We start from the raw sequence: 125,853 nt of genomic DNA, 5'->3' as shown, positions 1-125,853 counted from the left end.
ATCATTGGCTATGTGCCGGTTACAATTTAACGCTCCATAAACTATTCCAGCCTGTAAGGCATAATAGAGTTGATTATGTTTCTGTTAACTTATTGACCGATGTTGGGTGGTTAAACATAATACTACAGTCCTTTAAAGCTTTTGATTGGCGATTAAGATTTTGTTTACATTTTTTTTTCAATATTTTTATGTTATCAATTTGATAATAAAATTTGTATTCTTATATTTACTGTTTACTCATTTGAAATTTTGAATATTTTTATTTTATATCTTATAAAACTATAAATTTGTATTTAAATTATTATTTTCTATTTTATTTGTTCACTGTAATCGATGTTTTGGGTTATGATGAAGTCAACAATGAGGATAGTCATGATAGTAATTCAGATAGCAGTTTATTTGAACTTGCTTGTATAGTAGGTTTCCCTCGACAGGCAAAAACTATTCGTGATCGATTAGATCATTTTCAGGTTTGGAGGGATAATTTCATTTGACCAAAACTACTGTGAAGTTTATCCACGATGTCATAGAGACGATCGCATCACCTACTAATAGGTTTGTATATTTTTCAAGAATCGAAACCCAAAGGTGGACATTAACTTAACTACTTAATCATTTTAATTTTTAACTTAATAACTTATAATTACTTATTCAGTAAAAATTATTACTGTTTTAACTTAAATCTTTATAGTTAATTATCATAATTGTGCAATTAAGTTAATTTTAATTTAGACAAAACTAATTCTTTCGATTTTTATCATTACACTATTTTTGTATAATTGTATTATTTATTTTGCAGTTCAACTTAAATTATTAATCTTTAAAATCTATAAAAAAATTAATTTTTTTAACAGTAGAGTTAATTTTATTTTCAATCTTAACTTTAAACTTATCAAGTTAAATTAATTTTTTTGCTAACTTTTAACTTTTAACTGAAGACAATTTAATTGAATTAACTTAACTAGCCACAGTTAATTATTTTCACTAACTTGCCCACCTTTGTCGAAACCCTTTCAACATTTAACGGTTTTTTTAACCGGGGTTTTAAAGCTTTTGGTTTTGCTTACGCCTATGGTGTTAATAAATGAAAAAACATTTTAGAAAACCGGTTAAATTGGTTTCAATCCCTAATATTTTTTATTACTATTAATAATTAATATGCATAATTTAAAATGATTAGCAATATGTTATATTTAATGAATTTGTAGAAATAATGCAGTAACACCAGATCAAAAACTATTAATGACTATGCAACCACAGAACAACTGGATCATTTATAGCTGCTAGCAGAGACGGCCTGGGAGATAAATTCAGGCAAGGAAAATTAATTACCCAGGTCACATATCAATGTTTACCTGATAGGTGTTACTTTAGTGGTGGCGGGTAGGAGATGGCTAAGCTTTTGTTTTACCCTCTCCCCACCAACACTACACAATTTATTTTATAATTATTTATTTATCTTAATATTTTAGTTATTATATGAAAGAGGATATAAAAAAAATAGACATTCAATCAGTATTAATATTTTAGTGAGATTGTTCATCTCTATTCAATTTGAAGCCTGAAGGCCTAGTTACGCCTATCTCTATGACTATGTATTCTCTTTAAACAATTGAACAAAAAGTTCAATTAGCCACTATATGCTTGAATTTTTTATTACAAATTATATTTTATAAACGCTAATAAACAAACCAAAAAGAATATACATTAAATTAAGCTTTTATAATTAATTTTATATTTTAAATATAAATAATAAGTTATGACATTTTAAACACATGTTGAAAGAAGCTACTTTTTTTGACAATAAATTAATTATTTGATCATTATCAATACTTATCAAAATGTATTTTTCAACTAACTAAACCCTTCAGCATTTTCATTACAAAGTTTACTTTTTAACCTTTTTTTTTTTATATACTTTAATGTAGAAAATGATGGTTCTAAGGCAACTTGGGTAACAGGAAGACACAATAAATATTTATAAGAAATTGTTAATACTTAATAAACGTTACTGTATAAATTGTATTTTATCAATTATTTGTAACAAAACAGTGTACAGTTTCTACAACTATTACACATAACTTGACTTATTTTCTCAGTCAACTTCCATATCATCCTCATCATTATATCAATCTCCCAATTCACTATTTCATACTCATCTGCAATTGACATTTTTAAAAATGCCCAGTTATTTGAAAAACGTATTAATTCTCTGACAAAACTAGATAATAATAATAATGCTTTTATGCATCCCAAAATACCCATATTAAATGAGCAATTATAGTTATTATCTATTAGTAATAGGTAGTCTAAAAACAGCCACTAATAACTTATTAGTTATTATATTATAATTTACTTTACGGGCTGCGGGAGTTCGAATCGGGATTTTTATACTGTGGTATAGTAGTTTACAAATATTAATAATATATTTTTTTAGTATAAAGAAATTAAAAACTACCTAATTAATTAATAGCCGTCAGGCCAATAACAAATTCCAATAAATCAGGTCACCGAAAATCACCCGGTATCTGGTGGGCCAGGCCGTCCCTGGCTGCTTGTGGTGATTTCGCTGGGATACACAAAACAATTGCTGGAAAAATAATTAAGGTTGTTTCAGAAGCATTAGCAGAACTTTGACCACAGTTTATATATAACTCTGTAGGCTGATATCTTGCCAATCCGGCGCTGAGTATAGTTCTTAACTCGAATTGAGTGTAATAAATAATAACAAATTATATGTTAATTAGGCTTGATAGAGCAAAAGATTTTATAAATTATTTGATCTATAATTTTTGTATAATTGAAAATCATTAAATAAAAGATTAAAATAATGAGCTGTTAATTTAAATTTTTATATTTAATATGTGCAATGGTTAGTGGTCACTGGCCAGCAATAGGTGGAAAAATTAATTTTTGGGAAACATTTGTTTGTTTTATTCTGATAAATAATTATTTATTAAAAATATGTGTTATTTAGAGGTGCGCTAAACCAATATTTTTTTTTTTTTTTTATTAAAATGTTATTGAATTATGTATTATATATCTATACTTCAATGTGAATAAAACAGTAACAGCTTAAAATAAAATTATTGCCACTATTTTAACGATTTGCTTGCAAAATTAATTATATTTATTAAAATTACTAACACTATTACAATTATTTGTACTTTGTTAAAAACTTTTTAAATTTGGCTGCCTTGAAATAGAAGTTTACCGTTTGGAAACCAGATGACATAGTCATCAGTTTAATTTCAAAAATACTATACCTAATATGTATCTATATTTCAGTATCTTATTATTTATCATAGAATATAGATAATATTGGTAGTAAAATGAATTCTAAAAGATTTCACTAAAAAAATGTGTGAATAACACAATTTAACAGTGAATTTGTGTTATAATTAATTATACATAACTTACTCGCTTCATAAAACATTCTACCATAGATAAAACAAAACAAAAACATTGTTATCCAATGTCCAATGTTATTTCGTCATTGTATAATAATATAATGATTAATGTGCCAAATGTAACTATTTATGTTTCTGTGTCTCGTTCTAAACAACATTGAAATAATAAATAAATCAAGAACGCATCATAATAATGTGTTACAGCTGAGAACTTGATAATAGATACTTATATTAATTAAGTCAATATACAATAGGTACAGTGATACATTTTTGTGTTTTCTTCAAGACTTAAAATATTTCACTTTCTTACTTCATCAAATTTCAAAATATAATTGACAAATTGTTCATACCTAATTACAAATTAGAATTTTAAAATTAATTAGCTGCACTATATCATAAGAAGGACATTGTAGACTTGTATCGAATACTGTTTGAAACTTATACCTACAATAAATAACCATTTTAAAAAATATGGTCAAATTAGCATAGACTGTTTGAACTAATAAAATTGAGATAATTTATTTTTGTTTATAATTATTACTAACTGGCATAGAGCAAAATAAATGGATAGATTATGATAATTGATATTTAAATGATTTTATTTATTTAATTATTATTTTTCCTCTTGTTGGTGGTTGTTCATACAATGTTGACAATGGCAATACAAATACAAATTTTTTTTGTTAAATGAAGGCTAATAGATTATATCAATATGCAGTATAATTGTCAAAGATAATATTATTTATGAATAATAAATATATGTTGATCATCTCAATACATTCAAATTGATAAATATAGAAACCGGAGAAAAAACAAATTAAAACAAGTTAAAGGGTCTATTTGTAGAAATATATGTTGTTTTTTTTATAAATAATAATAATAATAAAAAAAACCATAACACAAATAATAATATATTAATATATAAACTCAAATACGTTAACTTTTAAATGAAAATGTTGAAAAATAAAGTTAATAAGAAAATAATACATCAAATATATTGTTAAAATCTAACTAAGTTGCTCAAAACCAAAATATGAGCACTATAAACAATAACATGGAATAAATCAAATCTTTTTGAAATGATTTTGTTTTGTTATTAATTTGAAAAATAACTGAAATGTATTATATGTTATAAAAATAGAAAAGAAAAAGAACCATTTAAAAAGCGATATAATTGTATATTTTCTTTTTGAAAAAAATTCACATTAGACATCACACAGAAAAAAAACTATATACATGTGTATCAAAATAATGAACTCAAGGAATATTTTTTATCCAACATTTGATTGTTATTAAAACAATTTATTATACATGAACATTTATGTATATATAAATAAATTTTTTTATACATATACATATATGATAGATGTATATATTATGTACATACATATTTTCGTTAGTACTGTAAACTAACAGGTAACACTTTGACTAAGTACTTTTTGATAATTATGTTTGCATATAATTTTAAAGTGAAATTGCACTAGTTTTATCGGATGACCGATAAGTAAAAACAAAAAAAAAAACAAAACAAAATAATAATAAAAAAAACCGGCAGCATTTCTTATTTGATTAAAAAAAAAAAAAACGGAAAAAATATAACATAATTTAATAAAACCAAAAATTTAATATCAGAATATAAATAATAAAATGTGGCTTACAAAACATTTAACATCAATTATCCATACATATGTATATATTTTATTTGTGTTTGACTGTTGATAAAAAACAAAAATAAAATAAAATAAATACATAACATATTTACGTGCGACAATAGTCGTTTTATATATTATGTTATTTTATTACCATATATTATAAAAGTATTGAAAATAATGGCTTGCAATAGTATAAAACAATATTTATACAATGGAAAAAGGAAAAAAAATACATTAAATTTAAAATACACCAGGTGGTCGAGTTGATGTGATCACCCCAGAAAAATTAATTATATTAACATTATTATTAGACGTACATTATACATATTTATTTACGAGGTCAGTCCGATGATACATTTGAAAATTCTCACTAAAATACTTTCGAAAAAAATAAATAAATATGAAAGATGAGATACTGATTAAGAACACTGATTTTGGTCTGTGTAATGAAACAACAGAGGTGTAGCAGTAGCAGAAGAAGTAGAAATGGATGTGTATTTATTTTATTATTATTAACTAGGAGGTATTCATTATTCATTATATTGGTGAATTGGTCAGATGAAGATTCATGCAAACAAATAGCAAAGTAAAAGAGCACTTATTACATTGATAATTTTTATTACTTATTAGTATAGAAGTGTTTGATGAGGTGTTTAGATAATACACGATACCCGTGTGTTTGTATTTATTTGTCCTATAAGAAAATACATTAATCATATTAATCGTTATTTTTATTAAAATTAACTTCTACTACTACTACTACTACTACTACAATCATTTAATTTTGTAAATTTTTTTTTTTAAATTGTGAGGGGAGATCTTGTTTATTTTTTAAAATAATATGTATAAACAATTATTAAAAGATAAGAAAAATTAGCGCCATTTGTTGATAGTATAATATGTTTTGATTGTCGAGGTTAATCCTCTCGACTTTTCTAAGCATAATATATTCATTCACACATTCATTCACACACACACACACACAAACACATAATTATATGTATAAATATTAAATAATAATAATAATAATAATAATAATAATAATAATAATAATAACAAGTAAAACGAGTGTCTTAAATTTTAAATAAAATACAGAGCGAAAATGGGGTGAGCACAATGTTGAGATGTTTCCCATAGATTATCAATATAAATACCAAAATTTACAATTTTTTTTTTAAAATCAATAAAATTTACACAGGTAACTCAGAAAATTTCACAATATTTGCTTAAAATGTATGTTTTATAGTTTTTAACGAGACTGACTAGAACTACCCTTACATAAATTTAAGGGTTTAATAAATTATTAAAATTGCACAAGTAAAACCTCCACCTCATGATGTTAATAAAATAAAAATAACTTTTCATTTAAGAAAACAATTATAAATAATTAGGTAATGGGGGGGGGATAACATTTGTTTTTTGTTTTGTTTTTACTTACATTTAAACATTTATATTCTGATATTAATAATTTCTTAATCTCATTAGATTTATGTACAAATATTTTTCATATTGACATTTTTTTTTAATATTTAAATATTATATAGTTTGTATAATTATTATAACATAAGGGTTAAATGCAATGAACATCATATAGGAGATTAACCATATATTTTTTTTAAATAAAAAAAATAAATTAAATTAAAAAAAAAATGCGCTCTTATAAAAAGTATTAATCATAATTTTCTTTCAATTAATTTTTACATGAGTAAAAAATTTGTATTAAAAAAAAAATTTAAGTTACCCTTTATATGTTATGTTATCGAAATCATGACGGATTTACACCGACTCACACACGACACCAACATTAACAAACTGACACTCATGGAGATAAAAATGTGAGAGAAAACGTACTCTGTTAAAAATATTGTACAAAAAACATAGGATACATTTTCTCTTTTTTTTTTTTTACTTTTTTGTTGTTTGTTTTTATATATAATTAGGATTTATACTAATCGTATTGTTATTTTAACATTATAATAGTAAAAAATATTAACATATGGGGTTTCGCGTTATTTGTGCAATATTACACAAGGTTGTATTCTTTGAGATTGGATTGTAGTATGGTATCTTTCACTGCCGCAAAGACAAATCTAATGTTTTCGGTATCTGAAAATAATTTGTTATACGTTGAATTAAAATTCAGATTTCATAGTATCACATTTTAAAAAACATGCTTGTGTTATTATTAAACAAAATAACATGCAAACATTTAAATAAATAGTGTGTTAGTAAATTAAAAATGTTTGATATTACCTTAAGAAAATTATATACGTAATGAGAAATTATTGATAACCATCAGCATGCAAAAATTATGGCTCAGCATTTCAAGCAGAGAATCTAATAATTTAAAACCCACAAGAAAACGCAAAATCTATGAGTAATAGCTATTAATTAATTAATGTATTGTATACCATTTAAATAATTAGGTATATAAATTATTAAAAAAAAGACAAAACACACTAAGTAAAATAAAATAAATAATTTTATTGATTTAATAATTTTCAATAAAACACAATGAAAATAAAATATGTTCTAATATTTGTTAGAATTGTTATTTTAAATAATAATAATAATAATAGTAATAATGATAATAATAATAATAATAATAATAAGAGTAATAATAAGAATAATGATAATAATAGTAATAAGTAATAACAATTAGGCTAGATTGAATTCTTTTAAAGCACTTTGCATAATTGTATCTTTAACAGCACAAAACACCAGTTTTATATTTTCCGTATCTGATTTGTTGTAAAAACAAGCAGCATGTAAAGAAGAAACATCACATAATTAATATTATTGTATGGAAAAAAAAAATATCGGTAAAATTAAAATAATATGGATTATATAATGACTAAGAAAATATAGGTAACACTAATTATTTACATGGATAGTTTTTGGATTCTAATAAAAATATTAATTTAAAAATATATTTATACATATTTATAATTACATGACAATTGATAAGGTCCAGGTCCCATAACTATACATTTATTTGGATAAATAATTTAAAATTGCTTCTTTACAACACCTTAACAGTAAAAATACTATACATCAAATAAGTATTGAAGTATATATTATACAAAATAAAACTGATGTTTGGTAAATGTTGAACTGTAAAAATATAAACTCTCATTCATTTTTATTAATTCATGCATAACCACATTGAATACAATACACACAAAATAAACCCAGAAGACCCATAAGCTCATGCACGATTATCAATTCTGTTAAATACCTGTGGCACATGTGAAATGTGAATAAATTATTTTCTCACTATCAGGATTCAAATCCACAAACATCCTTAGTATAAACTCTCGTGCACTTATGGCGTCCCTTTGAGGACCTAAGACAATTAAATTGGTTACAAATATAAAATCAGTTAAATATTTTGAATACATATATTATTTGTAGCCATATAAAATTAATATTAATTCAATATACTGTGTCCCTAGGAAATCCATGTTTACTTAATAAAGTTGTGATATGTATATTCTTCATCAATTCTGTTTTGTAACAGAATCATTTATTATGCGAGTTTTAAAGTGAACCATTATAAATATCACTACACATTTTTAAACTAGATATCGCGTAACCAGTTAATAAATCAACAATTCCATGTACAGTATCTAATTGAGCATTGAATTTGAAAGAGTTTCATAAAAATACATTTTATATCATTTGATAAAATGATTAGTGGTGTTATAATTGAGAGTTGGACCTACATTTTTAATAAATTATAACAAATGTATAAGTATTTTTATTTGTATTATAATAATTCAATGTATTGTTATTGTAAGTGTAATATTACTACAATAAAAACCAGAAAGGTGAGGTTTAAAAGTAATAAAAAGGTAATATGCAATATATACATACTAATTACAACCGGTAATGTGAAATTCACAGGAATAATTACAGGATGAAGGGTTAATGTTATAGACTAATGTATAACCTGTAGCAACTGTAAAATGTGAATAACACATGCGATCAGGGTCTGGATTTGTTTTAAGATACATTTTCAAAATATATTGCTGGGCAGCATCATTGTCTTGTTTACTACCTATTTATCAAAATAAGTTTTTCATAAAAATGTAAAAAACTAAAAATTTAAACACTGAAATATTAGTTTTTTTTTTTAAATATTGATTAAAAATTATAGAACCTCAATAATGTAATGAATACTCAATACAATTAATAAAAAAATGATTTTTAAAATATTTATTTTAAAACAGAATAAATCATATTTAATATCTATAATTTTATAAAAAATTTTTTTAAACAAACTAATTTACATTAGAAATGGAAACCAAGATTAATGTTATATTTTTTTCAACCTCAACAATTAAAATAGAAAATCCAGTCTTCAGTAGCATTTTAACTAAAATTATTTATTTATATAAACAAAAAATCAATTATGTTGCGACATAATAAAACAAGAATTTGAAGTTGTTTTAAGTTTTTAAATTGAATAACCATATTTGATTATACCTAAAATATTATATTATGCCATTAATTTTATTGATTTTAAAACAAATCACAACAGCTATCTTATCAGATCATTTAAAATATAATTGATAAAAGTATGATGCTAGTATAATTGTTACTAGTATATATTGAAGTACTTGAATTTTAAATTTTTAAATAAAAATATTATATAATTGCTTTGGTCTATGGATGTTATATATTATTATCAGGGTTTGGATTTGAATGCTCTAAAAACTTCAAAAATGTCCTAATAAAATACTATTTAATGCACTAAACAATGGCTATCAAAAAATTGATCTGAAAAATGTCTTTTAAAAAAAGTGAAAAATTGTATTATTTTATATTAATTATATTGTTTATACTATTAAACGTCATCTAAATGGCAGTATTTTTTAAGCAACAAGTTATTAATTATTTAATAACAAATAGGTTCAACAAATTTAACTATACAATTCTTTGCAATTAACCACTTGCTAGTTCCTAGTAATTGTTTTCTCTGTCATTCAAATTAAAGTACACAGTTTAAGGAGATAATTTGATATTAATTTACACATTTGTAAAAAATAGAAGGAAAACGTTTTTAAAATAAAAGTTGTATTTTTAAATTCATCATTACACAAAACGGATATAGTACTCGGAAAAAATATTTTAAAGCTTCTAGAAAAAAATGAAATTGCAATTAAAATCTGAACCTTAATTATTAGTATATATACAATAAAAGACAATATTTTATTAAAATATGTACAAATATGTTGGAACCAAACAGTATATTTTTATTTTTTAAGTGTCCAGTGCTAATGTAATTTTGACTTCAAAAATATACTCTATGGGAATAATGATTTTATCTTATGGAATTAATAAAATTGGATTATAATAATTATTTTATTTTAATTAATAAAGGGAAATATTCTATAGCTTGCAATGAACTCAATGTAGATAAAAAAGAAAACAGTTATCAAAATTACACTTTGGCCTGAGAGTTCTCCCTGTAAAGTGTCATTTTTATTAATATGTAATACACTGTACCAACCTACTCCCCAAATAGATATCTGACAGAAATTTAATGGAAAAGTATTATAATGAAAGTATTATAAAATATAATATTCAAAATGTACAGATTTGTAAACAATTTGGAAATGTCATGAGTTAAAGTATATTTAAACATTAGATATTGTCACTTTGTAGTTTTAATAACAAACTAGTATTTTTTCAATATTTATAAATATAATATATATAGGCTTACCCTCAAAGTCTGGAAAGTAATCTACCAGATGAGAATACATGATTTTCTCTTCGAGAAGATCCTTTTTGTTCAAAAACAATATTACTGATGAGTGTTGGAACCAAGGATATGTTATGATAGTTTTGAATAATGCTTTGGATTCTTCCATCCTATTCTGAATATAAATAATAATAGCAAAAATTAATTAAATGTACAATAAAATAAGAAAATGAAAAATATATACTTCGTTTTCGGATTCAAAAAGAATCTGATCGTATTCACTAAGTGCCACTAAGAATATGATGGATGTTACATTCTCAAAACAGTGGATCCATTTTCGTCTTTCTGATCTCTGGCCTCCAACATCGACCATCCTAAATGTCAATATTTGTTATTAAAAAAAAAAAAAAAAATTGAAAATAAAATTATACTAAATTATACCCAAATTTACTTCATATAAAAAAAAGCATTTGTTAGATTATTGTTCTTATTTTTTTTATTTTAAGCAAAACAATACAAAAAGTTATTAATATTAATATATTCTCTAAATAATAAAATAATTGATATTCACAAATAAAAAAAAAGCACAACTAATTAATAATTTACCATCAAAATCAGCAAAAATAATAAAAAAAAAAAATTAAAAGCTAAAATAATTTTTATGAAAGCTAATTAAACAAATAAAGTGCAACACCTTAAAATGTATTGTAATTTCTGTAGTGATTGTAATCGATCAAAATATTATTGACAGGTTAATAGCACAAATACATATGATTAGTTTAATATCAATAAGTAAATAATATATATATATATTTTATTGAATTTTTTTATGGAGCATAATGGCTTATAGGGTTAGCTACATCAGGATATTTAAGGTTTTGGTAATGTACATGTTTTACAATGATACCTGAAGACAATACCATCAAGATCGAAAGGGTACTCGATAATGCCTGTAGTTGGAGCCCTAGCACGTAGAATGTCCTGTTCGGTAGGTAAATAATCGGGGGGCTTCAATTCTTGCTAAGTCGCTTAAGTAACTGTGTGAAATATTATTATTTATATATATTTGAAATACATTTTTTATTTAAAAATACTATAAGTAATCAATACATTTTATGATTTTATATTAGTAGATTTTTAAAAAAAGTTGTTGTAACGTATTGTTAATTTTAAAATTTTAACACGTTACCCTATCACAATTTCTAGTCGATACGAATATTTTAGTTTTACAGTGTACATTAGAACATGATGTTTATGTTACTGTTATATTTATTTCGCAGAAACCATTGAAAGAATAGACTATGTAGTGTGTTTGATTAGTATTATTAGCAATAAACAATAACATCCATGCATTTTAAAAATAAATTGGCAATAATATATGGAGAAATAGATACACATAATAAACACATGCGCAAGCAAAAAACTTATACATTTAAAATTGTATATCATGCTATTTTTTTTACCTAAACCGAATTTCTTCTAGATCGAACGGGTATTCGATAATGCCCGTCGTGGGTACCCTTACTCTAAGTATGTCTTGTTCTGTGGGCAGATAATTTGGACTGGCCACTCTGTCTATTTCCATTAAATAACTGTAAATGAGTGTAAGGTTATTCGAAATATTTTAATATAATGAAACAAACATTCAAACCCATAATAAAAAACTATAAATTTCAATAATTATAATAAAGTAATATGTATTTACTTTCAATTTATTGATTAATAATTCTTATGTATGATGTATATGACTAAAAGTTATATACTTTATTATTATAAAAGGAATTCATATATTTTATTTTAATGCATGTGGACTAATTTTTATTGAACATCATTTTTACTGATAGCTAGATTTCACAAACCAATATCTGAATACATTTTAAATGCATCTTTTTACATAAGATAATATATCATAGTACATTAAGTGTTGCTCAGAGAAAAGTTTTTTACTTACTATTTAGCAGAATCTGTGAGCTGGTATTCGCGCCTGCGATCATAACATTCTTGAATGCCAGAGTCTCCCCAGAGTGCTTTGATCGCTTCGACATATGGACTTTCAAAAGTCGTAACAGTTTCAAAATCTACACTTTTAATGAGCTCCGCACGTTCCTTTAAAATACATTTATAAATATTACAACATAAGACACATTATAGGTACATTGTACTATTTTTTGTATTTATAAAAGTTGAAATATGTTATTTGATATAATCATAAAAATTATTTAAAATTTAGAAGAACAATAACTCTTTATATATTTAAATAAAAAAATTTACTACCATAAAAACATGTTATATGATTTTATGAGAGATTTAATTTCAATAATGTTTGAATGATTAAAGTTATTACTTTAATTATTATTAGGCATTTATGATCAGTGTTAATTTAGATTATACACATTTGGGGTTAGTTTTAAAATATATCTGTTTTCTAGTTTCGATAAATCGACTGGTTAATTCATCGGCCGTACTAGCACGGCGGATTACATGTTTGAATACAATCATACAACTATCGTATTAAATAATTCACAGCCTTTTTCAAAACTAGAAAAAATATTAAAAATCAGAAGATTATTGAAATTAAACATGTCTGAAATGTTAATATTTTCAGAAAAAACAAATTCTACAAAATGGCTATCTTCAATTTTTTTGAAAATATAATTAAATAAAAAAATTATATTTTTTAATTTTTTACCAAAAGATTAAAATAAATTCAAACATGAAATATTTGTAGTTTTTTCCCTGTGAACCTTATTAAAAAATTAGAATTATAATATTTTCATTATTTTAGGAGATTTCACAATGGGTAAATCCATACGGGACATTCTGTTATACATAGAAAATGCCTATTTAGCATAATTTTTAATTATATATTATATAAATTAATTTGATTAAAATAAAAGACAATTCGGGTATATATCTAAAAACCGACAATACTTGAGCATTATACTATGAATAAAAATATAAAAATTGTGTAGTTACTCCTTATAAACTTATTAAATTATTTCGAAATAAAAAATCTGGTATCATGTCAATTACTAATTTAGTATTAACTTACAGAACATGATGGATCAGAGTAATGTATTTTGAGCATGTCCATGGCCCTGATCATACTCTGCATGGCCATGAATATATTTTGGTATACTAGTTTGATGAACCCTCTTTTGTCTTCGTCGGAGTAACCAGAACCATGGATAATCCGCATTTGTTTGATAAATGTGGATTTCCCCGATTCACCAGTACCTAAGCACAAAAATTAGTTATAGTATAAAATTAAATGTGAAATAATAATATATTAAACATAATATTGATAAAAGTAAATATGTTATATTCTAAAGGATAGTTTAAGCTTTTGAATGCACAAACATTAGTTTCTCTAATAATTTTATAAATGGATACTTAATTTATTTATTTTGTACAATATAACCAATGAACACATTGCAATTTGGTACCTATTATACAGTAGTTGACTTGGAAATAAAGTAGTGGAGGTACTCAGCTACTCTAAAAAAAGAAGCGTTCCTAGCATTTTAATAACTTACATAACCATAGCGATGGGGGGTCACCTTACACCACCCTTTATGGTTAATTAGGGAATGCTAGCGTATCCAAAAAATTAGTTGAGGTACTTGGTCCCCCCCATGTCAACCACTGCTATTATGCTGCTTATCAATTTTCCATATAATTAAAAAAAATTGTTATTATCTTTCAAAATATATTAACAAAATAAGATAGACATAAGAAAATTTATTAAGTACTTCTAAATTGAAATATGTTCACAACAAGTTTTATTTTTTTATGCTATTCAGGTAACATAATATGGAATATTAATGTTATTCCTAAAACTTTTACACAGACTGAACTCTAATACCAAAGTTAAAATCATATTTCTCCTGAAAAGTAATTAGACTTGTTGTATAATGGTACAAAAATCATCAAGGTGAATATACATATATTTTTTTTAATTGAATTATGTAAATTACTAATCTAGATTAAAAATAAATATAATATCCAAATATAATTGTTTATGTTAAGCTGCAGATACTTTAAAAGTAATAAGATTTTTGAATTTAATAAACTACTGATTGTAGAAAAGGTATTTGGAATTTTGTAAGTATTATCATACAATATGCACCATGTTTACTATTTACATAATTTTAATCATTATGCAAAGATCATCTGAGAGATTTAATAATTTAGTAGAAGGGTAGTAAGAAAACGTAAAACAAATAATTAACAAATATGTCATGTAGTGAGGTAAATGTTTAGATGATGACCATAATTGGAAAAGAGAGAGTTTGTCATGTAAAATGAATACAGAGTGTTACAAAGAAACTAATGTGCGTAAATTATTGCACATATTAGGTTTAGGTAGAAAATAAATTATTTTTTAAAATTAAATAGTAAGTTGAATATTTATTACAAATAAATAAACATAAATATTATAAAATCAACAAAAGTAACAATTGTAAAATTATATTATCAACCCTCAATTGTAACAGGTCTTGATCGAGTCTAGATTAATAGAAAAAGTCAACCATACAAATGTTTTTACTTTAAAAATATGAGAAATATTATTATTAAATTTAAAATACATTATATCTGTAGTTGTACTTAGATTTATATTTAAATACAGACAAATTGAAATTATAGTTTATCAGAGATAATGACCATTAGACATTACTTTGATTTAATTGAATGATCATGTGTATAATATAGTATATACAATATACATAATCAATTTCAATTTATATATAACTTCTTAAAATTTTCTCAAGGTCCATTTACCACAAAACTGATCTTAAAATATAAAGCGCAAAAGGGGTATACATGATATCAAAACATTTTACTCTATTATATTAAAATTATAGGTTGGTAAAACATAATATTGTACAAAATCCCTATTGTTGCACTAAAACCTTATGTGATTTTTAGACTTTAACAATATATCAAAATATCATATAAAGGTTAAAAAAAAATAGAATTAATAGCTTTTATAATTTTCTACAAATGTATAATATACAAATACAAGGGTTATTGTATCTTTTAAATAAAACCAATTAACAAAAGTATGGTACACTAACAAAATTTGGGTTGAAAAATATCAAATACCTATTGACTATTTATTATTTAAATATATATTTCATTATAGTATGACATATTGTTACACTGATATCCTCTCTATTTCGGTAACATGAATTACTGATTACTTTGTAGAAAAATAGTGTAGGAAGTAACGGATATGTTTTCAAAATAACCGTTCGTCATGATACTGGGCGGCTCGGCTTTTAGTATAATAAACAATAAACAAATTCGGTCGCGGTCGTATTATTAAAAACGAGCGTAAATCAACGACTAAATAAATAACATTGCAATTATTGCAAATAAGTACGGAATGAAATTAATTCGGCGCAACCTAATAATAATAGGTAACTGATAAGTAATTTTAATTGTTTTCTTTACAATATAATAAAGGTTCTTATAAAATATAACGTGTCAATCGACAATAAACCATGTGATTTTTGTAATGTCATAATCGAGAACAAGCGCGGATCGGGTGGCGCTAATCGAAGATCTATTATTTTTTGTGACTAAACTTTGAACCGAAGTAACCCCACCATTGAAAGGATAACTACAAAATGAAACCTACCAAATTTTAAGATTTTGGGTTTAGGGCTACTCAGGGCACGCGACACGCACCTTTATACATATTGTACACGGAAAACCCCAGTTCCGCACCACGACGGAACCATTTGAAATTTGTATAAATTATTATTATTATCATCACCGCCGGCGATGGACATAGAGAGGGCTCAGGGGGAGTTGTGTTGGCGCGCGTGCGCTTTTCAGTGAGCGCGGGGGGGATCTCAAGTCTACGGAATTGAAAATGGCACGATATTAAGTGGCCCCGAGCTCGAGCGAGTGTCATCCCTGCCGCTGTCCCCAGGGGCCGACCCATAAAGCGCCCGTTGCGGAGCGATAGTTGTGTTTGCCGTTTCGGCAGCGCCGCCGCCGCGGGTACTCTGCCGGAAATTTCGAACAGTGGCGGACTCGCGTGATTGTGCGCAATCCGGCAACGCTGTGCGAGTCGTGTGCACGCCGCGATCGATTGGTACCGGTAACGGCATTTACACTATTTCTCCTCGACACAATCTGCGGCTGCGGCGGTGGCGGAACGTTCACACACGGCCGCCGACGCATTATTATTTTATACACCCGCCGTAAATGGCACGCCATCACCAGTAGTAAATTTTTATTTTCCCAAATTTTCAAACGATGGGTACAGGAAACGTTTTCCCGGGCTAGTCTCTCTGTTTTTTGAGCTGGATTCGTACCACTATAGTACTACCTACAATCCACCCCTCTATTCCGGTTTCACGTTATCATCAGTTAAATAAAACCGTTTTGCAGGTAGAGATGGGGCGCCAAGGGTGTGTAGCAACTAGTTGTCACCGATAAACATATTATTAATTTATTATGTATTTTTTGAAAAACGCAAGCATTGCCATCATACTTCAATTGGTTATGTGTTACTGACAGAATAAAAGTGGTACACGTTAAATGTAACCGGTGGGTGTTCAGATTCCAAATTTATGGCATTTACTACCTACACACATATTATACAAGTATAAACCACTTATAACTTTAATATAAACAATAATAAATGTTTATAATTTTGAAAATTAGGTTTGGGTATTTAAATTTACATTCAACGTTTTATTACCTACCTAGTACCCGAATAGTGTATAGATAATAAAATTACTTTTGTACCTTTATCACAGATAGATTAAACTGGTATTTCTAATAGATATGACAATTATAATTTATTACGATGCGAGTTATCTTAAAATTATAATTTTTTAATTTATTTATTAAAATAAGTTAAAAAATATTACTTTAGTCTTTTTTTATGAATAATAATAATATTTCTTAAGTTTCTTAATAATTATACTTAGTTAAAGTGTAGAAAATAAATTTATAAAGCTAGATTTTTAATATATACTTACTATTATTTCATTTTAATTAATTAAATAGGAGTTATTTGTACAGATAAAGTTACATTATGTTTATACATAAAATAGGTAAATCATTCAAATGTACATAAGTATAAGACTATAAGTACAATATAATATTATGGTATAACTTCTACATTCACAATGGTTTAGATAATGTATTTAATCAATATTCTTGAATAGTTTTCATTTAGAATTCCGATAAAATTATTTGTTTAAATTTAAAAGTTTCGATTTGTCTGTATCATTGTTTCGTTATAATTAAAAATAAATTGCATTTTTCTAACAAATAAAAAATTAAATTAAGTGTTTTTTAATTTTTTTTGTATATTTTAAAATAATGCACAAAAATTAGAAAGAGTTTTTACATGATCTAGGTCGTTGTATTGACATTTTTATAAATATTGAGTTAACCTCGAAATTAGAAGATATACATAAATTACATGATTCATTTACATTCTACCCATTATAGGTTGTGCAAGATTGAGTCAACTTTTTTTTAATTGTATTAAAATAATGTTAACAAAATAACTTTTGTACAAAAAAGCATCAAAACTTAAAAATGTAATGGAATTAAATTAAGTATACATAATATATTTATTAAAACACATTTGGGTAAAATAAATTTAAGTTTAATACTTAACATAAAAAATATATTTCAATTTAAATTGAAAAAAATACATTTATTTTCTATTTGATGTTTTTAATATGTATTCATTCTGATCATTACTGTAGAGTAGTATATTGAAGAAGCTATTGTTACTACTTAAAAACGGAGTCTTTGAAATCAAATTAAATAGATGTACGTAAAATATAAATTTTAAAATATTTATATAATGTATATATTATATAATATATACATTTTGTACACATATACATATTAGCGTATTAGCATCGTTGTAATATATTTGTATATTTGTAAGTATTTGCTATCACTATAAGATTTTTATATGTTTACTTTTGTCAAAGGGCTAAGCCCGTAAAATAAAATAAATAAATATGTTATAATCAATATTGTTGAAAAAATTAGTCAGTTTATTTTAAAGTTTTTTTTAATAATTATACCTAGTTAGTAATAATAAGAACAGTAATGACCGCGACTAGTCCTTCTAGGGTAATCAGTTAACAAGGGTTAAACCGAAATATAAAAAGTGAGGTATCAGAAATCATTGCTAATAAGGCAATAATTTACGGATGAATTTTTACGATGATTTTTTGTTTGCTTTTATTAGTAAAAATATTATGGCACACATTTATAAAACTTAATATTTTAAAAGATACAACAAATCCAATAGTTTCGAAATAAAATAAATTTGAATTAGTTAAATAGATGTTAATACATTAAGAAAAAAAGGCTAGACTAAGAACTTCAATTTAATTATTTACTGATAAATACTTTGAAAATAAATAAATAAATATTTTATATTGATTATTTAGATAGGTACCTGAATAATTAACTTTAATTATAACATATGAAGAATATTATAATTATATTTTAGATAATTTAGTGTAATTGGTAAGTATTTATAATTTTGATAAATTATTATTCTTTTTAATCTATCCAAAATAATACATAGAATTAAGTTTCATAAAAATATTGTATACTTTGTAAAAGAAAACAGAATTTTAATAGCTATAAATTATATATATATATAATCAAATTTTTTTTTAGTCGTCTTTTTTAAGATAAAAATTCATAAAAATCTTGTAAAAAAAATTCGTATTCTTTGAGTGTTTACCCCTTATTACGTATAATTTACGTTAAATAATTACGTACAAAATTATTTAATATTTTTAAAAATTATCTAATCAGCATAAAAATATACCCATTATAACACATTAATGTAGATTGTATAAATATATAATTTTCTTCACATTCGGTCTTTATTATTGTTAGAATTTCCGAAGAGTAGAAAATTGTTTATAAAAAATATATATATTCATAGGAAAATATATAATATTTAAATTTAATTAAAATAAATACAATTAATTATATATAATATATAAGATATTTCATGAAGATATTTTTTAATTTATATCTTTAATGCATAACTGTATTTTAAAAATAACTAATAAACCTAACTAACTAAATTTACTAATAACCCGATGAAATATATTTATGTATTTCAATTTTTTATTAAAAATCAAATGGTAAATTGTAATTATTATAGTATAATAATAAACTATAATCAACAAGTACGTAATTATCGTAATTATTGTGTATTCATATAGATATACTAAATTCTAATGGATATTTTATATTTATACATTACATTATACATAATTAAACAACGTATAAATTGAGCATTGAATTTTAACTGAGTTATTCTTCAAGCCAAATGTAATAAACTCTTAAGTAGAAAATTGAAATATACTTTATACTCATTCAAAATGCACATCTGGAAACTATAGAAATACTTCTAGACGATAAACTTCGTCCCTTTACGACCAGATCTATGCGAGCACATAAAATAGAACAAATTAAAAACATTTTACTAACACACATGTTTAAAGCGAAGTGCACAATTAATGTTCTTTGTTGTATATTTTCATAATAATTTCATTGTGTAGGATTTTATAAGCAATAATTTTCATTTTAAGGAAATACATTTCTTTGTTCCATCACCCAATTAAATATTTATAATATAATAACATGGTATAACACGAAGTACTATTTTTATCGTATTTCAAAAAAAAAACATGGTTTGAAATAATATAAAATAATGCAGGTAACTTAGACTATCTATTAAGTAAAGCTTGAAGTTAAATTATGAATATAATACAGTCATCTACATATTATTATTAAGGGATTAAAAAATTTCGGTTGTTAAGTATTTTTGAAATATTTACTTTTTAAACTTAATATTATAGCCTAAATTAGGTACTTAAGTAGGTACTATAGTTCACGCATTAGTAAATAGATTTTCCTAAGTGTTTCTATCGTGTATACAAACTTTTATATAACATTATTTTATCAGCATTTCTAAACCATTATTAAAATATTTTTTTATATTTTTTTCAAGACTAGATATAAAAAAATATACACAAATAAAATTGTTATATAAATGTATAGCTAATTTTCGTATAATTTTCTATATTAAAAATTATGTATTCGTGAGTCATCATAACTAATAGTTTGAAATTTGTCCTTAACAGAGATTACGTAAACAGAATAGTGATTTTTAATGGCTGGCATATAACAAAATCCCATGTGGATATCAAAATCATGGCCTTGCAACTTCACAAGACACGTATCAAAACGTGATGCGTTTGCTTTAGCCATAAATGAAATTCAATTAGATATACTTGGCAGGGAGGAAAAACTTATATTATCGAGGTTATAGTTTTAAGCCCTGCTAACGAAAAAAAATGTCAAGGACGATAATAAAGGTTTTAATAAAAAATATACATATTCTACCAGAAAATACCTGCAGGGTATCATCTTTTTACTAGGTTTCTTTCCCCTGGGCTCTTATAATTTTATCATTTGACATTGATGCTTCGAACTAGCGGATTTGTAATTCGAATAATAAACAATTGATCGAAAATAATATTGTTAGTTTCATATAACCATCACAAATTGTGCAATTGGATATCAAATACATAGCAAATGTCACATAGTACAAGTTATACATGAATCTAAATAATAATTAATAACTTTACAAACTAGTATAAAGGGATCAAATATAATATTGAAATTTTCTAACAAATATAGGGATTATGGTTATTTAGATTATAATATACCATAATAATAATTATAACAGATAAATTAAGACTAAAATAAATTATTTGTTTCAGCAGACTAATAGGTTATTACTTACTATAAAAAAAAATTCAAGTGATTCCGATACCAATAATATAAATGGCCTTACATGGGATTGACGATAATATGATAGTGGGTAGTCAGACTTTGGTACGTATTTAACACATTTAAAATGATAGCAGGAACAGATAAAAACATGAGAATTATTACTTATTAGTCATTAACCTTTAAACTACGCCTCCACAATTATAGTGATAAAAAGAGTCCGCAATTATACATTTCTAATACATACTATAGACTTATATAGGTCTTGAATATACAATTACATATCCTAGGATAATTCTTTAAAAAAAAAAAAAAGAAAATATCGTGTAAAATATAAGACACTTAATTTAAAAATCATAGTTCATAAAAATAAATTTTCAAGATAAGATTGAATTTTACAAAACTATAAATCGGAGAACTCGCTCTGCTGTATAGAAAGTTTCGAATTGTTATACAATAAAATTGATTCTGAGTTGAAGATTATATTTTAAAGGCCAATTTATTATATATATTTACGAGTGTATTTATATAAATATCAATATAAATAGGTTGCACTAATTTTTACTAAAAACAAGTCGTATATATTATATACTATAGCTGAAAGCTAAGATAGCTGTTATTAATGTCTAAGCTAATAATGCAGAATGGCGTGAACAAGGTTCCTAGTAAATAGGTAGCTTAAAATTAATCTAAGTATTCTAAATTGTGTATATACTATATAATATTTTTTGCATTACAACAAAATAATAATAAAAAACAATCGTTATTTATCTTTTAGATATCTAATTTTGTTGAAATTGAAATATTTATACAATTAAATATTTTTTAGACTTTTAGGCTTCATATATAAGAATATCTCACGAGGAACTAAATACTGAATTATGAATTTTATAATTAACTACAAAATACCAAATTTGGTAAAATTTTAACTTTAAACACATACACAAAATTATGCATATATATTATTAATATATTTAAATCACTAAAAAAAAAAAATTACCAGGAATCTTGAAAATACATTTTAAAGCTTTTATGGTTGATCAAGCATGACAATCTTTATCAACATTTATAAAAAAAAAAATATTAAAAACATTCGAAAATTTCAAATAACTTAAAATTAATCTAATTGTGTTGATAATTTTACTGTACATAGAAAATGATAATTTGAGTACTAAAGGAATGTTATAAGTTGTTACGATAAATATTTTTTAAATAATAATAAAATGACAAGAATATTAAGAGATAAATCGTTATTAGGAATACGTTTTTATAGGTATCCAATATTTAATTTTAAACGTTAATAAAAAAGAATGTGACTATAGGTACGCTTAAGTAATAGCGGTTATTTTGAAAAGAACTGAATATTAATTTTTACTTCCAAAAATATCAAATAGTTTCAATTTGCAAAGTCGAAGATCGAAACATTTTTTCTACTATATCATATTTTTTTTTTTTTTTTTTTTTTTTTTTTTTATTAATCGAAAAAGACATAAATACATTAATTATTATTGAGTAACATTTTCGATTATCTTTCTCCTTTAAGCGAAGCTTGTGTTGGACAAAGATGAACAAAGATAAAAAAAAAATCACACACATCGTTGTAAAACAAATTTACCTTTTATTTAGAATTAAAAACAAAGAGTATTTTAGATGACTATGTAAAAGTTCTAACTTGAATTCAATTTTATTTTAAATTTATGATATTATATTAAAAATTAATTCTTTACTTATTTTTCCACTAACATAAATCATTTATTATACAATAACGAGAAATAAAATAGACTTATCGAAATATACTTGTAATTTAATAATGAGACATATTAACATAATGAATAATATAGTGGAATAAAAAATGTACAACTGATTAATAGTTATTAGCGAAATATACAAGTAGGTACAAGGTACTATAATAAAATATAATACATATTATACTATTAAATAAAAATAAGAATTTGAAACATTTTATTCGACTGATTTGTAAATTTCTTTTAAAGAAAAAGGCATTAAAATAAATAAAAACTTTATTTTGAAATAATTCTGTAAATAATAAGATCGCGTTTAAATGAGCACATTTTGATCGCGAGTGAAATTACCAAAATATAGCAAGCAAGTTTGATTTTATAGAAGTGAGCAGTTCTCAATAAAATGGGGTCATCAAGTTTAATCTATGGTTTAATCAAGTTTAAAAAACACAACTAATACAACGAATTTTTTTGTCCGTCACACGTGCAACAAAGTAAAAATACGTTCAGGCGGATTTATTATAAAATACCGAGAAGTGAATTTAAAAGTAAAACTTAAATATTATATAATAAATAAAATAGAAAAATGTTTGGTTGTAAATCAAGCTGTTTTTTTTAAATAAAACACAAACCTTGATATTGTCAGTGGATATGGATATGTTATGTTTTTTAAACGGTTTTATTTTACTTAGTACTTACATATTATATTTTCAACACTTCGATATATCCATTGAAAAGATCTTTTTAATAGTCCCAATAATGTATAATATACCTAGGACCTACAATCTAGATTTATCGGTGATATTGTATTTTTATCGAAGTACGCAGAGTAAATATATACAGTACTACACGTCTATGCACTCACACCTCACCGCCAAAATTAAAAAAAAAAATTATTTTTTACTTGCTTTAAATACAAATTATTATGAAAAATACTTATTCATTGGAACCATTTTTGGGGTATCAACAATACCGTTATCAAATAATAGCACATAAAAACAATTTTTAGATAATGAAAAAAAGTACATAATATAGACGTAACGTTATGCTAGTAGCATTAGTAGCAATGTTATTTTAACTAATGTTTTAAAAAATAAAAACATATAGAAAAACATAGATACAGGTACTTTAAAAATCGATGGCGACTATAAAGTAAGGAACACGTTAACGGGTAGGTATCGAAGATCAAATAATTATTGCATCAGATCTATTGTTATAGTGAAGTCAATTTCGGAAGAACAACAGGTCTACAAAGACGACGAAGACGCCCCATCAAAATATTATTATAAAAACGTATGACTTCATTAACTGACTTTTAATAGACTTACTATATAAATCTGTGGTAATAGAAAAATATTAAAAATCGTCCTATAGCGTAAATAAGGGATTGTTTGGGGGTAGCCCTCCAAGAAAAACAAACTCCTAGAAGCCAACTGAAAAATATTAATAGAACATAGAAATTTAAATTTATACAGTTAACATTAAAAAAAATCCTCTTGAACCCCTGAAGATGTTTTTATCATTATTTACGCTAGCGTTTGGCGACCTATTATTATATATTTATAGTAACTTAGTTGATGGTAAAGTGGTAAATTTAAATATAATATGTTCTTGAGTATGTTCTATATTCTGTGGTATTTAATGTAATCACTCGTCATCACGAAGTAATGTGAAAATCGGTTTTATAAATATTTTTTTTACTATTAGTAAATAAGTATGAACACTGAAAAATAAATTTAAAGTTGTTAAAATATATAAAAAGAAATATTTAAGCCTTTTTTTTAAGCGAAAACGAAAAAAAATTTAATGATAAATACAATCCATCAACTTTAAAATGTTGTTAAAAAATTCGACTTCCTGCGAGTATATAATAATTTACATTTTCTAGTGCAAATATTGAAATTTAAAACACATGTTGTATTTATATAAGTTTGTACCTAATATATTGATATATTATTTTAGCATGGATAGAAAATAATTGTCTATATTAGAATATCTGTGTATTTTGCACATTTGAAAGTTCTTATTATTTATAAATTTCTCGTTATGTCACAATAGCATTGTTAATTTATTAAAATGTTAAAATATATTCTAAAATTATATATTTTATTAATAAATAAACATTTTTAAATTATTTATCATATGAGTTTTCAGGTATGAAACCTCTTTTTCCCCAAATTTTATACTTACTTACATTAAACATCAAGGGTTAGTTTAAAATTATTCTAAATTACATTTTATTTGTAAATTTAACTTGAAAAAAATTGTATAATTTATTTATTTTTTGGTGAAATTTTGTATTTTCCATAAATGTGATATTGTTTAAACTTGTTTGTTAGTGCAAACATTAAATACATAGGTATTATCTATTATTTAATTATATTAAAAAAAAAAATTATGTTTATAAAAATATTTTATAACAAAAAATAAATACATTTTTTTATTCAAACAAAAGATTATCGAACAGGATGACAAAAAAGTGTTTAAATAATTAGTACACCTTACCTATGTGTATAATATATGAAATATTAAACAAAAGTAAAACATGTTTGAAAAATTGAGAAGTCTAAAAACTTGTCTAAAAATTGTAAGAATATAATTATTACAAAATAAATGGCTCTAGTTACAGCACTGCGTCAACTTTTTATCGATAGTTTTTTGAACATTTGTTTTTTCAATATAAGTAAAAATACAGATATGATTAAAAGAAACAGAATTAAAATGTTATTTTTTAAATTAAATTACTATTATCTAAATATAATATTTTATAGTTTATATCTATGTTAATTACATACAGGATTCCATATTAATCAATGATCTGGTTATGAAATGTTTTGAAAAATATCGTTTGAACGTATATATGAATGTATTCATTGATTAATTAACCTATCAAATCATACTTGTGTGAGATTTTAAATTGTAGATGGTTATACAAGTGTAATTTAATATCAAGATTTTTGATAAATAGTTTATTAATATGAACTGGTTTTACTGTCATGATAATATATGAATAATTGGATAAAATTTAGGAAAAAGGTCAATTAAATTGTATTTGGATAAGACTTGGAATAAGTTTTGATTTTTTTGATCATGAAATATTTATACAATCTATTTTCATGATATTTTTATTTAATAATCTTGACATCCAAGAAGTCTACTCTTAGTTGACTATCACTTGATGTGGAATACACACAGTATGATGGTCAACTACATATTGAAATATAGGTAGGTAATATTACCTTGAAATTTTTTTTTTCAAAAATGCATTTAAAATTATAATAAATGTAAATTAATTTACAAAAAACATACTACATAATGGTATTATTAATAATAAGTAATACATGAATGGCTTAAGTTGGGAAAAATCATCCAGCGGTAACACTTTTCCCTTGAATTATATTATGAGTTTACATCTCTTTTTTTTTTTTTATTGAAGTTTTGTCTTTAAATTAGTTTTCTTTATGCTATGCAATGAGAATTTCTCGGTAAAATGTTTCAAAGACAAGGATCAGATTTTGAAGATTTTAAGGTGAGAGTGACACTGTAGATCAATTTACTATTTCTGAGATGGTTTAAATTTTATAGATATTATAATTTTTTTTTACAGCACTACATACCAGACCTTGCAGATATCTCATAAGTATAGATTTGTTTAAGAAATATCACAAAAGTTTACTTTTTAGATTAACATAGTTAAACAATCCGTTTTTGGTCCTAGGTAGATGTTGGTATAATGTCAAACCTAAGTAACGAACACTGAAGGTTAATGCTTTGATTGTTTAAGAAAATTGATGGTACTGACCTTTATTTATAAGTAATAGTAAAATGGGTGGAAATATTATTTATTTCTATTTTCTAATCGGAATACCTACCATGGACAGTCGTTCCATAGATTATGAGTAATTTTGTAAGTGTTGACTGATAATTTATAGGTAGTCATGAGAGACACAAAGAGACACATATAATTATGTATTTAGAAAATTCACTACTGAAGTGTGAGGGGTAATTGGATGGTCCACTGTGTATAAGGTGTTCGGAATAAGAGAAGAAATAGCGCCTTGGGAACACTAATTAAGATAGGAATTTAAGATTTCAAAGCCTACTCTGGTAACAAAAAGGAAATTTTCTAGATATGGGTAATTGAAAAATAAAAATAAGACTGAGCAATTTTTTTTTAACTTTATACTCAACTTTATAGAAGTACAGCGTGACATTAGTATAATCATGAAGTATAAAATATTGATAGAATATCATAAGTAGACTTATAAGTTAACAACTTTAATCTTTTATAAGTCACAAAATTGTACACTCCTATTATGTAAGTAACCAATATTTGATTTTTAATTAGTAAATCATAATTTATACAACTTTTAAATGATTCAACTATTTTATATTATTATTATTTTCTAATTGTATAAAAATTTAATCACCTAGATTACTTTATTGTTAATATTAATATATAATGTCTAATTTAAGAACCTCTCACCTCCAACACAAGCTTCTGCTTATAGGGGGTGAGCAAACTTATTATGTTATACTTATGAAAACTATGTTGTTTGTTTGCAAATATATTATATTATTATTATTCACTGGTATATCCTGAATACTTAAGAGATATAAATAAAATTAGTTTTAAATAAATTGAATACAATTATTTTCAAGTGTGCACCAATTAGGTTTTATACTTAGGACAATATTGCCTTAGAAATATTTGATTCATAAAAAAAAAATATAGACATTTTAACTAAGTACCTAAATAATACAATGATACAATTAATAATTGTATGAATGTTAAGTGTTAAGAACTCATAAAAAGGATATAAATATAATTTGCTTTTTAGTTTTTACTACCTACCCACATAAAATAAATATTTTTAAAAGGATTTTAAATTTGAATGTAACATTTGATACTGAATTGGTATACTATCTACATATTATACTCAATATTATAGTATATATAATTTTATAATTTCACAAACAAAATTAAGAAAATATAATTAACTTTAATAAGTAATAATATACAACTATCTATTTAATAATACCCCTTTTACATTAAACTTCAAAGACATACCTATTATTTTTTTGTAAGCTATAATATTTTATCTGCACACTTAGGTACCAACTATTAATTATTTTTTATATTAGGTACTTATATTAATTTTCCTAATATGCCTAAATCATACGGTATTATAGGTTCCTTGTAAGATCACAACAAATGCAATGAATGGTTTTAGAGGAGGTTTTTGCAAAACTATGTTTATAGTGACATTTTTTAGTAACATCCTCTTAATATAACATTAATATGAACATATTTTAATGTTTAAAGTATAAATAATTGTATGTTCGTGGCCAAGATAATACACTAGGTATTAACTATTAATAGACAATTCAAGTGTATCATTTTTCAATATTATTTAATCGATTGGATACGGGATACCTACATATTTGGATTTCATGGAGGATGGAATTGAAGTAAAAAGAAATCTATAAAAAATGAAAGTCAAGCTGTTATAGCTAATTCACAGGTATAATACTTTGTTGATAAATAAGGTTCCTCTATTAAATTAGTATTAATTCCAGTAGGTAAAAGTCAAATATAGAATCATAGTATGTACCTCTACATATCTCTTGCTAATTTACTTTTTAAAAATATATATTTTGCAAAATTAGACAATGATTAGATATACATAGGTCCCGATATAGGTAATACACATAATTAGTTTTTTTAGTTCAGAACTAATTTCTATATTAATATTATTAGGTGTATAGGAATAATATTTAAAACATTTACCGACCCTATCAATTTTAACATTATGAATCACATTATTTATCAAATACCTACTAAATATTTAATTTGTAATAATTAACTACCTGGGTACAATTTTTAATTTTTATAGTAGGTACCTTTTAAAATATTCACAATTTAGTCTACAATATTTGATAAGAAAAAATGTATTTAATTGTGTACCTATTGAAAGTTAATTTACCTATTATTAACATTAACTAAATTAAAAACTCTGTTAAAAACAAATATAGGTAAAAATATGTTTAGCTACTAGAAAGTAAAATAATTATAAACATGTAGGAATGAAAATACAATGATATTAACATAATACTATTTTAATCGTTATTTAATACTAGATTTTTATTTTGACAGAATTCAAGTAAATGTTAGATATAACCTTAGAACAAACTACTTCGGTAGAATTAAAATAATATTATTTCATATATAGGTATAGTCATTAATAGTAAAAATCGGTAAAAATATAATAACATGATTAGTTTAAGTTTAAAGAATTTTAGATACCTATATCTACTTTTACAGTTACAATTGTTTTTAACTAGTTTTAGATTTTTACTACAACATATTTATACATACATGAATTTTATAACAGTGGCTAATATTAATATTTTTATTTAACACATTCTTATTACTTATATACCAAGATCTTAAACATAAATCAAACATCAGTCAAAGATATTGAAATTGATTTTATCATTATAGTCGAATAAAAGTAATCTAAAACATAACATAGTTTAAGACTGAATTAGGTCATGTTAACAGCATTGAATAGTTATTAAATAATAAAGTAAGAGTCCAGTTGGGTACGAGTCCTAACCTACATTTTATAATTTCACCATGCTAACTTAAAAACTGGCTATAATAATTATTATTAAAAGTTGTATAGATAGTTAAATTGTGTTAATTTATATTAAAGGTAATGGTAAGCATATCAAACTCACATATTTCATAAAGATTATAAAGATTTTACTAAAAAGAATAGGTACAAAAAAAAAGCCTTACTCAAGTATGTTAAGTTATTTAAGATTACATTTAACTAAGTAGGTTCTCAATTCTTTATAATTAATATATTATAATTGAAAATATATCAATTAGTTAAACCACTAACAGTAAAACAATTAAAATATTTTAGTTAGGGAATTCTATCTAGAGCATTCTATAAAAAATCATTTTTGCCATACTATTATTACCCAAACAGGAGATCATTTGCCAATAATTAGTTAAAATATTGTCGTATTATAGTTTTAAATAGATACTCCTTAATTATTCAACTTTATATAAAAATGGTGACATTAGATTGGTTTCATTGAATGTCCTCAATGTGTAGCAATAATGATAAGGTATTTTGTAGGTAGAATTTTAAATAATCACTAAAATCCTTCACGAAAGACCAACAGATTTTAAACCTACCTACATTAAGCACTCGGACAGAAGTCGGTTAGGTACATGAGAGGTGTACTGACAAAATACATTTATGAGATGATATGTCAACCAATGGGTCAGTTTAGAAAACTCATTGTTCACCGTAGAGGTGCTGAGCGAACAATCAGTAGGTACTCACCAAGCAATAGGAGTTTGAGTTCTCGCCGGGCGTCCCTCTTGTCACGCCGCAGCTGTCGTTCAATCTCCTGGTTGATGCGCTTCTGTTCCTTGGCCTCCTCAGACAGGCAACACGCCATTTCAGCGGTGACAGTAGCAGCACCTTGCGGCCCGGTCCACCACGATGACGGAGGACAGTGGGCTGCCGCGGCGAGTCCGTTATTACCTGCTGCTCTGTCCACCCGCCGTACTCACCACCACCACCACCAACGCGGCCAGCAGCAGCAGACACCTCGTGCCACTCCACAGTGACCCGCAGCGCGCCGTGCCTCACCAAAAACGCACCGGTCGTGTGGGTGTGTGTCGTCGTTGTCCAACACTACGACTCTGGTCGTCCGTCACCCTCCTAGGAAGGCGGCGACAACCGGCAGCACGCCATCGTCCGTGTACAACACATCTCTGGAGCCGGTGCTGCCGGCGGTGGTGCCGTTAGTAGAGCCGGCGTGGTGGCGCGAATCACGGGTTGGGCAGTCTCGTTGGCCAGTGGATATCCGGCGGCGGGATAGGTGGTCGCGCGAAAAAACGGAACGAAGGCGAGCCGCACACACACGACACACACACACACACTCACACACGAAACTCGGTATCCGTCGATGGGCGACGGCCGCACACACGAGAAAAACGACACGAGCGCGCACGCACACACTTACCCGCGGGAGGGCTCTGGACGAGAGCAAAAAAATGCCAATGCGATTTTTAGCGCGTTCGATTCAGCACAAAAAGCAATATTATCTACATCACTCGTGCACACATAATAATATACGTGTGCGAGTGGTATATTATTATAATATTATATACGACGACGTGTATAATACGCGAGTGTGTACGGGTATGTATGTGTGAGTGTGTGTGGGTACGGCGATATCTCGCACTCGGCTGGGGCGGTCGTCTCGCCGGCGCGCGGCTGGGTGTGGTGACGGCGGCGGCAGTGTGCGCGCGCTAGAGCGAGAGAGAGAGCTGGCGAGCAAGTGAAGAAGACGTTGCGGCGGCGGCGGCGGCAGTGGAGGTGGTGGTGTGGCGAATATATTTTGTGTATGTGTGTGTGTGTGTGTGTGTGTGTTTGTGTATGTACACGATCCGGCGGCCCGTGTGCAGCAGCTGATGTGAAACGGACGGTCGACCGGAAATTTTAATCTACACCACCGCTGTGTACGAGCAGCAGCAGCAACAACAACAACAATAATAACAACCACACTCGTACCGAGCACACGGGGGGCTACTGAACGCCACCACCGCTTCGGTAGGCTCAACGATGTTGCACGTTTAACGTTTCGACGACACGAACACCGGTGACGGAAAAAACGGCTACGCGAACGGCCGTTGTAGTGCAGTGTAAGTACTCGCACCGAGTACCCCGACCGACACGACGACGACACTATACTCTCGGACAGCTCTCCGTTCGTCGACCGTTGTCGTTGTTGTGACTTGTGTGTGTGGCGAGTGTTGTTGTGTTTTTTTCGCTCTTTTTTTACGCGCACGCACGCACGCACGTACACACACACACACGCACACACATACGGGCGCGCACGCGATGGCTTGCTCTGCTGGTCCTGCTGCTTGGTGCCGGTGCCCGAGCTGCTTGGCGCTGATGCCGGTTGTCGGCGCGGCCCTATATTATCCTGTTAGACTTAATTCGATTTTAAGGAAGCCAATCATTTCTGACAAGAACACCGCACTGGGTTTCATAGTTTCGTAATTCGTTATTAACAAGATTATGCATGCGCACACACGCACGCGCGTAAATGCCGCACGGACGCCCATTTCTATATTTAACGGCGGTGGCGACATCTGTCGGTCAACGGTGTAACGGGCCGGTGAGATATTTTTTTTTCGTTTTCGGGGGACAAAATCCGGCGACCAAACGGTCTCTCCCCTCCCCGGCCCACCCGGTAATCAAAAACCAACGGTGGCGGCGCCGGACGGACCCGAAAAGTGCGAAACCTCCGTGACGCGATGTTTGGTTGTTGGGTCGATGGGTAGTGGGTGGGTGCCGGGTGGAGAGGAAGAGGCTATGCGGACCGCCACATCACGCGGCGGTCGATACCCGAAAATTCCACGAGTGCCACGCCGTGTCGCGTCGGCGTCGTCAGTCGTCACCGACCGTCGAGCGGTAGTTGCATCGATTTTCGTCCCGCCGCCCCATCCCACCGGTCACCAGGCACCGGAGCTTGAACGGCGGTGCCTCTGTCCGCCGGTCGACGCACACCACCTAGGGGCGGGATTTTCGGCCATTCGCGGCGGTCACACTGTTACACCGCCGCGGTAGCTGCAGCAGCCTGCCAGCAATGCTCTGCTGCTGCTGCTGCTGCTGCCGCTCGCGCCGCGCCGTCGTCGGACAGGACGACGACGTCGCCGACGCGTTGTCCGCGCGCCCAACGAACGGCGGCAACGTTTCGCCCGATGGCGGCGCGTAGTGGCCAAAGCTCGGTCGGCGGGAAATTCAAACAGCTCATCGAAATCCACTTTCCCCACCAACCGCACTACCGATACCGTAACCGTTTGGTTACCGTTTAATTGTTAACGTATAGGCCAACATCGACACTTACACGATAGTAGTCGTACTCATTCATTACTTGTGCTTTGAAACGCGTCCGACTGTAAAACGCAACTTCATTTTCATAACAAACAGATATAATGCCGTGTTATAGTCGAGTGTCGTCTTTTGTTTGTTTAGAGAGAAAACAAATAAACCATTTGGTATATACGTGAACGAAATTACAATAATAATCGCGCAAACATATGACATATATTATATATATATATATATTTAGTCGTTTTTAAAATTATTCGGTGAAAAATACAATATATTATAAATACACAGGTATATACCTCATCATAGCCATATATAGGTACATAAGTATGGTACCGACGAAGTATGGTATTTAACGAAATGGATTAGTGATTATTAGTAGTGATTACTACTACATTTATAATTAAAAAAAGAAAATTTCTAATTCTAAAAAGAAACCATATATAGGTAGATACTGGGTATACAAAACGAGTTATGTGGGCTTAGAATACTTACGATATTTAAATACAAGAGAAAAGTCGAATTTATGAACCTATAAGCAAGTTTATTGTAGGACCATGCGTGGTATAATGTCTATAATAATTTAGTCATTACCACGGTGCCAGTGCCGATTGTTTGGCGTTTACGAAATGGGTGATGAGTCATCACTGATGACTTATATGGTGGCGTATCCAGAATTTTTTTAAGGGGGGGCACACACTGTCTAAAATTGTATAAGACATATTATAGTATGCGTTTATGTATACAAATAAATATAAATCTTTAAAAGAAAAAATAGTAAATACGGCCAACGAGGGGGGCATGGCCCTGTGCCCCCTGGATACGCCACTGGTGACTGATGGCTCACCCTCTCCTACTCAAACCAAATTGGAATTTTCCCCCGTATAGTTTTCATGAATTCAAATATAATAATTGGTTGTTATCGGCGTTTCTAATGACGTTTACTAGTTGGGTCCGCAAGTCCTTTATTTAGTCTAGTTAGGGTCCCTGTTTTTCAGATAGTATACTAGTTGGGACGTCGGGTCCCACAATAAGAACACAGGTACCTATGATTAAAAATGATTTTTAAGTTTCTAATTTATAGTTAATAATTATAAAATGGTATACAATGATATAAAATGGTTAAACCAATTCATATGTACAGTGTACTCTCGATTATCCACGGAATAGGGTGGCAGGGCATCAACGGATAAACGAATTCCGTGGATAATCCGAAAAATTAAAATTACTAATTAAACATATCAAAAAGTATTAATATGTATTAAACAAGCGTATTGTATTTTACGTCGTTATCGAGTAATTGGCTATCACAACCCAATTAAACCGATAATTATGTACAATGTAAAGAAATATATTTTTTTTTGTATACTTAAAGGTATGTAGATGATTCCACGATGAAGGTAGTTTGGTTAATTTTTACCAAACACATACATTGCATTTATTATATTATTATAAAAATATAAATATAATATTTATATCATATTATACTATCGTCATTAATTTTTGAGTCAATGTAACATTACTGAAAACAATGTGAATAGGTTCATCATAAAAATAGGTAATATCTTAAAACTAATCTACAAAACATTATTCGTCGTTTAAAATATGTAATCTTTGTTAAAATTTTAACTTTAAATGCATATACAAAAATATTGTGTTTATAATCTAACCTGTCTTTAAAAACAACGTATGTGACATTTTATTTTATTTTTTAAGCTTTTTAACCGAATGACATTTTTTTTATTGAAATTTGTAAAAAATAAAACTGAACAAAAATATCATAAAAATAACAAATTGAAAATTTTAGTCGTCTATAAATATTTCAAAAAGAGTTAAAATATTTTGTAATGTTTACCGTTTAAAGAAAATTATTAAATATAAGCACTTTAAAATTTATAGTTTTTACGATTATTATAGTTTTTGAAATTCATCGAAATAAAGTAATACGTTTTGTCAAAAACCAGTTTAGTGTAGAAATTTAAATTTCTCTTAATTTATTTTTTGTTTTTCTAAATTATTAAGAAAAATACCTATAGCTGCAATTTACTTCCAGAAAAAATAATAAAAACACTTCAGTATAAAATTAATTTATTCGTCGCACCGCTAACAATCTAAAATAGAGAACTTTAGAGATTTGAATTATCATCAATTATTACTATAAGTAATTTACAAGGTATTTTGGCTATTTATTACTTTTTAAAGATATTTTAAATGTTGTGTTTTTAATTTATATACTTTTAAATTTTGTACCTTTTATTATACATGAAAAATTTAAAGACGTACTGCCTTTGACCGTACTGGTCAATTTAAAAATGAAAAGTTTTTATCGTTTTCCTTATCACATTATACATATACATCTATAATATTAACTTTTTTAAATAAATATTAAACACATTTTTTACAACATTTTGAATTTTTCAGATTTATAAATTGAAAATTATATCAACAAAATTTGTAAATATTTTGTAAAATAAATTAACAGTAGAATATTATGATTATAGTAATTAGCAAAAATATGCTTCATTAATTATTTATGATACAACTGCCTTACTTAAGTATTTATAATTTTATCTGATCTACTCTAAACTTTGTGGTTTGTATTTAAACTGAAAGTAATTAAATGCTTAAAGAATTACTTAAGCTTCTTATTCAATACATCATTGACTCTTTTAAATGTTATATGTTATTATAAATATATTTAATTTGATTAAATCGCATCAATACATTTTCTATCTTACCATATTGTTTTAATGCGTATAAATTTCTTATTTTTTTTTTCACAGCATGAGTTAAAATATAAATCCGTTTAAATAGTATTTGTAATATCAGTCAGATATTATGGGCAAACATTTATTCTAAACATTTTCATTGACAATTCAATTATAATTATGTGAGTTAAAAGAAATATATTATATTTTTATCTTTGACCTCACCACACAAATTACGTTAGTTGTAATCTTTTAAAGCTCTAAAATTGTTGGGCTTCATTAAGAGGATTTCTGATAAATTCAAAATACGAATTCCCTTAGGTTACTGTTTTGCACCACGATGGCTCAAGTTGTGTAGATAAACGGACATCCCCCCCGTACAAATATTGATAATTCCGGACCATTTAAATCCCCATAAGTTACACTAGATGAATATTCTACCCTCTGTTTTAAAATAGCGCTTCCATTATTAGGTTTGAATAAATGGTGTTTTAAAATTATAAATTACATACTGAATTTTTAGATATTTTGAAATATATTTTTGTATTTAATGGAACCAGTAGACGATAATAGGTATATTTATAGAACTGTACTTCAAGAGGTCTTTGGATTTAAATAAAAAACAACCATATTAAATATTTAAATGTTAACTATAATTATTGAACAATGGATATTATGATTTATTAAGTGATTAACGAAAAATGATAGGAAACCCGCAATGTACCCACTAGAGATCGAATTAATTGAACTACCTAATCAAATTGTTAATAAGGTCTCTTATTAAGGTCTCTGTCTTAAGTTTTGGTCGAAGATTATAAAATCAAATTAAAAGATATTATAGGTAGATATTTTTAACAACTCGGGATTCGACTATTTTTAACAAAATAAATAATGAAATATTATACTTAGGTAGACCTAATAAAAATCACCAGTTAAAGTTAATATTAGGTCTAACATCACCAACTAGAAGGTCTTTACTCTATATAGAAATAAAAAGAAAGATCAATTATAATATTAGTTATTAGTCTGCAACAAGGTTAGAATAGAATAAGCAATTTTCCCACAGTATTGGGATTTTCTTATTAAAAAAAAACTATTAAATTTGATGGGTTACATACAGTTAAGGATGTCTAAGAATATTAATAATTAGGTAATATACGATAGTGGTAAGACAAATTTAACTATAGGTATATTTATAATATAATAATAATAATATTGTACTAAATGAAAAATATGAATATTATTAAAACGTTATCAGGTGAATCATTAGGTACTCATAATTAGTATTGATAAAATAATCGTATGATTAATCTGCTGACGCCTTTCCAAATGAATATATTTAAACAAAGATCTGTTTGTAAAAGCTAATTAATCTGAATCATGATTTCGTGGATTTAAAGGAAAGTATCACGACTTCTTTTAAAAATTTGTCACAAAGAAAAAGAAATACAATTTTTTTTATAAAAATAGGTTATTTCTCACCTATAATTTTGGATTATTAAATGATTAAGTATACTTATAAATAATCTGCAATAGCGTATTAAGAGAACGCCATATCAATTATAATTTTATTTATTAAAAATATGTTAACCCAAAAGGAATAAAATAACTTTTTCGGGGTTTAAGAGTTAAGAACCTATTGTGAAATTGAATGAGATGAATAAATATTTTATAGGCATGCTCGCGCCTATTAATGAAACGATAAAAATAATGTATTATAATAATTAATAACTCATAATATAAGACTAGTATTATAATTTATAATATAATTGGCGAATTTGTAAAAGAATACCTACCTAATAAAAACGTATAGACGAGTACGAACATATTTGACTACATAATAATATAAGGTATTGAAATCAGAAATTGAAGTAAATTGAATAATTATTATTATAACATTAGAAATGCACAATTCTGTCCACGTATTTATATTATTAATAAACTGAATAATTATAATAATAATAATAATTTATACTAAAAGGAAATACATATATATTATGTATAAATAGATAAAATATTAAAGTAAAACTATATAAAGGTTTGACGTATTTAATCAAATAAAAGTTCCTATTTGAAAATAAATTTGATATAATCACTTACCTATTAACGTTAAGTGGAAAATTACTTTATTGCACTTGAACATTATTAAATTGTATAAACCGACAAAAATAATAAAAAGGAGGACCCGCATCCTTTTATGATTTAGTTTTGATCTATAATACATTATAATAGGTATAACAAAATAACTTAGATTTATTGAAATTGAACATGCGCATATTATTATTCGTCCACAAATTATATTATTAAAATGTTCTATTAGATATTGTATTCTTAAAACCTATAGCTTATAGTAGGTTTTCTATCAATAATAAAAATCACCTTGATAATTTAATTTAAATTAGACACAAAACTACAATAGATTAAATTGTTATCTACTATACACGGTGCAGTTTAAATTTTATTAACTAAGGGGGGAAGGATTCATAGGTACATTTTTACGAAGAACCGGTGAAATCTACTCTAACAGTATGATGGTTTATACTTTATATTTGATCATTTGATACATTCAAATAATTAAATAGATAAATCACATTAATAACATTAGAGTAGACTATTGACACGAGGTAAAATGTTTTCATATTTTACTCATAAAATAAAATTGAATTAGATAAAATTCTTAACTATTTTACTGCAATGGCAGTCTCAGCTGTTGTACTGGGGTTATCATATAACGTTTTTTTTTAAATAATGTAAAATAAATTCTTTAAATTTCTCGAAGATTGGTTATAACGACTTATAGTTAATTACTTGATATTTATAAAGTCAACACGTTTAGACAAAACGATGTTCAATAAAATCTTCTAAATTTATTACATTTTAATGGTTTATATATTATAATAATTAAATTACAAATCTACATACTCAAATAAATGAAATATTAAATAGGTATTGTGTAAGTTAAACACATAATTCTATGTATATTGTATAATACCGGTAAAATACTAAAATTAGGCAAACACGTATGAATACATGATATATAATGTATTCATTAAGGAAACTAATGATTAAAAAAATGTATAGCAAAATATTCATTATCAAACAAAATGATTTTATTTTTTAAACCATAATTAGTTTTTCTTAAATTATGTACCTAATGTAATAATTGGGTACTCATGTCTCATATATTGTATGTTAGGTTGTTGTAAAAAACAATTTAAAATATTTATAAATATTTATGTATTTTGGTGATTATACTTATACTATGATAACTATGTATGAATAGTGAGTAGTTTAACATTTTTGAGAGAAAAATAATGTTTTTACTATTTAATTTAGAATATAAGTGCTGCACTCATCGTTCCGACGAATATATTCATTTTATAATGATGTGTGCTTTTTCCATTATCACCTATAAATATCGGTAAAAAATAAATCGTCAAATCAAAATATTGAACATTTAATACAATAACCCACATAAGTTTTTATTGTATCTTTAAAAAATATGCATTTGAAGTTAGAACTCGGAAGAAATTACATATTAAAATAATAAAGAGCGATGTTAATTATTTTGTTATTGTTTAAAAACATTCACGGGGACTTAAAACCCTTACCTATATTATGAATTTTACTTAACGTAATGACATTTTCAAAGTATCTTGTTTAGTTTTAAGATATTAGGTATCTATTTATACCATGAACTTATTCACATTGCTCTATGTTAAGATTGTAATGACTCAAAAGTTAATAATAATAGTATAACACAGTAGTAATATATATATTATTATAATTATTAAATATTAATAATATAATAAATGCAATGTTTTTGGTAAAAATTAAATCAATCTTCTGTATTACTAATAGTAAAATAAATTATTTTTATAAAAAAATAAAAAAACATAATATTATGAAATGTACTCTAGATCACTAGATCAGACTAAATATTATAAGCTAACAGACCATCCTTGCTCATAATCGTTTATCGTACACAATGTACGACAACCTAAATACACCTAACGATGTATTATTGAATTCAAATTTAACACATTTATTACTGTGATCCTCTAGACACTTACAGTAAAATATAGTGGTACCTATTTACATACTTTTTTTTGTGTGATTTGATCTTTTCCAATGAAAATTTGATCAGTGAGAAATAACATAACGTATATTATAAAAAAATCTCAATATTAATTTATATTATTTGGTATAGTAGTATACTAGTATTGTAATAATATAAATATAAAATTATTATATGTTAATTGTGTTGCCTATATTTTATTTTATTTAAAAATAAAATATATTAATTTATATCATAATAAAATAAATATATAAATTAGAAGATGGTTATAGTGACATTCTACATTACATCGAATAATAGCTATACTTAATTTAAATTAGCGTGAAATTATAAAATTGTCGACTAGTTTAATCATATAATATGATATTAAATTAAATATAATATGCAATATTATATTATGTTATATGTATTATATCTGCAAAATATATGACTATCTATGTTCGAAATGTCACTAAAAGCCAAAGCAAAATCATCGTATGTTTGAATAATAAATTTATACCATACAGGTAAGCCAATAATTTATATAAATTTTATAACAATCGATTCCGATTTTCCAACTGATGAGTGACGGCTGATAAAGAGTCCCAAACGGTTTCATATAGGTATTATTACTCTCTTATTATCTTATGACTAGTATGACGCACAAGTGCGTTCCGATTGACACAACTGATAATAGATGAAGAGTATTGTTGATACCATTACTAAATAAACATTTATTTATAAAATATTATAGGTACAATACTATTATACTTTTTGAATATACGAACTCCAAGTATGTCGAACGTTAAAAATGTTCAGTTCTTTCTGATAACAGAAATAATTAGTGATGTACAAGTTCTGATAGTTGAAGACGAACTTACCTTATTTCATTGTTTGGATTTTTAAATCAAACTTACGCATTTGGTTTAGTTTCAGTACACCCTAATATCCTATAGCACAGTTTAGTTTGGTTTAAAAATTTAACAATTCGTATCGACATTAGTTATAACTATAATTTACGTAAATATATCGTTATAATTTATAACAATTTATTTATGTAAAATACCAAACGTCCCAGTATTTTCATATATATATATATATTATTTATTTATTAAAAATTTGTGCTGGTAACCCAGTGGTATTTACTTATAAACATAATTTTGAAATATTATTATATTATAGTAATCACAAATAAGACAATTTACTAGATAATACGTATAATGTTACGAATAATAGATAAATATGGTTCTACATTGACAATTCGCATAATCCTTACAAGGGATTCGGTAACAGAATAGTGTGTGGTGTATTGTACATATTGAAATATAGAATAGATACTTATTACATAAAGTAAAAAGGTGACTTTGAGTTTATTATAATAAAATAGATTTGTATAGTATATTATACCTGAGAATAATTCGAGAACCTAAATTTGCTTGGACTTTTCTTTTAACTTTCGAGGACAACCACGAACAAATAAGAACAGGAGAATAATCACGTGTTAGGCAATCAATTTTTAATAAATCCTCAGCTAACTATAAAAATCCACAATATACGTGCTCTAAAAAATAACTATGATTCATTTTATGTGGATCCCATAATACAGATGCGTATTATTCCAATAGACACTGTGTTCTAGGTCACAATATAAAGACTTAATTGGTGCAACTAATTTATATCAAGCACAAGTACGTTTAACAAAACCAAGAATTTTTTAATGCATTACAATTTTCAACTATAAGACTATATACGCTATTTTAATAGAATAATTGTATATCAAAAACAAAGCTAAATCATTGATCGTGTTTTCTTGCATTTAAGCTTAATCTACTAATATTATAATCAAAGACAATTGGCTGACAAAATCTGTTGAGCAAAATAGAGTAGGTATTTTTTAATAGTAAGTGACAATCCTATAGCATTATCATAATTCATAAAATGTATTTTCCTTAATAAAATATTTAATGATATTAATAAATAATAAAAAAAACTACGGGAGAAAGGTGTCCCCTTTTTTGACACGACAGTAGGACGTCAATAACACAAGATCGTATTTCGTGAATTTTTACAAATTGCTTTCTATTTGATAAATATGAATTAAGCTAAGACAATAACGACTCGTAGAAGCCAGCAAGTTGCAATACGTTTAGTTAAACTTTATAGTTCATCCTATCAAAGGTTTTCGAAAAGTAACAAATTACATAAACTTGTGCATGGTCTGAAAATGCGCCTGATACATATTTAGTAAAAATCATATGGCATGTAGACGTCCATAGGATGTTATTATAATAACAGACGGTTGCATGAAACGTAATATTGACTATATTACTTTTATAATTCAAAATCATTACAATAATTATCTAAACTCACTAACTTGTTCTTTTTATACCTTTTTGTTAATTCACATTTAGAGCATGCCAGTGACAGCTATTTCGCTTATCATATAACACTATATGAAGTTTATTCACCTGCTCAATATCCAGCAATATATTAAGGCAATTCAAAAGTCGTATTTACATAATATTTTTTTTCACTTTTAAAGAAATCAAATCGTTTTCAACACAGTTTTTTTCTTTAACTTGTTAACAAATGATCATTAAACTATTAAATTGTGATCGACCTAAGTTTACTAGATACTTTAATTTATGATGTGTTGATGAAATAATAACATATTATGAACCATAGGTCGCACCTGACGGTATAATTATTGTTATAATTATAACTGTCGAAACTATTGTTAACGTACCACCTATATTATGGCTGTATTGTGTATGTAGCGGTTCCCAAAGTGTACGCCGCGCCGCCGTAGAATTTTATACTTCTCTATGGTTTACTGATAAATTTGAAAACCCTTCGACGGCGTCGGTGGAAACGATTAGGATTATCGATCATGTCAATACTCAATAGAGAGATTTAAGATTTTTGGTGAAATTCGTTTTCATTTGAGTATAATCACTAAAAACATTTTTTTTTGGTTTTTCTATTTCTTATGATTAGTCATTAGTATTAATTTAAAAAGGGCGCCCAGAAAAAACCTTGGTTCAAAAAGGGTGCAGTGAGCTAAAAATGTTTGGGAACTGCTGTACTAATGAATTGTTTATGTGTAGACTGTAAGAGTGTACTGAGTGTAGGATCCGTATACATTATTGATATTATATATATATTATATATATATATATATTTACAATATACATGTGTATATATTAAAAGCAGATATTCTAATTAAAATTTAAATAAAAAGTACGTAAACATGAATGTAATCATAATGGAATCGTACATAGGCTTATATAATAAACGACTACTAACGAATGGTATTGTTGTTGTAGTTAATTTCTTCACTTTAGTTGTATTTCACTAACGAGATATTATCTAATATTATATATTGTTACGGAAGATTAAAAATATGAACATTCTATTCGATATCTAACTATTTTGTTTTTAAATCATTTCATAGTTTTTAGTTACTTTATCTATACTTTTAAGAAATATTTGAATTTTACAATAAAACTTACTTGACAATTATTATATGACGTATATTAATTAATATTTTAATTTAAAATTATATTTTTGTGTTAGTATTTGTAATAGATTATTAGTTGATTTTGTTTTTTATAAATATATAGAAAAATTAACCATTAAATATTGTACGGTAATTGATTCATATTAAATATATAAAAACATATTTTGGTTCCTTTTAATAATATAAATCTTACCTAATAAGTCAATGTACATATTTTATATTTTTATAACTTATTTGAATATAGCATAATATAATAATTTAGTAAGACAAAGAAAATACATATTTGAATTATTACAAGTTACAACTTATAATCAAGTTGTACCTATGTAAAATATTTAATATAAGTTTACTTATATAAATTTGAATTAATTCTAGCAAATTTAAACAAAGTTTCAGAATATTTTATGATATTTTATTTAATAACTAGTTGGTGAACCTTACTATTTACAATTAAAATTAAAATACTAATTAAAGATTTGGTGTAGGACGTGTAAGTATATTAATAAATAAAATAAGTTGAACTATATAAATTGATTTTAAAATGTGTTTTAATAAATACAAATTATTTATTTAAGTTAATTATAATGCACTGACAATTATCTTAACATAAAATATAAATATTTAATTTAAGTTAATATATTTTTCTTACTTTATGTTAAATTTCTTAATTCACATATACGAGATAACTTTTATTCTTGAAAAAAAAATAAGTTAATATAATTATTATTAATTTATGTATTTAATGGTTAAAATCTTTTATTATATTTTATTTTTATAGTTGTTTTTGTTTTAACATAAGTACCTATAATAGAAACTATGGCTTGTAATTAGTTTTAGATTCCAAGCAGAGCAATGAATATAATATTGGTTGTGTGGCTTTTTGTGTATATACTCGTAATGTATATATTATATAAACGATAAATAATTGGAAAAATGCTACGATTTTCATGTTTAAGGGTATTCACTGGTAGTAAATTAGATCTAGTTGTTTGTACTTTAAATAGGTCAAAATTAAAAGTTCTTAGCATCTTCTTGACAAAATTACTAGGAAAAAAACAAAATTAAGGAAAAATAGGATTTTTACACAAATCATTTTTTATTATTTTATAATGCATACATTACACTAGGTAATCCAACTTGATACCTATCTACTATAAAGCTGAGTGGTACCAACTCGCCTATATTTTTTAAGTCTTAACTTTCATTTAATTATAATTTAAATGATTTAGCATAATACATTTCTATTTCATTGTATTTAAAAATAAAATAAGTACCTATTTTGGCTAGATTATTAAAACCTTTATTGCATTATAAGCATTTCTGAGGGTACACTGTAAATATATTAGTTGCGGGTCAAGAACAGGATAAATAAACACGAAACCTTTTAAGTGTATTTCATAGGATTTAAATAATTCTTTAGTAAGTCAAAAGCTCGTTGTAATAACAAGTTTGTTATATGGTTAATTTGTTTAAAATATTGAAATTATATTTATTTTTATTTTAAAAATAATTGTTTAACCATTGAATGTGTTACAAATGTTTTTTCTAAGTACTTTATAGGATACATAATTATAGTTATTATTAGATAGGAAATCAGAATGAATGGTTATTATAGTGAAATAGAATGACAAAGTAATAGGTACATGGGAAATGAGTAAGTAGGTAAAGAATTAAAGTGTACTATTTCAATTTTGTTCACCAAAATGTTATTTTGAATTTTAAAAACAATATTATAAAATAATGGGAATGAGTATTTTTTAGTTTAATAAATTCATCGATTTAAAATTTAAATAAATACGAAATGGCGTTGGGGGGCTTAGCCTTTTATCAAACATTTCAAGCCCCTCAATATGTTTATAATTATAAATTATTTATAAAAAAATAGGTAAAAACTAACTTATAAGGCTCTAGGTCTTTGGGAATAATGTTGAGACATGTTAAGTTAATTTATCCATCAATATTTTAATAATTTTACAACACTTTTATAGTACAGAGAAAATGAGACACTTTAATTTTATCATATTATAAAGTTAATGATGTTTTTTTTTTATAATCTAGAAGTCAACCATCAATCAGCTTATTTATTGAGTTTTTAAGTTACACTAATCTCTTATATAATAATAAACAATAAATTACCTATTAAATTTTCATTTTACAATGATGTAAATTATTTATTTAAAATGTAATAAAATAAAAATCTATTATAAATTAAATTATTAAGTCATCAACAAAATATATTTAAAATTGTACTTAGGTATATATTAAAACACATAAACACATGTTGCTATTATTCTAGAATAATTAGATGTTACCTACTACACATTTTTGGGCCATTATTTTTATATAACCTACATACTTACTGCTCCCAACAAAAAAGTAAAATACTAAAATAGACAATAAAATTAAAAAAATATGTTAATAGTTAACAATGTAAATATAGTGTTTTGTAAATAAAATAATACAATAAGTTATTGAATAGACAATATATAATATTTTAAATATAAAATAAATAAATGGTAACAACAATTTTTAAAATAATAATGATATAATATATAATATCTATTCATATATTAACATTAAATTATTTGTTTACATATAAGATTATATTCATGTACCAAAAATATGTTAAAAAACATAGTTTTTAGTTTATGTTTTCAATTATTATTCTTTAGACTTGCCTGTACAATTATTATACATACAAAGAAAAAGATGTATAGTATATCTTAAAAATAATATTTTGGAACATTACAGAAATCGATATAACCATCGATATACTAATTAATAATCTAAGTATGCTATGTCAGGCAATTCGAGTGAAAAACGTTACCTATCTAAATTTTGGAGGCAATTCGTGTGTTACCAAATAAATAATACTATTATGGAGTTTGGGGATATCGGTGTATTATGCGTGTTTAGTATGTAAATTTACTCATATTTAGTCATAGTATACATTTCCAAACATTTTTTTTTATGGATAATTAAAATATAGTAAGCTTAGAAAAATAACAATGTACGTATAATTTATATTTGTACTACAAACTGTTTATAAGGATTTTAAAACCTGTTTACTAAAATAAAAGTTTGTTAAAAGTAATTAACATTGTTAAACTATAACCATATTTATATTTTAAATGTTCTCATACCAATAGGTAATAATCTAAAATCGTATTATATTGGATTACTAGGATATATTGATATACTATAGAATTAAATCCTACGACATATATAGTATAGATAAGGGCTATATCAAGCACTCTGTATCAGGAAATGTAAAACAAAAAAAAACGTATTAATGGAACGGATTGCCTAGGATCATTTACCTACTGTTTTTGAAATGTATTACGTTACGTTTATACTTGTTCTTATTTATAACATAAATATTGGATCGAATTCGTAGATTGTATACAATTACAATGAGTTAATAAAATAAATATCAAGATTAAGTGATAGCATCTTTATGAATCGTGGTCTTAAGCATAAAAGTCCAACATAAAAAAGCAAGTGTTTAAAGTTCAAAGAAAATAGTTATATATAGAACTAAAAAGATATAATATTGTTGATATTTGTAGGTGCTTATGTACAAGATTGGTTGTTATTTGCATTAGATAAATCATTTATATTAATACAAATTAAAACGTTAATTATTTATCACATCGAAATTTTACTTTTACCTAACTATGTGTACTGAAGTTTTTATGTTTTGAATATTTTTACCAAAGATTTTTTATGCTTTGATATTTTTTAACAATAGACATTTTAATTGTACTTATTTTTCAAAGACTTTTGTACTTCAGACATTTTTGTAGTTTCATAAAATTGACTTGCACATGTTTGATATTTTAATGTTCAATATAGGTAATGTTTTATAATTTGCTTATTTAAAAATATTAATATTTTCCAAGAAACATATAGTTTATATACAAAATTATTAGTTACACACCTATTGTTTTTTTTTTTATAACAAATTGAATATTTCTTAAACAATTCAAAAGTTTCTTAATTCTAAAAACCATGCTTACAATTAATAATTGTTTTCGTTGTTTCTGTTATTTAATTTTAAAATTTTTTTTTTTTAACTGACTAAACGTTTTATATTAAAAACATATTTTAAATGCTACTTTATGTCAATTTAGTTTATTTACATTAAATATTAATTTTAAACTAGAATTCATGTAACATTGCAAAATAATATCTATGGTGAGGCTCATGAATATTACCTTTATATTTAAAAATAATACAGTTTAAATAAATGCATAAATGTATACTTTAATATTAACATTATATTATTTCAATTTCAAACATCTTTAATATAATATATGTGGTCGGATAATACGGTTACAATTGGAATATGCCTAACAGCGTAGTAGTACGTATAGTTACAAAACTATCAATTGTTACATAACTGTGTAGTTATTAAAAGAATATAGAAAAATGTTTAAGAAGCCATATATTTATAAAAAAAAACTGCCTCTAAATATTAAATTTCATTTAAGCTATGATTTCCATTATATCAGTTTCAATTTGTTTTGTAGTTCTAATAATACGGATTCCTGCCATTTATTAAACATTTCAGCTACTCAACGTCCATCTTCAGAAATTTGTTCACGACTTATGTAGATAGTTCCGATATTTGTAACCGTTCTCTCTTCTATTGGTAACATTTTTGTACCAAAGACCATCTCGAATGTGATCACCATCCCTGTATATAACATATTTAATACAATTTTAATTATTGTCATTATTTATTATTGTATCAAAGTAGTAAAGCAAAATAATGAATTTTGAAACTGCCAATACAACGATTTTACTATGGGACATGTTCTACTTGGGTAATCCTCATCGACATATGTACAAGGACATCAAACACTTACCACATATATACGCACAGGTAAATTGGATCTATAAGAATCACGAACAAAAAATGGTATTAGTAATAGAAGATTAAATTGCACCCTAAATAAATTGGAAATGTGTTTTTGTCAACAAAATATTTGTAATGGATGTATTTACAATTATTTTAATAATATTTTAGTATTGTCAATTAATGAAAACTATCATTAATACCCATACATTATTCAGGCTTGGCCATATTTCTTGACTTTATTGGTGTTAGAAAATGGATTGCGGCTATGGCAAAGAAAAAAAATACTTAGACTTAACGACAGCATTACCTCGATGAGTCATGCCATCTTGCAAGAGTGTGCCAAGTATATATTTAAATATTTAAGACAATTACAATAAATAATATTATGTTTTGAATGCGTTTCTTTTATAGACTGTTTTATAGAGGATCAGAACATTGTTTATACTTTTGGATTTATAACAATTATAAAATTTGTGAACTACCTTGGAATTCTATAGCTTTCTGGTATTTTTCGGCGATTGCGGTTGATTTTTGTTATTATTGGATGCACAGAGCCAGTCATGGTAGACAATTTCAATTTCTATGGAAAAAAATTACAGTTAATTATTAGTTAATGTGTTCTAGAAATTCATATTTTTTGGGCTCAACATCAGGTTCACCACAGTTCTGAGGAATTTAATGTTACTGTTGGAGTAAGACAATCGGTATTTCAAAGTTTAGTGGGAATTGTACGTAAAAAATATTTAAAATAAAATACAAATAGGTTAATTTGAAATTTATACCACATTAAAACGTTGTTAGGTGTGCTATGCTCCTTTGGCTTTATTTGTTCCACCAGTCTTGTTAATGGTGCATCAACAGTTGAGTCTCTTGTACCAGATTTGGATCCATACCGAAACAATATCAACTATTGGGCCATTGGACTATGTTTTAAACACTCCGGCATACCACAGGGTGCATCACGGTATGACAGACATAATATTTTAAGTATAGTGAAATTATTTTTTGACAAAAACATATTATGAAATGTTATATTTTTAGGAAGCAATTTATACTGTTTGGATAAGAACTATGGAGGTGTTTTAATTATATGGGACAGAATATTCGGAACGTTTCAAGACTTTTATCCGGACAAACCTATTACGTATGGTTTAGTATATCAGAAAAATGCATTTAATCCTCTATCCTTGCAAGTAAATATCCTGTTAACAGTGGTTCATGTATATCTACTTATATTGATCATGCGTTTTTTTTTTATACATAATACAGTTTTTCTACAATTTAAATTTATATTATAAATGGAATAGTATGAGTGGTTGGAAGAACAAATTAAGGTCGGTCATCAAGGGACCAAGCTGGGTACCAGGCCTGTCATGGACTGGTCACGACGGAAGGCGTGCTAGTGTAATGAATACCAGAATACCTAATCATCTCAACTTGAGTTTTATTTTTGAATCTTGATCATCTGATTTAGGTTGCAGGACGTAGAAAAAAATATGACGTGAAGATATCTTATGCACTTAAGTCATATTTACTGGTTCATTTCATTGCAGTTGTCAATGGATATTTTACGTTAACAACAATTCCTCATTCTGTAAGTGCATTGTAATAATTATTTTTAATACTTTGAATACTGTAAATATATTTATACAATTATTTTTAAAATGTTTTTATTGATAGTTTTTTTACAGATATAAATTAACAATTTAGGTTAAATAATAAATAACAGATTCAAATATTAATAATTCACTCAACAAAAAATTTTATTACAATAATAATTACAATGCTAACCATTTAAATAAATATTATGTCAACAACACACACAAAAGTATATTATATGATTGTAATATAATTTAAGAATATCAGTTATAACAATACATCACAATAACGAAATCACATATACAATATTATTGAATAAATATTTTAAAACTTACAATAAAATACTAAATTTTATTTCATAATGACTTAATATTATACTACATTTATCAATAAAAATCCACAATGATTAAATTACTCACCTAGTGAAAATTATTTAAATGTATTCGGTTCACGAAAACAATATGTTGATTTTATTAGGTAACAAATTTTTTTATAAATTTTATACTTTTAAATTTAAATAAAACTATTTTAAATTATTTTTAATACTTTTAATACTTTACCCACACATTTTTTTTTTAAAAAATAAGTTAAATAATAATTCCTATTATTTTAGTTATTAATATTATAATATTTAGCTCAAGTTAGTTCCTATTTAAGACATTATAAGTTATTAAATTAAAAGATAAATAATTGTATACATTTTTATTTAATACAAATTCTTTAGGATATCTTCAAAACTATTCTACTAAGATTTTGAAACTATTAGGTAAAATAATATAATATTGTTATATTTAAAAAACAAATTATTGATCCTGCGTATAGTATAATATTCTATTTTAAAACTTCATCCGAATGTTGTCAATTATACATTTTTTATTTTAATCAATTCAACCAACAAGAGCTCTTGCTAGTTTAAGTTGGATTGGATCCAGTTTAAAAATCATGATATACATTTAATTTATTACTATATTATAATATTATACTTAAATTCATAAGATTTCCAATGAAAGTTATTTTACCTACTATATTAAGGAAAATATTTTTGCTAATTACAACTACATTCGCGTACCTATGAGAAATTTGATTCAATTAAGTTTTAGTTTTGATTATTGGTTTCGTACTCAAAAATAAGACAAATCAACATGTTTCATTTTGTTTGATAGTGATATACTATAATAGTATATTATAAAATATTAATTGTTTAAAGGTTAAACTATTGATCAATTTTTTTCATGAAGAACGTATTCTATAATACAATGAGTAATAAATGTTATTCAAGATATATTTATATTTTTACTTAATCAAATTATTATTATCACATAACTTAAAATAACAAAAATATATGTCTTATGTAAATATGTAATGACGTCAAACATATAATAACTTATTTTAATAAATATGAAGGACATAATTATAAATTTAGTTGGGTATATTTTCGAAACATTGAGCTGAAAATATTACTTTATCAATATTAAACAATATCAAACAACAATTAAAAAAAAAAAAAAAATAATAATAATAATGATAATAAATTAAATGTTTTTGTTTATATATAGGTACTTACTTTATTATGAAAATTACACACATTTTAAATATTATAAACTTGCAAAAAAAAAACATAAATTCATTGCTCAATAAGAAAACATTCTAATATTAAATAATATTTTACCAACATTTTGTAACGCATTTTATATTTGTTTATAAACTCTGGACCATAAGATTGGGCGTGAGAGAAATAAAACTAATAAAATTTGACTAAAATGACTAAAATTCCATTATTTTAATTTTTTTACTTTTGTTAATCATGAACACAATATAATATAAACCTTTGAAACAGTTTAAGATAATTAATCGTTTTATTTTGTACGTGAATTGTAACTATAGCAGTTGTTAAAATATTTTATTTGAATTTAATATTTAAAATATATAAAAATGTAATTATATAAAATACCAATAAAATTACTTAGAAAAAAAAATCGGAATTATTATCATAAAAATGTTATACATTATTTATTTATAGTATAAAAACAAAAACTTGAGTCAATAATTCGGTGTCATCAGACTATTTTTGAAATATTTATTTGAATTAAAAAAAAAGTCTGTAAAAATATAATTTAATCATAACATATTTGGAAATAATTATAATAATATTATTATTTATTAAGTCAGAAATGTCGGAAAAAATGTATAATGCTGGTATAATAATGTATTAAATAACCACCAAAGTATGAAATTTAAAATTTAAAAATGTTTAGTATCCAAGTTAAATAAATATAAATGTACTAATATCTATTTACAAATAAATAACATATAGATAAACATACCCCTATCATTAAAATTGTAGTTTTTCACTTATTATTAGAGTAATATATAGGTAGAGCTATCTACATGTATTCAAGTGGACATATAAATAAGATTTAAACTAAAAAAAATACAAATAAACAAACAACAATGGCCTGAAACGATAGTGCATTATATAGGTACATTTATACGTTTATACTTTTATCTTCTATGATTTGTTGTTAAAGTGTATCATTTTCAAAGTAGTCATTGACAGAGCTGTGAATTTAATGCATTTAATAATAGGGTGGTAAGTATTACAAATATGTTTCATAAAAATTTCAATACAATGTGTGAAGTTATGCAAAATGGATTTAATAAAAAATAAAAGAATAATTAAAATATGTATATTGTGACTGTGAACAAAAAAAAAATATATTATAATAATAATGAAAATTAACAATACTATAGTTGTATTGAAGGATAATGTAGGTATCTATTATACACATACCTATAGTAAACGGTTAATATTAAAATTGTACATACACAATCAACAAATGTATATTGTAAAAAAATTTTTTTTTTAATAATTTACATATTATATTATAATTTTTTTTTATTCAGAGTGGTAAAATCTATTGAATCATTTTGTATTTGTATCATATTGTTATTGATACGAAAAATCATTCACAGCTCTAGTCATAGAACTATAGAAGTGTAAAATATAGTGTTAATAGTATTGTATAGTTGGTAGCCCGTAAACGGTGACGATTTAACATTTGTTAATATTTGTTCTAGGAAATTAATTTTACGTGCATGGCAATTTCTACGTTTTATGTTGTCTGGTCATTGACGAGCATAGGCTTGATGTTCGAAAAGTCATCGTGGTCAAAATGCTTTGAATGTTCAAGATGCTTAACCATGTTCGTTCATCTAATATATTTGGAACCTCAATCGTTTTTGAGCGCATTAACTGTCGTCATATATCAATTGTTAATGGGCACTTCGATTGTTATTTGGACTATTACATGTTTAATACGTTAATTTCTCCTAACTTCGACTAAAACAATTTATTGTATATTTTTATCTTTGTGACGTGTTAAAAAAAAATCTTTACTAAATATACTAATATTATGTACAGTCGTCAGTCAAAAATAACGCACGCAATAGAATAACAATTGGAGATCGTTTTATTACAACTTTATAGAATAATCTATTTTACATTTTGAGATTAAGAATATACGAACAAAAGGTCAATTTTACTTGTAGAAAATTATGAATTATTATTTATTTGAAAAAAATATCTAAGTATCATAAATTCACAACTAATGTAAATTTTAATTATATCATTGATTTCAACAAACGTTAAGTTAAAATTAGAACCTTAAAAATACATTTAAGTTATAACTTCAGTTTAACATTTAATTTTTCGGCTTACCTACAATAAAAACATAACTATCAATAATTGAATGATCATGTACAAATATTATTATAATAGTTCAAATACAATCATAATAATTTACAGGTTATATCCTCTATAGACATTATATTATGTTAAACATTCAAAGTACAAAAATCAGAAATCAGTGATTGCCATTTATTATTATTTAGAAATTAACTTTTGGACGATGATTTCTTTACGCAACAATATTTACAATTGTATATAACAAATTAACGTTTTAACATATTATAAAATTTACAATTACCACATAATATTAGTAGGTACCTTAATTAAATGTTGTTAAATATATTTATTATTATAATGTTTTTAGTAAAAATATTAGTTTATTGAAGGTGTTACCTATACATGTATTCAGTGTTATTGTCTGATGGTCCAAATTCTTCTCGATCTAGTGAATTCATTAACTCTTCGTTTTTATTTCTAACTGAAATCATAGTACATATTATTTTAGTTTAAAATCATACATTTGTATAACAAGATTTAAATATTCTGATATTACAATTTAAGAATTTAGTCGTTTAAATAGTTAAATAAATACAGGTAATTTTTATTTATTTTAACAATTTATCTTAAAATAGCATATATATATATATATATATGTGTGTGGTATATTTATTTCAATAAGCTAACTCAAAATTTTAAATATTTTATCAATAATATCATTAGCAATAGTTATTAGTATTACACTTATTAAGAATATATGTTGTCTAAATTATGTTAATTTTAGAACGTATACAAAAAATAAATGTTGTTAAAAAAATGTCACCACATAGACTGAAAGTGAAATTATACGACTGTTAAAAAAAATCACTCTAATGTATAAAAGTAAGTGTATCTGAGATACTTGATAATTGATCATGTTGAAAAAAGTTTCGCAGGCGAAGGAATTAAAAAAAAAGTATCATGCCCCAACATTATCTCTCTGCAACGAATGGCTTTGATGTAAGCTAAATCATACATATTTATATATTTTTTATTATTCGTGTACGTGCACTATTGCATTTGCCAATAGTGTTTTTGTAACCTTGACCACTGCAGTCTGCTGCAGTCAATATAAATGCAATTACTCAACAATACATATTGTTTATTAATGTATCGTTATTTTAATTGTTGAATGATTTAATATTTTGAATCATCATTTATTATTAATATTATGATTTATTAAATGTTTTTTCTGTATAATAATATAATATATTATATTAAAGATATAGGTATCACAATCGCACAAATTCGACTATCAAAAATCGAAATAAATTTGTATACCTAATCAATTTTTTTTTATATATATACTTGTATGGCTATTCTCATTTTTTTAAAATTATTACATCTACACACTCATTGTACTCAAAGACTACAACAGCAGACACAAAGACAACACAAGTATTATAGCGTATTATTATTGTGATACTAATATAAGGTGAAAAACGGACGAATAACATTTCTTTTCGTGAACGAAACTATTTTTATTTATTTTTTTTTCGTATAGATACGATAAATGACATATTATTATATAAAATGCTAAATGGCGTTTCATATAATATTATACATATAACAACGGGCCATGTCAATCACAACTGTTAAGAGAGATAATACAAAATCATTATACTGTAACTGTATTAATTCACATAAGAGGGAAAAGCCTAAAATGTTCACGAGAAACAGCTATTATTTATAATGTATTATTCAAGATATCGCGAACGAGTAAAAGTGAACGAAGTGTGATGGTGATTAAATATTGTATATGCCTGTTTGTATGTATGTACGAAGAAGGTGAAATAATTTAATTTATCCGACGATATGATTTTGTTGGAGGAAGTTTACGAACGGACGTTTTGACAGATACGTGCCACTATAATAATGTCATCATCGTCACGGGCGACCAGTCCATAATAACAAATAATATCGTAATCGTGTGCACTATATACCTAATATATATTGTATAATAATTATAGTATAAAAGGGGTGTTGGTGTATGAAGTTTCACTAGAGACTGTCGGACTAGAGCGTGTGCATATATGCAATATTATTATATAGTGTGAACTGCGAATGTTATAACTTATAAATGTTAAATTAATTAATTTTAATTTTTTTTTTTTAATTTAAATTTAAAATTGACTCCACTCCCCGCAAAATAACTCCCCCCCCGTTTTTGGAAGAAAAATGCGAGAACCAGGAACTATTTTAGGAGGTAATATTATTGTTCTGATCGACTGTTGCTTGTTGTGTTGTAAATCTGTATAGTGCCTAATAATAATATTATTGTTTATTTAAACGAGCGCACGCTAGATTTATGTCAAGGGAATTCTCCGATCGTTGGAATAGACCAAAAATATATGATACACCGCGGTCAGAATTAGAATCGACCGCGAATATCGTCTGAACGCGAGTTAGTCATCGCAGAACAAGCATTGACAGATTTTTGTACTTACGATATACTTTAATGACTTGGCTAAGCACCATGGGGTCTTAAATTGGCGGAACCGGATACGCAAAGTGCCACATTTATTGTGGGGAGGGGGAAATGTACAATGTGGTAAAGATAGAGAATATATTAAAGGAAATGTGTTAACTTCAATAACAATTACATTTTTAAAGATATGGTCTAGGATAAAAACGTAACATTTGATTAAAAAATTACCTTCAGGTTAAAATTCATAAATAGAATTTTGCTACACATGATTGATAAAATAGTCGATTTTTAGTACGACATAAAAAAATATTAAAATTATTGTTTATTATATTATATATAGTTTAAAATAAAAACAAGGTTAAATAAAAAATTAATAGTTACGAATTTTTCAAATTTATAAGTCACTATAATTGCATAATATGATACTAATTAATTATCTTATTATTTTCTTTTATAAATTACTCTTGTATATCGATGGGATAATATTTAGTAATCTAAGTAAAATGTATGAATATTAATATTATATTTCTTCTGGCCTTAGGATTAAAAATGGATTTTTTGTACGTATCTTAATTTGAACGGATTATTTTTTAGTTTTATCGAAGCAATGAGCACAATACCATTGATACGTATTGTTACATAATTTTATGAAACATTACCCACCGAGTTCGTCAATTACGGGTGCCATTCTTAGTGTTACGCCTACCAACAGCATACAAGTGATGAGTAACAGTCCGGCGGTGATGATGATTGTCCATCTCGCTCTTTGAGGTAAGTCGTCTGGATGTATAGTAGGTACGGGATGAGGTCTCATTATATTATGTTTATCTTCTCCGAATCTCGTTCTCCGGATTTTTTTTTTCAACCGAGTCTTTGGGTTTTGAGTCTCTATATAATGACGATTTTCTTCTGACATCCCAGCAGTGGATCTATATTAATGTAAAAATATATTTTTATTTTTACGAATTTAATTATATTTTCAAATACATAGAACGTTTTTAATCTTTTACGGATTAATTACTTTTGGATCCATTTAATAAATATTATTTAGCTTACGCATACCTAAATGTCAATATAATTTATAAATTATCGTTATTTAATACTTAGATTTTGAAGTGTTTAAAGAAGGTAATACCTGTAATATTATATGTTATTTTATCTTAATATTATAATATGCTTCATATTAAAATTAAAGTGATACGTAAATAATTTTTTTTATCATAATGTACAGTCAAGTTTACAGTTTAAAATATAGGTGTTAATTGCAAATTGTAATATAATATTATATGAGAAATAAAGTTAAATTAAGTACCTGCTGTACATAAAAAAATTAAATAACGCATAAATATAATATTCTTTTAACACGTATTTGGATTACAATCACCTACCTTCTAATATTTATAACCTACGAAGCTATTCAAGTGGAGCAGAAGTGTATGGTCGAGCCACCACCGAGTTGTAGCTCGAAGTGGTAGTCCCAACTGCAGGTCATTATTATGGACGACCAGCACCGACGCTACTGACCCACGTACTGAATTAACGTTCCGAGGGACGGTTGGGCTCAACTAGTGAACGTTAACTGCGTGACTATCTAACGAAAATTTACGAATCTGACTTAACAAGCATAAGATTTTTTGGAAGTTGCACTGTGACAGCAGAGCTAATAGTTTACACGAGTGGTTGGCCGTTCTTCCTTACTACCTTTCATAAGTCCATTAAAGTTTGAATTTGATTTACGTAGTTACGTTAATTCTTCCCTACCAATTTAAGAGGTGTGAAATACTGATTTTGTAACCAGTATCTACGAGTCCTCGGAGACGCGTGGCTGATACTGGAACGCAAGACAGAGAATAACTATAACTTCTGGAATGATATCAACAATTTTATTTTTATAAATTGTTCTGGTATTTTTAAAACTCAAAATTGCAAATGTGAAGTTCCACTCCATTTTGAATTGTTATAATTTATTTTTTTTTTAAACATAGTTATAATTTGTTATTATTACTTAACTATTTTGGCATAGACCCTTATCGATGGTAAATGAAAGCCAATCGATCGATCGATATTTTTGCTTGATGATATTTTCAACAATGAAGAACAAATTTCGTTGACTCAAAAAGTATTTAAGTTTTTAAGTGTTATTGTTTTTAAAATTTTAAGTTATTATAAAACAACATATAAAAAATGAACCATATTTGTGTTATGGTTTTTTAAAATTTTACAATTTTGAACGATATCATATATTTTTGGTTTATATTCTTCTAAGCAGAATATTTTTATAATAACTTTAATGTATAAACATCGAATTTCGAATGAATTTTTATTTAGTTATACTATTTATAAGTTTTAACAAAAAGTATTTAATGCTTATTTAAGTAGAATAGTAGATCAAATTTTTTCAAGATACACTTATTGCTCTACTTCACTTTGCTCGTGTAAACTTTAAATACTTAAATCTAACTCGTTCGAAATTTTTTTTTTCATAAAAATTCTCGGAAAAATATTTTGCTTTGGAAATTATAACAATAAAAACATATTTAAAAAAAAGTTATTTCTTAATGACTTCAAATTAAATATATATATAAAAAACGGAAAAATGTATATATTAGGTACTTTAAAAGTTGATACTTTTTGAGATAATGAGTGTTTACTGTTAAAATAATCACTTTGTATGTAACTATTACCCTTACATATAACTTATTAAACTTTCGTAACTTTTTCTCATTAATTTGGGTGTTTCTTTTGAATACTAAATTATTTTAATCTTATAAGTAACGGAATTTTTAATTGTATAAAAGTAATATTCGTTTAGTTTATTAAGAAAGTTTGAATTATAATGTCTGTACTCAAGTTGACCTTATGTTTTTTGATTTATCATATTTTGAAAAATACGCTAGAAATGTTGTAGGGTTTATACAGTATAATTACCTTCAGATATTGAACACATTATCATGTTTATCCTTCGAATAATAAGTAATAATACTAACAATAATAATAATAATAATGACAATAAAATATAATTAACATTAATTCTATGAACAATATAATTTTATCAATCTGTAAATCCCATTTAAATAATTTAAAACAAATTATTTTTTATTCACTATTATTTATTTAAGTACCTATGTTTGATAGTTTGTAAGATCCTTTGTAAGATACCTTTGCAATGCGGCGGTAAGGATGTGTCCACCTAAATAGGGTACAGCAGGTCTCTGAGTCTGAGGCCATTCTTCAACTTGGACAGGTTCTTCTTGTCTAACGATCCCATCACAATGGTGGTGATGATGGTGAAATAATTGGTGATCTAGATCATGTCGATGCTGATGATGATGGTGGTGATGGTGGTGATGGTGTTTTTGACATGAATGCATGCAGCGACCCTTTCGGCGTCTGCTATTTTTTTCAAATTAAAAAAAAAGGTTGTAAATTAAATATTAATTATACACATATCTAAATTTCGTAATTCTATTAATCTTTTTATTGTAGTAATTAAGTACCTATAGTAAGTACTGTAAAGACCCTGGAGTAGTAAGGACGATAATTAGGATAACCCTAGTTATTTACTATGAATCTCACAAAATAGTTATAAATACAATAATTATATTAGTGCAGATATACTGTAAGTATAATAGTTTTTAACTGTATCTATCGCCATTAAGAACTGTAATGGATGTACTAAATTTAAATTAATTCGTGTACAAAAAACGATTCTGAACGAAGACAGATTGCCATTCTAAATTTCTAAATATTTTTAATCCTATTCTAAAATAATATATTGGTATATTTATATAATGTATTGGTATTTTAGTTTTAGATTAGTATACGATAAGTATTAATACGGAGGTTAAACTAATTTTTGTACAAAACATAAATTATTGTACAAAAAATATTATAGTATCATATCATATCATTGCATTGTTATTAACTTATAAGTATATAAGTTAAATAATACATTAAAATGAATTATATTGACCTATATAGCAATATAATTCATCGCTGGTTTAATTTAGATTGTTATTTATATATTTAATATATTTTATTCAATAAAAAAATGTTTTCGCCTGTCAATTGTATTTATTTTCAGTAGAAGAATTTCTATAATCGTTTATTTTATCATAAAATATCTGGTATGTCAAATGTTTGTACAAAACGTGGATTTTTCTGTTTGGCGTTTTTTTTTATCCAAAAGGAGATATGTCGATGTATTTTACAGTTCAACTGATAGATAAATAGTTTTGATTAATACATCAGAGGTTTCAGTACCGAGCATAAGAAAAATAAAAATGTATTGATTTTCTTGAGTGGAAAAACAAAGTGAAACATTTTTTTTCTGACGGATGATTTTTTTTAATAGGTGCTAGAAACCCCACACATAGTGTAATACAAATGCGACATTTGTTACCTTATATTGAATGAAAAAAAACAAAATGAATTAAAACAAATAATTTCATACTAACTTATTAAGTAGGTCAAACAAATTAAATTTTTAATATTTTCTTCCGTTCATAATATTTTATTGGCTTTGTTGTGAATAATAATTGTTGACTTTTTAGTAAATTTATATTTATTTAAGTAATGACCTTAATTAATTTTTTATAATTTTCTTCGATTGAAAATTAATAAATTAAATTGTGAAAAAGTTAAAATTATTTTTGAATATGGTGTTAATATATTTTAATATTTCTACTGAAATATAGTAAAAATATCATGGCACAAAAGTTCAACGAAGAACAATGCGTTATTATTATTTGCTCCAATCATATAAATGTCGTATATTTATTATGTTGAAATAAACGTATCAATTGAAATTTGTAAATTTATAACTTTAGATTTTCAAGAAACGAACAACTTTTAAAAATCAATGATAAAGTCTGTAAACTTTCCAATGTCGACTATTAATAACACTTGTTTCTCAAGTTTCTCCCTAGAGTATATAGATATATAGGTACCCAAGTTTGCGTTTGTTTTTTGAATTTTTCTCTGCCAATCTTTGCACCAATAACTTTGGCTGTATTCTCCATTTGAGTTTGGCCTCACAAATATCCGCCTTGATGGATATGACTTTTCGGTTGACTAGTGCCGCCAGGATGTGATGCACCCGGTAGTCTTCGTGGTCTAGCTAATAAAGTACGGAATCGATTAAAAAATAGTAAACCATATTGATATGATATTATACATTTATATAAAAATATTAACGCTTCATTGAAAACTACAATACAATAAATCGTTTCACAATAATATAATATGGCACTCACATCGTCCAATTGCTCGGGGTCTGTGGAAACTGACTTCTCCTGTACCCGAATAATCGTACTCATTACTTAAGCTTTCGATTAATTATTACTGCCGACAGTCATATTGTAACCTGCTGTCATAGGAAATAACGCATTTAATAAAAAGTAAGTGACTTCTGAAAAATAAAGTGTGAAATGTTAAAATACTAAAACTGAAAACACACATAATAATATGTACAATTATATTATAATATTATTTGCATGTTTAGTAATTTCATTCTTGTTCGCTCTGGACATTTCTGAACAATTCAATTAATGATATAAAAAAGGTCTAAATAAAATATTGAGGGATTTAATTGTATGTCAAATAGCAACGATAACGATTAACGAGAAAGATTTAACATTTAAAGCAGATATAGGATCATTTACAATAATTCTAGGGTGCCTTTGCCAAGTTAGTATTATTAAGTTATTTTGCTTATATAAATACCACTGCATATAAAAATTATTGTAAATATAAAAAATATTATTATACCTATTTAATACATTATTCTTAGAAATTAGATTAATTAATTAAAAAGAATTGTTTAAATCTAAAAATCAAAAAATCTGTACTTTTTATACGTCTTTCAAGTTATCTACGCAACTTTTAATGTTAAGTTTTAGATAACAATATCCAATGCTATAATTATAATTTTTCAATGTTATTATATTATTAAATATTACTACTGTTGTTGTTGTTAATTTAAATAATTTTACTCATCGCTACTTCTCGTATTATACAAGTACTGTTCATAAAACTGTAATTAATAGATTATTATAAATATATAATTAATAAGTTTACCTAACTTAAAAATTTAAGACCGTCTCATACTCATAATTATATTATAATATGCATATTATGTACTATGGTAATTTACTTTAAGTTGAATAAATTATTAACATCATTATTATTATTATTATTATTATATGTGTTTGTGTAATGTCGTAATGATCATGTTTTTTTTCTATACCAATAAAGTTATTTTAATAATCTAGGTATAACAGTTATTTAATTAAAATAAATATCAAACATTTTTATAAAAATTATTTTAAATCGTTTTTATAAATAAATGTATTCTAAATAAATAACAATAAATCAACACTTAAAAAATGAAGGAAACGATAAAAGTTTAAATTAAGGTTATATTTTCAATCATATTTTGATTTATTTTAATATTATTTGTTATTTGTATATTTTAAAAATTCTGGACTATACATATTGATGCAGTTATATAATACAGTAAGATGATATTTTTATCATAATTACATTATTATTATTTGTTTATAACTCATAGAGTATAAATTATTTTCGATTGTTTTTATTTATTTATTTATTTTTATTTCTTTATAAATTAAAATAAATATTATAAATATTTTCTTATCGTGAGTTAACGAATAAGTTTAAATTGTATTAACATTCGATTTTCGAATATTAACTTACTTGTTGTAACGTCATTTTGTGTATTTTTTGCTTATAAGTTATTAATACATAATAATAAATATACATTTGATCATCATAGATGTAGCTTTTTATGTAAACGTTAAAAAAAAAGTTGGCGAGAGCTTTATTACTGTACAATTTATTTATAATAGCAGTTGCTGCAAGATGCACTAAATTGTACATTTGTATTGTTTATTGCATAACAAAATAATTAATAAGCACCTAATAAAACCATAGGTTTATCAATTTATCATATTTGATTTGAATTACTTCGTTATTTTAAAAATATATTGTTGTAAGTTACAGAGTACACATTGTACACGTGCATGGCAATTTAATTTACTGCAATTAACCTAATATGATTCGTGTAGATAATAATCATTAATATTAATTTGATTTGTTTTAACTTTAAATCATTTTAAAATTTCTTTGATTATAAAAGTATTCGACGATTAATTTCATAAGTACATAATATGTATGATACATATTTTTATCGACTTAATAGTTTATAACGATATAGTATGAACATAATAGGCGAAAATAGAAATTTAATATATAAATAATTTCTCTTTCTGTAGTAGTTTAATGATGGTTAATGGTTTCAGTAATTTAATAAAAATATTTACACACTTCACAGTAAGTTGCATTTAGATTGATTATTATTATTCATCAGTAGGCTATTATGTACGATTTTATTTTATGTCTCATTTCCGAGTTCTACAAAGTCATAACATTTTATTATAGTATCATTATATGAGCATACAACAAATGGTGAACCAAGTTGACAACAGACTTAGGCGCATACTGCCGAGTTAAAATAAAAATAATAAATGGGTTACAATATCGGAGAAATATTATATTGTATTGGTAGTATGAATTTTAAGGACGCTTAAATATAAAACGTTCATTTACAGCGTACACACATAAAAGTCAACATGCGTTAATCAGACGTTATAAATCAATTATAGGAACTCAGTATCTGACCTAATATGGCAATATGTATAAGTCTATGTAATATAAAAACAAACATACAAATGTTATGTACTCGACTATTGTAAACATTTTCCGTTTCTATGAATTTTAAATGTCATCAATCTATAATATTCCGTATGCGTATTGACAAGACAACAGCTAGAATCACTTACTTAACACAAATGGCAAAGAACAATTTGCCAAGAAATAGACACTAACGAATTGCTTCAGTACTTTTTTTTGTCAGCTTATCGTACTCGAATGATTCATCAGCTTTTTATTTGCAACTAACCGTTATCTAAACAATTATCTAAAAACCATTATGTTTTATCGGAATAATATGTAAGCCATAATCTGCAGGTTATGGCCTCTGGGTTTTGTACCATAGTTCACAATGAATCACAAGATTTTAATCCTAACGCAAATTAACACGGACAACAGAAACTGTAGAAAATCCAAATATTTACCAAAGCTATATAATTGCACAAGATAATATAATATTCATATTCCATGCATACTAAATTATGGATTTTTGAAAAGCCGGACAGGATAACATAAAGACCGGGCGCAGGGCATTCGTCTCGCTTTGCACACTTTGGCACAGAATATATAGTGGTGTATCGTTATTATTATTACTAAAAATAATTCTAAGCGGAGTTTGGTTCACTTTAAACATACAAAAACATATAATATGTGCGCGATTACATGTGTGTATGTATGTGTGTGTGTTTTAAATTTTTCCAGAAAAAAAATATGCCTAAATAAATAATACAAGTATTTAGATATAATCATTGAAGAAGTAGTGTTGTATTTGAGTCAAGTGTTGAAAAATGTTTATTCGATAGTATTATTCTTTCTCTATTAAAATAATAACACATTTAATGAATAATATTCATGAAATTTGTATTAATAATTCATGGATTTATGTTTTTTTACACTTCACATTATACAAATGACAAGAACACTTAAATTGTATGTTAAAACAAATATGGGTATTAACTATGGGGTTATTAATATAGTTTTGTCACTATTATTGATTTAAAAATCAATACATACGGTATACGATATCTAATGATAAATTATTACAATACTATTCGATGATAATGCACGATGGAGTGTGGAAAACTGTTGAAAAAGACGGCTAATTTTTCCACTTGACTGCACCATTTTCATGCTGCATTAGATATCGTCGATTTAATCAATTCAATACAGGTAGCTATTGAAATGTTTCCAGAAACTGAACTGAAAGGTCGGCAATTTCTTATAAATAAAAATTGAAAAGTAAAGTATCTAAAATATATAGACAAACGAGAATGTGTTTTGTGCTATTAAAATATTAAATATTAACAATGTGCCTATATTAGTAGTTATCAGATGACACTTATATTTGAAAAAATATTATTAAAAATCGTTGCATAAGATAAAGTTATAGGGAAAATTAAACACATAAATACCGAAGTTTAATAAATTAAATAGATAATTATAAGTATAAAATTATGAAATATTAATTGTATAGTGTAGGCAACAATTCACTCAACACAAAGTGATGGTAGCAGAAGATTGCAGTGAATGTTGAATAATAAAACTTTCCCGTTGATAGAAAAGAATGAACTGAAGGATTGAGTAGACAAAAGAAAAATAAATAATTTATAATCCACCATGAAGTTAAGTATGAAGAATTACTTCAAAATTCATGCATTAAATTTAATCCCCATCTCACTTTGTGTTTTGTGTTTATTTATAAACACGATCTATTAATAAATACCCTACTTATTAAAGTTGTACATTTTAAATCAATTTAATACTGAGGAATTACGAGTAACCAAAGTGAAATTACTGTCCGTTATATAATAGTGTCTTGATAATGTTTATCGAATTAAAGTTTTTACTATAGATAATCTATTATTTATAGAAATTATAAACGGAATCTTTATTGATTTTATAGTGGTGTTTTTTTATTAAGTATTTTGAGATACGCTATTTCCTTGTATAGATTGAAAATTCTACACCAATAGTTTATTTTCGGATTTTTATAGTAAAGCGTGACATTTTATTAAAAGACCAAAGCTATATCAACATTATTGAGAATTTATTACATTCATAATATCTTTTTTTTTTAAATGCAACTCGATTTGAAATTACCATTAAAAAAACAAAAATTTTAACGCATTAATGAATGAACCGATGAACTCCATTCAAAATCATTTTTCCAAGTGATGATTTATCATTACCTTAAAAATATAATACCAGCTTGAGCTGAAGTGAGTGAAATGAGACGAGTTCCAACAGCCGTTTTTTTTTTTTTATTCCGTCCGTAATTTTTAGTAATATATCATTTGACTTCATGTATGTTTTAAACGTTTGAATGAATTTTTCGGTACGATATACTAAGATAAACAAGGGATATCAGGATGATTTATGGCGTTGTGAATGCACTTTAGTGGTTATATGTTTATGTAAGAAATTTTGAGGCTATTGTTTATGCTTTCAATGGTCACGTTTCTGGAACAGACATTATTAGTTCGGGGCAAATAGATTAGATTGATTATAGTGTGTTGCTGCTGCGCAGTATCTATAAGTTATAACGTCCAAGTATTAAACTAAATCTATTCAGCATAAAATATTATTATAAAATATAAATTATAATATTTTAAAAATAAATTTTCAGTACAAACTTAAATATGTCCTTTTGTACTAAATTATATGAATTATTCAAATTGAATAATTTAAATATAATATGTGTCTTACTCACTATTCTTATATCATTGCTGTCAATATTTATTGAAATATGTGAACTAAATTAAATTAAAGTATTATATTATAAACGTATATAGAAAGAGAAAAAGCTATTATCATTATTTTTTTAGAAGTCCTTTTATTATATTGATTACAAAATATATTTTTGATAGAATTAACATAAATGACTTGAACATTTTAAATAATATCTTGTTATATTAATTTATGTTGGTTTCATTGATTATTATGATGAAGATTTAATTTTCATAAGTCAAATTATAGTCCTTGGATCAAGGGTGGCCACAGTAAATTTTATATTTTATTTTATAAATAAGATGCAAGTCGCATCTGACAATGACGAGAGCCACATGGGGTTCACGAGTCGCAAGTTGGTCCTGCTTTAGATAATATACATCGTATATCTACAAATAGGTTAATCAATAGGTTAATTATTTGAAAAAGTTGTATCGTCTAATGACTAGGTGAAAACTATCTTTTTGAAAAGATTTTGCTCAAGCAATAATTTCAAAGAAGGAAGGTGGGTACTCTTTAATTTTTATGCTTCTAAAATGTACAGTTAAATTTGTGTAACTTACTAGTAAATACAAATAAGGGATATTATAATACTAAGAATATTATTGTATTCTTATGACACATTAATTACTAACTAATTTGTATTCAGTGCTCATGAGTGACATTGTAATTTAACATGATAATATCATAAAAAGATTTTTTGAACAAACTACAATACTAACTAAATATTTATAAAAATATGAAAATTGTATTTTAATTTTTTTTTTTATTAAATTTTATTGCATATCGTTTTTTTGTGGAAAAGTAAGGGGTGGGGTAGGCTACGCCTTGGTGGACATTTAATTTTTATGTTTCGGAAGACCTATATTTTTTAGGATATTTAGTGTAGTTACTGTAGGTAGCAATATAATTATTAAACATGTTCTCAAATATCTTTGTTACTTGTGAAATTTTAGAAATTAATTTTAGTTTCATAAAAATTATAAAGTTTGTATAATCTTTAATTTGTAAAGAATAATAATTAAGGATTATTATTAATTTATATGCAATGTACCTATTATTAGTTATCACAAAGTGCAACTAGTGCAAGTGTTGTTAACTATGTAGTTGTAAAATAAACATTATTTTGAGGTATAAAACTATTGCTAAGTACTTATTCCAAATGGATAATAGTATTAAAGATTCAAGATTATGAAAGTTATAATTATAAATTAATTTAGTAATTACGAAAAAAGCTTACAAGTGTTGATCATGTATTGAAAAACATATAAAAACATATCTTTATGGCTACGTCATATCTTAATGATACTATAGGTAGTATAGTAACCAAATACACAAACCGTTTATAATTTGGACCAATAATAATGAATATAACAATTAGTGTTCTTCTAGAGAAATATAAAAATTGGCTAGCTCGATGTTCAGATTAAATTTAGGTATCGATATTGCAGTTAAATCGATGGTACAATTTAATAATTGATAGTTGAATTTATGGAATAAATGTAAATTATAAAATAAGCACCAAAATCATGTAAACAAAAACTTACTTGTATAAGTAGTTGTTGAATTTAAAAGGAAATCATAAAATTTAAAGAAATCAATAAATCATAAACAATTAAATTCATAATCTTGGAAAAGTTAACAGCACGTTTTTGAACACATGAGTGGATTTATTTCTTCGCTACTTATAAAATAAGAATATTTTTAAAAAATAAATGCTTTCCACAGTTTTAAACCAACAACAAATATAATATGTAAATACAAACATCTATTATAATATCATAATATATTATACTTAAACATATGAAAACATAGAATATTATGGAGATATTATAGAATAGGTCATATTATACATATTTCTAATGAATTTAAAAGACGATCGGAATTTTTAAAATGTTTCATTAAGTTATTCTTAGTTGTCTATCAATAACAAAAACCAATTTTTATAAAAAATAAAAGTATGCGTATGGCCGTATGGGTATACATATTTTGCGACAGTGTTGCTATCTTTAGTACAAAACTTTGACTACAGTAAAAGAGAAGGATAGTCAACATTTTTAACTGAAGATGGCAATATTGTCATCAAAATAAATATTATGTGTGTACTATGCAGTATATATTATTATAATAATTAATATTAAATATTATGTGTGTGTAGTTTACTTTATTCTTAATAAGATTCATACGCGTATTCAGAAATCGGAAAACTAATATATTTTGTTATTATACAATTGTATACATACCTATTTTTTACTTTTTTTAGAAATGAAATGTTTAACGAGTTTTATATTTTATTAATTTATTTTATAGTTATTGTAAATTGTAATGATATAGTTAGTTTAAAAATAACTTATTTAAATATATTATATTTATTTGTTATTCACTATGTAAATTGTATATAATTTGATAATTCCGCGAGCTTAATATGTGCTATATCTACCCAAGTTTTTAATGTAAATATTAAAATATTAAGATTATAAGTCAAATTGATTTACATACATATTTAGTGTAAAATAACATTCAAACATAGTAGTAAATTTTAACAATGGTTAAATATTAATATAAAAAAATGGTAATTATCAGTTGGGTTTGTAAAATCTATCGAAAAATATAATTTTTGAATTCACATTTACTGAAAATGTGGTAGTGACTATTGTAAGCGTATTCGTGTTCAATGTACGATAAAACTGTAGTATTCGAATAATATATTATAAAAATATATACACAATATACATTATATAAACAAATAATGGTTGAATAACTTGAATTTATGTTTCTTTTTTAAAACATGTTCATATGATTTTATACCTGATGTTAGTGCCGTAGCCAGGTTTTTTTTCGGTGGTAGGGGGGCTTAATTTTTGATGTCCAACTATAACAACAAATTAAGTTTACACTGTATTTCTGATTATATAATTCATATAATTATACATATTATCAAATCAAGATCAAGTAAGTGTGATAAGAGCGGCGTTGCTTTATCACCACAAACGATAATTAAATTTATAAAATTATTGTCGTGTCCGACATTTCTGGGGGGGGGGGGTTGAGCCCGGAAGCCCCCCACTGGCTACGGCACTGCGTGATATGTATTATGTCTTTATAAACAACAAATATATTTTTGAGAGTATAAGTATTGTTTGTATAATATGAATGGAGTTAATTTTTAAACAGTTTTATATTTTTTATGATTAGATTATATTTTGGGATTTAACAATAAAATTATATAAATCTTATATTAATATATTAGATTATAACTTATAGTTTATATATTAAAAAATATATCTTTGTTATATTTAAATATTTTAATGAAACTTATCATAGAAACTGATTTTAAGTTATTATTAAAACACATAAAAATGGAAAGAATTTATACACAGAAAAATAATAATAAAAAAATAAAAAGTTAGGATATAAATCAGAGATGAAATTATCTTATATCATAATAAATCTAGAGAGCAAAGATAATGTATAAACTAATTTAGAAAATTAAATAATAGCCTCACATTAACTTTAGATCTTATCGTACAACAAAAGATGTACAATTGAGATTAATATCAAACCACAGTTTATTTGTCATCGACTTAATGGTATTTAATTTAAAATAATTAAGGTTTTATATTTCTGACAAGATAAGTTCCTAATTTACGTATTGTGTATACATTAGGAATTTGGAGGAAAAAGTCAGTAAATGGATTAATATTACCATTGAGTATATATACTATATATACTCAATGATATTACTTATTATTATAAGTATATAAAATTAATAGCGTCGTAATATTTAAACAATATTATACGGATAGTTAATTAAAATATAGTAACGGTGATAATTGAGGAAAAAATTGAATGTAAATAAAATTACGAGATTAAAATACGTTTATATAGAAATATCACACAGTAATAGTAGAATATTCCATAATTATCGATTATTTTACGTACCTATTTTAATCCTTATGTATTTTATATTTTTTTTTCAAAGCGACTCGAGAGTGTAAAGATAAAACGAGAACGAAAGATGAATTATATCTATTATTAACTACGGCTTTTATCGCCGCATTGTTGTGGGCTCACAAGTTTGGGAAGGCATAAAATATATCTTTACTTAATCCACGAGGACAGGACATAAACGATCCATTGACTCGGACGGGTGGAGGTTAATCTGACGATGCTCGACGAGTAAACGGACATCAGATGAAAATTATTATCGATTCAAGACATGGCCATTGTAATTTGTAACGATGGCTGTGATGGTGGTAGTGTAGGACGTGTGTGGGCACTAGGTACGTGTGATGGCCAATTGCAGTTTTCGTTCGAAACCGCCCGCGTCATCGTGCCCTCGAAGTAGGTGTGGGAGAAGGAGTCAAGAAAAAGGCGGAAGTGGAACATAAACTGAAGTAGGAATATGGTGTGCCACTTTCAGTGCTTACTCTGAGCGACCATCCCCAATCCCCATCACCTTCCTGGAACTTTTCCTAAGGGTTTCAAATAAATTGTCATCACGAGCTTGCAGTTCACCCTCTCCGCAAGGTGCGTTTATATAATATGTTAAAAATTATATTAAAATTAATTTTGCAACAAACACATCACACACATGCGCAAAACTCTTCAAATAAAACATATTTTGTTCCGAGTGCCGTTCACCGGTATAATATTTGAGGTTAAAAAAATTAAAACATTGCATGCACACCGACTGGTTGCATTATTACTATGAACACGTCCGTTCACCTCTTTTGTGTTGCTCTTTTGAATTTAACTTTGTTCGAGGAGTTGCGATGCGTATAGCATATTATATTGTTTTGTATTTTCTCACGAGACTCATATAAAATATAAAGTAAATACTAAATGTATACAAAACATAGGAAACGTTAACATCTCGAAACTGTTCTGACGAATTCCTCTCGGGTCCAAGTACTCGCCGTTCTAAGAATTTTTTAAATATGCTACACCTTTTTTTTATTTTCACGATTCCACGATTTATAAAAAAATAAAGGCATTAATTATTTAATTTTAGATATAATATTGGCACGGTATAGTACGTATGGCACGTTTGTACATAATATAGCACAATAATTACGCTTAATTGTTTATATGTATGATTTTAACACAATAAGCATATATATATGATGCTTTAGATTGAGATTTTTAATTTTGTGTATTTTTATATCTGTAGATACTACGTAAAAGAAAGAATTAATTTCCGTTGGTCGTATAGATTCATTATTGAAAAAACAAAAACTAAATACATTTTGTTTAAATGTATTGTTTTAAGGACTAAATTGAGTAAAACGCGCGTAGGTATATAGTAAACAGACTACACATTGCCATACAATATCACGATATATCATCTCCGTGGACGTTTATCTATTATTATACTGTATTATACAGGAAATGATAAAAAAAATAAACTTATATAATAATAAAATAAACATATTTCGAGAATCATCTTGTGTAATGTAATTTATCCGTTTCGACCCGGTGCACCCGAATCGATTAATCTGCGTCTAAAAAATACCATTTGTTTTGGGCTAAAAGTTTTCAACGTGTCAGCGGGTTTGAGCGAGGTGTTTCGAACCGTAAAAAATTGTGACCTTTTTATAATCTACCGCGATTAAAGGATTATGTTCCGAATTTTACGCGGAGCATAAACGAAACTCAAGAGATCTTTAGGGGTTCTTCCCTAAGTATAATTTAAACGAAACATCGCCAACTGCGCCAGTCCACGAGGAGCACGCCGACTGTGTTTTTGTGATAAATAATCTACCTACTTTGCAGGAGTGATTTTTATTTTTTTCTGATTCGCTTGCTATAAAATCAACACTGGGACCGTTAAAATCTCATATTATTTTTCTTTTCCTCGAAAACATAAACAATATCCTAAGGCGATTACAATATTATACACACAGGAATCTTCTCTATATCACGTTACGCGTGGAATACTCGAGACGGCGTCGAGACTTCGGTGTGCTAGTTTCCAACAAAGGCAGACGATAGAATAATAATTTTTCGTGTACATAAACGGGAAACAAAATTCTGTTTACGTTCATAAACACGCGCTTGTATGTAATCGTTTTAGTGCCTTTGAACGGTCGTGTATATTTTAATTACAATTATTCATAATGCTCTAATACCGTATAATATATTATATATGTATAGTAATATACAGGTAAATAATTAATAGTGCCATATAACCCGCACACGTGTATTCTGCAGACAGCGCGAATTGAACTCGCCGTTTCGTCGTGTCCGGGCGCGATTTTAACAATGAAAAACTTTTTTCTTTTTTTTTTTTTTACGACAAAACATTTTACCGGCCGAAGACTAAGTGCCGGTGTTGTGGCATTTCGATATCGGCAATAAATTTCACTAATAACCGCGGGGGTAAATATGGCCTGTTACACCACCGCCGCGTAAAACGATTTGTGCGGTGGGCGATACATTTATAGACGACGCCTTACCGCTCCGACTAAAGCGCGGAGATATATTATGTAGGTATTTCCCTGGTCATTGGCGCCGTGGGATGGGGGAAACGTAAATCGAAAATCGATCGAATATTGATTAGATCAGCGATCGACTCCAACAAACGACCAGAAGTATAACATTATACGTTAGGCCACGACTCTGGTGCGTACCGCGTAGTACCGCAACGTGATGGCTGGTATACCTTTTATAAAAGATTACATTTAAAATTTAAAACTACACACAACTTTATAAGTGTATAATGTATATATTATAACTATTAAATAAAATATTTTAACGTTGTCCGTGAACTATTTCCGCACGACTACGGTGTTAATACTTGGAATAGAATACATTTTTTATATAGACCTTTTTAAGATTGTGTCACTTCCATATATAGACCGACCACAAATGTATTTGATCATAAAATAAATCTACATAGCTGCGTAATGCGTACAAACAATATTATGAACATTTAATTTAAAAAAAATAAAAATAGTAGATACGACGACAAAGCGATTACAACATAAACTAGTCTTTATTGATAAAGACATTTTATAGATTAAACGATGTTTTATAAAAATGGAAACCAAACTATATTTAGTCAAAAAATAAAATTGAATAAAAAAATAAATTTGAATAGAAATATTCTGAAAATATATTCGCGTATTGTAAAATATTATAAAAAGTAATTTGTTAACATTTTTAATTAACATATATTAATACTATAAATTCACTTAATAAATAAATTCAAGTAGAATTCGTGAACATAATATTTTTTCATGAGTAGTTTCAATTGTGTAAATTGTGGTGTTGTATAGATGCGCTTTTGTCAATTTTATCATTAGTTACCGTCCTTTATAGTTTATGCAATCATACTTCATAAAAACGAGAATAAATTCAGAATATCGATGTGAAGCAACTACCAAACTTAGTATTGTTATTAATATTTTCCTTTAAACTAATATAATATAAAATTAATAATAATTCATTTAGAGTTAGTTTCATGATAAGGAAATATAATAAATATGACTTTTTGGAAAAATGGTATTGAGAAAAAGAACTTACCATTCTATGTACCTAACTGTTTCAATTTAATTGATGTTGGAAGTTATTCATATTTCATAATAAGTTATATATTCAATTTTTTGAACTAAATTTGTATAAATATTTTATATATAAATTATAACTCATAATAATTCATTATTGCGTTGTTCATATAAACGTGATATGAGTAGGCAACGTTTGAAATTAAATTATAAATGCGTAATCCCACTCAAGATGAAGTTTTGTTACAGAAAATAGAACAGAATATGACAATAAACCGACTAATTAACCTCAAGTTTTACAATATTTAATAACAATAAAAAAACATTATGAAAAATATTATGACTACTTTTTTTTTAAAATTCTATATACAATAAAAGTGAAAGGTATTGTGTTTTTAGGAAAAAAACTTGTTGTGTCTATACACAGTTAGAAATTCGTTTTGTGCGAATGATGATTTCATATATGAAGTAATCAAAAGTTGCTGAAAAATCATCTGTAATCAATTTCTTTTATTCACAGTACAAATCGAGAAAAGAAAAACACTTTGTAGGGACTTCTGCTTTTTTTTGAGGTTTAATCTAAAAATGTCCCAAATTGAGAATAAGTTAACCTTACGAACGTTATATTGTGTTCAAAAGAGCGTGTTTTATCGCCAAACAGCAGTCGTCAAACACCCGATCAAACACTATATTTTAATTATAACACTAATTATTTGGTTTAATAGACTCGCCTACAGATACCTTCAGGAGCATTCTGCATTATGTACGCTATTTTCTATCATCTTTTACGTTAAACAAATACTCACATAATGCGATGTATACCACAAAGCAAAGAATAAAAATAAAATATTCGACGAAATTCGAAGCCCTAGGGTGTTTTATAATCATAATATTAATTTATCTCCTTCCCACAGGAGTCGGGATTAAACAATTTAATTTAATATAATATAAATACTTGTAAATTACATAGCTATTATTACTATATAATAATTTATTCCATAAAATACAGTAAGTTATGCATCGTATAATGTATAATATATAAATTGTTCATTAACCTAATTGGCGACCTGTCGCACTAACGTAACAATCGTCCGTAAAAGATGAAATGGTTTTGCCTGCTTCCGACGGATTTTTCGTGTGATAAGAATATTGAAATTGTTTCCAAAGATAGAATTAGTTGAGCACTGAGCACCTCCTTTATAATAGTATAATAATAATAATAATAATAATATGTACTTCCACCTGCAGGTAAACCCAAACACAATAATATACACGGTCGTGCGTTTATTAGGCGCCTTGTTCACGGATTACATGTTATACAGTATACATCATTCATTCATTCGAGTAACCCAAGTGAATAATATTATGAATTTAATGCTATTATACGTACACATTAGATACACAGCAGTATAATATATATATATATATATATATTATATAAGGTGCAGTGTATAAAGTTCAGCGTTGTATCCGAAGTAACCAAATAACAATCTACAGAGAGATAAAAGAATATTTTTTAAATAATGTATAGGTACACTGTCCATACAAGTACACATTAAAATTTGAATGATGATCTAGATTGATATAAATAGTAAAGAATCATTGTCTATAATAGATGTATTTATATATTTTAATTAACAAAAAATAAATAAACTCCAAATGTTTATAATAACGAAGAGTGTGTGTTTATAGGTGGTGTGATGTGCGCATTTAATTTTATATTAATATACAATACTATATTTTATATTTTTATTTAATTATTACTCTACACTGTTATAATTGAGCTTGAAAAAATATTGATGTTATTCTCAAAAATTACATTATATACGCATATTAATTAGTATTAAACTATTAACATATAGCATGTTGGGACTAACAATATCATAAATAAATATTTGGTAATTTGGTTAGGACAACTAATACCTATACGGTTTTTTTTCAAGTTATCATAACATAACAATTATAGTGTGTTGTGTTATTTAATTGGTATAAACAATTTACCCCAAATACTCCACTCAAAATATATTTTATGGTAGTTAAAAATATTTTTCATTAGCTTAAAAATGTGCGTTTTGTGTGTTTAAAGTGGTTACAATAATAACGTAATATTGATTAAAATATTTCAAAAGTATAATCTTTAATTTATTCTAGTTCCCTTTTTTAAATATTGCTTAAGCATTTTTTTTTTTTTTTTTTTTTTAATAATAACTAATTTGTTTTTTGAATAATAATGAGTTATACAAGTAATAATTATTATTCTTTTTCAAAATTATGGCTTCCTAATTTGAATGATACTTTTTGGGAACTCATTAAACTCAGCACACAAGTTTGGTATATTACTTTTATAAATGAGACCACACACGCACACACAAACAAACAAATTATACTAAATAAAACATTCCGCAAACGAAGTCTATAATAATTTCACTATCTAAATTGTTTTTAATTAAAATACAAGACTCAGATTTCATCCTCAAACATTTTTTTTAATGTCCATGCGCTATATTTTGTAAGTACATAAAAAATGTTGAAAAGCAGAACATTGGTTGTTAGTTATGACATTTTTTTTTTAAACTTTTAACTTGCCTCAACCTTTATAACCTTAATTAACAGACTAGTATCATTAATGGAAAGAAATACCAATTAGGATCGTTTTTCATCGATAGTAAAACACGTTAACTGCCTATATAAAAGTAAATAATTCACATTGGAATAAAAGTATTTGCTTTTTTTTTAAATCTTACACGTAAAGTTTAGTAATTTAGTAACACATGTTTACAAAAATAATAAAAATAATATGTTTATATATTATGAATATTTTAATCTTTTAAATAAGTGATGATAACTGTTATATTTAAAATGTTTACATTAAAAAAATCCAAGAAATAAAATAAAAATGCAATCATCATAAATTTTATAACGCCAATCGAGTTTATCAGGATCAATTTACTTGTCCAAGATAAATTGAATACTCACAAAAAATTATGAAATAAGTTTTATCGCATCTGATAAATATTCTTTTATAGTTCAACGTGATTTATCTATTGTGACAAAAAGTTCAATTTATTTAACCAAGAAATGTATTCTTCATTTGAGTCTATGTTTTAAATTGGATTATTATTTTGGTGGGAAAACCTTTTGAAAATATATTATCTATTCTACGGAAATGTTTTGACTATAATTTGATAGTTTTTTATAGAGTTTGAACCATTTTTAAATTCCATTATATAGAACTAAAGAACCATTTCGAAAATGTATCGTGCAAAGCTTTTATATAATTCCAATAAGGGGGTTTGGGTCAAAATCTATTTTCTACAATAAATTTGTTTAGACAACGAATGATTAAAAAAGTTTTAAATTTAAAATTAAACTACTGAAAGTAGGTAACCTACCTATTTTTTCTCTTTTCCATTTTCCACGTTCACTTTAAGTACAGGCTCAAAATTATTTTGTTCGAGTGATTATGATGTGTGCGTTTGTACTATATGCACCATACGTCCAAGTATTACGCACACACTAATGATTATTATATTTAAATACACAGATAGATTAATTTCATGCAAAAGTTTTTAATATTTGCTAATTTGCCTCTCATGAATCTCTAACATAAAAAGAAAGACAAATTCTTGACCACTATTATGATATTTTGATCAGATTTTGTCAAAAAATTACAACCGTAATCTAAATGAGCTTTAAGAACATTAAGCGTGAGTTTATGTACAATATTATGATTTCCTCCTCCTTATACTGCTATTGTAATAAACCATTAAATAGATTATACTATTTATACACACTATTTATATACCAAATGGACTTAACGGTTCTACTATTCATGTATGATTTCGAGATAAATGATGATAAAAGTACCAATAAATCGAGTAGCTTTTGTTGTACAATTATTGTTTTATAGTTATTATATTATGTATATATAGGAAGAAGACATAAATAATTTTGAAACTAAACCTCCGATAATTCCATTGTTGTGGGATATAAGCACGTGGTTAACATTTTGTTTAATATTTTAATGACTTGTTTGAAGACAAACAGTTTTTATATTAATTAAAATCACCGTAAAATTATGTGCTAAAAAAATAATAATAATATTGATTTTTGTTGTTTTTTTCAATTGGTAAACATTTAGTCATTTTTTTAAAATTACAAAATAAAAATCAATTAACGAGTTATTAAGTGGGAATATTTTAAAATTGTATATAATAAATAATAGTTGTGAAAACTATTTCATTTTGTTCTACCTAACACCGATTTATATTATATTATATGACAATTTTATTATTCGGTTTGCATGAAATATGGTGGTCATTTATTATTAGAACTAACTTTATATTTAAACAGTTTAATGTGCTTGAAGGAGTTTATAACTACTTAGATTCGAGAAAGAGAAATGGACTTTTACTTCAAATTATACTTCAGTTTTTCGAGATCAAATTTTTTACTTGGTAGGTAATACTCGAAGGTACCATAAATTACTAAAGATCTAACATATTGAATTGCAGACCAATTTTTTCATGAACAATTTGTTATGATCTATTATTACTTCACACTTTACATTATGTGCTTGTTTTTAGTTAAATTTTCGTGTAATTAATTGTAAATCCCAATAAAAATTATACACCGAACAAAAAAAAAATGGTTAATCTCTCAAAAATGTATTATGTTAAATTCTATAAATCATGGATATGAACAATACATATACTGGCATGAATACAAACGCATTGCAATCAACAGAAATGGGTCGTATCGTACCACGACGAATGAGCCTCCTCTCGTAGTGTATAAAGAAGCACACACATACACACACACACATACACACACACACACACACACACAAACACACACCTACACATGTGTATATGTGTGTTCTTTAACAGATATACTTGAAATCCTTGTGAAGCTCAAAACACGGCCAAGTGTTTATAGACTTACAACAACAATGACGTAACCGACAGGTGTGGTGCATGTGCGCGTGTCGCTTTTGTGTGCCAAGTGCAAATGATGAAAGTGATTTTATAATTTTATTTTTATTTTTGAATTACTTTTAAGTTTATAATGATCATTACCATTAAATTGAACTATGGTATCTATAGTATGATTGTGATAATAGTATAATAGTATTCAGTTTATGCGATCCAATCTCACTTGAGACATTATAGGGGTCTTGCTTCTTGTAAAAAAAAAATAATGTTTTGTCAAAAATGGTTAAAATACAGAAGACTATGATTACTGTGAAAAAATATTGTAATTAAATTAAAATAATGATATACATATAACACTTAATCTTTTGGTGGTGCGTCGCTTTAAGTCAAAAGTACAGTGACCTGCACAATTAATTGTTTATGTTGCAAAATATTGGTTTAAGTTTTGTAAAAATATTATGACATGGAAAGAGGACACATATTCATGAGTAAATTGAAACGTGTACAATGTGTCGATGCGCTAAAAAAATTCATATTCCACTTATGTGTGATGATCAGTTATATGCACGTAATACCTAAGTATACTTATTTTCTTGTATAATTATCATTTTATCATGTTTTTACAATAAAAATTGATAGAAAAAGTGATTAACTTATTATGATAGAAGGTCTATAAATTATCCTTTATTTTAACATATAACTCGCAATATTTATAAACACCTTTTTAACTACTTACGAGTATATGCAATATTTATATCAATAGTATATTGGCTTACAACTACGAAGAGCAGGAGGACACAGTGGAACATAATACGCTGTTCAATTTATCTGTTCTGGGTGAATGCTATAGGCTGGAGATGGAACAACGCATCGGTCGGCGACTACAATTTTAAAATGTTCCTGATATCATCCTGGGGACGCAGCAAGAGCTCCACCTAGATGATTTATCGAGGAAGCGACGGATAGAGGCGTCGGCAGAAACGCAGAGGTTGACGTTTGGCAAGATGGCGGAGATGATCCTCGGGCAAAGGGAGGCAGCAGAGCGTGATAAGCAGCCAAGAGGTGGACGGTAAGGTTAAATGAGGTTTAATTCTGTGTACTGAAGGCCATCTATTCAGGGCAATTAAGGGCCCCCATCCATGTAAACGCATTTAAAAGTTGGTTTATAAACGATACGGGTCCGGGTGGAAGTATTGTGGACTTGTGGCAAACGGTTCTCACTCGTTCGTGATTTTGAAAAGATAAAAAAAAGAAAAATATTTAATTTTAGATCTTATATATTAATTCATATAGTATTATATTCATTGGTGATCAATTATCACTGATGATATATTATTGTTGCATCAAACTGATACAATAATTTATCCTAAATTATATATTGGTACTTTTTTGTCGTCATTTTAGGTATCTCGTCATTAAATGTATAAGCCATGAGGTATATTTTATAATTTATAATAACATAATTGTTGTTCAAACCTGATCATCCATAATAATAGAGTTGTTCTGACGTTCTCAAGTGTGCCGGAATCCTTTTGTATACTTTTATAGATATCCTAAATTTTAGTTATTAAATCATTTTCACTCATTTTGTGCAACGCTATGTATTTTATATTTTATATGAGCACACATATTTTCACATATTTTAATTAAAAACCTAATTTTTAATGCACCCTTGTAATTATGTCACCGATATAATGCTCTGACTCGTATTTGATTTAAACGTTTAATTAAAACGTTCAGAAACCACATTGTTTGTAATGAGTTAGTACTTTAGTAGGTACTGAAGTTTCGCATAACATTAAATATTATTATAGTATAATTATAATATACTATTACGCATCATTTTTAAATACTAACAAATTAAAATGTAATAATTAATATTAATGTTAGGTTAATTAAATGCTCCAAATCTATAATATTTCCTACATATTAATGTATATTATTATAAATTACACGGAACCCAATAAATTATATTTAAAATCAGTAAAGATAACATTTTTTCTTTTTTTTTTTTTCAGAAATCGCACTAAAGCATTTTTTTTTAAACTATTAGAGGTATTTAATATTTATAAAGGGTGTATTATACTGTATATATATTAGTCAATAAATAATATATACTATAATATATATAATATATGTATATGATAATAGTATAATAGTTTATAGTTATTTAACTATACAGGCTATAATAAACTAATATACGTAAATATGTTTGGAATTATACCCTCAATGGTGTAAAGTAAAATAAGTAGACATAACTTCTATATGAGTAGTAAACAATTTACAAATATTTAGAGTAAAAAAATAATTACAAAAATAAATTGTATTATATTTTTACTAAAAACATGATTTATAATTTTTTTCAAACTATACCGAATGAAAAATTATTTTTTATGCTTAGTGAAGCACATTGTTTATAACAAAGAAACATAATATATTTTTATAACTTTATAATTCTAGGTAATATCACTTATATTTTTATATTGTGATTAATTATTGATACATTTTTTAACATTAACCGTATATAAATATAATATGAATAAGTACATTAGTTTTTTATTGCTTGTTGAAGAATATTAAATATTGCAACCCATTTCCTATTCAGTAATAATTTTTGTGATCAAATAAATTCCGGTAAAATTTATGATTTCCGCTAATAAACGTTTTACTAAAACAATAAAAACGTAGAGTGAAAAATTATACAATTAATTTTAATTTTGTATTTAACAGAATGCAATAACTAGTAACGTGTACCATCAGAATAGTTAATTAATAAATCTAAATATAATCAATATAATATATATATATATATATATATATATTTATTAATACAGGTATGTATATCATCTTTTTTCAATTACATCATGTAGTCTTATCACATGATGTATATTGCTACCAGAACATTGGTTAAATCAAATATATTATGATAATTATATTCTATTTTAATTTATGTTAAACGTACTGTACCAGGTAAATCTAAGTGTTTATTCAAATTTAATATTAAAGCATAATAAGTTAATACATCACTGATACGCCGTATCAAACAATTCAGAAATAGACGACGACTTCTAGTTACGACCATGTAATAATAACGTCGGAACAAATATTAAATTGCACATAAATTTTATATCCATAAAGAATATAAAATAATAATATGCACATATTTTTTTAGTAGAAAAGTAGAAAACTTAAAAAGAAAATTAATTTATTCTTCAGGGTGATAATGTGTACACTGAACATGTTTACGTAGAGATTGGAGGCCGATAAGTCTAATTTAAAAAAATATAAAAATCATTAGATAATAATATATTGTGTTAAGGTTGCACAGTACACACACATTACCATAAGTTACAAAATGATTATCTTATCTGAAATAATTAATTCAAAGAAGGCATCGGATTGATATTCTATATTATTACAAATTTCCGTGATTTATTATATATAATTACATAGATGATGGAGATTCCATAGTCTAGCAATCATATTACTTCCATCATAATCATATTTAACATCCGAATAAATATATTGTATTCTAATTAAAAATGTAGTTAGTGATAGTTATTTTGTGAATAAAATATTTATTTAAAAACTAATTTGTTGGTTGTTTAATAATTTATAAAAAGAAATCATAATTTGTAACGTTATACCTCTACCTAACTTGAAAACTCAAATTACCATAAATTAACCAGTTACAGAATCGTTCTCAAACTTATGGTAGGACTATTTCAGGTTTTAAACCTTGTTTTTACCGACCATGATCAATCGATTATAGATCAGACTCAGAATAAGACTATTGTAGCTACACAAAATAAAATTATAAAACGCACTAAGTACTGAAACTACTTTATTACAACAAACAAACAAACATACAAAATACGAGTCTCTTGGAAACGCAACACACATACGTGTCTGGATCGAAACCCTGCATTGCTTCTTTACTGTGGTGCTCATATTCTTAAATATTATTTATAATGTGCTGCCTCAACTCATTTGCTTCATTGACCTATAAATACTACTAATCTACGAGTAGGATACTGTCTTTTTGTCAATATTATTATTTTATTTTATTTTGTATGTATTAAATTAGTTGGCGCATATAATACTAACCACATGAGTACCTATACATATTTTTTTTAAATTTATTTTAATAAAATAAAAATATTAACAATTTTTATAAATTTTAATTTTAATACAAAAAAAAAAGTTTTGGAAACAATATAATACATTAGTATACTTAAATTAAAAATTAAAATAAATCATAATTTTTTTTATTGTCGTGTTACTTGGAATGGAAAAAATTGTTTTGCTCGTTATTATACCAGCATATTACGTACCCAATAATGTTCATATAATGGTCTTTTGAAGTCTTATATTAAATATTTCTTAATATTTCTTAAGTTGTTTAAATAATAATTTAACCTAATATATTTTCATATTACATAATATTATTTTAAAAGATGACTATTTTTTAAATGTTCTGATTGTATAAAATACATAATCTTGATAATATAAAATATTGGATTAATGCACCATTATGGCAGAAAAAATGATCATTAAAATACTATACTTGAGTAAATTAATAAAATATAATTGAAAATTAAGTATCATACATAGTGCTAAACATTTATTAATGCTATTTATTAAAATATATATTTAGTTGAATGAATAGTAAATAAATCATGTGAATGAAATTCCATAATATTTCTTTATTTTTTATATTTTAACTAATTTAAATAATATTGTATGCGTTATTCAAATATCTACTATTATTAGAAAATTCGATGACATATATTTTTTTACCTATATTTTGAGAAAAGTAAGGAATGTATTGATTTTAAATAATGTTTTATTTTAAATCTTTCTTTTTGCGAACTTCATTTTATACAATATAAGAAGTACTGAAAATGTTTCAGGTGTCAATTTGCATATTGATTGGAAATTGAAACTTGTTGGTACTTTCAAAAACGTTTTTCTATTTTGCAATAATATTTTCTAAATGTATTTAGAACTTTAGAACAATCAACATTTACTTAAGAAATTGTGATTTACGTTTTGAATCGTTTTTCAAAAACATTGATTTAATGTTTTACTATTGCTTTAAAATTTAATATGATAGTCAATTGATAGAGTTGTATTTTGCACGAATGTAAAATGAACAAGACGGGTTCTCAAAATGTGGGATATCTATTCTATTAATATATTTATTTTATTGGTATTAATAATCTAATTTGTAAGAGGCCAAAATGTGTGGGCAATATAGGTACATTGGCCAATCTTTAAAATGTTTCAATAAATTGAATAATAATACTTTTGTGGCTTATCTACCTATACTATATTCTTTTTTCATAAAAATAGCTCATATTTAATCTTGATATAATTTGTGAACTACTGACATTATATAAATCCAAAATCTTAGTTACACCGAATTTGAACTTTTTTAATTTGCATGATAATTTACATTTTTACATTTTTTATCATAATATTATAAAATATAATTTTTATATTATATTTTAAAATCGTTAACCTATATTTTTTATAAGTGTTTAAAGTTTAAATTTTAGGTAATATACTTTATTATATAATCTTCATTGAGTATTTTAAATACTTTAAAAATCTTTAATCGTGAATTATTTATTTTAAAAGCACTTGTTCAAGCTTCAAATTGATTTATAAATGTAAACATTTTTACTGAATTCAAATTTACAATAAATAATATTCCACTTTTATGATGTGATAATGCAAATGAAGAGTAAATATCCATTATTCTGTGTATCAATTTTTAATTTCGATTTGGTTGTTTTGTTAAAAATTTTATTCAACAAAGAATTAATATGATTTATGATAAACCATGTTATAAAGATCTTTTTAATGATGGGAATTTATTCCTAGATGTGATTTAAAATTAAATCGCAACTTTAGAAAATAACATTTTGGAGTAATATAAATCTATAATAATTAACAGTTATAAAATGAGTTATAAAACAAAACGTGGAATGGTTACAGCCGTTTCGTAGTAATAATATAACAGGTAAAAGATCAGAAATAAAAACTAGTGAAAATAAAAAAAGTTAAATAAAACCACCCTAAAGCATTTCATGGGACATGGTCTCTGCTCTTTAGTGATATTGATCACGTCAATTATACGTTATTTTCGTTGCTAATGTTGTTATTTAAATATTTTGAGTCGTCAAACAAACGGCCACTGAATGTTAACAATATAAACGGGATCAACATATTATGTAAGATTACATATTTGTTCATACTGTATATTTGTACATTGGGCGTTTTGTCAAGTAACTCACCCCTAATTTAATCTTTTAACTATTTATTCAATAGAATACAGATTCTTAGGATATTTAATATTTATGTTTACTATTATACTTAGTTTTGGATACTAAGATTTTTTAAATTGTCCGTGTCTGTTTTTAGTAATGACTCTTAAAACGAGGGAGGGGGAAACAAAGTATTTGAAAATACGGTCTTAAGCTTAGTTAAGTACTTAAATTTTTCAAAAATCCAAATTTTAATATAGGATAAAATAAGGAAAAATTTACTTAGATGATCACTCTGTATTAATAATAAAGCGGTGATACGTGTTTCGAAATTTAACGGCCACTCGTGCCTATATTATATTTATATATAACCACATTAGAATCAAGTCAAATTACATCAAAGGCGCTGTTGGAAAGTTTTCGACGTCCAGCGACTACAGCTAGCCTACTACCATTAATACAAGTAGTACGAATACATTTATAGATGAGAATGTTTGTGGTTGGACCCAACCAGCGGTGGCCAATAGCCATATGTCGTGTCGGGCCATTCACAGGGTGATTTAGTATTTCCGAGAGTGCATTTTCGGATAATTATACCATTTAGAAAATTAATTTTTTTAAACCTACGTCCGTTTCATTGTAAAATAACGCTGTTAAATATACTTATGTCGTTGCTAATTATATTTAAGATTTTATATAATTATACGCATTTATAGTTTACTCCAAATTTAGTGTCAGTTTGGCAATAGATTGGATTATAAATTAAATTATATAAAAAGAAAATAATATAAAGTTACTGGGGTCATCATAAATTGTTGTTAATCATCAGTATGATATTATATATTTATATAGGTATATTTCATATAAATTAATAGTATTTTAGTTATTAAAGGTTATACGCATGAAAATATATAATAATATGTATAATAAAAACATAAATGTGTTTTATATTTATGTACTGTTACAGTGACAACCAGTTAAGATATGATTTTCTAATTGCGTTTTGATAAATATATACATTATACGTATACGAGATCGTACATAAGAAATAATTTTTGTAATATTACTAATAGTAGTATTTAGACTTTCTGATACCTATAATATAGTATAATTATTGTAAATAATTACTTTAAATAGAAAGAGAACAAAATATACCGACTTGGAAACCGTTAAATATTTGGTTAAAAATAAGACTAAAAAACATATAAATATATATATATATATATTAAACTTATTTTATTAAAATATACAATATACGAAATTTTCTGTTTATGACGGAAGAATAGGAACATTATCGGTCAAAAATAAAGTATTTTATGTTAAATTATTAATATAATAATACACATATAATATATGAAATAAAAACGTACCTTTGGAAGCTTAGAAAAATAATTAAACAGTACATTTTTGTTATCTCGTTTACTCCATTATGACAAAATATTTAATAAAATAATCCAATGTGTTTGCAACAGTCTGGCGGACGACGATATATTATTATAATAATATTTTTAATTTACATAAATTGATAAAATATTATATAATAAAGTTGTTAATCGTCGCCGACTTTCGAGCCGTCAACCGACACCGATAGCGGTCGTTGTAAATCAATAACAATCTATTATTAAATGCTATAATAATTTGCATATTATGATATAAAACAACCAATAGCACAGATACAAATAATAATATATCTATGGCCAATAGCCAATTTAATACATTGGAGTTTAGCCATTTATGACTGAAAATATTTATGTTGGTATTAAAAATAAATAGCTTTTTAAACATTTATAGACTATTTAACCCTACAATGCATGATTTTTTTTATTTTTTTTTAATAAATTTTTTTATCATCAATAATACCTACAAATGAAGGGAAAAATATTTAAAAAAATATAAATCATTTTTTTACTTAGAAATAGATGAGATTATAGTTTGTTGCCATATGGCAACACTATGCATTTAAAGTACGCATTTACTTAAAATATAATTTTTATTTTATTCTCTGTAAAATAAGTATAACAATAAACAATATAGGTGCCTTATATATTTATAACCAACACAGTAGGTTGGTACCTATAATACAGGTATACCTACATATAATTTATACCTAAACTATATACCAATATATATATAATTATAAAAAAAAAAGTAAAATAAAAAATTTGAAACTCAAATAACCAATCCTAGGTAAAACAAAAAATAAATAACAATAAACCTGCCTTGGTATAAATAAAATAAAATTCAAAATTACATCTTGTAAATAAACAGAATTTAAAAATTTAACACCATAAATATATATATATATATATAATAATCAGCACAAACTATGCTGTATGCCACTGTGTAAAGCACTCTAACCCTTTTCCACAACACAAACTAACATTACATTTTTCACATTTTGAAAATGTAAATCCTTTACAACCAGGTTTCTTGCATCTAGTTTTTTTTTGACCGGTCATTGGCCAATGGTCATATCTATCTGTCCTAATTTCTTTTGGTGGTGCCATTTCTTTTTGTTTTGTACCTAATTTTCCTTTTTTTATTATACCTATAAGATTACGATCGTTATTTATGAGGTCATACTAATACATATTTTATATTTACTAATTCACAAAAATAAATACCTGTTTCAATATCATTCGATGGGCGTCCTCGTTTTGGCGTATTATTTTCACCAAATTTGCACAAACTTAAGGCAAGTTGTTCTCTAAATGCCATTAATGGCAAAATATTATTGTTGTCTGATTTTTGCTTTTGGATTCGTTTGTGTAATAGCCAAGAATTTACGATGGTGACGTCTAGTAAGTGATGAAATAATCGCATATACCATTTGCGACTTCGCATTAAAATTTTGTGCCTTCCAAGTAAACCATCCAATAAGTCGACACCTCCCATGTGAGTATTGTATACTTTTATAATATGGGGACAATCTACTTCTACTCGTTTATTCAATTTTCTATCATATCTACTAACTTTCGTAACAGGCTCAATAGCAGCAAAAGTTGACAATAAATTTACATTTTTCGTGTCTTTCCATGTTATCGCGACTATATCTGTATTTCTAATATTAGTGACACAATGATCATATGTTCCTCTGGGTTTTTTTAGCATAATTGAATCATCGGGCAACATTACATTCTTGAGTCTATTTCTTCGTACAGTACCGAGGGAGAGTATATTTTCTTTTTTCAAATAAACTAATAATGGTAAGGTTGTGTAATAATTATCGAAAAACAATTTATAATTTTGACGTTTAGGTATAATTCTTGCTAGACGAACTACTACATTTGCGCTGGAACCTAAATCTGGTTCATTTATATTTCGTAACTCTGAATTATTTTCTTGGCCGGTAAAAAGTTCAAAATTATAAGCGAAACCGGACGCACCACTAAGAACGAACAATTTATAGCCCCACTTATGTGGCTTGTTAGGCATATAAACTTTGACCGAGCTTCTAGCTTTGGTGCTACACATTTGCTCGTCAACAGCTAAATGTTCTTCTAACGGAACACGACTAAAACTATTTTTTAATGTTTCTATTATTGGTCTTATTTTATGAGTTTTATCACGATTTGGTCCATGTGTCTCAAGTGTATTATCATTAAAATGTAAATTACTTCTAATTTTTTCAAAAATATTAAGGGTCATTGTGTCTTTAATAACTTGATTGCCTAAGTATGGTGACCAATATTTTCTCACGTTTGAAATATTTACTATACTCATTAGAACAAGTACCCCAATATATTTTTGTAAATCATCTGTAGACAATTTTAATGGATTAGATAAACTGTTTTGTAAACCATATTTATAAGTTTCATCACAAATATGTTGCATCAAGTCTACAGTAAAAAGATATTTAAATATTTGATAAGGTGTCTCTAATTGCATAAAATCTTCTGCTAAAGTTGAGTTTCCGAGAAAATTAGTGTCTACAGGAGGAAAATTATTTTTTGACCATGTTATATCTTTTATTTCAATCGGAATATGATTTTGAATAATAGGTGGTACAGGATTATTACGTTTGGATCGATGACATTTTTTTTTGGAACGTTTTGGTAATGTACATGTTGTTTGTGGAATATCAGATGTTGGGGGCAAAAATAAATCAGTGTTATTAGTTTCATTAGCTGAAGTTTGAGGCTCGAAAATTGGAAGTTCAACTTTATCATCTAGAATTGTCTCAGTATTAAATTGTTCAGTTAAAAGTTTTTCAAATTCCTCAAGATTGGGTTCGTCTAATAAATTTGCATACTCATTCCATAAATCAACCTTATCATTTTCAACGTCACTCTCAATATCAAAACCATCTTCCGACCCGGAAGGTATTTCAAGTAAATGAATAATTTCTTCATCAACTATTTTTTTGTTCATAGTGGATAATAAGGAACTATACTGTCTATACTACTATATAACTTACAAGTTAAGGCATAAAACTTACTACTTAGGTACTATCTTCCCTATTTCACAGTGTTCTAATATTATGGTTCGTTGAACTTCGTTCAAGACGTTCAAGTAAAAAAAAATGCATGTGAAATAATTTGATAGCACAATATAAATGTGATTACGATAAGATGCCCTGAATGCATAGTGTTGCTCTATGGCAACAATGTCAAAAACAGGTATTTTACAATAATCCGAATTGACAACTGTTCCAAAACCAAACGATCGTGTCAATTACAGTGTAACCAACATAAAAATATTTTTTTTTATGTTACTAGTATAATAGAATATGATATATCATTGTTGGAAGTGATATGTTTTATCAAAATATATGTAATTTCAAAATATGTATTGCACATTAACATTTATACGTAAAATAAAACATGCATCTATATAAATTGTTCTTCTTACATTTTAGTTTGATTCTTTACTACTTATCAAAGATATTGAACCGTAAAATATACAATTTACTATTATTCATACTATTTTACATCACTACAAACAGATTGTTGCCAGTGGGCAACATCATGCATTGTAGGGTTAAGACATTTTAGGGGGGGTTTCAGACCCCTCGGGTCCCCCACCACAGATACGGCATTGATCGTGTTATTCCCTTAACTATATTATCTATACGACGTATTGTTCACAGATTTTGCCACTATATTATTGCGTCAAATATACTCGAGATCGATATATTATTATTCGGCACGCTACTCACGAGTGGACGTTTTCACAATTAACGAGTAATCTCGATAGTGGCCGGAAAATGTGTGCGCTCGATAACCAATATGCGTGCGACGTATGACAAGTCGTTGGGCCAAAGTGGAAATCTTGCGTCTCACATCCGGAGACGCATACTGGCGAGAAACCTTACCCTTTTCCAGCGTGTGACAAGTCGTTCGTTTATAAAGTGATAATCTATAGCATCAGACATCCGCTCACCAACGGGCCAGAAAACATCACGACGACGCTGTTTGTCGTGTGAGTTAGTGTTTGAATGAGATAGTTTTTGTCTTCGGCAGTTGAGACAATAATAAAATGTGCGATAATAAAAAAAAAAAATTAATGATTACGAATTGTCGATATCAATCGTTTTTCAAACAAATTATTAGTAAAATCAATTTTGTGTGATGAATAATAGATAAGTGCCTGAAATACTCGGCTATATGCGAGTAACTCACACGCTGCAGTCAATATTTTTCGTTAAGAAGACGCCACACCCGCGTATGAGTTGTCTCTGTCTTACAAATGTATAAAACATAATAAAAATTGTTTCGGGCAAGAACCTCTAGGGCCATAATACAAATTAAACAACCCGATTTTTACATTATTATAAAAAGAAAATGGACTGTACAACATCGTTTTTAATTTTTAGATAACACTATAATACGAAAATGGTTCTTGTTGTTTCAAAATCCATTATTTTTGTTTTTTTTTTAAACTCGAATAACTTTTTTTGTAGTTCTTATGTCGAAACAAAAAATGTTTTGACGCATTTAGAGATACCGTCTTGGCGAGCCCGACAAGCGGGAACCGGAATTACGTGTTGTGTTTAAGTGGCTACGATAATAAGTCCAAAGTCATAGCAACTGGACGCGCACTACACTAAAGTATTTGTATTTGTTTAGCAAAGGACGCTATTCATCACCACTGCCACAACCACTGCCACCACCACCACCACCACCACCACCACCACTTCACCACACGTACACAGCAGCAGCCAATCGATGCTTATTTTCTCGCGAAAAACGATGATTATTATAATGAATTATATTCGCCGATACGTGTACAATTTTAGAACAAAAAAAAACACCATATTTATATAATATATTTTTTTCGCACGCGTTATACGTGTTTCTTCCGTGTTAGAGATAATGACATTTCTAATCCCCTCCCGACATCATCTAACTCGTCAAATTCCGTCGAAGTACTATACACGTAAATGTTTACAATTCTAAATAAGTTGTAACACACGTACGGACCGCGTCAATGATGTGAATCCATTATACTTTATGTAGCGTTATAACTCGGAAATTGTGTACTTATATTATATATATAAAAACTCGATACAATGACGCAGCGTTCGCATTCGTCGGAAATAAGTTGTAGTTGTTAATATTATAGTAGTAGTCGTTACTTTTTTTTTTATATATATATCTATATTATCCTTATTCGACGAGAGATGTTTGAGAATCGATCGTTATTTGCAGTAATTACCTACGAGCCGCGGGTACGTTTTAAGAAACAATTGTGCACTAAAGAAACGTGTTTGTAGTCTAACCAGCTACTAAACAGTAAACAACTATTGTAAGGTACTGTAAAAGTTTTCCGGAAAATTATTGTATTGGTTTTTTTTTTTAGTTTTATATTATCGTAACAACCAAGTGATTAAAGATCTACTGAATTTTACAAAGTAATTTTGACTTTTTTTTAAATTACATTTTATTACAACTATATATTTTTTCATTCGTTTCATGTCTAACTTTAAAAAACAATTATTTTAGTCTTAAAAAAGTAATGTTATTCGTGAAGAATAAATAATTTTTGTTTTAAAGTGCATTTCGATCTATATATATATATATATATATAACCCTCATAATATACATATTATTATGTTTTAATCTAAACATATAATATCCATTTTATATTGTATACACATTTCACATAACACTTTTAAATAAATCGTCATCATACTGATAAACCGTATTTTAATAAGGAGAAAGTTGATAATAATTATTGCTTTAATTTATTAATTTTCATTTTTATCACTGTATAGTACCGATAAATCAAAAGAGTTCACGGAATTGTTCTACCATTAGACATATTTATCACGATTCGTTAGACAATGGAACTTTTTATCGCAGTTTTTGGTTGCAGACAAACAATTTCGAATTCAAAAGCGCTGTTTAACTGTCAGCTAAAAACTTATTTGATTTACAGAAATTAACTTATAAATTGCTTGCTTGAATCCATTTATTTTATTTAATAAATCCTTTTTTGCATTAAAATACGCTTTTCTCCCGTTTCATTTGTAAACGACAACATTTTACCACACAAACTTCATTCCTCTACATAAATTAAATGTAATAGAATTTAAAATTGAACATAGCATTTTGGATAACTGTTTATGGTGAAAAATCGTTTTATATTTTCTTAATTTAAAGTTTTGAATTTAACGAAAAGATATTAGGTGCTAAAATATATACTATCAGTGCAATGTATTCTAACATTAATACTACAACTATCAACAAAATTTTAATACATTATAGTTATAAACGAAGTGAAATTCAGACTTTTCGATCTGAATATATATATATATATATTATTTAGCTTATGATAAATAATCATATTATCTAAATTACAATGTATTATAATTAAATTATATATTATTCTAAACCTTTAAACTAGCTTGACCAGACAAATTATCATTGAACGTTACACTTCAAAACCAGGTGTCTGGCCGAATACAACATTAAAAAACGATTGTTAACATTTATAAGCTACAACATATTTTACTCATTTAAGAAAAATATAACGCTTACAGTTAGCACAACTATTTAATGTCTAAATTATAAAATGTTAACATTTTAAGGTCAATATCATACAATATTACTGTAAAATCACGTCTTGTAGGTTTTATTATGCGTCGGAGCAATGAAATACCAATACATCACGGGTGTTAACGAAGAAGTGTCACAAGAAAGCGATTTATCACTTGATCCTTACAATTTATGTACACGCAGTTGCTGACATCTCAAAAAGCAATAACGCATTATTACCCACATTCGCCTATTCGTGCTCGCTCTCAGTGAATGTCGAAATGTAGCCGTTCGGGTATACTTAAAAATCACGTGGCACAAATAATATAATATTATCAACTGAGGGTTTCGGCAATGGAGAATGATAAATTATAATGTATTAATGTCATCTAAAATACGTAAATAAATACATTACGTGTGGTGTCTTTTAAAATATACGAAGCATTGCAAGGTCGTTTGCGAAATATATTATCGACTGTGCATTTGCATAGCTATGTGATAACAATTATGAATATAATTTTTAAATATCTATTGGTTGGACGCAGGGGTTGACCGGTCTACTGACCTACTGCTCTGTAAGGGACAGTAGATCCTATTGTGTTATGGGGCCCATCATCAATAAGCGCCGAGGGACCATAATTACCGCAGTTTCTGAATTTGATAATAGAGAACTATAAATCAATAATCCTTGATAGATGATAATATATATTCAGGTATTGTACAATTTGTATGTTTTTATAGTAGAATTAGACACAATTAAATAATATTTATTTAAACTATACCTCATTAATTGTATCACCGGTTATATTAATTTATATTTTATTATTTTACAACATAATACACTGACATCATTGAAAGCTTTGTTTGATTTATTTAAATCACGATCATAGATTGAATATTTACCATTGTTCAGCGTTATTTAATAAACTATACCAACTGTCAATGTAAAGTTTTTTTATTCAATTGTCATTAGTCTAAAAAGTTCAATTCATATTTATTTGTTATGTAAACTATGTTTTAGTAAATTTAGTTTTAATTGTATGGTGCAGTACTGTATTGACTTAAACTCATCAAATGCATGTATTAAAAAATTGTTAAATGTAATAGAATATCGTCGATATTAATGAAAAAATATAGAGTAGTAAAGAAAATAGTTTAATATAATTTTATATAAATATTGAATACTAATGTATAAAATAAATAGATTAGGATTATTTATTAACTATAATAGACCAATAATAAAAAATATTTGAAACGGATATTTAAAATTTTAACTTTGAAAAAGATGTTCTGTGGCGTTTTATGGCCTTATATAGGTACAGATAAATTAGTGTTATGGATATCAATTTAATAATATATTAGTTTTCACGACATTTTGATTAAAAAAATAGCGATTGCTCCTCAGAATGTTCCTTAATGTAGGACTATAATATTCTACGACGATAGACTTTTATTGGCCCAGTCCGTCTTTGGTTAGACGCAAAGTTAATATCCGTGTAAGGAAAAATGAACAACCTTATAACCTTCATATTTTTATAATATTTATTCATTTAAATCACTCTGATATATCAACACTCTTAATATTGAATAATAAAACAAACATTATATACGTTTTACTGATGCAGATCACAGTACACTGGGTAATTACCTAAGCGTGCCCACATCAATTTTTCCTTTAATAATGATTTTATTTGAATTTTGATTTTTTAATTTTTTAAGTTTACTTTAAAGTTATATTTTCAAATATTTTTATTCTCATCTTATTTAAGAAATATCTTCTACCGATACAAGCTTTATTAGTTTAAATATGAACCATCCTTTTTTTTTTACTGTAAATTATAATTAATTTTGACATATCTAAATTATATCTAATTTGTACGATTAGTTTTTGAGTTATTAAAATGTATATAATGAGGATATACTCATATACTAATAATAGTTTTTAAAAATAGTTCAATGGAAATATTACATACATTTTTATTTATCACTAGTAATATCTTACGAGTTTAAAAAAAAATAGGCTGTAATAAACTAGAAGTAGGAACTGACTGTAAAGTAAATGGTAAAATGTGATTTAAAAATTTACAGAGTAGATTGAAAAATATAGCATACCTAGTGATTTTCCAAATGAACGGTTTCCACCTCACATCTACATTATGTATAGCGTATAATAGTGTATCCAAATAGTGTTATCGTCACGTAATTTACTTCTTTGACTGATTATCTGTAAATAATACATTTTTTAATTAAATTAAATCAATTTTAAATCATTATTTAACAGTAAACAATTTTAAAATTGATTAATGGCTACCGAATAAATATTTATTTATAATAGGTACATTTAATTATAATACTATATATGCACTTTTAAAACGATATAGAAAATTAAAAATAAAAATAATCTGTTTCTGTATCATATTTTTTGTTGATGCATTATTTTATTTAACGAGAGTTATATGTAAATATTAAAACAATACATGCAATCATTACATTAACGTAATCGTATTTTAATAGTATAAAAAATAAAAATAAATGTTTTGGTAATACGGCGTTAAAAATATGCATTTAAGGTACACCACTGTACTAAAGACGTTTTTCAGGTATCTCATAGGGACGACCTCGTGCGTATAGGAAAACATTCAAAAACCTAATGACAAAATATTATGAATAAAATCAGTTAATGTATGTTAAATTGTTGAATAATAATCGAATAAATTATAAATTAAATGTTGACCAAACTGATCATAAGTATTTATTGTATCATATATTATGTGATGTGTGTTTAAATAACGTGACCTATTTAGTTTTTTTTATACATATAATTAATGTAATATTTAACAAAAAAATTTGTTTTTATATTCGTTTTCATCGTTATTATCAAAAAAAAAAAAAATTAATATTGGTTTTTAAGCTCCTGATTTTTTATCGAAACTATGTTATATACATATTATAAGGTCATTCCATTTATTATATCTATATGAAAAAAACCGAATCGGTATTTAATATATAGTAACCTTTCGTTAGGCAGGCATTATATTATTTTAAAATTGAATCACATTATTAATTTCCGACAAACTAAATACCATATAAATGAAAAAGCTTCATTATCTATCATACATAATCCGATTTGTCAGCCATTATATTATATCATACACATATATCCATCGCCATAATATATACGTAGTAGCATCGTCCAATATAATATAACGCATAAGAATGTAATAACGTATAAAAAAAGTATTGGTATTTTACTTTAAAAAAAAAAGCGAGAAAAAGAGGCACCGCACATGACGCGCTGTTGTCGCGAATCGAATATTATATATTACGAAATATACGGTGCACACATGTAAATACAATAATATATACGATTTCACATAGAGAACTCGGTTTTTTTACTTTGAATACATAACACGCGTATCTCGACGGATCATAAGACATCAGAGATGTCTGTTCAGCAACCGTGCTGTACACGCGGAGAAAGTTTTACTCGGATCAGAGCAACTGATAAAAACACACGAGCGCATTGAAATCCAACGGATCGAAACGCGGTGTGAAACATGTACTCGCCGTCTTCGGCGGGACGTTTATCATATCGTAAAGTTTTCTCCGATCCAGTGAACACACACACCCGTTGTCTTGAATTATGAGAATCTCGATTGCACAGCTGTTGTTTGACGCTACGCGGATATTACGACGTGTGCACATAAAATATATACGTATATAATGATATGAACACCAAACGTGCGAACATATAAGAACGTCGTTGAATATGTGCGTTTTGTGCCGCGCGTGGAGTGAATACGCAATCGTCGCGAATGATTTGTTATCAGCTTCACCGAGTGTTATCATACACGGGCCATTGACATTATCATATACAGTGTTCGAATCAGCGCTCGAATTGGGAAAAATTAAGTAGAGGAGCTCAATTCGACGATTTAAAAACTGCGTTCCAAGTGCATAATTACTTATCACAGACCCGCGTGACCCTTGCTTTTCACCCACACCCCCCTTCTCAACCTTACTTATATTTTGAATACCACATTTCAGCTACACAGATATTTTAATTCTACCTTCATCCTAGTTCACAGAATAGATATGTACAATACATTATAAGCAAAGAACAGTGTGATATTATAATTAATTAATAAGCAAACTACAAAAAAATTATACAGGGCCGTAGAAGTGATAATAATAATAATAAATTAATAAACTATTTCAAAAAAAAAATGTTGATACTGAAAGTTGTAAAATTCGTTATATTATAAATTGAAATCCACATTTTAATAAAAATTATTTTGGACATAAGTTTGTACCGTTCCCCCCGTTCCTGTGAAAAAATAAAGTTGGGGTACGCAAAAAAAAAAAATAGTAGGCGAGCTCCGTCACTCTGCGCACCCCCTCCAATTCGAGCACTAGTTCGAATATGAAAAATGTATACAAAACGGATACGAACAACCAAAAATAGAAAACTAAAGCTTTCCGAAAAATGATCATATTTTTAGTTTGCCTTAATATCTATCGACGACTGGGCTGGGCCAGAAGAGGAAACAAATCATGAGTTAAAATCGACCGGACAAAAAAAATACAGATAGTATGGAAAATCAGGATAACGCGGAGTGTAGTTGCAAGAAATACATATTATTATTATACTCAACCTATATCGCTGATAACGTTAAATTTGAGAACAAAAATACTTTAACTAGAAATGATTATAAAACGTAAGGAACATTAAATGCGCATTCGGAATCAATTAGTAATTATTATTGTTGTACGTTTTTCAGTGCTCGTTATTTATTTATTTTTTTTTGCAACAACCTCTCCCGCGCGTTTCACGTAAATTATTTAGTACAAAAGAAAGAGTGGACATTATTTGGTGTAAATACAGATCTATTCATAAAATCGATGATCGATTTGGTATCGGAATAACGCAATTTGCCGAATGTATGAAAAATATATTATAATATATTTCGAGGTGGTGCAATGAAAACGTCAGAAACGAAAAATATCGCCGATATCAGAGAATGGGTACCTAAGGTGAGCGAATTGATAAAATCGTTTTAGAGTGATTCAATCATGTTAGGAATGAAAATATTACTGTGTCTGCACCAATGATTCAAGCTTTAGTATTAGTAGTTGCCAATGAATCCAAGCACGGCGGCTTAAACTTTTTTAATGGCTGGCTAGAGTGCTTCAAATAACGATATAAAATTGTTTTTAAATCGATTGCGGATAATCGGATTCTACGAATGTAACAGTCACGAACCGTGGAAAATATTTAATGCTGACATAACTTAAATTTTTTTCTGAGCATTAACAGCCGTAACTGTATTCTACAAAAGACAGTCATGATTTGACGTAAAAGTAACTAAGTTTCGCTCTGAATTCAATACCGCGGAAGCAGGTGATGAGTAATAAGACGATGATCAACCAGCACACTAGAATTGTGACGTTTGGAAACTATTCAGCAGTTTTTAGACAGCTTATTCGTCTGAAGGAGTTTTAATTGAAGAAAGGCGAAGAAAAAGTTTTCATGTGTAAGTGAATTAATTACGAGCTGGAAATTAAAAAACAAAAACCAATTCTATCATTTTTTTTTTTTTTTGAAATTACAATAAAATGCGTATTACAATAAAATAATATTATGTAATATGTATAATATTATTCATTGTATATATATATTACTGAATATTTTTAATAATACATGATGTATAATTCACTTTTATGTGTGTTGACTTTTTTTCTTAAAAATACAATAATAATATTTCATTAGATGGTAACGTAAATTATTAAATAAATAATAAAGCCTATTTTAGTAATGGTCATTTTTAATGGTCCCTAAACCGATTTGTACTTATAGCCATATTAGGTTCTACTGAAATAATAATTGAGAGGTAAATTTCAGCGTTATTATAACGATTAACAACAGCCAACATAATTACCATTTACTACTAATCAAATATTATTTTTATGCCTCTATAAATAAATTATATAGTAAATAATGTAAACGCATTTTTTTTTTCATTTCCAATAATTAAAAAAAAACACAAGTGTAAAATAGAGATAACAAGAGCTACACCACTACACCGCCACCTCACGGTTTAATAATAATATAACTAATTTACAATGTGCATACACATATTAACCGTATGGATTTGTGTGAGTACAGATGAGTACAATAATTATATTCCGAAACATAAAACTATATCTTTCATGATAAATATCGTGCAAAATCTACATAGTCGTTGAAATAATAATGTGGTAACTAGTTTGAATGTTTATGCTATGTCTTATTAGTTTCCGTCAATTAAATCGATTTTAATTATTATAATAGTGTTTTCAGTAATTAAAAAAGAAACAGTTCAGAAAATATATCGGAAATGTGTGTGTATAATATAGAAGTTGCATATACCTAGTACAAAACTTCCAAAAGTCACGAATGGAATAATATGTGAGTACCCGGGTGCGTTTAATTGCAGGTACCGGTAGCTATTGTGCCACTTTTGACATTTTAAATCCAAAATGCGCGCGCACGCTCAACTTTTTCGTTCGAGTAATTTTATTACAACAATGCCGTTCGATAAACTTTCTCCCCTGTTTAATTTCTTTTCAAAAGGACGAAAAAACTTACTTGTTTTATAGGGCAGTCTAAACGGATAAAAATAAAGGCACGTAATTAACTACTTAGCAAAAAAAAACTAATTTACAATAGGTTTCGTTAATTTCTGCCTTCGAGATGGTTAATAATTTAATAGATAGTATTTCAACGGCGTGCTTGTGTATTATATACAGTTATGCAGATACGCGAAACATATAATAATGTATACGTCCCATCTGCCGTTTTCATATAGAAGACGGTTCACTATATTTTATGCTCATACCTTTTTTGTCCTTATATTATGTAATTATTCAAATTCTGATAATTAACATTTTTATGTATGCCTAAAAATCATATTATTTACTAAATACTTAGATTTTTTTATGTCAAGTGGCGATACCAAATTATTTTATTTCAATCAAAACCATCATAATATTTTACTGTAAATTGTTATGCCAATGATTTTTTTTTTTACATATCTGCATCAAAATTGTGGACGAAATTCTATGATAATAGGATTAGATGTTTTAAGGCTATGATTTTAATATAGTACATAAGATACACAATAAATGTAAATAGTCTAGTACTCATAAATGAACATTTATCGGCTGTATTTTTTTGAAAGAAGTTGCATTATTGGGAGTAAAGTTGACACATTCTGGTTCTTATTTACCAGCGTTGACGGTAAACAATCGTACATACATTCTGGGAATTATATTGACATTTTTGGAAGAGCTGAGTTCCAAAAGAAACCTCTCTCTATATGATGTATATGTTGATACTTATTGTGTCCAGGCAGAGAATTTTCATAAGTATACAATTTTAGTGGATAAATAAGTATTTGATATTACGGTTTTTATTTGCATACTCAAAACATTCAAAATAATAACTCGAATAAATGCATATATAACGAATAAAATGGTGGCGAGCATGTCGGTGAATCACCCTGTATATAATATGAACATGGCTGCAGAAAATAAAAACGAAATTCAATTTTGACGTACATTTTTTACCGTATGAAAAACGTACCGTCCCGTAGCAGCTGCAGTCTGCAGTACGTGACTAACCGCTGGAATGGAGTAACGAGGAAAGGAGCAAAAGCTTTCGCGCATTATTATGTCAAAAAAAAAAAAAAAAATGAAAAATAAAGGGGAAATAAAAACAACGAAAACGAAATGTGAAATGATCTCTCTTCGGGGGTTGACAACATGACATTTCGAGCAAGTCGACTGTTTTACGAATTCGTCATATTATTGTTATTTTATTGTTTTGTCTATATACTACACATACACGTGCGCCCATTACGTGTTCGAATGTAAATATGGCACTATACCATCGACTGTTTCTTTTATACGTTTATACGACGAATCGCCCGGAAAAATAATAAAGGAAAAATAGTCCGATCGACGACATTTTTAACGTGTCGAACTCGGCGGAAAACGTGACAATACTACCGGACGAAAAGATTTATTTCGTTCGGTCGTCTAACGCACGTCGGCACTCTAATAGCGTCACGTGGCTACTGACGACGTGCGGTATTTTAGCGTAATCCGACCTATACGCACCAGACATAAATAAATGTAATAATAATAAATTTACGTTCTCGAGGAGTAACGCGGCGCGCGGACTTATATATAATATACGAAATATAATCATTAAATAATGTGGATTATCGCATGCCGCAGTTATAAAACGCTCTATGAATTCCAAACGGTATAATGTGTGTAGTAGATGTACAAATAAAGTATGCGCACATTCGTGGGCGGCGTCCAGTTTTCCACGGATACTGTACGGAGTCCCCGAGCACAAAAATATGTTGCATATATTCTGATATATTATATATATGTGTATATATTTGATTTATAATCCGACACATGTATAAACATGACGTAATATATATTTATTGCGTATATTTCAGGCTCGAACGCCCAAATACTCAGAGCCCGCGCGTGTACCGCCTTTAGCGTACCTATGTTTATATTATAATGAAATATTTTCAGTATCGACCGGCAAAAAAATAAATTCATCGAATATATAGTATAAATACCTTATACTCGTTTATACGACAACAATATACCGTCACAAAATGTCGCAAATAAAAGTCGCGTTGTTATGCATATTATATTGTCTCGTCTTCCGTGGCCACCAGAGTGATCTATAACACGTTTGTATTATTATAATAGCTAAAGTACGGATGTAAACGATAATAATATATTATATTATTGTAAAATACGTCGTCCGATAATTGTAGGTCGAATTCATTTTCCGAAATTTATATATCCACCATAACTGCGCAGTCTATTATAATGTACGCGTCGGTAACGGCGGGATCGTTGTACCTCCGGGAAACGATTGAAATTCCTGTAAAATGTCGTACTGAGTGCATTAATTAATATATTGTTTTGTACTATTTGCTGTTTTCGACGGGAACGAAATATCTACTTTCAAAAAGTGTAGTTTATACGATGTCGTAATTGGACAGGCGCAATCGACGTTCTTTTACCAGTAATGGCGCTGGAAATCAAGTATAATATAAGTTTTAGTAACAAAACGACGAAACTTTCGTAATTATCCGTACGTCTGGTGCAGCGACATGGTAAAAATATGAACGGCAAACTCTTGAACGAAATATTATTATGACGATAATTTTTCACCCGCCCCGCACACGGAAAACACGGCTGAACGGATCCAATGGAACACGCATTTTTAACCGGTACCTATCGCTTTTATTTATTTGTAAGTATCTGTATAAGATCGGAATAAAATAATTATGGTTATTGATCATCTCTTTCAATTTTGATTTGTACTGTACTGCAGATATATTATATTATATAGATGAGAATTGAGAATATCTAGAAGATTCCAGTTTTTACGAGACTTCTCAGTCAAAATGTTTTTGATTTTTATATTATTGAAATTGTCTACCGATCGATGCAAATAACACAAATTGTGTTCGAATAAATATTCAGCTATCAAATATTAAAACTATCGTCGAATGTAAAACGAATAGATTACAGACTAAAATACTTGATGAGCTGATTAATCAACTCCAATATATGTATAAGTCTCTAAATAAAAGACAATTTTTCATTATTTATGAAACATTTTTTATTTTTATGAAAATAAATTTAAATAAAAAATTCATTGGTGGAAAACCAACATTTTATTTGAGAAATTTAATAAATTATTAAACGAATGTTTTTGAAATACGATCAATAGATTAAGAGTACTTTAAAAACCCGAATTTTCAAAAACGTGATACGAAATAAATAAAATATTGTAAGATACAAAAGAGTATTCCAAAAATAATGATTTATGTTTTACAATTTGTACCTACACTAAATTGTTATTAGTATCGGAGAACATTAATAATACTTTTTGTCAGCTTCTATACATATTATTATAGTTTAGTAGAAAAATACGGTTTATAGGTTAATTTTAATAATATGCATTTAAATATATATATATATTATCCTGGAATGATTGATCGTCTTCATATTATTATACTGGCAATCGATTTTTATTATTATTATTATTGCGATAGACTTAAGAAAGTTTTCTTTATATAATATATTATACTGTAAAATTGATTACAGCGACTTTACAAGTAAAAACGTGTACAAAAGGGTATATGTAATAGTATTAAGATTGATTACACGAATATATTCGGGTGATCATGCATAATTCAAAAGAGAACGCGTAATGACATTTGAACAGTATATTATAGAAATATATAATATTTTTCACGTATTTCGTGTTCTATAAATAGGAATAAACTATGAGTACTGTGAGAATAATAAGTTAAGATTTATCATTTACATAATAATATAACTTTATACGAAAGTATAATGTGTATATGCAAATATACTGGTAAAGTCTTTAAATCTTTTAAATATTATTACAAACAATTTGTTTACAGTGAATTATAATATTTTATAACTAGAAAAAAGGTATGTATGAATAGTTGTGCAGAATTATATCTTTATAAGTTATATTAAGTTGCATAAAAAGCACACCATGTTGCCATTGAAACGACTATAGAAAACCGCCATTACAAATTAACTGTGTTTACAGAGTCCTTTGATGAAAAAAATGTTAGTTCTAGCTTTTGTTGAGGTTTTTCTTTTATCAAGTTCTAAATAGTGTAGATAATATGGCAAAGAGAAGTTAAAAACATTTCAACATAATTAGAACTGAATCTGTGTAAAGTCAAAAATAATCGTCAATTAAATACATATGTATGTAATATTATATTAATATAATAATATGTGAGTAGATATGATATGTATAATTCATTGTATTGAATGAAAATAAGTATTATTATTATTAAAAATAAAATATATAATATTATAGACAGATGGAAGTTGCCAGATAACAAAAATTAATTTCCCGTCTCTTCATTATGCATTAGAAAAATATGTCAAAAAGCAAATCTTGAAACTCCTAAAAGAAAATATTCCCTTACCTACATAATTCATTAAAACATGTACCGTAAATATATATTTAAAACTATTATTATCCTTAAATTAGGTCACCAATATTATTGTTATTCTATAGGGTAATTCATCAAGTGTTTTAATCCTCATTTTTTCATTCAATAATTAATTAATTTAAATTCCATTATTTCTCGATTTCTTCAGATTTGTTTGTACTACTTAAGGCGTGTCCTGTGGCGATATAAACTTTTGTCTTTCAAATAAGAACCCTACCTGTTTAATGAAAATTATTAAGTGAATAATATATTTCTTTTTAATTAGATATACGTAATTCTTAATTTAAACGAGAATTTTTCTGGTTATTAAAATGTATAAGTATGTTAAAGATAGAAATCCTTAAAAATGGTTTTAGAAAAATAAAAATATATATAATATTAGATCCAATATTACTTTAACTACTTTTAAAAATTATAAAGAATAATAATTTTATTTTTTTCAGTTTTAAAGATTATAAGTATGAGCTACGCCACTACTAAATAATACTATTTTTAAAACATTAAAATATTATGAAATTTAAAATTAATATTACAATATTGTATTAATACGCATGTGATATGATACTAACATTACATTATTTTGATTTTATTTGTAGAATAAATAACAAAAAAAAAATGGAGGGGCGTAAAATTTTATTTTTGGTTGATCAAACAATACAAAATTATAATTATTAATAATAAGAAATATAATCTACGTTAAAAGGTTTTTTTTTTTAAATTTAAAAATTAAGTAATTTAAAATGATTATGGTGGTTATTTCAATGATAATTAAAATTAACTATATGATATGTGCGATGTATATAATTCATATATTCATTATTCACCGTTGCTTTATATGTATATATAATTGTTAAATCGTGGTAGTCGTTCTATCGATCATCGTCAAATATTTCAACGATGACAATACACCACATATAATATAAAATATTATATATATTATATTATGCGATATAATGATAATACATATTATTATACTATAATCACATACCTATACGGATTGTTACAGTCCGTGACAATAAATTATTATTTTAGAAGTTCGTATCGGATTGCGTATAACGCATATGGGACGGTCGACTGTGGTATCTTCTCAAGGGTGTTTTTTTTTTTTAATATTAATAAAATATAAAGTCGAAAAACGAGAAATCATCTAATCTGGGCGGATTAAATAAGAAATCGACCGTTTATACTGGGCGTATGGCGGTCTATTTCTTATTCTGTCTCTCGTCTACACTCTCATCTCCGGCGACGGCATCGCATTTTTATAATATACATCACGCGAAATGTACGTGAAAATATAGCGGGCCGTAACTAAAACACTAAAAGTAACTGCTATTAAAATAATACATACGCCCATATATATATATATATATTATAAAATATACAAGCATTCACCTACACACATTACGAACTGGGTCGTCATAATTATTATCCACATAGCCACTGCTGTTACCTCCACCGGGGCCCGTGCAAAGGTTTCGCAATAAGTCCGGACAAAAGCGTCCGTCCGAATGTCACTGCAGCCAGCCGGCAACCAACCCGTCGTATCCATTATTAAACAACTCGTGTTTTATATTATACACTGCGGGGACGTTCGTCTGTATAACGGTCGTATATTATTATACATCAGCCCGGTTTACGTGCGCGTTGGTCTGATTTGCCGTTTACGCACGTCTGTGGTGAGAATGACGGAAGATGATGATATTGTCTGTACGTATGCGCGTGCGATAAGTCCATGTTATCGCAATAATAGTTAAATTCCGAAAACTTTGATTTATAATATCATCTTATTTGTATGTGCCCGCGCATATTCGTAGGTATTTCAGCAAAAATCGTGTTGATAATAATCGCATTTCGATCGGTTTATCCGAACGGTGATAAATATTATTTCACCCCGTTGATTTAAATCAAATATTGAAATGAAAATTCCTTATACCTAATAAATAAAATCCTTAATATATTTATGTACCGTAAACAGGTAGATGAAATTATTTTTTCCGAATTTTTGATTTAAGAATCACATACTTCAATGTAACTTTTGTTTTTAATATGAATAGTTGAGTGATTTATTTATACGAGTAGAAAAAAAATATGCGTATATAGGGAATACGACCGAAATAAAAGAGTTTGGGCTTAAAAAATGTCTTAACATATTATATATTACCCATACAACATCCACCACATACATATTAATAATATAATATAATGTATTTGTATACAATATAATATCTATAAGAAAAAAATGCGTCCATAAAATATGTTAAATATTATATTAACATAATGCTTCATTGGAGGAGAACTAAATCATCGTACCTACCTTTATAGTTCAAAATTGTACAAGTGGAATGTTTGAACATATCCATATTGACGTTATTTGCCGTATATAATATAGCTTAACGGTAAACAGAATTCGCGTTCAAAAGACTAATTTTTGAATAAAAATATCTTACGATTTTAAACCTATACCAGTGCGAGTGGTGCGGTTCAAAGGTAGGTAATCGAAAAAAAAATAGCAAACATGCTAAAAGCTGAAACACAATACATTTTATTCGATCGATCGTTATGCCGTAAATGTATCATTGTATGCGTATAATAATAATGATAATCCATTGGGCCGATGAGACGAACATCCCATAAATAATGTAAATAAAATAATCAAGTTGAATTGCCCCCCAAAAAAAAGCTGTGAAGTGTATATAGTGATATTTTACACTGTGGCAATTCAATATTTCACTTGCATAACACACGAGTATATTGTAATATATCGATTACCTATAAGGTAGATATATAATATTATGTAAGTACATTTTACGAGATTACTTTATATTACATTACACTGCGATGAGCTGTAAGGTATAAGTTACAATACTAAATTACCATGATGTGTATCAAAAATATTTAGTCAATATTATCGTTTTTTATAAAAATTTAAAAAATAAAAAGTAACATTTTTTTTTGCGTTGGCAAATTAATTAATTATTTAAACTTATATGATATAACTTGAGTACTATATCAGCATTCAGCATAATGTATGGGTATTTCCCGATCTCATTAAAACTTTATCGATTTTGCGAGATTAATCAGATAATGAAATGTATTGTGATGCTTCATTATTCAACCAAGAGGAAAAAGTTAAGAGGCGTCATTTAATGAAAAACAAAATATATTTTCAAATTATCTATCAAGTGTGATTTTTTCAAAAGTAAATAATTATTTTCTTGAAAAGTATAACATTTTTGGAAATTAATTTAATTTATTAATATTAAAAGACAACGATTAAAAGAAAAAATAATTAAATTTTATAATTTTTGTTATAATTGTTTATTATTGTCTATTTGAAATGATGCTTACATTTTTTTATTTACAATTTGAAGCAGAATCCTGAGAATTTCAATGTGTAAGAATCGATTTTTTTTACGAGTAGTTAATTAGTTTTAAGTATTTAAAGATCTAACGGATAAGATTGCCAACATTGTGTGGTGTAACACTTTGTCGCGTCAACATCAAAGCTTAAAATACTTTTAGTAATTTTAATTAATTAAACATTCGTTTTAAATTCAAATTTTATTCGTTGAAATCCACAAAAAAATATTTTTATTGAAATATGAAATTAGAAATACATAATTTCATGCAAAAAAAGAAAAGAATTTCTAAGTAATAAGTAATAACGTTAAAAAATAATGTAAAATGTTGTTTTGCTATGACTTTAAACCGCAGAAAAAAATATTTCACAAAACTTTATTAATACTTTTCGAGATAACGAGTGTCTACTGTTAAAACAACCACCCTGTATAATTGATTGGTACCATGCTATACACATAATACATTATGATTATTGATTACGAACACGAATGTTTTGAGACAAAGAACGCATTTGTAGAGTGCGATCACGATGGCATTTTATTAATACATTTGGAGAGTATTTTTAGATTTTAAAGGTTCCAACTTCTCTCAGGAACAATGATATATCCTTATTTCGAGTGTACAACAACAAACGTGTTCATTTTTTCGCGTTGATATATTATTTTATCCATTGATGTCCGTACGCCTTACACTGCAGAATACAGCTAGTACGCGTACCTGCATGTATACTATATATTTAGCACTCGTCTGAACGAAACATAATAATGGTTTTGTGTACGCAACGTGAGCGTGAACAGTTGTTTTACTTATTTTTTTTTCTCTTTTTTTCTCATTATTTATATATTATTTTGGCTTAAAATATCCTGTAGGTACATACAGATAATCGTTGTGGGTAATATATTATTTTCATAATTTATATTAGTATAATATTTTGATAAATTAATAATATAATATTAAAATAATTTATTTTAATATTATTAATTGTTTATAGATCATCTGATAAAAATTATACTAAGTGCTTATCGTTACGACTGTCATCAATTCAATTATTTAGATTATAATAACAATTTAATGGCATTCAGAACTACGGAAGTCTTAAATATATTTTATTATAACACCTGTAACGATAATTTCGTGGGGAATTGTGAGTCAAACAGTAACACATCATCATGCTGTAAAACCTGACCGAACTCCGAAGTTTATGGTGTACAGAAATTTGAAAGAAAATCAATAAGCATTACGATAATTACAAATGTATAACAATACACAAACGATCCAATGACCACTGAATGTTTCGAAGATGTTTATATTAATTATCAGATTGATAATTATTGTTAATTGTACATAATTTTCCACGATATACATAAAATCAAAGGATACGTAAATTCTTAAATCATTAATTAATAATTATGTACAGTACGTGGGTAGATAAAAATACGGTTTATACGCACCTATATAATACTATAAGTGTAATAAAAGAGGAAACTTTATATAGGAGGACCAAAGTTTAATTTTAAAATTGTACATTTAATATGCACCAGCTGAGACTTTATAATATATATATATACCTACTTCAGTGGGCTATTGTGTATCTGTTTTTCTAAATAATATTCGCTTTTTCCCTGCTGAAACTAATATAAGACTTTCTGCGCATCGCACCTGATGCGCGACTGCGAAAGAAATACTTGCATTGGTGTTGTTATTATTAAACGAAATATATAGGTAATAGGTATATTCTTCGGTTCATGCTGTCAAACAAGGTGAACGCTGTTATTACTACAGTTAAATGCCGACAGACGACGGAATGTTCACGAATTCCGATTAAAAAGGGAAAAAAGTTCCACGATATTGTCGTGAACGTCGATATTCGGATTCGAGTATAATCGACAACAATATATTACTATTTTATACAACAAAAATTTTACATTTTTACTGAATATCGTCTATGAAATCATACATAGTAAACATCAGTAATACATAATATGCGAATTTCTGTCTTTTGATAGTACGTTTATTCGAAGCAACAGAATTCATAGTCGGATTTAAAATGGTAATGGAAGTACCCATGCAGTGGGTGCAAGATTTTTAAAACGCATATAATTTAACAATATTGTCTATATAATATGAGTATGTCCTATAGTAACTAGACCTGCAGTAGTTTTCAACCGTTGGTGCATATTGTATTAGAAAAAAATTCCTTTTTACTGTAGTGTTTAGCAAAACTTTTCGATTTTTCGAACCAAAACCTAAAAGGTCCGCTACAGTTTGATTAAACACGATCACAGTGTATACGTGAATGCATTAGTATTTATCTACCAGACATATTATAATATACAATAATATCCGTATAATATTATAATATCAACAACAACAACAACAACAACAGCGGCTAGAATAGCGTATTTGCCGGCAGGACTAAATTAATCCCGGACATTTAAAATTCGCGTGAGTCGTGTGACAACGAAATAACAAACACGAACGGCAACCGCAGTACCGCACTATATTAATTATTATTATTATTATTGTATATAAAGCATCTGTGTGCACTGTGCCTACATTGCGATTGTATTATTATTTTTATTATTATTATTATTATGGGATTTCGCGGTGCACTGGCACAACAGGTACTAAACTCGAGGCAATTGTATTTTTTATTCGAGTTCACTCGGTGTATAAATAAAAAAATAAACAAAATAATACGTACATATTATTTAATTACGACTGAAATATGTTGAAAAAATACCACTCGTGTGCATAAGTGTACCAGAAAAATATATAGTTGCTGTAGTCTTCTTTGGTGTGTTGATTGTTGTCTGATTATTTGAATGCATTAATAAATTAAGTTTATAGTAAATTATATAAAGATATATAATATTATTTGATAAGTGTTGAGAAATTATAATTTTTAAATCTCAATATTCAGGAAATATTAAATTATTAGTGATTTTCTAACTAGTGTTTAACTGAAATACTGTGGCTTGAAATATGATCTCAAGTATTACATATTATTCATTATTAATTATTATTATTCATACTGAGTCGATGGAAATTGATTTCTGACTGTTTGATAATATGTGCCATCACTCGTTAATCAAGAATAATGTGTTTGCATTTTTTTTTTGCGTATTCCTGTAAAACAACTCCATTATATTTTATGGATTTAATGCACGGCTTTTATTGTCACCGCGGGTACTATATCATAATATTCAAATATTTATGTATAAATATATAATGTTAAAGTATAATAAAACAGTGACATTTTAAGCTTGTTATCAATTGAACACTTTAAAATATAAATGTTTCCCTAAACAGTAATGCACCTATTTTGCCTACACATTACGCCGTGTTAAAAATTTGTGATGTACGTGACCGCGTTGACTGCTGGTAACACGTCTGAACGCATTATAATAAAAAAATAAGCGGTGGTTATACTAAAACATTTTCAAATAATGACAAATTTGCTGTTTTTTCAAAATATGCGCGCACGCGCCCGTCAAAATAAAATACACGCACCGCGCTCAGTGGGACCTCCCCGGGTGTTTTTTATGTATGCATATTATAGGTTTATATATTATGTATACGTACGTTTACTTTTCCTCGCACAACGGCACTCAAACAATACCGAGTTCACCGAATATACACAATAGAATATATATACATAAATATATTTTTTGGCTCGTCGCCAAAAACAGTGACTGCAGATTTTCATCGATCGTCTTGGAAAAAGTCCCACCGTTTTCCTATCGAATTACGCGTTTCTGCGTAAATAAATAAATTTTCCCACCGCAGCGTCTCGATGAATTCACCTGCGGTTCTATTCAATATGGAATGAATATTATTATTCAATATACACACAAAAAAAAAAGAAAGGCAAATAGCATCTTTATTATTATAATACACGAAATGGCCTCCGGCAAGAGCTTCATGCAAGCCACGTCGATAAAAGCAATGCCAGCATACGAACCTTTCTTCCCTCGAAAAATAGAAAAAATAAATCTGAACAAGATACCAACCACTCAAATTGGGGGAAATCTTATCGTTTCGCTCGCCTCAGCTCATAATGTTTAAACTGGTATCGTAATTTGTATAACACATTTAAAAGATGGCATATGGCATGCGGATATTTCAAAAATGCATTGAATTCCGATAAATGCATTACCCAATAATAAATAAAACGAAAAATGTGAATTGTGATCGTGTGCTTTTAGTGACTGTGCATATAATGTACATAATATAACTAAAATCACTTTGGCAATAGATCTGCCGTTTTATGTCAAATTTAGAGGTTAGTTTTTGTCCCGAAGCATTGGAGAAACTCTACGGAAAATTTTTCCGCATTAAAAAAAAAAACTATTCCCAGACGTATTCGATAGTTTTTTCGAAACGACCGAACCCCGCCGATCGTCACCCCGTAAACTCATGCGCGTATACCTGCATAAAATAATATAATATAGATCATTATATTATATCGTATATTCTTCTATTCGGCACACGTCCCGACGAAAAAACAATCGTAATATGACGGATAAAGGACAAGGAAAAGGTTCTTACCTTATTCCAACTCTAAGTTGTCGTGACATAAGCCCTTAAGGAGCATTTACTCATATACGGACACGCACCAACCATATTTACGATACATATTATATAATATATTATATGGTCTTATATTTCGCACGTGTCACGTATACATATGACAGTGTGACATATACAGGATCGTGTGTGGAAGTCATGGCGACATATTTAAATGTAAATTTTCATTGGAGAATGAAATGTAGTCAAATCCCCTAAACACCACGCCTTACTATACATTTACTAGACTTACCGGGGGGTATATTATATAAATATTCAATGTATTTAAGTGCTTAGTACCTACATATTAATCAATTATCTGCAAGCGTCTCGTATGTTTTCGAATACAGTTGAACCGATGATATATATTGTTGTTGTTGTGTTTTCCACATTAGAATATCCATTGGCTTTTGTAACGGTCGTTCGTGCCAAAACAATAGTATAAAACCACACTGTCCGAACGCTCGAACGGAGGCTGCAGTATATAATATAAGTTTACTGCTAGTTCCGTTTTAAGGAATATGGCGTCTCTTACTTCAATTTTATTATAGCACAAAAATATTCTGAGAAGAGACCACTTAATTGTATTCCCTTTTTATTCATATAAAAACAAAAATTGTGAGTAATATTAAAAAAAAAAAAAAAACCTTTAGCATTAAATTAAATTTACTGTTTTCAGTCATTGTGATATCTTTTTTGCATTGTCTCGACAAAAGTCTTTATTCTATGAACGAGATTGTACTAAAATAATTAATAAGTACAAATAAAACATTTAAAACTGTAAAAATGAAATGCAATAATATTAAAATAATTCAATAGTTACAAGTTAGGTTTTATTTTAAATATAAACGGAAACATATCATTTGGTATACGTGCATGTATTCTACATTTTAAAGTAATACGAGCACAATGGTAATATATAATCATGCACGGTGCAATGCATAACCGATTTCGGTATATTGGTATTTATTGTTGGTATAAATGGTTTAATTGTGTATGCATCATCAATCATCATCACTGTGGAAATAATAGCATTGAAAATGTTCATATATTATTAATCATATTAAATAATTATTAGTGCTTCTTTAAAAGTATTATAAGTTAGAAGAATATAAAGCTTTAAAGTGTTCCGCGGAAACTGTCTATTTTTGTCACTCTCCGGTATGCGATACAGACCTACTTACTGTATAATGTATGGATGTAAGATATATATATATATATATTTACAATTCCGTTAAAAAATCAACAAATTCAAAATGTAAATCTTTTTTTATTTACACGTATATTTTTTATCAAGTGGTTATTAAAATGCGCCCTGTAGTGTAAATCCGATTAGTTTTAAATATTAAAAGTAAAAGAATATTCTCATTCTTTATATTTTATATTTATTTAATAAATATATACTCTAAATGTATATACATATATATATATTAAATTAGTATACTAGAGTTGTAGAGTCAGTCGTCAGAATATATATATTTATATAGGTAAAAAACTTGACTTTTTTCATTGTTTGTTTAAAAGTGCACATAAAATGTAGTAATAAAAAATATTAATATGTATATATTTTCAAAAAAACTGACTAAACTAACTTGACGTTAGTGATAATAATATAAAAAGTAATTTAATTTATTTTGTTCTCTTCAAAACTAGCTCTTTAAAAACGTTTTGTAAACTGATACCACCGTACAATGTGAAAGTTCAATAAATAATATTATTAAATTTGAAGTGTTCAAGGGAAAAAAATAATATTTGTACGGTTTTTATAAAATTAATAAATGTAAACATTTATAGTGAATATGACAAGGACTTTCAAACTTTACGGATGTTATCTTAAGAAAACTCACTTTTCGTGTTTCGAGGTAAATGAAATTGAGTTTGTCTATGGAAAAATAATTAGTCGACGAACATAAATAATTGAATCTTCTATATTTTGTGTAAAATGTGATTAAAATCTATCGAAACGGGTAATACACTAATCCATGCGCAACGATAATAATGTTACGTCATAAATCAGAATATTATTTATTGTAGATCGGTTACAGAAAAACAAAAAGGTTTCGATAAACTTGCACATTACAAGTTTTCACCTTCCACAGAACTCCCTAGCGTGTTATTAATCATCTAACCTCGTAATTATGATATATTTTTAATTAGGCACCCGTTACACAATCCTAACTAAAATCGTGCGTTTTCTCGAATCTCCGTGTTATGTAATATTTATTTTCTTTCGAGAAAAAAAACTATTATTACAGTTTGAAAACTCCCGTTTAATGAAAAGAAAAAAAACCCTTTAAAACGATCGAAATTATACAACACAATATTACTGCACAAATCGGCGATAAATGCGCACCACTGATCTTCATCGGGTCTGCGGCGTTGCTTTTGACAGCGCACAAACGTTTCAAACTTTCAATTATTTCGGTGACTACGTATTATATAATAATAATATATACAAGCGCGCGCGTTATTATTAACACACTTATGGTAAGCGGTGGCGATCAAAGGAATTCTAAACCGGACGAATACACAGTGTAATATATTATTATAATGTGTATATATATATAAATATATTGTTATATAGGTGCGACGTACTAATCCAATATCGTTTTAATAATAATAAACCGTCAGAACGCAGTTCGACATATTTTATAATTACGTGATATAACGTGCCGGCATGTGGTTACGATGAGGAGGCGGTGTTGGTGGTGGTGGTGAGCTTTTGCGTTGCATAACGTAATAAATAATTATATATCGATGGGTCCTTGCCCGTTCGCCGCCGCTTATTATGTACAACGTAAATGTATAATTATATTAATATTACGTATAAATAATACCCTTCCGCTGCAGCAGCAGCAGTTCACCCGTGGTACACGGAAGAACCTGTGCCCGGGCCTGGGCACAAAGTGTGAGATTTAAATGATTATTGGGGAAACCTTAAAAACGGGAAATCGGAAAACGCACGACTATAAATATCTATAATTTATTATTACGTCGATTTACTGCATAATAATGTACCGCGATATAATATAACGAGAAATGGCGAATGACAAACGGAATATATAAGCTTGTTTCATGTTATTATGCGAAACCGTTTTTCTGCGAAGTGTTATTATTTTCGTCGTCGAAAACATCAATATACCGTAATAGTGCTAAAAACGTATCGATAATAATAAACCTTCACGCGCACACTTATTACAATGCACGCGTGTGATCGTAGTTTCCTTTTATAGTACGAAAAAAGAAATAATATTATATATTATTATATCGACTCGGAGACAAAAATAAAATAACACCGCACACACAATATACTAGTACACTCTTGTACGTAGATATTGAACATAAAACGTATTTATTTGACATTAGCTTTGTATAAACATACTTCGTATAGTATAATTATATTATTTTATGGCCTCTCTCTCGAATGTGTTATATATTGTATTATGTATTTACACGTTATTCTGATACAAATAATAAAGAATCTCGTTCGAATTTCACGATACACATAACACAAATCCACGTACACCGTAGACATACTCCGTCCAACTAAATATATTAATTATTTCGATTTCGTTGACCTCATTTTTTTCAAGTTAAGTGAGCATTTAACAATTTAATCGATTTTCGCGTCGTGATGTTTTAGAGTAATTTATCAAATTTTATTCGGCGCGTTAGAAAAACGAAATTAATATTGACAGTATATATAAATAAAATAACAATGTAGATATATGTTATATATATCATCGTTATACGTTTTAGGGACAAATAAATGTACGCTGTAAAATATATTATACATATTTTAATATAGTGCTTTCGCCTTTCGGCTATAATTTTTAATCGGATTATTTTTTGCGAGATGACAAACCCTAACAGAGGAAATATTCAGATTATTTTCAAAACAAAACTACTTAGCATGCGCATAATTAACTAAAACACCCTAGGAAGTATAAATATAATTTCTGTTCTCAATTACTAATATTACGTACAAATAATACGACATTTATTGATTACAAATAATGAATTTCTCTACAAAAAAGTGAAAAATCCAAATCTAAATTGAAAGTATAATATATATATATATATATTCTAACAGTTTTCATTTATTTATTTTGCTAAAAATTCCTCATTTGTATCAGTTTGTAATGTTTGTATGTCATTGTTTAATTTGTGTATACAATTGATAAATAATCTTATTATATAATTAATTCGTTTAAACATTTAAAATTTTATTTTTAAGGAATTACAAAATTGTTAATAGTTAATATTTTTAAGTAAATGCACTATATTCTTGAAAATATATGAGATATAATGAGAGTCAACCAGTTGAAAAATGTATGGTATATCCATTTTTTCAAAATCAGTACATTAATATTTTACATATAGTTTTCTTATTACTTAAAAAAACCATTATACTTGAAATGTATACATTATATTTGTATAGTTTTTAATTCATAAAATCAACTAAGCAAACGATTTAGTTACGTAAAATGTGTCATTAATAATATTTAATACTTATCCAAAGGTATATTACAAATGTATATTTAATTTTAACGAGGAAAAATTGTTCTCCTTATACGTAATAAATTAATGTATAGTATTGAATGAGCGATATTTATGTACAATTCTTTAAAATTGAAAAATATTTTTTGTATAAATTGCAGTAACGTACTAACGTCGTAGTATATTATTGGTGATGGTCAATGAATATTGATTATATAAACTGATAAAATGATATGAAGACAATTGAAAAAATTGTATGTGTTTAAGAAAATTCAATACATTTATAATAATGTTGAGTGGACACTGATGTCAATATTTTTTTTTTGTCGAGTAAATTTATTGGTTGATTTTTTTTATATCGGTTAAATAATATCTATTATAAAAATCAACTTACGACTCGCCAATAGTTATAGCACTTTACACTCTTGTATTTATATACCCACGTCATGATCGCACCGAGACAGTGTGATCGTGAAAATTATAGAACAATTTATCATATCAATACGTAAACATAAAACATAAAACGAAAACAAAAAAAAAATAAACTATGAAATATTAACTTTTTCCGATCTATAACCCACCACACGTTTTACAGCTATACGGAAACGGTAATTAAATGAATGTATACCTATTATCAACCACCGTATACATTCATAATATAGCATTGTGTATGTATGAATAATATCTATTATGTAACGGTTATTTTTATAAAGTTATTATGATCAATCATAGTGGCCGAAAACACCTCAAAAATCAATTAGATGGCTGATTTGAGGACAACGGTAACGCTATATTTGTTATTACTTATATAAACAAATTAACAAACGCATTAACAACTTACAGGAACAAGAAAATAACTTTTCTTTAAGCTGGGGGGGTTAAATTTCAACAGAGAAACGATGGATTAGTGTTGTAATGATCGTGCGTATAGGACGATTATATTGCACTTCATAACTTGTTTTGCGTTGCACTATTATAAATTCCTACGTAATGGTGGGACAAGAAAACATAATAATACATGCCACCGATCCTCGTAGTATGATAAAACCCCAAATTATCTTCCTCAGGAGTGTGTGTCACAGAATGAATATACACGATTTCATAATATATTATACACGATAAATATGCGCGTATTTAAGATGTTCTAAAAATCGACGAGTCATTTGCAAGGAAAGGGCGCCAAAAAACATGTTTAAAATCATAATATATTATGTTAATGATTATTTTATAAACATTATTGACTTTATTAATACGTTTAATAACGATAATATTGTAACACAGTTCACAATATTTCTGTTGTACTACAGAAATAATATAGTAATAATTTAAAAAAAGTGCACTCACCGAAACGGACGCTGACCGCGTGTGGCAGTGGGTTTCGGACGGTGAAAACAACAAGTGGCGTTTGCAACTATGCGTTACGGGGCGCAAAGTGACGGTGATAGCAGTCGTCGGGTTCATAAGCATCACCAGCACCAATGGCGCACTGAAGACTCACCATTGGTACAAATAATGTCAATTATTATTTTGTTCGACTGCGGTCAAATGCCGAAGACGCTTTGTCGACGTGCACAGCTCGATAATATATATATATAAATATTATATATACATCGAAAACCAAGACGACGACGACGAACACGACGACAATGGTGCAGAGTCCTGTCTGTCCGTCCTGCCGCCGACAATGGTCCGCCAAAACTGATTCCCTGGCACACGACAACGGCGACGGTTCGTGCAGTGAGCACCGGCGGCGAGACCATCGGCACCAACCCCGTCCGCCCCGTTCTGCCGCCCTCGACCACCCCTCCCGCCGAAACGCGGTCCGCGTCAGCCTCGACTTTCCGTATATACACTACCATGCGCCCTCGCGCAGCTCCAATCCAGCCACCCCCAGCCACAAACATCCCCCCCGCTAACGCCACGCGAGTGATGCTGAGCGCCCGGCGCGCTGCACGTCGTCCGCGAATAGGAGGCAGCTATGTTTAGGATTTTCCATTCGTTGCACACCCTCTCTCGTCATCCGAGCGCCGACATCGCGCCGCCGTCCGGTTATTATAAATATATGCGGTAATAACTCGGCAGAGTAATATTAATACCGGAAACTTCTTCCGCGTGTTCATACATTTTTTTTCTTCGTATTTTCCGGTTTTTTCGTCGTTGTGTCACTTTTTTTTTTTTGAACAGGTCCTCTGTTCCGGATTCAGTGCTGAGTACGTGACGGTTGGACGATGCAAATAAACCTATGTTTATGTACTATCATATAGATATTCGAGAGAAGCACCTCAGTCTGTAGGCGTGTAAAGGCGTAGGAATGACGGGGAAGCGTGCTCTGTGAGAAATATATTATTATGGTTATGATAAAACATTTTAATCCTTGATAGAAAAATATATTAATTATTAATTAAGATTATGCATACATACATACGTATATGTGTGTGACAGGTGGTCGACAATTTAATTGGATATTATATAATATCATGTAAATGTCCGGCTCGGATAGTTTTCGTATTTGACCGAATGCGTCGAATAAAGATTTCAGCTATACGACCGTTGTGGCGTATTTACGTGATCTAAATGTCTGTAACCAACTATGCCGAACAAAAGAAACAATAATAATAAAGTATATGAATGTGCAAAAAAAGTATTTCGAATAATAAATTTATTTTTATACCCATTCAGAAATGATTTAAAAATATACAAATGCATCAGCCTTCTCCCCTATTCATTCCATTTCTCATCCGGAAATACGACGCGTATACTGCAATGCTGTTATAATATATGTATATATGTTTTATGATTATCGTGCATGCTATATTATTAACAACGTTTTCCAGACAAACCATCACGCTGTATCCGGGACCGAAAAGCATCAAATAGGACGTGCCAATAATATTTAATACACGTGCCGTATAATTGTTTAGATTTTGTAACAGTGTCCTATAAACATACATATTGTGCTGTGGTGTTATAAACGCGTTGCCGTCATCGTGTACACAAAATTTAATGTATTTTTGTAATCGCAATAATAAATAATTTATTAATGTTAGTTATTTCCAATAAATTGGTTCGTTTTATTTTATTTTTGACATAACACGTTGGTCATTGTTATCACTATAATAAGGAACACAAATATATTAAATTGGCTGTAAGTTTGGTGCCCATAAATATATTGAAACCCCGATGTGTATTATTAGCAACCTTTACACATCCAATTTATCTGGATACTAAGCCACTTATTTAACCCTTATACACTACAATTGGTTTATAGACCCTAAAATAATTAGTCATGAATATAAATATACCCGTCCACACTTTACAAGTGTACTCAATAGAGTAATATGAGATACCAATGTGTATTGCTCTATTGTGAATATAACAAAAGCAATCTCGATTATAGAGTAATTAAAAATGTAGCATCATTAAAATATTTTTAAAAGAAAGTGCTGGATATTGAAGTTGGTGATCCCCAGAGACTGGAATTTTTGCTATTAAAAGCAATTAAATAATATCATAACATAAAAAAAAAAAAAAAAACGATTTTGTGTGGAGCTTAGTTTGGCCATAAATTATCAACAATTTTACAACAATTATTTTGGAAATAATTTAAGAAAATTGAAAAATGATCTTTTACCAAATTAATATTTTATTTAAAATCAATAATCCCATGGTGTTAAATTTTCTGAATAATTATATATAAGACCCTTAATAAAATATCATTATGAAATACAGTCTATATTCAACAGTTCTATCTAATCTTTATGACTAATCAACTACTAACTAGCCCATTAGATATATTAAACAATAAAACGATTAAAAAAAAAAAAAAATCACTAAGATTATCCTTTAATAGTTCAGATTCTGGTTTTTGCAAAGTACACGTCATATGCAAACTACATTAAATTACATTTTAAAATACTTGAGTTATATTTTATCATCTAAGAAGTATCCTAATTTATTTTTTATAGATTAGATCTACCCTCTTTTATTGCAAATTATTTACATATAATTATTGTTTTGAGAACGCTGATACTTTTAAATTTAAATTTAAATAAGTAAGTTTTGAGTTATTGAACTTTTTTTATGGAGAATAATTAAAAATCATTAATAATATGGTTTTTACATCAAACATCAAATGTATGAAGTAACCAATCTAGTATTTATTATACTCATACAAATTTTACAAACATAAAATGAAAATGTTAAAATATTTATGCTAATTAGCAATTAACATAATGTTTCAATCATGATTATCATTATATCTTTAAACATATTATCATGAATTATGATCCTTAGTACATTAGATTTAAAACTTCAGAGACTTCTCGTTTGAACGAACATTTACATTTATTTATTTTTATACCAGAAAGATTAAATCACTGAAAAAATGCATGTGAAATCCCAGAAATTATCTTATTTTAATACATGTTGTTATTAATAAACACATAGAAATTCAAAATCATAAGTAAAAGAAGAAATTTAAATAATAAGTTAAATAGTAGTAGAAAGTTATAATTTAGGTTTTTTAACATGATTTATATATATATATATATATTTTGTTACATCGTATACAAGCTATTAGGTAATGTATTCTTTGAACAGACATAGATTAAACATAAATATATTTTAAAAATATACAGTAAAAACAGTTAGGTTTTCTTTTAGAAAAAATATGTTTGTCTAGACTACATCAATTCTTAAATAGCATTAAAAACCTAAGTACATATTTAAAAAAATAGCATTGATCGTACTTATAAATTTCAAAAATAAGAATTTTTATAAGTGCATTATTAAAGATAAAAAATGAGGTGGATGGGTAATCATGCATGGCAAATTACTTTGTATAACATGTAAGTATGTAACATGTATCTTGTAATGTATCGTAATATTGAAATACATACGTTAAATCATTCGACATTTACACTAAGCAGTAGAAGTGGACACATCGTTCTGATTGTTCATATGCGTGTAATATTTTTGTATAAAAATATCTATTTTTTTTTCTAAATTTATTCTACTATATAAAACATTTAAAATATGACATCATTAATATATATCAATATGTATTAAATAAAAATAAGTAATGTGTTTTGATAAAAGACGATTAATTAATTGATCCATTTTCTACAACATATAATATTATCGTAAGATACTAATATCGTATGTTAATAATTATTCTTATTACTTATATACTAAAACTACAAAATAAAAAACCGAATATTGAAAAATGTATTTTTCGAGCAAAAAATTTTTGAAAATGCCAGTAAAATCGGTGATAAATAAATACGTTAACACTCAGCAGCCGTAGACTTTGTTATCATTTCCATACCTATTCAGTTCGCTAATCCATTGGACATAATCGTTCAGTTCTAACTAGCACGTTATATCAACTATTATTAATTTAATTACGTTAAAACAGTATTCGCTTTTAACACGCTTTACTAATCAATATTATTTCTATAACACAAATATTGAAAAACAAATTGTAATAGAAATATTCAAATGTGTTTTCATAATGCACATTCCATAGGGTTTGGTAATTAGTATTTACGATATTATGTGTATTATGTGTGTATCACTCACATACAGAAGCTTATAATCGTTTAAAAGCGTACAATTTTCTGATTTAACCGGCAAAATGGTATTTTTTTTTTTTTTTATAAATCATTGGTTTCCATCTTCTAATAAAATATCATACGTACATATTAATTATTATTATTATTATTATTATTATAACCTAGATTCGTATATTCCAATTATAGTGATATTTTTTTCATCGTATTTTTTGTAATTAATTCTAATATCGATTCATTATCTTCAGTCATATTTTTTAAATATAAATGTAGTATTCTTTGCACAGTTAACACACACATCGTGAGACGATAAAAATATGCGTACATATTATGCATACACAATACACTAGGAAATGTGGTTTTAAAAAAATGATTCAAAATAACGAAAACTTTATACAGTAGCATGTGAATAACGCTTTTGAAATAATGTACCTATATTATTGCTGATCATCGTCAATCAGCTGACTTATTAGTGTTGAGTCTTGGCATTTGAATGCATTTGAAATATTGGAACTATGACCATACAATTATTATTATCATAAAAAAAAAATCAATACGTTTATTAATGTGAGTCAACAAAGGCAAACTCTTCGTGTATCAATATTTGTAATTGAACAAACTTGATCACTCTTTCGTCTCTAGATCAAACCTCAGATATACCGATGCTTTCTGTCTAAAACAATTATGATGTATATAATATTACCTATGTAGTCGTAGTGTGTAATTGATATCAGTTGTTGACGCCTACGAATGCATCACACAATAACATTATTAACGCAGAAGTTTCTCCAGTTTTAAACGGAATGATAGAATCTTTGGGATATATGCTTTCAAAACCTTGAGCGTAAAATAACGTTCGAGACGCTTTTCGGGTATTGTATTTCACTGTACAAATTAAAACAAAAATAAGTTTACCAGTGGAAGTAAAGTGCATCGTCAGAGAACTTCACGTATTCAATACAGCACGCGCAAGTATAAAACATTTTGAAATAGTGTAGACGGACACGCGTCGTAAATAATAAAATCTTAAATCGAAACGACCGCGACGATGAACAATGTTTTTTTTTAACGTTCGCCATTTATAAAACAATATTCCGTATATAAATAAATATATATATATATCGTATTATAGATACTTAAGTATATATTAGTTTATAACGTAAGGTTTTTATCGTTTTGTCATTCGAAAACGACCACAATATTTTTTTAGGTATTTCAACTAAAAACTGAATTATTACATAAGTATATGAATTATATATTTAAAATAAAATACTTAATACTTTAGTAGCACTACTTAAACTATAAACAAAATTTTTCTTATTAAAAGTAAAAATAGAAAAATTCTGGCTACATATATTATTATTTTTTTTTCATTGATTTAAAATTCATAATTTTAACTTTAATTTAAATGATTTTTAAGCTTTTTGAGTTTTTATAATAAAAAATATTTGACACGTTCAATTTTTGAATTTTTTTTTAAAAATCTCAATAAAAAAATGTTCTTCTGTCAATAAGTTTGAAAATTGAATACAAAGTTCTTCATATGTTTTGTTTAGTCAATTACACATATTAAAAATACCTTAAATACATATTATATAGGTATGATTTTTTTCTCTTTATAAGCATATGAAATTCAAGCTTTGATAAAATTAGTCAGTCATAAATATTTACAAATCATTTGTATTTAAAAACGTATATACTGTTCGTTTTTTCAGTATTTATACCAAAAACTCGAAAATAATTTCAAAATAGTGAAAATTCCAGATAAATAACTCATAATAGAACCAAAAAATTTTAAAAGCTTACAAACGTAATTTTTATGGATTTTATATTTAAAATTTGACAAAACTCAATTTATAAACGAAGAATAACAATTTTAAAATAAATAAATATATAATAATAATTAATAGCAATATATGATAATAGACCGATAGAACCGTCTTCGCTCAGAATCGTTCTTTATTTGCAACAATTTATCATTGACTTCAAATTTAACACATAAATTACCTACACTAATCTACTCAATACTCAATGAAGAGGTAAAACTCATACTGTACGGGAGAACAGTAACTTACTTTCCACCCATTTAATATACTTATATAACTCAAAAAAACCTGAAATTAGTAAGAAAAAGTCTATAATATTACAAATAATGTGAAACTACTTACTTATTATTTTTAAAATTAAAAAAATTCGACACGTCATAATATAATAATCATAATCATAAAACAAGCAGTATTTGTTTGTATTTAAAATATTATTACTTTAATGGACAATAATTTATGGGAAAAAAAATAATTATAATTATCGATAAATAATATATTTTTTGATAAATATTATATTTGTATTCATAAAGTTTAATGTTTGTCTTTCGCTATATTACTATATACAAACCAGTAATAACAATTTGCGGGTAATGACAACATCGTTAATAATAAAAATAATGTCTTCACTAAATACACACATTATATTGCTATCACATACCCTATCTATATAGTATGACCATGTTTGCATTCTATTTACACAAAACGACTATTAAATTATTTCATCACAGGCACACACTATAATGCTCTCTTCGTACATGGAACTACTAAAAGTCACGTGTTTTCTTTTCAGGCTGATTCGTTTGCGATGTATAGTATGACCCATTTACGCGGATGAATGTGTTCTTTTGAAATGCCATTTCCACGGATAGCTGAAAAATGTTAAGCAATAAATTGTTTAACGTTTAAGTATTCAAAAAACTATTAATATTACAGTATTGCATATATTATTACCGTAACCAAACAAAAGTTTAAAAAGCAAATGACATGTATACATGAACATACGCATTTCGTAAAAGAGTAAACATTGAATATGCACCGACCTAAAAGGACGCAATGAAGTCTTTTTGCACGGCACCGATTCAAATAGGAGAGTATAAGATATAAGTGCATTTTTTTGCACTGCGTACTGTTTTCGCATTATTTACATTTACAATCTACATACAATACACGTTTGTTTGAACATTTAAGTATAACTTGCGATTACATTCAGAAACTATGTTTGATAACATTGTAATATGAAAATGCTTTTAGCATATTATACAATATTGTCTAATATGATTTAATAATACATAGACACAAAGTATACTATTTTTCAGACGAAACCCATAACTTATGTATTATTGTTGTTAGAAATGCATACAGCAAATTAACAATTTATAGAAATTAAATAATTGTTTAAAAACTCCTGACTTCTGAGAAGCCTAAAAACAGGTTTAAATGTTTTTTTTTTTAAATTTTAACTCATTCTATTTTCTTTGAAATCTTTTTTCCGAATCATTTAAATATCATGTAAGTACTTAACTCAGGCGCGAATTAAAACAATTTTTAACGAAGAATAATAACAAAAAGTATAAATCTTAAAATGATTAATATAATAAACTTTAAGTACGGCAAAGACGTGCAAAGACGTGT

At 26.9% G+C, this 125,853-nt stretch overlaps 4 protein-coding genes and 2 long non-coding RNA genes across 8 annotated transcripts; 1 reads left to right on the top strand and 5 right to left on the bottom strand.

Annotated features, from left to right (window-relative positions):
* Positions 1 to 5,001: 5,001 nt before the first annotated feature.
* LOC132919156 (guanine nucleotide-binding protein G(q) subunit alpha-like) lies at positions 5,002 to 32,436 on the bottom strand. Its single transcript, XM_060980504.1, is given in 10 exon segments — positions 5,002 to 7,168; positions 8,301 to 8,408; positions 10,791 to 10,944; positions 11,014 to 11,143; positions 11,677 to 11,777; positions 11,779 to 11,806; positions 12,233 to 12,361; positions 12,721 to 12,875; positions 13,822 to 14,006; positions 30,691 to 32,436. Coding segments are annotated over 10 exon segments (1,191 nt in total). The 5' UTR covers positions 30,809 to 32,436; the 3' UTR covers positions 5,002 to 7,085.
* Positions 32,437 to 48,107: 15,671 nt separating this feature from the next.
* On the bottom strand, positions 48,108 to 49,321 carry LOC132921595 (uncharacterized). Its single transcript, XR_009660914.1, has 4 exons — positions 49,190 to 49,321; positions 48,890 to 48,987; positions 48,415 to 48,442; positions 48,108 to 48,242 (listed from the first exon to the last, which is right to left on the bottom strand). It is a non-coding gene; the product is annotated as an uncharacterized LOC132921595 (long non-coding RNA).
* LOC132921592 (alkylglycerol monooxygenase-like) lies at positions 48,296 to 53,698 on the top strand. Its single transcript, XM_060984696.1, has 9 exons — positions 48,296 to 48,431; positions 48,623 to 48,750; positions 48,819 to 48,970; positions 49,032 to 49,135; positions 49,209 to 49,371; positions 49,449 to 49,600; positions 49,677 to 49,811; positions 49,882 to 50,001; positions 53,085 to 53,698. The coding sequence occupies exons 1-9, from the start codon at positions 48,318 to 48,320 to the stop codon at positions 53,328 to 53,330; spliced, it is 1,314 nt and encodes a 437-aa protein (XP_060840679.1). The 5' UTR covers positions 48,296 to 48,317; the 3' UTR covers positions 53,331 to 53,698.
* A 164-nt stretch (positions 53,699 to 53,862) lies between these two features.
* On the bottom strand, positions 53,863 to 118,536 carry LOC132921593 (uncharacterized). Of its 3 annotated transcripts, none has more exons than XM_060984697.1 (7): positions 118,170 to 118,536; positions 95,422 to 95,533; positions 61,414 to 61,568; positions 61,108 to 61,277; positions 59,318 to 59,551; positions 56,822 to 57,087; positions 53,863 to 54,172 (listed from the first exon to the last, which is right to left on the bottom strand). In XM_060984697.1, the coding sequence occupies exons 3-7, from the start codon at positions 61,474 to 61,476 to the stop codon at positions 54,084 to 54,086; spliced, it is 822 nt and encodes a 273-aa protein (XP_060840680.1). In that variant the 5' UTR covers positions 61,477 to 61,568; positions 95,422 to 95,533; positions 118,170 to 118,536; the 3' UTR covers positions 53,863 to 54,083. The 3 variants fall into 3 exon arrangements, with proteins under 3 accessions (XP_060840680.1, XP_060840681.1, XP_060840682.1); XM_060984698.1 differs by having other exon boundaries at positions 61,414 to 61,526; XM_060984699.1 differs by lacking the exon at positions 95,422 to 95,533.
* On the bottom strand, positions 87,655 to 89,701 carry LOC132919063 (piggyBac transposable element-derived protein 2-like). The gene is made up of 4 exons (XM_060980414.1): positions 89,066 to 89,701; positions 88,582 to 88,915; positions 87,955 to 88,512; positions 87,655 to 87,878 (listed from the first exon to the last, which is right to left on the bottom strand). The coding sequence occupies exons 1-4, from the start codon at positions 89,699 to 89,701 to the stop codon at positions 87,655 to 87,657; spliced, it is 1,752 nt and encodes a 583-aa protein (XP_060836397.1).
* A 6,312-nt stretch (positions 118,537 to 124,848) lies between the features above and the next one.
* On the bottom strand, positions 124,849 to 125,292 carry LOC132922749 (uncharacterized). The gene is made up of 2 exons (XR_009661046.1): positions 125,173 to 125,292; positions 124,849 to 125,090 (listed from the first exon to the last, which is right to left on the bottom strand). It is a non-coding gene; the product is annotated as an uncharacterized LOC132922749 (long non-coding RNA).
* Positions 125,293 to 125,853: the final 561 nt, after the last annotated feature.

The sequence above is a fragment of the Rhopalosiphum padi genome, chromosome 2 (assembly GCF_020882245.1).
Source record: "Rhopalosiphum padi isolate XX-2018 chromosome 2, ASM2088224v1, whole genome shotgun sequence".
NCBI lineage: Eukaryota > Metazoa > Arthropoda > Insecta > Hemiptera > Aphididae > Rhopalosiphum > Rhopalosiphum padi.
Note: the sequence above shows the minus strand (reverse complement) of the source record. Positions and strands in the feature narration are given on the sequence as shown.

What these genes read in the sequence shown, in the direction of transcription:
- LOC132921592 (XM_060984696.1), top strand. Translation starts at nt 48,318, where the DNA reads ATGAATTTTGAAACTGCCAATACAACGATTTTACTATGGGACATGTTC. An exon ending in ATACCACAGGGTGCATCACG is followed by an intron (nt 49,372 to 49,448) that starts GTATGACAGACA and finishes TTATATTTTTAG; the next exon opens with GAAGCAATTTATACTGTTTG. An exon ending in TTAATCCTCTATCCTTGCAA is followed by an intron (nt 49,601 to 49,676) that starts GTAAATATCCTG and finishes TACATAATACAG; the next exon opens with TTTTTCTACAATTTAAATTT.
- LOC132921593 (XM_060984697.1), bottom strand. Translation starts at nt 61,476, where the DNA reads ATGAGTACGATTATTCGGGTACAGGAGAAGTCAGTTTCCACAGACCCC. An exon ending in ACCCCGAGCAATTGGACGAT is followed by an intron (nt 61,278 to 61,413) that starts GTGAGTGCCATA and finishes GTACTTTATTAG; the next exon opens with CTAGACCACGAAGACTACCG. An exon ending in ACCCGTAATTGACGAACTCG is followed by an intron (nt 54,173 to 56,821) that starts GTGGGTAATGTT and finishes CTATGATTTCAG; the next exon opens with TTAGAAATAAAAACGAAGAG.
- LOC132919063 (XM_060980414.1), bottom strand. Translation starts at nt 89,701, where the DNA reads ATGAACAAAAAAATAGTTGATGAAGAAATTATTCATTTACTTGAAATA. An exon ending in ATTTACAAAAATATATTGGG is followed by an intron (nt 88,916 to 89,065) that starts GTACTTGTTCTA and finishes AATACACTTGAG; the next exon opens with ACACATGGACCAAATCGTGA. An exon ending in ATCGAATGATATTGAAACAG is followed by an intron (nt 87,879 to 87,954) that starts GTATTTATTTTT and finishes GTAATCTTATAG; the next exon opens with GTATAATAAAAAAAGGAAAA.